General features: G+C 44.6%; 1 pseudogene; it reads right to left on the reverse strand.

Annotated features, from left to right (window-relative positions):
- Window positions 1-8417: 8417 nt before the first annotated feature.
- On the reverse strand, window positions 8418-84483 carry LOC147688922 (6-phosphogluconolactonase pseudogene; annotated as a pseudogene).
- Between the last annotated feature and the right edge of the window lie 59696 nt (window positions 84484-144179).

Consider the following 144179-nt stretch of genomic DNA (forward strand, 5'->3'; position numbering starts at 1 on the left):
ATTGCTGTCTGCCTGACACGGCTCAGTGGCGGAAGGATAACTCATTGCAATTCAATGCCGGTAAGACGGAGGTACTCTTTTGCTCTGTGGACAGGATCCCCTCAGTGCTGCCTAGTAACTTCTGGCCTAGTGATATGTCAACTGCAGTGAGACCAGTGGAGAAGGTTCGTAACTTGGGCATTATGTTTAATAACAAGTTGACCATGGAGGCACAGTCACCACAACAGTGGGAAGCTGCCTTGTGATTATTAGGTCACTACGTAAAATTCTTCCTTTACTACCTCCTCAAGCACAGGCACTGGTTGTACAGAGTACAGTTTTGAGCAGACTGGATTATTGTAATGCCCTTCTGCTTGAATCTCCCAAGTCTCTTCTGGACAGACTTCTTAGAATTCAGTCTACCGCAGCTAAACTTGCTCTGGGCTGGCTTAGGCGGTCTTCGTCCTCCAGGGTCCTTGCAGAATTACATTGGCTCCCGGTGGGACAGAGAATTCAGTTCAAGTCCCTCTGCTTAGTGTTTAAAGCCCTGCACGGGATGGGCCCGGTTGTGTTGCAGAGGAAATTTGAGTGGTATATGCCAGCTAGAAACCTTTGCTCCGCCTCAGCCAGAATAGTTAAGGTTGCAAGGTTTAGGAAAGTCAGAACTGGGGGCAGAAACTTTACGGTTGCTGCGACCAGGCTTTGGAACGGACTTCCTTTGGAACTGAGACAGACCAGTGATCTCCTTCCTTTTAGAAGAAGGCTAAAAATGCTGCTGTTTCCGAAAGTTTAGATGCTATACTGTCCTGTATTAGTTTACCCTTGCCGCTCTGCAGTTCGCATCCTGCCTTGTACTTCGAGTTTCTCAGTGCCAGGATGCCGTCAGGTGATAGAGCGCTTTATAAATGAACTAAATAAATAAATAAATAAATACAGAGACAATGACAATCCTTCCTAGAAGTCCAAAAGGCGCTTTGAGAGTGGAGCATAAAATACGCAATGCTCTTTCCGGCAAAACTAAGAGTTGAGAACGGTGGGAAAAGCTGGTTCTTTGCAGACCCGGGCAAGTTCTGTGACTGGCTGGATGGATGGCGACAAGTTGGAGACAAGGGACATTCAGACCGGCAAGACAGACGACCAGGGACAATGCAGAAAGGGCACGACCCCACACATGGAGACACTGTTCAGCAGGCCAAGGGTGGCTCATGACTTGGCTCTACTAAACTCAATTCTGCAACGGGGGGTAGTAGACGTACCCTGAGAGAAAAGAGAAACTGGGACTCCCACAGGTAGCATTTGGCGTACTGCTCCAGGCATGTTCTATTCAGCACACACCCTCCAATTAATCTCGGACAGAGTGCGGTCCATGCAATGATGAACCGAATTTTGGCGAAGGACAAGAGGAGCTGATGAGTACAGACTTACTTTATGCATTGCCTCCTGCGACATACAATATGACTTCCTATGGCAGGGGGCATAAGAAGGGTTGCTACCACAACATCTCCACTATAGGGCGGGGAGGGTGACGGCCAATCTGCACTGTTGGGGAGGCGGGCCATGGGAAACCGTCATAGAAGGAGGCATGACGGGGGGGCGTTCAGGGGGGAGGGCATTGTTCAAATTGTTTATATTTTAATTTTTGGTTCCTAGTAGTGTTGTACAGCAATGCTATATTTCTACAACGTCACAAGTTACAATCCACGCTCATACTGGGGTGTTAGATGATCGGATAGGGGTGCCTCCATACACTATCAATGGGTTGTCTACAAATTATGTAACGAAGCAGACCTGTCCACAGACCTGTAGCATGAACATGCGCATACTAAACCAACAAGGTGAGCCCAGCTGTACAGAGTCCCATCATCTTTCACCCTCCACAATATAGGGCCACATGTAGAACTTAAGTTCATGACATGGAACGTCAATGGCCTGGGGGACAAATTCAAATGGGGTATAGTCCTACAATACCTGAAGAGACAGGCGGCGGATGTTGTCCTTCTCCAGGAAAAGCACATTGTTGGCAATTCCTGTAAGGCCCTGAACAGGTGGGGGTATCAGTTGATCGTATATGCGGGGTTCACATCGGGCTCAAGGGCGACTGGGGTGCTTATACGGAAGGGCTGTACCTACATGGTTCACACTTCCTGGGCTGATGGGCAAGGTAGATTTGCTACTGTGTCCTGTACCTGGGAAGGGAAGGCACTAAATATAATTTCAAAATATGTCCCCCCCGGGCTGCAGCGCTCCACTCTGCAAAACATTGGGAAGTTTCTCCTCGATCTCCCACTCTGCACATTGGCACTGGGGGGTGATCGCCTGCCCCCGCTTTGAGACCCTACAGTGGGATCCCACCTTGCTGCATTCCTTTCCACCATGGGCCTGGTCGACATATAGCGATGACTTAACCCCACGAGTACACAATTTACCTTTCATTTTGGGGCTCATAGTAGCCAGGCAAATATTGACTACATGTTCAAGACATCTAGGAATTCTCTGAATCCCACTGCCTTGAAAGGGGAATCTCAGGCGACTCTCCCATTATTACCAAGAGGGCACTTGGCTCCCAACCCCGTTGCACTACCCTGACCATAAACCCTTGGGGGCTCAAGATACCACACATTAAAGTGGTGTTAATCAAAGATATCAAGCTATACTTTCACGAAAACGTTGGCTCGGTCACCTCAGCCCAAATCCTGTGGGGCCTGTTTGGAGCAGTGGTAAAGGGGAGAGCCCTCACTCTGATGGTGGGCCTCAAGAGGGAACTAACAAAATGTAAACACAACTAGAGGCAGATATCATACAGAGGGAAATGACACTGGCACAAACACCGACCATGATGCGCAACAGTCATTGGCAGTCATGATACAAGACTACAAAGAAGAACTCCTTACGGAGGCGGCCAAGGCGAACCACAAATCAACCTGTATTAAAATATACAAACATGACGAGAGAACAGGAAACCTTCTTGCCTGGGTGGAAAAAAAGAGCAGTTATTAAGATGAGTGCACGACTGCTTGGACTGAACCATGAGGAAATAACTGATCCCCAGCGGATATCGGACACATTAGCAACCTATTTCCAATCCGTATATTCTCAACCAAGACAATTACACCATTGGCGGCTTCGTACCTACTTTCGACTATCAAATTCCCCTGTTTGTCTCTTGAAGATAGAGACTCCCTCGAGGGAGAACCTACGGAGGAGGAAATCCAGCTGGCGATTCGTGATATCCGATCAGGCAAGGCAATGGGACCTTATGGGCTCCAGATAGAATTCTTCAAACCAATGGCATCCAAATTGTCCCCCAATATGCGCCAAATGTACCTCAAACGTTTTGCAGGAGGGATGCTGCCAAAAGATATTAGACTGTCCTCAAACGAGGTTAGCTACAAACGGGGTAAGCCACCTGATGACTGCACGGCATACAGACCTATTTCCCTTCTTACAGTAACAGCTAAAATACAAGTAAAACTATTGGCCAACAGGCTCATGCCCCATATCACTGGACTGATACACCCAGACCAGTCAGCCTTCTTGCCTGGACATAACACTGCCCTGAATTTACGACAACTAAATGGGGTTCTGAGCAGACAACATACGATCAGGGAGGACACAGCCCTACTGTCCCTGGATGCCAAGATGGCATTTGATTCCATTGAATGGCATTTCCTGTTCACAGTCCTGGAGAGGAAGGGATTAGGGTCCAAAACTGTAAAGTGGGTTCAACTACTATATGCATGCCCGATCGCCCGGGTCGTTGTGAACAGACATACTTCTAGACAGTTCCAACTGGAAAGGGGAACCCAACAAGGTTGTCCCCTATCGCCCCTAATATTTGCCTTGGTGCTGGAGCAAGCATATATACTTTCAAGCATCTCAACTAGTCGTGATTAACCGATGGGCACACAGGAGTGGGGAGGATCTGAACCTCCGCATGGACTGGTGGCTCATGGGGCAGGGTAGGTATAAGTAGGCACTATACACCCCCCTCCCCGGATAATAAACCTCACCGGACCATCTGCGCGCACATTCAAAACTTGGCATAGGGTCAATAAACGAATGGGCTGCCACAATAGAATCACACGCACTACTCCAATCTGGGAGCCCAAACTTCTGGGTCGCCTGAGTGTCTGCCCCGGATTTGATAAGTGGGACTTTATCGGCATCTCAAAGGTTGGGGACATATGGAACTCAGGGAAGATAGCCACTTTCACAGATCTCCAGAAGAAGTATGAGCTTGCACAGACCGAAACATTTAGATATTACAGATCAGCCATACACTCAATGTAGTTCTGCCAAGAGGTTACCCACTTCCCGAGACCTCCCCATTAGAGAACAGGTTACTATTGGATCCCATGAATAAAAAGGCCATATCCCTCACGTACAAAAAATTAATCAACAACCACCCGGACCCTTTGGCCCGTCTGCGGAAACAGTGGGAGTCGGACCTGTGTGTACTCGAGGAGGATGTCTTGTGCGATGCCTTGGCCTCAGGAGGCCATCCCCATGAGACTACGTCTGGTCCAACTTAAGATCCTACATTGAGCTTATCTAGATGCTTGTGTTTTAGTCAAAATGTGCAGATGGGCAGATAGCTCTTGTCTTAGACGATGTCGGCAGGAGGGGTCCTTTTTTCACATTATCTGGGACAGCCCAATGGCCCAATCATACTGGGACGCTATCACTAAACAAATGGTGAGGGTGGGGATAAGACATTGAAGGCCTCCCCAAAACTTTGCCTATTGAATGTGTGGGATGCCACTGACCTTACACAGACTGAGAAAGCATTCGCCTTGTTGGGATGGGCCATCGCAAAATGCAACATCGCATAGAAATGGGGCGTGGGAGCGATGCCAAGCATTAGAGATTGGGCAGTGGACATAGATCAATAAATGATAGCCATGATAGCCAAAAAAAATTGTCTTGAAGCACAGGGGATGCCACAACAAATGGGACCGTAAGTGGAGTATGTTGAATATATATAGGGGGATATATGTGTGTCTCCAACAGTCGAACTGCGGCGTGATAGATTGGGACTTGATAATGTACTTGTTACTTATGGGTCACTCCAGAATGGAGGATTGTGACGTTATTAATGTAATGTTGAACAGTTCATAATGTCTGTATACCCAATGCATACAATGACCTTAATGCATTGCTGTACTGTTGGTTCCATTTCTACCAATAAACAGGTTTTTTTTTCAAACGGAGGGTAACATTGTTTCATGTGCCACAGGCCTTATTTGTGGCGCATAGGAATCTACAGTTCATCCTGTGAGCCTCATACTTTTCCACCCAATGTATTTCAGGCTCTATAGCCCTTCATCAGGGTAACTGAAATGTTAAAAGGAAACATCAATATTCTGCTTGATTTCAGTAAAACTGAATTTTTACATTATTAACTCATACTACAACTCGCTGTTTAACAAGTAATTACCACTATATCACACCATCACTAATTCCAACCTAAATATAATGGACAGTGCATCCCACTCATTCCTGTGAAAAATCGTCCAGCAACAATAAATCAACCACATCCTACTAATGGTAACACTTATTGTGCTTAAAGTGTTTTCTGAAAATGCCAGAAACACCACTCAGTACTAGATAATACCTGCCAAATCCTCAGATCGTAAACGGGCAACATAACCGTCTCCTGCGCACTCCCTTAGACCACCATCATATTGCCCTCCTTAACAGGGGCGGCTAGTGGCTGCAAAAAAGTGGGGAGGCGGAAGCCCACAGACAGGATTGCACTACGCAATTTAGCATAGTGAGCAACCTGATCCCTGATTTTCTCAGGGAAAGTGCATGGAAACTGCTGGAAATACATATTGATTTGACCCAGTAGCGTATTTGCTGTATCTTACTACCCTGATCAGCAGTCAAAAATGCCATTTTCATTTCTCGCACCAGGGCTCGCCTCACGTGCCATCTACCATCCAAACTACGCTACTGGGTCAAATCAATATGTATTCCAGCAGTTTCCATGCACTTCAGCCGCAAGGGACCACTCGCGAACCCAAGGCCTTAGTGGTCATATATTTTAACACTTGAATGTGAGGTACAAGGAGAGGGGTGCTTTGACTGGTAGTGGGTAGAAGAAGAAAGTCTTTTTTACGTGCCTTCACTTGTTTTTCATATAAATCTGAATTCCGACCTTTGTGCACTCCAAACCCTCGCTCGCAGGTCACTTGAAAGCCCAAGATTTCCTTGCAAGTGGTGAATAGAAAGTGCAGTCTGTCCTTCAGGGCATGAATGCACGTGTTTTTCAGCTCCATCCACAAAAGCCTTCTCTGATTTGACCAAAGACTTTGAGGCTTTTCATATAAATAATATCATAAGGCATACGGTTGAATGGCAGGGAAACAACAGTGGAAAACGAGAGTTCAAAATGCGAACTCGAGCCCAGGCCACAAACATAGCAAAGTATTCCGGAGACACGCGATGCTGGCTTGCTTCATTTTAAGTCATTTAAAATCTCTGTTCGGCAGTCGGGTGGTGGGGGGTGTTGGAAATGGGGTCGCACTCGCGGGATGAGGGGGGAGGCGGGGGAGGTTTAGAAAGTGGAAACAAAACAAATATTATATATAAAATAAAATAAAATAAACTTACCGTCCATAGAGACTCCGTCCAGACTCCCGCGTCCTGGTTCAAGTCCTGCAGGCAGCACGTCATCAGGAAGGCGCGCGGCAGGCAGCCTCCCTCTCCACCGCCACGTTTTTGATTGGTGCGGCCGGCTGCCCCAGGCTACGTCATTTTCTTTCTGTATGCTGCTGCTGCAGCATACAGAGAACAGGGAGAGTGAGTGGGTGGTGTTACTCGAGGGCAGGGGGGAGTGGCTTGGGGGAGTGGCTTTCCCTCTGTTATTAATACTGTCTGTTTGGGCGGCCTCAGGCTGCCCAAACAGTCAGTATTAACAACAGTGGGCAAGACACTCCCCCAAGCCAGTCCCCCCTGCCCTCGAGTTAGTAACACCCCCACTCTAAACCAGCCCAGGCAGTTCTGCTTTCTCGCCATGCGAGAAGGCAGAAACAAATCACAAATGGTAGTTATATTACGGCAATAACTACCATTTGTTTCTGCCTTCTCGCACGGCGAGAAAGCAGGGGGGTGGCGCCCAAACGCCCCCATGGAGAAACTGCCACTGCTCCTTAATCTTAACCTTGACATTCCGATTGGAGACGCCACATGTGAAGAACACCTATTTAACTTGCAGCGAACATCTAGTCCAACCCCATTTTTGGGGGGGTAATATCTTTATTTGCATTTTGTCAAACATTCAGGTAACAAAAGGAAGAAGCAAAAATAAAGGAAAACCTATATGAGATAGGGAATAAGTAACCAGCACAAGTGCGATGAAGGTTGCAATACATACTGTTGGAAAACTCGTAAACTGTGACCAATATTAATTCTGTGCAACAGGTAAATAACGATAGAGTGTGATTATCTTGCATTAGATCCAATGTGTAGGATCGCACTTTCATTTCAATTCGGATTAAAGAAAAATGTTCGCCCTGTCTCAACTTGACGCCGTCACATTGTCCATACATCCAAATGACGTTTTACATGGATGTCTGTACCTAATTGTCCAATATGGAAAAGAAAGTTGAGGCAAAACTTGATGCAGTTTATAATCCAACAATCAAACGTCTAAATGAAAAAGTAAACCATTGTCAGATCATCACGCCCGGGTCAGAATATGTTTGGCAAATGTGCTACCATCTCATCTACGCTGTACTAAGCACACAGGGACAAGCAGCTGGGCCTCCCCTCCCTGGCTCACATGTGTCCTAGGATTGACCTCCTCACCTACGTCAGCACTCAGATCTAGTCCCACCCCATGACTGAGTGCCAATTCAAACCATGAACATAAAAGAAATAGGTGACCCACTACCCACTCCAACTGCATGACTGATTGCTGATTCAAACCATACACATATATCAATACTTAACCCTCCCCTCATAATAAATAATATACTGCCCACTTCTATTTGCAAATTCTCGATAGGCATGTCGGTTGCACATGAAAAAATGTGGAATAACGTCTGTGTAGTGCACTTTATTTTGCACTTTATTTTTGGCGTTCACTTTTCATCACGGTAAAAAGTTACACACAAAATGGCTGCAGACGTTCCCAGCAGCCACCCTCGTTTCTACTGAGCCGGAGAAGGACTATGCGCCTAATCACACAACCACCCCCTCCTTCCACCTGATCCTATGCATCACACACAGAATGCGACCCCACAAAGTGCTACCCTCTGATACGTTAAAAATGCACACATATCAACATCGAAATAACAAGTGCTAGGTTAGTGCTGCTCATGAGCCAGCTGCTTTGGTCCTCTAGATCCAATCCGTTCTGCAGCAAGTGGTGCGCCGGTTTGGAAGGAAGTGCTTCTGGTTTGCCCGTCCCCTGCTGGATGCAATCACTGATTCTACAGGACTGAGTGCTTCTCCACTGGCCCAGTCAGCTCCTTGGCAGCCGCATCGTCCAGGAACCAGAACAGCTTTCCATGCTCTGGCCGGACTTGTGCCGCTGGCAAAGGGTTCTCTTCCTCTGTCTCTAGGATTCGCTTGACAATGGAGGCTTTGCTCTCGCCGACTGCCACAAATACCACAGTATGTGCTGCATTGAGAACTGGTAAAGTCATTGTTATCCGCTCCAGCGGTGGCTTTGGTGAACACTGATAGCAGCAACTATTTTCTGTGCCTCCTGTAAAACCGGGAAAAAGGGAGGCAGTATGTCCATCTGGTCCAGTACCCAAAAGTAGGAGATCAAAGACAGGAATTTCTTGGCCAGTGAACTCCTCTTTTAGCTTCTTGCTGTAATCAGAGGCAGCCTCTTCTACTGGCAGCGAGGGGTTAATCATTAGCACCTGCTTTTCAGGGATGGAGATTTTGGGCAGGAGATGAGTCCGATACTGCCCGTGCATGCTCTGGGGGTACTCAAAGGGAACCCTGCGCTCATCGCAGTTATCCAGCAGCCAGTGGGAACAGGATTGGGGGGTCCGCGGTAGCTCGCGGCTCAGCATCTGCACCAGGCAGCCCCAGAGAGGCCGAGAGAGAAGCGCCCGCCTGGACCAGAACCCCAGTCCTGCCTCCTGCCACGCCAGCGCCGCTAGTGAGGCGCCCAGCTCAAGGCCCGATGGGTAGACTGCTCCATCAAACCATGAACATAAAAGGAATAGGTGACCCACCCCTTAATTAAATGGTGCACTACCCACTGCAACTGCATGACTGATTGCTGATTTAAACCATACACATACATTAATACTTGACCCTCCCCTCATAATAAATAATATACTGCCCACTTCTATTTGCAAATTCTGGATAGGCATGTCGGTTGCACATGAAAAAATGTGGAATAACATTGGCTGTGAAGTGAATGGAGAAAGTATTGAAAAAGTGTGGAATACAAATTTGGATTATGAAAATTCGATTATTGTGAATTAGACATTTTGTTCAGAAGGCTGAGCGACTGGTAGGTGGTGAATGAGGACGTGCCACACATTTAGTGAGTGGACAGATAAGACATGTGTCTTGCATGTAGTCAAAGGTTATGCCTATTATCATTTGACTGGTGATAGCAAAATGGACAACCACACCTGGTTAAATTACTTCCATTACACGGAGCATATGGCATGCAGTTATCATTTGAAGTTGTCATCAAGTATCGTCATAAGTAAATTAACATGGAATGTCATATGCTGTAGATGATGGAGCACAAACTATAGTTCAATAAAATATAACTGGCAAATTTCTTTGATTTCATTTTGTAATTATTCTTTTTCATCTCATTTCAACACCTAACTATAACATCACTTTAATCCTCATGTTTTTCAGTTCATTTCTGAGGTATTTTACACATACGCTCTGACCTAATTTCCATACATAACTACCATCACACTCACCTTTGTTTTTTAAATGAATTATACCATGTACATGTGGCAGTTGGCCACAGGGTAGCATCTAGCCTGGCTATGGGCTCCAGCAATCCATGGGCATCAAACATCCCTTGCCTTACTGATGGGTCACTCTGGACTTGTTTGCCTTTTTGAGAGACACTATATTTGCGGCTTGCAGAACTCTGTGCATTTTTCCCCTGCTAATCAGTGGTAAAGGGCCTGCGCTCTCTGTATCAGCATGATAAAACTGGCATACCCCTACTTGGCATATTTAATGCACCTACTAGTACCTAGTATATATGGTGCCTAGAGTGTACACAAGGACTGTAAGTTAAATGTTGCCAGTGGGCTGCTGCACACATTCTGCCACCCAATGCAGTGACAGTGCAAACTTGACAACAGGCTTGCCATGTGTAGCACAGTGAGGCAGGTTTAGACTTTTAATATGACCTTTCAAAACATTCCCTGTTGACTGGCCTAAACCGTCCTTTTAACTATTAATAGGTTACTCCTAAGTAGGCCAGACTGTCCTTAAATGTGCGGTGCATGGCATTTCACAGTAGGACATGTAAACATTCGATGTTAAAGATGCCCTTGCAGCGAAAAGTTCCAAAAGGCTATTTTCACTTTAGCAGGGTTAGTAGCACATTAAAACATTTTGAGATACAATGTTAAATTTAATATTTCTATCTCCAGTTAGGAAACAGTTTCAGAGTTCATTCTTAAACTTGTACAAATATTTATTGAAAACTCAATTCATTGAAAAAATTGAATTTGTAATAAATATTTAAGAACAAGCACACACACACACACGCACAAACTGCTAAAAATTGAGTTTCAAATTGGCAGAGTGTATGCCCTGTCCAAGCAGAAACCACAATCCTAGTTCATCTTAAGTCAGGTACAATGTAAAAAGTAATCTATTCTCGCTCTCTGATAGCTTGGCACAGAACAGGCTGGCTTAACTTAAGAGGCAATGTGTATAGTATTTGTGCAACACGTCAAACAGCAACACAGTGAAAACAACAAAAAGACTCCACACCAATTTAGACAAAAAGCTTATAATTGTATGAAGATAACAGGACCAAAATTACAAAAATCCAATATGCAGAAGTCAAGACATAAATTTTCAAAGATTAAATGTCAAGCGAACGCCTAGAAGCAAATAGCGCTCAAAGGGTAATATGGTCGTACTGGACCGAGACAGAATCAAGAGTTCAGGCCGGCCATGATGGAACATAGGCCAGATATAGGACCCATGCAGCCTGATGAGAAAAAGTACTTTAATCCTTGTTGCGTTACGAGATGTGGCGAGCACCCAAGCAATTCTTTGGTGATCCCCGAGCTGTGGGGCTGTTGTGCTGATTTTTCCATGCCACTGCCGCAAATCCTTTGAGTGAAGCACCAGTTCCTAGTGGGATGGTTCCGAATACAATGCCCTGGTCTGGTCTGCGCTGGAGGGGCGGTGCATCGATCTTCTCCACTCAGTGGAGGTGATACGTTTGTTCCGAAGCAGTGCATCTGGAGGTGAAGCAGTGGTTCAAGTGCATTGCACTGGTCTGGTCAATGTAGCAGCAGTGATGTCTTGATCCTGATCTCGCAGGAAAAGATGCAACAGTTCCCGTCAGCGCAGAGGCCTCTATGTGCAGGTTCTGGAAGATAGGGCGCTTTTACACTCACTTCCAAGGGCCACTGGACTGGATCTGCACCACTTAGTAGAGTAAAACTCACAGCAGCAGTCCAGGTGCTGGGTTGAAGAAAGCAAAGTGTTTAATATTCCTGAGACTTCAGAAACAAGAGGCAAACCAACAAGACCTTAGAGATTATATAGATTCTGGGGTGTGGAAATGCAGGTCCAGCCCTTCTCACCCACAGGCAAGAAACAACAGGCAGCAGGCCATCACAGCAAAGCAGTTCAGCAATGTGGCAGTCCCTCTTACAGCATAGTTGTCCATTTTCCTGACAGACTGTGCACAGTTCCAGAAGTGTTCTGCTTTGGTGGTGTTAGAGTTACAGTCCTTATACCCAGTCAGGCGTTTCAATTAGGGAGATCAAAGAAATGCATTTGAATTGCACCGGACCATGCTTTTCCTGCCCAGGCTCCAAACTCACTAGAGGAGGCTTTGCAGCCCTTTGTGTGGGAACAGGACACAGCACTTTCAGGTGCAGGTGTCTGCTCCTCCCTCCTATCATTCTCAGAATGACCCAGGAATGAATGAATGAATGGTTATTTATAATGCGCGGACTTAGCCCAAGGGCATCAAGGCGCAGACTAAAACATAAAATATGACTAGACAGTTACAGATACAGAAAAACAGACAGCAGCTAAGATTCAGTCATAGGCCTGGGAGAAGAGCCACGTCTTCAAGAGCTTCCGAAAAATGATCAGAGAAGGTTGGTTGGACAGCTCGGGGGGGGAGGTTATTCCATAATTTAGGAGCCAGAGTGGAAAAGGCTCTTCCTCCCCATTTTGCTTTTTTGAATCTGGGGACCGCCAGAAGATTTCTTGAAGATGATCAAAGGGTTCTTTTGGGGGAATAAGGGCTGACTAGAGCCTTTATGCCTTCGGAGCCAGAGCCGAACACAGCTCTGTGCTCCAGACATATAATTTTGAAGGAGGTCCTGTGATGAATGGGCAGCCAGTGCAGGTCCTTTCTGGCCTGGGTAGCAGACAATAGCTTTGGGAGGTTTAGGACCATCCTGGCAGCAGAATTTTGGATCATCTGACGCTGATGTAGGGCTTTCTTATTAATGCCCCCATACAATGCGTTGCAGTAATCGAGCCTGGAAGATACCAGGGCAATGGTTGCCTGCTTGAGCGCGTCAGGTGACAGATAAGGGACGATCTTTTTAAGTGTGCGGATGGTATTACAGCAGGTGGATACAGTTCTGTTTACCTGGAGTTCAAAGGAGAGGGCCGAGTCAAAGAGAACACTGAGGTTCCTGGCCGAGTTGGTGGGTTGAGGACAATCTCCTAGAGAGGGAGGCCACCATTCCTTGGACCAGATGTCAGGGTTCCCTCCAAAGACTAAGACCTCCGTTTTCTCACCGTTGAGCTTCAGGTAATCAGCACACGGATGGCCACTCAGTCACACATATCCTTCCTTTTTGTTTAGTTGTCTAGAGGGAATACAGGAAGTCATTTGTGACCCACTCCAGACGTGTGTTCCAGAGACAGCCATAAGGCATCAAATGGATACAGTAGGAAAATGCCAACTTTCTAAAAGTGAAAGAGAGAAAGGCTGGGTCCTGTCTCTGACCGGCTGGACCACTCTTTTATAACAAACACAAGAAAGTGCCGGACAGTCTGGATAGATGCAAACAAATGCGCGCCTAGTATAAGTAATTACTAGGTGGACAACCCGTTAGTGATTGATCACTTATATTTTATGGAAAAGTTTTTGAAACGTTTTTTGGCATCAAAGAGTGCACACCACATTCACAAAAAGTACACAAATGCATTGAAACCAAAATACAGTACATAACATTATAACAAACACATACAATGATTATGATTACAATAAACAACTGTGCTATGCCTCAAATTGTAGTGTTATACTGAGGCACCAATCCTGAATTATACATGAACAAGTGGACAGAGAAATGAAATACTAGCCTACTTGTATCCACCACCCTGGACACGTGTTAGTTTAGACATATGGTGCAAAAATAGGAACACACAAAAAACTAAGTAGACATGTTGGGGGTCGTTGTTTCTGTAAATTTAAAAAAATGGTATCAATGGAATGTTGACTACCACCTTGCTTAGACTACCACACTGTAAATACACGTAAGGGTACCTTAGACTTGCAATGTCAGGAAACTCTCTGTGGGTTTTCCTGTGGGTGAGATGATATAAACCCTAATTAATCACTCTGCCACATAAAATACAGAAACAACGACCCCCAATCCTTGTCCTGAGGAGAACCCTCTACTTATTCTATGGGTTCGAAACGCGTCGGCGTCCAGCTCCACCCAGACACTGCGAATATTAGGGCACAATAGGAACAGAATTCGCACAAATTCCACATGTCTACTTAGTTTTTTGTGTGTTCCTATTTTTGCACCATATGTCTAAACTAACACGTGTCCAGGGTGGTGGATACAAGTAGGCTAGTATTTCATTTCTCTGTCCACTTGTTCATGTATAATTCAGGATTGGTGCCTCAGTATAACACTACAATTTGAGGCATAGCACAGTTGTTTATTGTAATCATAATCATTGTATGTGTTTGTTATAATGTTATGTACTGTATTTTGGTTTCAATGCATTTGTGTACTTTTTGTGAATGTGGTGTGCACTCTTTGATGCCAAAAAACGTTTCAAAAACTTTTCCATAAAATATAAGTGATCAATCACTAACGGGTTGTCCACCTAGTAATTACTTATACTAGGCGCGCATTTGTTTGCATCTATCCAGACTGTCCGGAACTTTCTAAAAGTAGCATTTTCAGAATTGTAATTTAAAAAGCAGCTTCAACCATAAGTTGTGTTTATACATTTCGATGCCAGAGACACCAAATTTGGAAGTCCCATCTTTTCCCTATTGGAAATTACTCTTTTAAAATGTAATAAGGCAATCACAATGATATCCTATGAGAGGGATAGGCCTTGCAGTAGTGATAAAGAAATTTAAGAGTATTTCATTTCCAGGACATGTAAAGCTTAAAAGTAAATGTCCTACTTTTCAGCAAATAGAGTAGGTCAGAAGGCAGAAAGTCAGGGGAAACCACACCAAGAACATCAGGTCTAACAAACAAACACACATATATGTGTATATATATTCTAATATATAGCGTGGCCCTGTGCCTATGGCACTAAACTCCAGCTAAGATTCTGAAGCAATTCTGAAAATAGACATTTTACACTGATGCCCTGCATCAATGTATATGTGACATTATGGTATACTAGATGCAATTTGTGGATTTTATTTTTCACCACTTTTCTGGAAAAGGGATAATTGTGCAGCATGAAGTTGTTTGTTAAAACCATTCACTAAATTAAGAGCAACAGAAATACAGAATAATATAACAGCTTTCAGTTTTCCCGAAGGCTAACATAATGTGCCAGATTCATATGATTTTTATTTGTCCAGTAAAGTAGAAATGCGTCATCCCTATTTACACTGCCAATATGTATATTTTAATGTGATATCTCCTAATTTGTAAATAACGCACCACCAGTTATCTTTTCAACAATTCAATAACAATGATCGTGGTGTTGTAATCGTCTGTCAGTGCTAATTTTCTAGACAGCTGGGAGATTAGTGTGTAATGTATATGTAGATTAAGCAAAGCAGTTTGATGAAAATATCAAGAAAAACAATCTGTCCTGAGTTTAAAACCAAATACTACTGTCTTATATTTTTTTCACATTCCAATGGATTAAATTTTTAATTAAGCTTGTTTTTCTTTCTGGTGCATTTGAGCGGTTTTCTTATTACCTTGGTGTCCAATTATGCAGCAGTACACGTTTATCGAATTTTAGAGTGGTTTTACATGGTGCAGTCTTCCAGCAAGCATGGCTCTTCCGACATAAAAACTGCATGTTGTAAAGAGAAAATATAAAGCAGGATAAGAATGTGAGCCGAGTCTTTTATGAAAATGGCAGACATACCGTCGGTCAGGCACCTGGCTGTAAAGTTAGAACTTACAAGTAGTTTTGTATGCGAAACTTTAGCCTAGATTTGGTAGGCCTAACTTTACTTAGCGTTGCATGTATGTATTGTATGTATGTATATATAGGCATTTATATAGCGCACTACTTACCCGTAGGGTCCCAAGGCGCTTCGACCGCTGCGAAACCCATCCTGGCTTCCCTGAGAGATGGTCCCTTAATGGGTATCTCCAGGGTGAGACCAGGCATCCCCGGCGGTCTGGTGGGGCCGTTAGTGAAGATGAGGCAAGTTAATGCCCAGAGTTGCCGAGTGTGATCGCTGATCAGAGTGGGCACCGAGGCGAGAGAATTATCGAGTCCGCTGACCCTGGTCCAGAAACCTGCCGCGCCGGGAATCGAACCCTGGTCCCGGGCCGTCCTCTGCTCTCGGGTCTGCCGCCTCTAACCAGCTCTGTTTTGGACTGCACCAGCAGGCCTTTTAAAAGGTAAGTAAAACGATGCAATCTTTTTGGTCGCTTTGCACCAAGCGAGAGCTCGTTAAAACCTTAGAAAATAACCCCCTTATATTGCTACGCTGTTAACTCATTTTATTCTAGTCGTATTCCTATTTTATGTCCAAATCTTAAATATTTTTCTTGAACCCGTGTATAATTGTGCACTTGAGCATGCCGTTTCTATGATTAAAAATGTCTTTGAGTGCTGATTAAACTATGATTTCATGAACTTAATCCAGTACTTGATTTGATTTCTTGTTTTGTTTTTTCAACGCCTGCTGCAATGTACACCAAGGTAAAGAGTGTTCTAATGTATCGCGGGTGATTTCCGTCCATTTGATGGCACAGGTTTTAAAACAAGTTTCCTCTAATCATCTGCTCCAAAGATGGGGGACTTCACGCTTTCACGCAATGCATCTTGCTAATAAGGTACGGTAATAAGATCCCCGCTGAGAGTCATTGGAGAATCAAGTAAAATATCCCAATAAAAGACGCGAAAGCCGAGGATCTTGTGGCTAGACTGCTGAATGGCTCAATTTAACCCGGCCTTTTTCAACAAAATGAGTTAATGTTTCATTCATTAATGCCGCAGGTGACTCATTAGGTTTAATATATAGGAAATACTACAGGGCTCAGCATGACACTTTACTGCATAAAATGACAGTTTGTGTGTTTGGTTTCCCTTCAAAGCAATTCTTCATTTAGATTTGTGCCCATCCTCGCCATCAATACAAAACGTAGGCGCAACATGAACACATTGAGCATCAATATGTTCAGGCATTCAAATTTGAGATATTCAACGCACACTTTTGTACATTCGTGAAGTCATGTTTATAGCTAAATGAATACACAACCAAGACTGTCATGGATATCCTGGGGTTTGCCTACCAAATCAGAATATCCGTGGAATGGAGAGACAGGGGGTTTAAAAAGGGAGATGAGGGAAGGGGTGACTGTGTGACGGGCTCAGCTTGCTGCATTTGTTCATCGTGGTTTTTGCATTCACTGGCTTAGCCCTCTGGGTCAGTTAGTCATACTCATACCTGGAACAGGGAACATAAGGGGGCGGGGAGGCAGCTGAGGCAATTGACTTGCTCATGCATATGATAGTGGAAAGGATATAGGAATGATTCACTAATTGTTTTACAGGTCAAGGGCAGCTGGGCCAATATGTCTAGGTGTCCAGCGGGTGGATGTCACAGTACAGTTAGGGTCAGAAGCATGTGAGATGGCTCATTCCTTTTGTCAATTTGGCCATTAGGTTTGTAAATATATATATTTTTAAAGCTTACCACTCATCGCATTTTATGAATCATTCAGTGTATGCCAGGGTTTTTGGCCCACATACAGTGGCGAAATGGCCAAATATTGGCGATTGCCAATGATGTGAATGGTCACATTTCAGGCAGGTCCATGAAGTCATGCAACATTGCCATTTTGTCCAAAGGTATTCGTTTTCTATGGTGGTGAGAGGCTCCCATGCACAAAGTACTGCTCGCATGTGATTGGGATCTAGGTGTAATTTCAGGACCACCGTGATGCAGCAAGGGTCGGAAGTGAGAAGCAGGTTGGTCCAGTCAATGTGTTACCTTCTCTTTAAGTCACTGAAATGAATTCAGAATCCTCCAGCAGGACTTGGCAGCAGGCTGTATCCAGTGAAGTCACTTGAAGGCCATGTAGGCTATGAGTGAGATACCAATGAACCTGTTGGTTTCACTGGTAAAAGTCAGATTTTGTAACTAGTGAAGTCCTCTCATTGGTTGTATACTTTTGCCACCTCAATACAGCCAAACGTTCTACCTTCAAATGTTTTACTCTTTTTTAAAGCTCAGATTATTCCAGCAGGACAGCAGGCTGTATCTGCAAAGGGTGCACGGAAGTCAGATAAACTTGCAGTGATTGTCCAGTAAACTGGATTTTCAGGTGGCTCCAAGCATGACCAACTTCATTTTTCTGCCTAAGAAGGTCACACATTGGACACATTGATTCTGGTGGTTGGTCCTGGCGATTTCAGAATGAGTCTTTCTGAATACCACTAAGGCTCCCCAGACCTCAGTGACAGCATGTTGGGCTCAGGACTCACTCCAACATAACTATGTGCAGAGTCTAGTCCTCTACTAATTGCAACTGGTGTAGGAAACTAATCTATTGGTTCAAGGAAGTGAAACCCTACTCAATCAACAACTACAGCCCTTGTCAGGGTGAATCACAAATATGTCACAAAATTAGACTGTGCTGAACCCTCTGGTAGCTTGGCTTAACTTAGAGACAATGTGTAAAGTATTTATGCAGCATGCAAACAGTAACAAAGAGACAAAACACAGCACAAGAAAAATCCCACACCAGTTCAGAAACATAGAGCAACATAGAATACATTATTTAACACCAAAACAATAAAAGTCCAATCAGTACAACTGGAGATATGTAGCTTTTATTACGTAAAGTGCCTAGGAATAGCACTTCTGGTTGTGCAAGCCTGGGTGAAAGTCACAAATTCAGGCTGACTGCAAAGGAGTGTGTGCAGGATAGAGGGACCAAGTTAGTCCTGCTGAAAAAGTTGCCTTCTCAAAGTCTCTCATGAAGAGTTCAGCTTGCAATGGAGGAGGCTGAGAAGAGCAGAGAGAGTATCGCAGATGTTTGTTGATGTTGAGTGATGAGCAAGTAGAGCATCACGAAAAGTCACTGCTGTAGCGTAAAGATCCTGTTGGGCATTGATAGTAGAAATTAGTGGAACTTTGCATTGGCGGTCACCGTGGGCTGTCGATGCTGTCGCGCAAAGTGCAGATCTCGCAATACTGGTTGTTGCTGCAAGTTGCTGAAGAGCAAAGAATCAGGCTCACTGGAACTTTGCATTGGCGGTCCGCGTGGGTGGGTGATCTTGCTGTGAACAGGCCAGTTCATGGTCAGGAAGAGCCCAAACATTCACAATTTCTCCTTTTCTTTTCACATGAGGTGCTTAACTGAGTGCCAACCAAGGGTCCAGAGCCTGGGGCATCTCTTGGAGATCAGGAACTCACTCCAACAGGGCTCAGGCAGATCCAGATTCAGGTCCAGGCAGGGTCGGTTGCAGCGGGTCAGCTGGATAGCTGCAGGGAGGACTCTGAAGTTTGTCATGTACCTGTAAATCGAAGCAGGAGATCAGTCATCTAACCCTTGGAGTAACTTAAACCTGGGATTAATGGAGCAAGTCTAGTCTTCCTTCACAGCACGGCTTGCTTCCAGCAGGTCTAGTTGCAGGTCCTGGCAGGTCCAGTGCAGCAGGTCAGCTGGGCTATCCTGTAGAATTCACAGGTCTAGGAGTGTACTGAAGAGATGGTCTGAGGATACTATTTTCTTACCTGATGCCAGCATTGAGGTGGAAGGAACCTCCCACAGATGTGTTTGGAATTACCTTCCTCCCTGTTCTGATTCCAGTCTGTCTCCAGTCACTGTCGGCTAGTAGCATTTAATTTACAGGCCATGGGTACAGACCCTGGGTACATGTAGTAAACTAAATGTACCAATTGATTTTAGTTCAATTTTACCATGTTTTTGGAAGAGAGCATAAACATGTGGGGTGAAGGCAAATGTTTTTGAGGGGTGACCCTGCATAGATGACCTGGTCGTCTAAAAACTGGTTGCAGTCTATTATAAAAGGGTCTATTGCATATTTTCATGTACTTGTAGCCACACAATAAGTCAGCCAATGACCCTTAGAGTCCACTTCTTGGTCCTGGGTACATTTGAGAGTAGGTTCAGACATGCAGGCCTCCACACACGTCTCAAACTACAGGTACAGTCCTTTTTTCTGTTTCTCTTCATGTCAAGGGAGTGTCCTTCAGAGTTGTGGTTGAGGTTCAACTTTTTTAGAACATAATAGCCCGTTGTGAGGATTACTTGTGCGAATTCCATATCTAAGGAGGAAACGGTTTTGAACAGAAAGACTTCCCACTCGCTTTTGCCACAAATCCTATTTGTCTCACTGCAAACTATCCAACAGTGCCCCATTCTTGGTAAAATCCAACATGGCAGAACCTTTCTTCCCTTGAGGGAGCTTGTGGCACTCCTATGGCCATGTCTCTGATAATGAGCAGGCCACTCCCACTCAAGCACCACAAGCTTTACAATTAGGTTTGCTTCATGTCAAAAAGGGGTACTTTGGCAGGTTTGCCAGAAGGTTCATAATCAGCAGCCGTCAGGCTACATATAAAGGCCTGAAACCAAGTTTCTACTTACATGCCTAGCTGGTGGCACTGTGGGTGCTACAGTTTACAGGTGACATATAACTTGCCATTGTGTATTTCCATGTACTATTTACTATGGTCTTACTGGAACGTTAGATATGTAAGTTGCGGATTGGACAATTGTACCATATTTTAAGATTCAGGTATTTACACTATGAACAGTATAGCGGTGCCCCAATGTACAGAGTTAAAAAACAAGCATTACCAGTCAGCAGAAAAATGGAGGAGTTTTTTTAATACATTTATGAGTCCCAAATCTCCATAGTGACCAGCAGTTGTACTTACATTATGTACAAATAAATATGCTATGAGGCAGAGAATGAATATTAAAAAGGAATAGATGTACTGGTTCCTTGTTGTAACTATAACTGTATGTCAGCCAATTTGTAGATTGCAGGGGATTGGTGATCCGTGTATCTGATGTTTGTGTTTTTGTATCACATTTATTTTATTCCTGTCTTCTCAGTGAGTCAATGGGGAACGGTCTCACTCTGTAGATTAACCAAACCACGATCCACAGTGTTATTTGTAATAAATGATCCCCACAATTCCCATATGCATTCAGATGAAAATGTAAGTAATAAATGCAATTTGTAGTCCCTCTTAGCTTTTTTTTCAATATTTAGCTTTTTATCTCTCGAAAATATATACATCCCGAGAGCAGGTTTTATGATGCAACACGATTCACTGCAGACCATCTGTATGATAGCTGCCACAAAACTGTATCACTTGGCATAGACTCAGCATCTTTAGTAAGCAGCTAGCAGATGCATTCATCATATTCTGAAAAACACTGACTGCTGAATGCTCATCGACGTTACATTTTATCTATGTCAGGGATTACCTTGTTTTTGACTTCTTAAATTGCATTGGGTTGAGCAATGCACTGCACAGCACAGTATTCCCTCTAATATATATGTCCTTTTACATGTCCATTTTTTCACTATAGTTGCATAAATTAGCTCTAAATCTACTATTTATCACGTGCAATGTAGAGCGTCCACAAAATGACTAGTTGAATAAAGAATGCTCTGATAGGTTCGAGAAAGCGAAGGTGTTAAGAATGTTCTGCTTTTCATATTCGAAAGCTTATTTGAAGTTTTTTGCTTTGATGTGTGTGGTGCAAGACACATTTTAAGATTAATTTGTTGCAATGTCCTTCATGAGCGATTGTGAAAGCAATAGAGGCAGCAGAATTGGCTCATAGAAGAATAATTTTAGGGGTGCAGCAGCTGTGGAGCCTGGCTGCACTTTGAGGTGCTCTCACTCTGCCAGGGGATGCTGACTCATTTGATGAGATGGGAATGTAAAACAGGCGGTAAGATTTATGAGCCGAAGTGTGGGTGTAAAGGAGACATGCAATGTTATGCCATATGTGGTGTTTTATGCACAAGTTTGACTTTAATTTAGGTGGCGGCATTTTCCTTAGAAACAACAGTTGCAGCGGTCACTTCCTGAGAAATAATTGTGGCGCCCACTTGAGCTGTTTGCGCATATTTTTGCTTTATATCCGCATATTTGAGAGGAGTTCTGATGGAGTTCCTGCTTCATTTATGGCCCCTTCGGGGTTACTGGGTAAATATCTCCCTTTTTGCTGGCTATGGTAATATTTGAGTTCACAATACATATTTAATAGCTGGAACTTCCAACTGCAGTTAATCAAACTAAAGTGTATATTCTTGGGTACTCGTTTTATTTTCTGACATATTGTCCTGCTACAGTTTTGTAAATTTGTCTTTCGACAGGTGTACTAATTTCAAACAGAAGGCTAACAAAATACTTTTTGTTATCAGATGAAAATTCCTTAAGATGAGACAAATCATCCTACAAATATCAATACTAAAGGGATGCTCAGGCTACTAACATACGGGAAGAGGCTGGGTTTTTGGGGGACGGGTTGGAAGTTCTAATCAGGCCACAGCCACAGTACTAGTCCGGGTGAACCACATAAATCACTAAATTAACCTGTGCTTAATTTTCTGGTAGCTAGGCACAAAAGCAGGCAGGCATAACTTAAAGGCACTGTGTTATGTATTTATACAATACAAAATGTTTATTACAGCAAAAACACAACAGAAGAAAACTTTCGAATCAATTTTGATAAATAGATACATTTTAATAAATTAAATGATACCAAACAGCAAAAATCTAAACAGAAGATATGCAATTTCACAGTTTTAGGTAGATGTAGTGCCTAAATGCACAAAGCGCCACTCACTGTCAACTGGATGTGCTAGGTTCAGGCCTGCCACAAATAGAGAACGGGTCAGATGCAGAGACCAGGTTAATTCTGTTAAAAAAGTTACCTTCTCAAAGTCCGTCCCAAAAGAATTCCACTCCTTGTGAAGGAGGTCAGGAGGAGCAAGAAGAGGCTCACCGAAGGTTGTTGTTGCAGTGTGAATAGTTTTTCACACTTCGCGGATGGTTGCGGCAGTAGCACACAGATCCAGTTGGGTGTCACGAGGATTATTGCTGGAGCTTTGAGATGGAGGTCACCATAAACTGTGTTAACAACAAGGAGAGACAAAAGGGGCTTTGAAGGTCCATCATACGGGCCCTGATAATAGTAAAAAATAAAGGAGTATGCAGTTCCTAAAGAGGCTGAAAGTGACTGAGGGAATAAGTGCATATGACTGGCTACCAAGAAGGAGGATGGGAATTCCTCTTTTCGGATTTAGGGCCCTCACACACCCGGCCTGCTGGGTGTCATACTTCATCATTGGGCATGCTCCTCGTCAGGTCGGCGCTGCAATACCCAACGGGCATGCTCAGTGGGGGCTCTTTAGCAGATTTCTTTCATCCTTGCTGTATGGTGAGAGTGTGTATGGGGCCCTAACGCATAGAAGTGTAGTGTTATGTTTTCTAAAAAAGACCAAGTGAGTTAAAACAGGGAAGGGAGGATCAGCGCAACAACTGTAATAATCCTGTCTCCCACCCTGATTAAAAGGAGTGATGGTGACTGTCTGTAGTGATGTTATAGGCAGTTGCTCTAAGCTTTATGCTGTCAACCCGACGAAGAGAACGCCAAATGATGAGGAATGACACCCAGCCTCTTTAGGAAGTGCATACTCCTTTCTTTGTTACTACGGTCACCATAAGCTGTCATTGCTGTCTCTGGAAAGCAGATATATTATTGCGGGTCATTGCTGGCAATCGATGTAGCTTAAAGAGTCAGGTGTTTTGTATTCGCAGTCGAGGTGGGTGGCAGAGCTTCAGCTTGAATGAGTCTGTTAGGTCACAAACGGCTAACAGCTTCAGGATTTCTTTTTTTCCTGCAGAGGAGTGCACTCTAATGCCAGCCCAGGGTCCAGCCAGGACCACCTGGGCAGGCACCTCTTGGGGATCAGGGACTCACTCTAGCAGAGGCCTGCAGGAATAAGGCAGGTCGAGTTGCAGGTTGAGGTAGGTCCACTGCAGCAGGTCAGCTGGGCAGTTGAAGGGAGGTCTCTTGATTTTGTTGTATCCCTGTAGCTCAGAACAGGAGGTCAGTCAACTGACCCTTGGAGTCACTCAGGTAGCCTGGGATGAAAGGATCAGGTCCAGTCTTCTCAGAGATCGGGGCAGGCATCAAGCAGCAGGTCAGTCCTCTGGGGCAAGGCAGGCCTCCAGCAGTAGGGCCATTCTCTGGGGAACAAGGCATGCCTCAGACAACAGGGCAGTCCTCTGGGAGCAATGCAGTCCTTCTTCTTGTAATTTGCACAGGTCCAGGAGTGTACTGACAGTGCTCCCAACCTCCAAAATGTAATACCTAGTGCCAGCCACTGAAGTGGCCCACATCTGGTTCTTAAACACTTTCCCCTTCCCCTGTCAAGATTCCCAAAAGTCTGGGGTGACAAAAGACTAGGGTCCGGTACCTTTGTGTGTTGTTGGAGGTAGTCCTTTGAAATGTGAGTGGGGCAGGGGACAGCTTTGCCCCCAGCAATTTAGGCAGGATGGTCCTTCCTGCCAAAACCCAGTCCGCTTTTGGGTCACTGTCTGGGGAAGTACACAAAGGCCAACTGTCAAGCAATTCACAGAAAAGGGATCTGCCAGCTACACCTAGACATGTGACTCAAGGGACAGGCATCAGGTACCATATGTTCAGGACAAAAAAGGTAACTTTCTAAAAGTGTCATTTTCATTAGTGTGACTTAAAATCTAACGCTGCCATGTAAGATGATTTTACATTACAATCCATTTGAGTCCAAACTTGACATCCCTATTGTTTGCTAATCAAACCTTAGCACTTATTAAATGTAATAAGGTAACCTGATGCCATCCGATGGAGAGAGAGGCCTTTCAGCAGTGAAGTAGAGTTTTTTCAATACGAAGACATGTAAAACTTAAAAATCTGTTCTAATTTTTAAATACAAGACACCCTACCCTACAGGCTGCTTAGGACCTACTTTACCGGTGACTTATACATTTTAAAAAGGAAGTTTTAAACCTGGAAAAAGGTATTTTACTTACAATTTCAAAACTGCGCTACAGACTGCAAAGGCAGATCTGAGACATGTTTTAAAATGTACTTAAGTGTTTGGCACAATGAGTGCTGGAAGCCCACTGACAGCATTTAATTCACAGGTATTGGACCTAACATCCTTGGTGTTTGTTTCCCCTACTTTTTACTGACTTTGATTTTGCTGGCCTCAGGACTCCGCATACTTTACCACTGCAAGCTAGTGCTAAAGTGCTTGTACTCTCTCCCTAAAATGGTAACATTGGCTTACTCCCATAAACAGAGTTTACTTGATTATATCATAGTTTCCTTTCAGATATTTGGGGCCTGTGATGATTATACTGTGTGTGCTACTGCTATAAGTGATCACTGCCTAATAGGTACAACTATATAGCCTTTAGCGTCCTGCAATTAGTTCACAGGAATTCTTCTCTGGCCAGGATTTGCTTTAAGAAGTCTAATGATTGTACCTTTTGGACAGCCAAGAACATTGTGCCCATAAGCTTCAAAATCAAACATGTATGCGCCATTTTGAATGAGTGTTAAGGAGAGGACCTCATATAATTTATGAATCCCATATGGAGGGGTTTCATAAAATAGCCTCTTCGGATAAAGGTCCCCGTAGCTGCAAAAGTGAAATTCTAGGTTGAAGGCATTAAATCAGGAAATAAATCTACTGACAAGGAAATAACGTTGTTTTCCTTGACAATACAGCATGAAATCGATTGTCTTAAATGTGGAAGATGCAGATATAAAGCACAAGAGCATTTTGGGAATGGGATATTAAGTGGGATTCTTTGAGATTCTGGTGCTCGGTTGCCGTAAATTGTGATGCTTGGGTGACTGAGCATGCTATTCCCTTCCCCAACAATGTTTCGGTGAGATATATTTCTAAGCTGTATTCTAACAACACTGGGCAGTTGATCCAGTGGTGCTCGGTGTGGATTATGAAAATACTGCAGCGTATGATGCTCCCTCCGTAGCTGAGATTGTTGACTTTATGAAGAATTCTAGAACTTCTAAAGAAATGGGGTCTGATGAGTTTCCTATTGGGGTTATCAAAATGGAGACAGCAGATTGGGGCTCGTTTCTTTTCTATTGTGGTGCTCCTAGCAGAGTTTGCTCTCCCATTTACAACAATGGATGGAAGAAAATAACAATTCCCCAGGAATAAGCAGGCTTTAGAAGAAATCATTTAGATGTTGATAATATAGTGGTGCTCCATGTATTACTTGGGAAATATCCCCTTCTTCAGGTCATGCCCATGTATACAGCTTTCATTGATTTCGCCACATCCTTTGATAAAGTGGATCATCAAACGCTGTGTGAAAGGTTTTACATTTGGGTATCCTGCACCACCTTTTAAGGCTTACTATTAAACTCTACTCTTATACTTGGTGTTAAATTCTTTTGAGAGGGGCATAGGGTTTATCTCAAAAGGTTAAAACGCAAAATGGTTTAAAGCACGACTGCTTGTTGCCCCCCTTTTGTTTTCCCTCTTCTATATTTGATCTTCCCCGTATCCTAAGTCGGGCCAACGCGGATCCTCCGAGCATTGGAACAATGTCTATTAGTTCCTTGCTGTATTCTAACGATGTGGCTTTAATGGATTTAACCCCTACTGCCTTTCAACAGCGCCTTGCCTCCATGACAAAGTATATAGAAATCCACATTTTGAAAATAAACATCTCCAAAAGGACAATCGCTTTTTTTTGTAAGAAGGGCACAAAGAGGAGAGAGAATGGTCTTTAGGGAAAGATAAGCTAGAAAAAGTGGATTTTTTCCTTCATTTGGGCAAGATCATTTCTAGTAGGGTGCAGGGTGATGACAATATAAATCTTTGCTCAAGTACTGCCCTTTCCGAGGCATCTGCTCCCATAGATTCTATACATTGTGTGGGAGAGGCCATTCTGGCCATGTTCTTGCGATCTTCAGGGTTAAAATTCACCCCTCAATATGTTATGCACGTGAGGTGTTGTGAGGAGAATATGGGACTTTTTCAAGGGAATTGAAGGATATGTTTTCCATTGCATTTGTAACTTAAATTCACTTGCAGCACCCCATGCCTTTTGCTTGAAATTTAGTTTATGCTCTTGTTATCTCTGAGCTTTGGTGGTGGTTCTGAGGTGGGGGAAATCATTCTTAGGTAGAGAGGGGGAACCTAAATCAAATCAACCCTTCGTGCATATTTGAAGTTTGAAATTATTTATATTCTGTAAGAAAAGTCTGACTTCTTTAGGTCTTTTGAGGTAGCAAAGGAAACTTTTGGACTTGATCTGAATGTAGGCTCTTTTATGTCCAAGCCTCTGTTAAAGAGTTGCATAAAAAGAATTCTCTGCATAAAATACGTTTGGCTAGAGACACTGCTGTGTCAGTCTAACTTGTGAAAACTGGTGATCCAGGACAATACTCTTGGGAGCAAACTTCATCTTACTGAGGTTCTTTGGTTTCTGACTTCGTCCCGTATTCAGCCGCCATTTTGTGTCTCGTCGCCATTTTGTGTTGCCCTCACTCAGTCAGCACGGCGAAGGAAGTGTTTTTGCTTTTATCAGCTGCTACGTGTCTCTTCTGTTAAAGAGTAACCCCTGCCCTTGTTTACGAAACCGATGTCAGGATCTGGCCTAGTTCACTAATCCATGTCTGGGTTGATTGATCCCTGTCTCAATTGACTATTTGGCTTCTTCTATTCTTTCCTTACATTATCTTATCTGACTGGCCTTCACTATTCTCTCCTTGTATTCTCTTGTTACACAACTATCCTTTGAGGCATACAAATACGTCCTGCCACCTGCAAATAGGATTGTCGGTACTAGCACTGATGAATTTGTGGGGAGGGGTGACACACGGGGTCTGAAAGAGTGGCGTATTTGGGACACCTGATAGCTTGTTTTCCAACTTTTCCTATTGGCTAGCTTTGTATGTACTGGGAGTAAACGTTGTAAATATGTGTGCTATAAAAGATTGTGCACCACGGACTAAAGTGGCAGTCTCCTCAGAATATACGCTGTCCGTACTTCTGGGACAACTGTGCTTAGCTGCAGCCAATAAACCTGTTTTTCCACGCCCAACAGAGTGTCTCGTGTCTCTGTTCGACAAGGCAGGTGAACTCGGGGATTTAAGGCATGCCCTGCTCTGCCAGGCCCATAAGGCCGGTTCTCCAACTGTTGCCCAACGTGGGGCGGCTTCAGAGGTAGCGGTTCAGCCTGAGGGTCGTGAGAAGCCTGGCAACAAAATTCCGGAGGATTTGCGAACCACGCCAAGCGACCCCTGTATGTCGAAGTGTACCGAAGGTCTTTTTCAGCACGGCTACTCCTTTCTGACGCTGCTGGTCCCTTTGGTGATGACTTGTATCGCAAGACTTTAGACGGACGGACCTCGGTTGGCGTGAGAGACCACTTAGTTAAGTATTCGTGGGTAGCGCCCACTTCTTTGTTTTGTTTCTGGTTTTGTTATTTGACCATTGCAATAGCCGAAGCCAAGGGGTGAGTACGTTTGTGCTGTATTATTTGCTTTAACTCCTTGAAGTTGGTAAACGGACCAGTGAATTTAAGATGCCTGGTTTCAGCAAATTTAGGAAGTTTTGTTGTTTTGGTTGTAATAGGGATTCCCGGCTCCAGGACTCTTGTCCGATTCCTCCGGTTGGAACTCCCACTTATGAGCTCTATTCTAAACATGGTGTTGGCCCCATTGCCTTTAATGAGGCATGGATCCGATACACGAAGAAAGATGGTGTTTTGCACTGGGCACAAAATGGTAGGTTTGAGCCTGATATATTAGACAATTTAGAAGTGATTTTGTTAAAAAGAAAAGCCCTGCCGGCAATGTTTGACTCTTTCCGCCTTTGGCCTAAAGAAGCCAAACAGAGAGAAATTAAACAGGCAAAAAGAGATAGAAAAGTGAAGGATATGACGATCATTCAGGCTGCCCAACAGTTCAAAGACAACGAGACTGATTGGGCGATTGAAGTCTCGGACAGACAACATCGTATGGCAATAGAGAGATGCTACCCTGCGTTACCTACTTCTCAACAGAGTAAAGATCTTGATGAAGATCCCTTAATGTCCCATCTGTTGAGATTGCCTCCGCCTTATGTACCAGGAGCTAATGCACCCCTATTGTTGCCACCTGTCCAGCAACCTGTTGTTCAGCCAGTTGGTCCGGCTCTTCCACAATTGTCCCTTCCTGTATTGCCACCCCGCCTCCTTTGCCACCAACTTCTGTACCTCAGTCTCCTTCACTTTCAGTTCCTCTTGCGGCGACCAGTCCTTCTCCTCCTTTGCTTAATACCTTGTCTCCAGTTTTACTGTCAGAGTCTTCCCCAACTCACAACCGGTTGGTCGATACTGTTTCTGGTCTTTTCTCCCCCATCTTTGGGTCTTTTAATCGGACTCCTGCTTTTTCACGGAGACAATCTCGTAGTCAAATCCCAGATTCCAATGAACGAGTTGCGTTGGACTCTCTTGCTCACAAACGGATCATGAGTGGTCCACAGTATAGTGTACCCGATATTCTGAGTACCTTTCTCCAGTGGAATGCGCCAACGCAGAGATATGTTTTTAATGTCATGTGTGATACTCTTGTCAAAGGATGGGAGAATATGGAGTTGGATTTAGCTCCTCAGGGTCTATTGGACGTGCAGGATAAGTTTGATAAAGGACTTATTGTGGGTTCCGAAGTTGAGGACGCTGTAAGGACACTTGTCACTTTCAGGTCTTCATTTTCTTCTCAGACTACTCTTGAACCTGATCCTGCCGTTCGGCAGAAAATGGAACATTATCCTATGAAGGAAGCTCCTCCAATATGGAGAGAGGAGGTTCCACAGGCTGGTGCTGTTCCGCGTATCCCTGCTCATTTCCAGCGTATATGGGTACATGTCCCCTGGAAAAGATCCGAAGTTTTAGCGCTCAACAAAGTCTCTACCAGGCCCTCGTAAAAATCCTGCTGGATATTATAAAGAGCTGTCCCAGACTGTTGATGCGTGTATTATGAATTTGGCCGATATTGATATGCTGATGGGGAATGTAGTTCCACAAGCGTTGGTGGCTCGGATTTGTAGGGAAGACCAGGGCCAAGCTTTAAGTGGTAATTGGGCCGCTATAACTGCCAACTGCCTATAAAAACTATAGTATCGTGACCCTTCAATTGATTGGATGTTTAGAGCCGGTCAGTGGGATCCTAGCCACTCTCCTGACTCGCGCTGTGCTCCGCGTCCTGTGCGCACTATTTTAAACTTTTAAAACATTTGTTTATGCCTAACCTTGTTTTTGTTGTGCAGGTGTCACTCCTTGGGCAGTATTACTCGCAGCATCTGTCCGCTACCCTCTTGCCATTACTTGTCCTCACTGGAGATTAATTCCCGCCGGGACGCGCTGTTGGCCGCCATCTTGGGTGAGGAGGGTGAGTAGGTCAGCGGTGCAGCGCTCGGCCCCTCACGACCTCAGCCCTATAAAATGGCGCCCCGTTACAGGGAGCGCAGGGGACGGGTGCAGCGGGCACGCCGTCAGCGCGCCGAAGTCGCGCCTAAGTCCAGCCCGTCTGCGCCCGTCCGCGGCTGGACGGGCCCAGGGGCCAGGGATGCTGCTACTGCTGTATCTTACCCTCCGTCTGCTCTTATGAGTCTACAAGCCTCTGCGAGCCCCCTATCTCCCGATACCTGGACTCGGATCTCGTCACTTGGAATTGCAGGAAACTCCCCCCCCCCATCTGGGGCCGGCGTTACCTCTCATTGCACCTGCTCTTGCCGAGTCGCAGATCCGTGTATTATATCTAAACACTCGCTCTTTGGTCAGGCATCAAGCCGATATCCTCCATCTACTCATGACTGAGAGGCCAGACGTTCTCCTACTATCTGAGACCTGGCTTACCGACGATTCCCTACCCGATATCCTCGCAGCGCTACCCCCAGATTACTTTCTGTTGAACACCAACCGTCCGGGGGCCGCTCCGGGGGAGGGGTGGCAGCGGTAATACGTAAGAATCTAAAGATTATCGCCTCCGCTTCCATGACTCTCCCTGAAGTGGATAACCTGGTTCTCCGTCTTGGGACCGAGGTGGGTGCAGTTACCCTTATGGTACTATACCGTCCCCCTCACCCCATGCCTTCCTTCCCTTCATCTTTCATCGAACAGCTGACCAATCTTGCCACCTCCTCCCCCCGCACTGTCATTGTTGGTGACTTCAACTACTGGTTCCAGCACGAGGACGCTGGTCCCCATGCCTCCGAATTGTTCGAGGCCCTCTCGAGCCTGAACTTCACTCAATTAGTCAGGTCCGCCACCCACAGTGGCGGCCACATCCTTGACCACATTTGGGTCCACGGGGTCAAGTCCTCCTGTCCGCTCATAACACCTTGTGTGTGGTCCGATCACTTTTTGATTAACACCACAAACTCGGCTGTTGGCCAGATTAGGATCCCCTTGCGGGAGGGCGGCACCGCCCGTAAGTGGAGAGATAGCAATTTAGATTCCTCTAAATTGCTATCTCACCTCTCTCTAACCCGTCCCCTGCTTCCCAATGATATAAGTACCAACGAGCTTTATGGGCATATTTCTGACTGGCTCACGACACCCAGCGATATCTTTGCCCCCCTAACTAAGTTCCCCCGATCCCAACATAACAACTCCCACAAATGGTTCACCCCCCAACTCAAAACCCTACAATTGGAACTCCGCCGATTAGAGCGCAAATGGAGGAGAGACTATTGCTCGTCTAGCAGAGACGTATATGTGGCCGCTCGCAATAAGTATAAAACAGCCATCTCCGAAGCCAAAAAAGCTTACGCCTCTGAAAGAATCTTATCAGCCCCCTGCAAGTTCAAAGAGATTTTTAAAGTTCTCAACGAATTCACCTCCGATCCCAGGACGCTCCCGACTCAGGCCCCCACACAGGAATCCTGTAATGCGCTAAGTACTTTTTTCATTCAGAAAATTGCTTTAAGGACACCATCCCGGCCACCCCTCCTGGCGTTGGACCCGTCTCTCCCCCCACAATGCCCTTTCTTTCACTCAGCTCCCTCCTTTAGATCCCACATCCTTGGCTACATTGGCCACCCGTACTAAGTCTGGATCTCCAGACGACTGCTGTCCCCCTTCCATACTCCGGGACATCTGCCATTCTCTACCCGACTGCATCCTTCCCCTGCTGAACTCCTCTCTCTCTTCCGGTACGGTGCCCAGCTCCTTCAAGGAGGCCATCTTGGTGCCTCTACTGAAGAAGCCTGGAGCTGATCCCGCCATTCTGGCGAACTACCACCCTATCTCCCTCTTGCCCTTCTTCTCCAAAATCCTGGAAGCCCACGTCACCACCTGTCTCTCACAGTTCATCGAGAGCTCCAACTTTCTCGAGGCCAACCAGGCCGGCTTTAGACCCGGCCACTCTACGGAGACTGTGATCTTGGCCGTGCTGGATGCCTTGAGAGACGGCGCTGACAAGGGTACCCCCCAGGCCTTGGTATTATTAGATCTGTCAGCCGCTTTCGACACGGTGGACCACAACATCCTTCTCCACCGTGTCGAGCAGGCTGGCATCCAGGGCCTGGCGCTGGCATGGGTCAAATCCTTCCTGACTGGGAGGTCTCTGACCCTCAGCCTGGGCACTTTCAGAGCTCCTAGGGAGCACTCGCCCTGTGGGGTCCCCCAGGGCTCCTCCTTATCCCCTCTTCTCTTTAACCTCTATCTTCGACCCCTTCTTTTTTCTCTGAGGCAGTGGGACGTCACCGTTTTCAACTATGCGGACGACCTGCAACTCATCTTTACTCTCAACTCCCCTTCTGCTATTCCCAATTTCCAGGCAGCTATGTCCCACATCCTTCGGTGGATATGTCAAAACCAGCTTAAATTGAACCCCGGAAAGACGGAGCTCCTTCTTCCTGGCAGGAGCTCTACCCACTGGGGTCCGCACTTCTGGCCGGCAGAACTTGGCCCCCCTCCCACCCCCGTGGCCTCGGTGAAGAGTCTCGGGGTCACTATTGACTCCGGCCTATCTCTCGGGCCCCAGGTGGGGACGGTGGTCTCTTCCTGCATGTTCCAGCTTCGCAGGATCAGGAAGGTGGCTTATCTCCTTACTCCTGAAGCCCTTCTGCAAGTTATCATGGCCCTCGTCCTCTCCCGCTTGGATTTTTCGAACTCTATTTACCACGGTCTGCCTAAAACATCACTCTCCAGACTGCAATCTGTTCAAATCAAGCGGCGAGATTGGCCCTTGGGATTCCGAAATGGCAATCCGCCAAACCTCTCCTCTCTAAACTGCACTGGCTCCCTGTCATCTCGAGGGCAGCCTTTAAGATCGGCTGCCTTACCTTTAAATCTCTATCTGGCTCCTGTCCCGTCTTTCTGAAATCCCTCATCAGGCCCTACTGTCCATCACGTAACCTGAGATCTTCTCACCTTCACTTCTTGTCCATCCCCCCCATCAAACTCTGCAGATCTGGAGGCCGGAGATTTGCTTACCTGTCCCCTAAACTTTGGAACTCCTTTCCCCTCTCTCTCAAAACCTCTAATTCTCTTATTCTTTTCCGTAAATCCTTAAAAACATGGCTCTTCCCTCAATCCAGCTAAGTCCCTCTGTCCCCCTCTGCATCCAACCAGCGCCAGGAAACCCACGGTGTCAGTGCGCTTTACAAGCACCCCTTACAATACAATACAATACAGATGCAGCACAAGTGGGTGGTGCTAAGCCAGATGATTTGATTGCGCAAGTGCCTGGTAGAATCATCACTTTAATGAAAATGATGATGCCTTCTTTACGTGTTAACTGGGATAAGTTAGCTGCGTGTAAGCAGAAGAAAGATGAGAGTGTTTCCGATTTCTTTACTCGTTTCGAGGAGACGTTCATCGACCACAGTGGTCAATATATGAGTACTGAAGGTGGACAGCGATTATTTGTGGATACATTTGTATGCAATTTACTTCCAGAATTATCGCATAAGCTGAAAGACTCAGAAAGTTTGTGGGCTGTTTCTTCCTCTGCACAGATATTAGCTACTGCTCAATATTACAATATTAGGGATAAGGAAGAAAAAGATAAGATCGAGAAGAAGACTAAGGAATTAAAAACAAAGGTGCTTTTGCAACAGGTTTATCCCCCTCGTTCTGCCCAATGCCAGTTCCAACAGCCTCCCCAGTTTCAGAGGTTGTTACAAAAACCTGAACCTTTTGTTCCGCGACCTTTGCTAGGTCCTAATCAATGTGCCTATTGTAAAGAGAAAGGTCATTTTAAGAGTAGCTATCCGGTTTTATTGCAGCGTAATGGTGGATTCCCAGGGCCGCGAGGCCGCAGTGGTTTTCCATCAGCACCTAGAGGTAGAGGGCGAGGTTTAGCCCTCAGAATTCTTTGAATTTTTTTGATCAGCAGAAAACTCAGTCTGCGCAATATTACAATGACGATTATTGTGTTGAAGGTGAGGCTCGGGATTTTCACACTAGTTAGGACAGCCATGGACAAAGTAAGGGAGTCGTATTGGTTCCAGTGGAGCAGAATGGGCCTTATGTTGAAGTTGTTGCATTGGATGTTGCAGAGCCATTTCTTTTGGATACCGGTGCAGTGAGAAGTTCTATCATTCACTCCAAACTCCCTGGGGCACCTTTGTCTGGCTTAACTAATGTTTCTGTAGGATTTTCTGGCGCCCCAGTTAGTAACTCGGTTTCTTGTCCTTTGCCTCTTTCTATTGGTCCTTACGATTTGGAAGCTCCGCTTATTTTGACGACTGGTTGCGGCGAGAATTTGTTCGGTTTGGACTTGTTGAAACGTCTTCATGCAACATTGTATTGTTGCCCCTCTGGTGTGCATCTTACCTTAGGTGAGAAATTGGTTTCTCCCATGTATTTATCGAAAGACTAACTCCCACCTAAATTGCGTTCTCTCCCTGCTACACTTTGAGCTACGGGTCCTAATGATGTTGGTCTGCTCTAGATTCCACCTTACGTGGTTACTATTAAGCCTAATGTTAAACTACCATGCGTTCCGCAGTATAAGATTTCTAATGATGGTGAACAGGCTTTGTTGGCTATTATCTATGATCTGGTTCAGAAGGGTGTGGTCAAAGAGAAAAGAGGCAATGTTTTACTTGTCCTTAAACGCACTGATTCTTCTCAGCCTCCTGTATATCGCTTTGTGATAGATCTTCAGGAGGTCAACACAATTGTTGTCCCCCAGTTTCCTGTTGTCCCAGATATCACTGCCTTGCTTACTATGATACCCGCTTCAGCGGCATGGTTCTCGGTTATTGATCTCAAAAATGCTTTCTGTAGCATTCCTATTGCTGAGGAAGTAGGGATATTTTTGGCTTCTCTCTCGGAAGCCGAAGTTTCCGATTAAAACGTGCACATCAAGGTTATTGTGAGAGTCCCTCTATTTATAGTCAGGCTTTGAAATCTCAGCTTGATGCTTTCGCTTTGTCACCTGGTGCCATTCTCATTCAGTATGTGGACGATTTGTTAGTTGCTGCTGATTCAGAGGATGTTTGTAAGGATGTGACTGTTTCACTGTTGCGACATTTGTCTGACCTGCATCACAAGGTGTCGCCCTGTAAGTTGCAATATTACTGCCAAGAGGCTTCCTATTTAGGTCATCTCTTGTCGAAGGAGGGAAGACAATTGACCCCAGAAAGAATTCAAGCAATTGCGCAAATGTTTGTGCCATCCACACAAAGGGAGGTGCGTGCCTTTCGGGGCATTACCTCTTATTGTAGACAGAGGATTCCAAAATTTTCTTTGTTGGCTAAACCTCTGTTGGCACTTACGCTGAAAGATACACCACAACCTCTTCCTTGGACTGACGAATGTCAGAAGAGTTTTTCGGACTTACGTACTGCCTTGTGTTCTGCCTCTGTGTTAGGTACTCCAGATTACAGTAAGCCTTTCACACTCTATGTTCACGAAAGAGAAGGTTGCACGTTGTCAGTTTTAACAAAACAATTTGGAGACAAACAACGCCCATGTGCCTATTTTTCGGCTACATTGAATCCAGTAGCCAAGGCATTGCCTAGTTGTCTCAGAGCTACAGCAGCAGCAGCGATTTCCATTCGTCAATCTGCTGGATTGGTACTAGATAACACTCTTGTTCTTATGGTACCACATACAGTGGATACTCTTTTGAACAGAACGAAAACACAACACCTCACGAGTGCTCGCTTGTCTGGATATGAGCTGACACTCTTGGCTAGCCATATACACATCAAGCTGTGTAATACTTTGAATCCATCAACATTGTTACTCATTCTGGAAGAGAAAGACACTCAAGAACAGAATGATTGTTTTCTCTGAACAGAGGAGGAAACAAAGGGCCGAATAGACTTAAAAGACACACCACTTGTGGACCCGGATGGGATCCTATGGGTGGATGGGTCTTGTTTCAAACTTCAAAACGGCGAGACGACTGCGGCTTATGCTGTTACCACCTTGTGTACAGTAGTGGAGAAAGCACGCATTTCACAGAATTCAGCCCAAGCAGCTGAACTAATTGCCCTGACGAGAGCTTGTGTGTTGGCTAAGGGAAAGAGAGGGAATGTTTAGACTGATAGCCAATACGCCTTTGGCGAGGCTCATAGCTTTGGTCGTTTGTGGAAGGAAAGAGGATTCTTTACTTCCCATGGGACTAAGATACAGCGTGGTCAGTTGGTGACTGACCTTCTCGAATCACTTGCTTTACCTACCTAAACAGCGATAGTAAAGTGTACTGCTCATAAGAAGATCATTGATGTGGGTCGTGGGAATGCTTTTGCAGATGAGGTAGCAAAAGAAACAGCGAGAGATGCTACAAGTCGGATGTGTGTTGCAGGCCCTGCAAGATGGGTCAGAGAGGGAGGAATGTGTGAGGACACAATAGAAAGTGTGAGAACGATTCAAGAAGAAGCTACTGAGAAGGAATTGAGTAAGTGGAATGGACGGGAATGTTGGAGGCGACAGGGTGTTGGACGGAATTGTCAGAACAACCGCGTTGGCTGTTACCAGACGCCTATGTACTGCCTGTAGTTACTATGGCGCATGGTCCAGCCCATATCAGTGTAAAAGGCATATGCAAACTTCTGGCTCCAGTATGGCAGAATGAAGGAATTCCTAAATGTGCAGAGAATGTGGTGAAGCATTGTATCGTTTGTCTAATGCATAATCCAGGAAAGGAAACCCCAACTCCGGCAGGTCATTTTGCTCCCCCTACGTACCCTTTAGAGGTATTATAAATTGATTACATTCACATGGAACGTTGTAATAATTACAAGTATGTTCTGGTGGTGGTGTGTGCCTTTTCCAGATGGATAGAGGCCTACCCCCTAAAGGACAATACTGCTTTGTCTACTGCCAAAGTCCTTTTGAAGGAATTTTTCACGAGGTTTGGTTTGCCGCGAATTGTCTGGAGTGACAATGGAAGTGAATTTGTAGGCCAAATTATGCAGAAAGTGTGTGCGGGTCTTGGTATTAGCCAGAAATTCCATGCGGCAAACCACCCTCAGTCAGCAGGTTTGGTAGAGTGCTATAATGGCACTCTCAAGCTTAAATTGGCGAAGATTCAGGCCAGCACGAGTCTTGCTTGGCCTGACGCGTTACCTTTGGCGCTTTTATCCACGAGAACTACTGTTTACTGTTTAGGACTCAGCCGATATGAGGTCGTTTTTGGGCGCCCAGCTAACGTCTGGGGAGTCCCTCGACCTAAAAAGTATTCTGACATCCCGTACCCAATGTTGATTGACTACTTGCATGACCTCACCACTAAATTGCGTGTTCTTCACCAACAGGTTCAAAACGCTTTGCCGGAGGCCTCTGCCGATCCAGGTCACTCCATCCAACCCGGTGACTGGGTTTGTCTGAAGAATTTCCAGCGTAAAAAGAATCTGGAACCTCTTTGGGGTCCGCCTCGGCAAGTTTTGTTAGCAACACGTACAGCAGTAAAGGTCATCGGGAAGAAGAACTGGGTCTATGGCGTGCACTGTAAGAGGGTACCTTTGCCTTTACCTTTTGATCAGTGGGTCCGCAAGGGTATAAGTGACAGTGAAGGCGAGAGGGTCCCTCGATTTGTACCTTTCAGTAGTGCACACCTGGATCGAACGAACTCTGAGAAAGAAGACGACAACGTGTTGCAAGAAGGCTGAAAAATCAGATACCGCCGGGATCTCCTTGCCACCGGTCCGCACCTCTGAGGTTAAAATACGGAATTAAAAGACGCCGGGTACCATTTGCCGCCGGTCTGCTGTGTGCAACACTGAACCAGATTTAAAGACGCCGGGAATCATGTGGGAGGCGGCACATAGATACTTAATAATATCAGAATATAAGACGCTACTATCTGCGACGCGACTGCCTATCTATTGAAATACGATCATTAATCTACTGGCTTTTAAAAAAATTATGGAACTATAATTCGCTGTCTCCAATCATCAATATATGACGTTAGCTGTTATTTCTAGACCATCTAGAAATAAGATGGTACAGTCCTGAGGAAGACACACCTGTGTCGAAACGCGTAGACAGGAAACCATCTTTTAACTCTATTGTTATATGATAAACGTCTGAACTTATGCATATGCTATAATGCTGAAATATTTTATCATACATGTATATGAATGTACCAGATATTTTTATAATTGAAAACATTTTTTATATTGATTAATTAAAATGTATCAGATGTGCAAAAACTTGTTTTGATCACTTCTTATTGTTTCGTTTGGCAAATGCCATTATTCATGTGCTAGTGTTTATTTGGGGATTTGCCTGAGTATTATATTCACACAAATATGTTTTGCCCTGACTCAGGAAATTGATCCATATCAGGGGGTCCTTGTTTGCTTCACAAAAAAAAAAAAGCAAGAAGCTGTACCATCACATCTACGACTGAACACAGTAAATCCAGAGACTTTGTTTCAAGAACAAACGATACCTAATAAGACTCGGTACAATTTAAGGTCCAGATCAATGAAAGACAATTGAACTTCTTTTTCCTTTTTCTGATTACACTTTTTGAGAGACATTTCTTTTTCCACTATCCATCAAGTTGCAGGGTCATGGGAGGAGTCTTAGGCTGTGACCTGAGTAGTGAGAGTTGGTCTGCAGGACTTGCAGTGTCATAGGACGGCTAATAATCACAGCTAAGTGATCTAGGAAGATTGTTGTGAGCAACGCTTTAGAGAATGGATATTAAAGTGGAAAAGAGTGATAAGAATAGGGAAATGAAAAGTAAATATAAAGAATTGTTGGTTAGTCCATATGGCGTAACCTTATGTATTTTAATATGTTCATGTATTTTATTGGCTTATGTGAGTTGGGTTGTTCATACTATGCAGCAAGCACCCGTTCCAACTTCTGTTTCTTTGTCTTTTCCTACCACTGCCTCCCCACATAAGTTTCATACACTCCCAGAACATAAGCAATATAGAAGAACAGAATACTTCAACAATTCATTTATTCAGTTATTACATCAGCATCAATTGGTAGTCAATACTACTGACTGTTGAGTCTGTGGGCTCATGCCCCATAAAACAGAGAGAGGGATGCCATATTTAGTCCTTCCATTTTCCTACGAAGGCTCCGCTTGGGTTTATTTGGCCATGTTTTCTAATGTATATCTGAATCAACTTCGATATCCTCCTGGTAGTCCATATGGTGGTGGAGCTGATTTTAGTCACAGTTCTTTGATAAAGGGAATAGTGGCCTAGTCTAGATATGCTGAAATTAGTGAGATTCCCGTTGATGAAAAACGAGCATATGATGGCTGGAACGTGACTCGTTATGTTACTAGCCTTACAGATAAGGCTAGACGAAGGAGATCCCCACCAATTTGGACTGTACCTCATCGAGGTAATTTCTGTCTACAGATGAATGGCCAAAATGTTAAAAATCAACAGGAGAAGAGTGTCTGTTCCCATACGTACATCTATTCCTCAGATTTCTTCACCGTTAGTGCCATCACAAGGCACATATTTTGCCTGTCATGATAGAGCCTATACGTGGCTTCCTACCTACTTTTCGGGAACTTGTTATGTGGCTTTCCTTCTTCCTCCAACATATACAGGCCAACATAGAAAAAGACATGGCAGAGGGGTTATTGATTCTAAGGACACGGTAGAAAAAGAAGGAGGTGACTTTATTAAAGGGTTGCTTCCTTTCTGGGGCCCAATGGTCAACAGTAGAGACATCAGACAGCTAGTGTTGTTGAGGCTACCATAAATGTAACTTCTGGAGCCTTGAGTAATCTGACAGCCGAACTTCAGGCGGATCGCCTTATGACTTTGCAGAACCGGATGGTTTTAGAAATTGTCCTTGCAGATCGTGGAGGAGTCTGTAAATTGATCGGGTCTAGTTGCTGCATTTATATTCCTGATAATGCCCCTACAGTATACCAAGCCATCTCTAAGTTACATATAATTTCCGAGTCTATACATTGAAGAACCAGGTTTTAGAACCCAGCGGCGCCGGGGGCACGCCCAAAGTCTTCAAGTTCACCTGTCTTAGAATACAGAGACACGGTATACTTCTCGGTGACATCAAAGATCAAATTTATTGGCTGCAACCAGGAACAGAAGTCTACGAAGTATGACACAAGTAGGTACGCTAGAGACTGCTAAATTTTCGTATTGCGAGACATCGTCTTTTATGCTAAAAATCACATTCCTGGCAGACACCCATTATTTATGAATTGTCCAATCACAACTAACATTGCAAAAGGTATCGCATAACGACAAACCCACTCTTCAGTTGTCCAGCCTACCATCAATTACACGGGAAAGCCCAACATTCTTGCTCGGACAGGCCGGACAAACCCATAATGAAAGACCACAACCCGAACCATAAACAGACCATAAAAGAAGGAACAAAAACAGATGAGATGCAAGATAAAGGGGTGTGTGCGTGTGTAATAAACTCAAAAATGTCCTGCTCTTTGATCTCTATCTCGATCAACTACCGGACAAGAAACTGGCTTAGCAATGTTAGCTTCAGGCAAAGAGGTCAGTTTGCGCAGGTCACCTAGGAGTCAGCTAACTTGTACGTGTACCAAAGACTCGTTCGGCCGTAGTCATCGGCCTATGTGAGGGCCTATGTGAGGGCAACCACAAAATGGCTGCCGTACACAAAATGGAACCCAAGGGTTCAGAACAGAATCCATGAATACATAGGAAATCCATCGGTCTAAAATGACGAAATCACTTGTACTTGCCGCACTCACTAGTTATGGTTCACTACTATCAAATTTGTAACGAAACCATGACCTTTATGAAACGGGTTCAGAATTCACGGAACCTCAGACCCTCCTTTTGCCCTTACATAGGCAATAACCTAAACTCACGTCAATCTGAATCCAGGTCTATACTCATCGGATCATCTAGCTGTTACTGGAGCATCATCCTATTACTTAGTAACTCTCTCTGGACAGGTCTCCTTGCACACGAAGTAGCACAAAGGCCACATATAGCAGGCGCACACTGTACACAAAGACAGAACAGGAAAAGAATAGCTAAAGCCATCCCAATGATCATCAGAATCTTCTCTCCCCAAGTGGATAGCAAATCCCAAAACCATCCCATCAACGACCAATCTGCTTTGTCCACATGTACAGACTCGGCGATCTTATGTAGCTTGGAAATGGCCTGTTACACTGTCCGAGCATTGTCTGGAATGAAAATGCAGCAGCTTGATTGAATCAATTTACATACCCCTCCTCTATCTGCAAGTATGGCATCTAACGCAACTCGATTCTGCAACGTCATAAGATGATCCGATTGGAGCTCAGCAGTCAAGTTACTAAGGGCACCGGCAGTCTCAACTACGGTGGACTCAACCACTCTCGTCAATTGCCGTATGTTCCTACTGTTTACCATAGGTCCCTAAAACGACAGGAAACCCTTAAGAAAATCTCCCAATTCTTGTCCTGCAGTATCTTCCTTACTGAAGACACCTCTAGCAATTATCGTTTTATGGTAATCTGCGGTTGCTGTATACCTAGGGGGCAACAGAAATGAAACATAACATGTTCCTGAAAAATCAGGGGGCAACCTTGTATTTGCTCTATCATAGCAGACAAAATACGTACCCTTAGCTGCTAAAAACGATGGGAAAGTCTGGGACGCAAAAACATACGTCTCAGTACAAACACTCAGGCCCGGACTGGTCGTTGATTGCACCGGGCAATCCCCCGGTGGGCTGCACGGGTGGGGGCCGGTTTGGGGCCCCTGGGGGCCGATTTTGTTACAGGGCCGTTTTTGCAGCATAGCTGCAAAAACGGCCCTGTAACAAAATTGGCCAAAACCCGGCCCAGGCAAAGAGCGCGGTCCCCGCCCCCTTCACCCAGGGGGAGTGGAGGGGGGCCGGCCGAGCACTTTGCCAGGGCCGGTTTTGGTTCCCAGTCCGGCCCTGCAAACACTCTTGCCTAACTGAGCTCTCTGATTCTTGCCATTCCCTTGCAGACAAAAATGACCACGATGGGGTATGATCCAAATCGGGGATGACCTATTCCCTCGCTGCTTTTCACTCAGACTAACACCATATCCAGTCACGTTCCATCCGATATATGCTTGTGTCTCATCTCCAGAAATAATCTCATAAGAATCAATTCCTCTAATCATATCTACTATTCCCTTCACTAGAGCACTATTACTCAGACTATCTTTCATGGAACGCAGGGGGTAAACTTCATGGGCATAGATGAACATCGTTCTATATGGCCACACAGATCCATTATAGCTAAATGGCAGGACCAAATAAGGGATACCTTTATCCGTAGTATGAGGCATAAGCCCACACACCCAGTATTCACTACTAACTGATGCTGATGCAGAAGTTGAACAAAGGAATTATTAACAAATTCTGATCTTCTAATAGATTCATGTTCAGGGAAAAGGATGAAAGGAATGCGAAGAAATAGTAGTAGGAAAAGACATAGGTTGTGTAGTGGGAGCAAACGTCACTTTAAAAGAGAAAATTACATTTCCCACCAAAAACATCGTCATGCTAAGTAGCATTAAAAGACACGTTATCAAAAAACATTTCTACTCATTACTTTACACAGTTTTCTCTTAAAGTTCATTTCTTCAACAACTCTCTCGATCTCAAAAAACTCCATCCTCTAACCGTGCTGTTCGCGGCAGTTGGATCTCTTCGGCTTAGATGTACGTCTGAATGTCCATGGGAACGCCCTAGAACAAACCAGAACCGCCAACCTTGTGTCTACCGGCTGTACCCTCTTAAGTCTTTATACCGCGACCCTACAGCTGAACCCGGATGGCGGTTCGAAAAAGAAAAATAGATCAAAACAGCTTTTCGGATGAGAGAGCGTAGTTTCAAAAGCAAAAAGGAATTATTTTATTAGTCCATCGACTCTTGGTCATAAATTATAGCGGCCTTTACCAGGCAATGTCTGATCACAAAACAACAACTCAGGCTCAGTAGTGTCTAGTCTCAAAGAAGGGGACACAGCTTCTTGCAAAATATTGTCGTCTTCACGCACAGAGCTTGTCCCAACCAAACGCGCATCACTGAAAAGAATAAATTGTGGCACAGTCTCAGTCTCTGAATCACCAACACCTTCCTGGACCCACTGGTCATACGGCAGAGGCAAAGAAACCCTCTTACAAGTACGCCATGGATCCAGCTCTTCTTGCCGTGAACTCTCACTGCGGTACGCGTTGATAACAAGACCTGAAAGGGTCCGGTCCAGCGGGGCTGATCGTTCTTTGTCCGCTGAAAATTCTGCACCAAAATCCACGATCCAGGATCAATGGCGTGTCCTGGATCTTCAGATGCTTGTGGCAATGTATCGTAAACCTGTTGGTGTAAGACACGCAATTTAGCCATCAAATCACACAAAAAGTCAATCAGCACAGGATGTTCAATCTCGCTAAACTTTGTCGGCCTCGGCACTCCCCATATTTTTGCCGGGTGACCAAATACGATCTCGTAGGGGCTAAGGCCCACTCGAGAATGCAATGTAGTTCTAGTTGACAAAAGTGCCAATGGCAAAGCATCAGGCCATTGCAGACCAAAGCTCGCCTGAATCTTGGCTAACTTCAGCTTTAACGTGCCATTGTAGCATTCAACTAAACCAGCTGATTGGGGGTGATTTGCAGCATGACATTTCTGCCTGGTGCCTAAACCTTCACACACTCTCTTCCTGACTTGACCCACAAATTCACTCCTGTTATCACTCCACACCATCCTTGGCAAACCAAATCTAGGGAAGAATTCCTTGAGTAGGGCTTTAGCAGTGGACAAGGCAGCATTATCTTTCAGGGGGTATGCTTCTACCCATCTCGAAAAGGCACAAACAACTACAAGGACGTATTTCAAGTTGTTACATCTTTCCATGTGGATAAAATCCAATTGCAGCACCTCGAACGGATACGTCTGAGGCGCAAAATGACCAGCTGGAGTTGGAGTTATACATCAGACAAACCATACAATTCTTAACCAGATTCTCCGCACACTTAGGAATTCCAGCATTCTGCCATACTGGAGCCAACAACTTACAAATCCCTTTCGCGCTAATGTGAGCCATTCCATGTGCCATCGTAACCACTGCAAACACATACGCATCAGGTAACAACCATCTCTGATGTTCTGACAACTCAATCCAACAACCAGTCGAATCCAATTTTCCCGTACTCTCTCTCCATACACTCAATTCTTTCTCCGTAGCTTCAGCCTGAATTGACTTCACACTCTCTATCGTATCTTCACACATTCCTCTATCCGGGACCCATCTTGCTGGACCCGCAACATACATTCGACTCATCACATCTTTCGCCGTCTCTTTCGCAACTTCATCCGCAAACGCATTACCACGACCAACGTCATTGGTAACCTTCTTATGTGCACTGCATTTCACGATCGCAACTTGCGTCGGCAACGTAAGTGACTCAAGAAGTTCATTCACCAACTGACCATGCTGAATTTTCGTACCATGTGACGTTAAGAACCCACGTTCTTTCCACAAGCGACCAAAACTATGAGCAACACCAAATGCATACTGGCTATGGGTATACACAGTCACTCTCTTTCCTTTCGACAATACTTACGCTCTCGTCAGCGCAATCAACTCTACCAGATTTCAACAGCATGTCTGTGCAGGAAGCACACATTGAGGAGGGTGCATTTCAGGGCATCGTCGATGTTTGTGGCATGGGTGGTGGTAAAGGTCTGGCGGCAGTAGCGGCAGGAGAACTGGCCATGGGTTGTGTTCGGCATAACCTGCTGGCAAGTGTTGATTCTTCCGGGGTTGTTAGCGAGGAGGGCAGCTAAATTGTATCACTAGATGGTAGGGGATCCAGGGGTCTGGCACTAGTCACGGGTGGGTCACAGACAGGTGCAGACGGGCTTGTCAGCCGCACAGCCACGCAGCGTCCGTTGTTATAGAGTGAAGGGGGAGAAATGCTCAGCTGGGAGCAGGGGCGGCAAAGAGGAAGGGCTGCGGGCGATAAGCAACGGGAAAGGGAGGCAGGAGAGCAGCAAGGGCACAGTAAAAACAGTGAACCAGGGCACAGTAAAAGGACAAGAGACAATGAACAAGGACACAGTAAACAGGCAAAGAAACAAATGAACAAGGGCACAGAGGCACAGAGCTACAAAATACAGAACAGACAAGCGGGCACAACGATGGCCCTGAGGCAGAGACAACCAGGAACAGCAGAGGCAAGACTGGAAACCCCCCGGCCACTTCTCAGTGGCAGTGGAACAAAGGTGGAGCTGTTGGGGGAGAAAGCTTTCCCTGACCAGAGGTCAAAGGTCGTGCTTGCCATTATATAGTGAAGGAGGAAGGGAAGCTCAGCTGGGAGGCGGGAGTGGGGATGGCAAGTGGAGGGGCTGCGGGGGAGAAGCAGCAGGAAAGCTAGACGGGAGAACGGCAAGGGCAAAGTACAACAGTTAACCAGGGCACAGTAAAAGGACAAGAGACAATGAACATGGGCACAGTAAATAGGCAAAGAAACAAATGAACAAGGGCACAGGGGCACAGAGCTACAAAATACATGGCTACTCACGGGGACAGACAAGCAGGCACAACAATCACCCGAGGCAGTGGCAATCAGGAACAGCAGAGGCAAGGCTCAAACCTCCCACTGGCCACCTCTCAGCAGCAGTGGAACAACGGAGGAGCTGCTGGGGGGGAGAGCAGCCCCTGGCATATGTCAGAGGTCATGCTATCACTCAAGAAGGTGTCATTGAGAGATTAGACAGTTTCTATGTGCCCTGGGGTGTTCCTGCAATATTGAAATCAACAGTCGAGAATTAATAGGAAGCATCAAAAGAACACCCCTCTTTGGCCAAGGCCAATGGCCTTGTCAAACGTTTCATGAGTACTCTAAAGAAAGCTGTCTAGCGTGCTGTCATACCAAAGCTTGACCATTAATCTTTCTTAAATTCCAGTCTGTGAGCTTACCACTTGACCTCTAATTCAACCACAGGTGAAAGCCCTGCAACCTTGATTGTCAGGAGAGCCATGAAATCCAAGTTACCTCAATTGACCAACAGAGGAGCAAAATCCGAAGAAAAAAATTGCAAGAAATACTTGGATTGTAAGAGGAAAATGAAAGCCTATGTAGATGAATATTGACATACAAAAGATGTTACGTTTACTAGATGAGATCTAGTGCTTGTTCGTCAGCATAGAAAACAAAAGTCTGATGCTCCTTTTGATAATGAACCATTTCAAAGTGTAACCAGAAAAGGACACAAGGTGACTCTGCAACGTCCTGGGAAGTCCATTATGCAAGACTCCTTGCATTTCTGGCATCTGGCTCTTTGCTAGTCAGGCACTGATGTCATTACCTGACTGATGCTATTTCACCATGGACAATACCGGTCCTAAAAATGGTGCTGCCTGTCCCCAGCTTCTGAAGGTGTCAAGCACCATGAAGACTCATTTTTTTGTGTTTATTATGTATATTGGTATTTTCTGATTTTATCATAACTGACATCATATTTGTTACACAGCTTTTTCGATTATCTGTCAAGAAGTTACAGAGCCCAAATTACGTACAATAATACAGTTGACAGCAACATCAGGCTAATGTCAACATAAAGTTCCAGCTTATAGACACATGTGTTATTTTGGGGTACACTTGAAAAAGTCTCAGTGTGCTGTTGTTTGCATATATTGTCACATCATGGTTATTATATTTGATGCAGGGTCATACTTAGCATGATCAGGTCATTTCTTGTTTAAGTTATTACCGTAATGTCTGTTATGCACGCTCTATCATCACATCACAACTATTTATCAGTCGACCTTGAACAACATTATAAATACACTGCCATCTAAACTATGTGAGTTGAGTCGCTGTTACCTGTCTTGGCATAACATTGTATTGTCTACGCCCCAATATGTTATGACTCATCTAGTCCGGGGCCTAGTAAAGTTTTGTGACTTTGTTTAGCTATAATACAAAAATTAAGCACCCCGCCCCTCCCAGCATCCTGTGGGTTTTCAGTGAGTATAGTAGGTTTTTGGATATTACCTGGGTAGGTAACTGTTTGTGCAGCCGGGCACAGCAGAGTCCAGCGATCAAGACACTGAGCGCTACCATGCTTACTGCACATCAGCGGGTTGCATCTCCTTTTCTCTCATGTGGCCTCATCTCGAAGAGCCACTAGCATAGTATCCCAGCCCTGCGCTGTAGGATATTTGTGGAGCCCTGCCGTCTCCTCCCTGTGGAGCGCCGTGCTCTCCGCCTGCGCCCATATTACAAATGATCGCCTCCAATCACAACCTCTGGTGGATCGGCACCTTTCCATCTTTTCATTATTAACCTTTTCGCCATTATTAAACCTAGATCTCGGAATCTTGAGGCGATCTTGTTATTTTGGGATCTGGTATAAAGTCCCAGCAAGCAGATTTCCGATGACAACGACAGAGTCGACTCGTGTCTGTACATCAAGCTAGTGTTGTGACTACCTCCTGCCAGTAGTGCTGCGGGGATGCGCACGACCAGAGCATGTGCAGCAAGTCTGCAACCCAGCATCCTCAGCCAGTGTTGCAAATGCAAATAACGTACCATCACTCTAAAGATCCTGTAGTGTGGCTACTCCTGCGGTACGCCAAATCGTCAGAGCTGCTTCTGATGTATCTAACTTGCCCCATGGTGTACCGAGTAGCAGCAGAACTGGGGCATATGGGAGGGTCGCGCGAGTAAGATATAAGCTCCTCTAATAGCAACGCAGAGCCAAACCCAAATGTAATTGTTCTGACCTTGGAGGTTTCGCAACAGAATGGTACAGATGGCAGATCTGAGAGTGGGTCTAGGGCTGCGCCGTGGCCGCCCTGTCTTCCAGACCCCGGCCATCGAGCCATTTCGTCACCCATTGGAGTAGAGCAGCCAAGCAGTACAGCTCCATGTTAGGGACAGCCAACCCACCCTGATCAGTGGGGGCGTATAGGGGCAGATTTATGATAACTGGCACATCCCCAGGGATGCACCAGTTATTTTGCGCCGCTGCCCCGCCACCCATGGTGTGCCGCATTTACAATGCGGCGCACCATGGGTCAAAAACGGCACAGATGCGTGACGCATCTGTGCCGTAAAGGTGGCGCATTGCTGGAGTTGCGTCGCAAGCGCGACGCAGCTCCAGCAAGGCTCGGGGGTGCCCCATCTTTACAATGCTGCGTCAAGACCTACGCCTGCTTCAAGCAGGCGCAGGGTTTTGCCGCAGCATTGGCCTGAAAGTGACTGAGTGAAATCTTATAGATTTCACTCAGCCACTTTTGCGAGGCGCACCTGCCCCGGAACGCCCACCCTGCGCCGGAACGCCCACAAGTGGCGCAGGGCTTTACAACGTGACGCATCTACCTAGATGCGCCACGTTGTAAATGGGTCGTAGGGATGCGCCACGTTTATGCCGCAGTTGCGTGACGCAAACGTTGCGCATTCCCAACATAAATCTGCCCCATAGTTTCCCCAGAACCATTCGCGGTCTCCCGTTAGACCATATGAAATCCCGGAGCAGCCGTTCTAATTCTCCAAAAAACTTGGTGAGTGAGAGATTTGAAAAATAGTACAGCAGCTTGGGTAACATAATCATCTTCACCAGAGTAATACAGCTCAGGACATTTAGAGGAAGTGTCTTCCAGAATCTCATTTGAGCCGGGTGGGCCGAGACTGTTCAGGTCAAGTTACCCTCAAACAAATTATCTGGCATCCGGTATATAAATATCCCGAGGTATCTGAATGTGGTGGGGTACTATGTGATCAGTGAGTCATTGAGGACCACAGCTTCTTCTACAACGCAAGCACCATGAAGACTCACTGAAGAGCTTTAGGTGTATACATTTGTATAAAATGTGTAATTTGTTTATTTAATTTAACCAAACTCTCTGTGCAGTGTTTATTAGTGCCATGGTTGTACACAGCTGTGGTGTACAATTAAGCAGAAGTAAAACCATTTTCACTTGCCAGGTATCCTTTTGTAGTTAGCAGACAAGAGGAAATTGAGACAGCTTTGGCCATAAGCATAGATCTATTATTGCCATAGAAGTATTGTTTAGCCCATTCATTTTTCTTTTTGCTGAAACACACCTAATACATAAACATGTGGTGCAACAGAAGTTGTAGAGCTTGGGGCAACTTGCAGATGGACTCGTTCACTATTTTTCTATTTATGTTCTTGCATATTTGTACACTGGAGAGAGGATGTGGTGTTCTGACCAGAGCTGCCGACTTCAGAAATGGGAAATCAGTTTTGAGTCACAACCTTGGCTCTAAATCTTGTGATTCTTGGCAAATTATTTATGGCTCAATGCAGAGTGCGGCGATGGGGTTTTACTCAACCTGCCACATTTTTAGATGTCCGCCGGCCCGGCACATGTCTGTAGCATTGGCAGGAGCTGCCACCACAGTGTCTCTGTCAATGCATTCAGGGGCGGCTCTAGGGTCATGGTGGCCCTGGGCAGGGAGCGTAGGTAGGGGGCCCCGGAGGAGGGGGTCCGGGTGGGGCAGAGCACGGAGGCCAGTAAAGAGGGGGGGGGGTCAGGGTGTTTAGAAGTGGAACTGAGCCGCCAAATCCCTGCCAGGGGCCGCCACATAAATATGTATCCATCCTCAGAGGATAAATATATTAAGGATATATATTGGTGTGGTGGCCCCTGGGGTTTGGTGGCCCTGTGCAGGTGCACAGCTTGCACATGCCTAAGGCCGGCCCTGATGCATTGCACATTTTACAGACAACTCCGTCAACATGATATAGCCACATTGCAAACTTGAAAAAAAATGCAAGTAAAAAATGATTTTTTTAAACCTGGCTTTGCGTGGCCTCATAAATATGATTTGGTGGTTTGTGCCACCATTGCTTCACAAAATGTGACGCTACGGAGGCACAAGGAGCTCATAAAATGCCCAGAGTGTGTGACACTGAACGAACTGAAAAGAAATAATCATTGAAATGAATCATTGAGCTCACTAATAGTCATTCGCAGCTCTTCGCGATACACGAAAAGCTGCCCTATTGGCAATGTTTTTGCTTTTGAAACAGAATAATGGCTTCCCTTGAAATAGAAAATAATATACACTTTACTATACGTTTCCCAAATCATTTCTAAAACAGAAATACCATTTAATCACAAGGGTTCATCATCTGGTCTGCAACAAACATCAGCTGTATTTCAGATTGCAGGCACTTCAAGGCTTGAGTGCACAGGGAATGGACCCAAGCGCTTCTTTTGCTGGCAATATTCTTGAATAGTTATTTGATACATGAAAAATTATATCTAAGGCACAGATGTGTTGGACTCATCCTGCTTTCTTGCAAAAATGTCTTTGTATTTTTGTTTCACAAGTTTTCAGATTTTCTTTGTTTATGTTATAAACTGTAGTATCGCTACTAATTGTAGTTTGGGTGGATCACTACAAAGTCAATCTTATTCTTCTCAAAATAAATACCAATGGTCACTCATTTCTGGAATTTCACATTAAGGATCCTTCAGAATATATGAATGCTACGACTGCAATTTGCAAATGTTTATTGGATTTGTGTCTCAGGTTTAAAACTGTTAAGCCCCCTAAAATTGCGAGCAGCACAATACAATATCCTCAATATAACACAAGTAAACATTCCCTGACGAAAAATCGCTGCCGAGCAATAAATGATTAATATAAAACACCAGAGCTGCAATGATTGCTGTGCTGTGCGGCCTAATATGTACATAATGGAAATTTGCACGTGTGGATTCATTTTGCAGTCCCATTTGCCTGTTTGAAGGCTTATATCAAAGAATGCCCTCCCTCGCCTTTTCTGCTACTTGGAAATAGGTTAAATAGGAACACACTGAAAATAAATGCAGTTCTCTCTGGAAATGTCACTTTCATTAGTGCTCAAAACCAAGGCAACGATACTGTGTTATGATTTACAAAGTGACAGTGATACGCTTCGTGTCCTTTACTGTCAGCTTCACTCAGTAATGAGTCACAAGAAAGATGAAACAGCTTTATGGTCGCCATTATAGCTTGACAACGCAGCCAGTGCGTTGCTGTTCTCTTTAAAAGCTCTCTTTATACCCAAGAACAAGGCATTGGTGTTGAACAGTATCGTTTGAAACACACATGGTTGGATGCCTTGCACCCCACACTGTGCTAGACCGAACCCTAAAAAAAATGTTTTTTCAGGATCACATTAAACCATAACCTTTGTTTCGATTGCCCCAGGCGCATCTGTTTCATGACAATTGTATTTCTTTAAATCAAGCAACCCTCCCTCTCCCCCCAGGCGTGCTAGTGTTCCTTCTAAAGAGCTAATGGGTCGATTTACCAACGCCCAGCCCCTTGAGGGTATGTGCGGTGTAACACCATCTGAGCTGTGTTGCACAGTCTGACATGCAGACAATTAAGCGTTTCACACATTTCTCTGGAGCAAATCAGTACAGCACAGATATAGCGGAGAATCACTCAGTGCAGTGCATTGCAAGATGCCGGTTAATAACATTGTTAATGTTAATGTTAATGTAATGCAGCGCTCACAGCCAGTAAAGCTCCTCCTGCTGCCATACCCGCCAACACGATCAATTGCATCCTTCTCAACGTGCGATCCCTTCACCTGCACGCCATAGAGATATGGGACTTACTCGACACTCTTGTCTCTGACGTCGCCTTCTTCTCTGAGACCTGGACTAACGCAAGCTCCGGACCAGACATCGCCACGGCTATACCAGACGGCTACAAGCTCAAGAGGATAGATCGCCCAAACCGCCCAGGGGGTGGCCTCGCCATCGCACACAAAACATCCCTCCAACTCTCCATGTCCAGCCCAAACATCACTCTTCCCAACTTAGAACACCTCCACTTCCCGATCCACACCGACCCCAGGTCAATGCTACAAGGCACACTCATCTACAGACCACCAGGACCTCGCGCCCAACCCACTACCACCATCACAGAACTCACCGCTTCCCACGCCATCATCTCCACGGACTACATTCTGCTCAGAGATCTAAACTCCGACCTCGAGAACCGCCAGAACCCTGACTCCAACACGCTACTTGAGAATCTCTCCAGCCTGGGACTCAATCAACTGGTAAACACACCCACCCACATTGCAGGACACACTCTAGACCCCATCTTTGCTGAAGGGTCGAACATCCGGTTCACCCACACCACCCTGCACTCCTGGAAAGACCACCACTGCATCCATTTCACTTTCACATCCAGCACCACTCCCAAACAAACCCAGCGCCCACCTCGACGAAACTGGGGTAAGATCACTGAGAGCCTTCTTAACGCCACACTCCTTCATGACACCCCTCAGCCACCGCCGACACCGATGCCGCTTCAAAGGAACTACACCCGTTGATCACCAGCTGCCCGACAAACTAGCCCCTCTCCAGCACACCACCACTAAACGTCCTCCAAAAGCGGCCTGGTTCACCACCGAAGTCCAAGATGCCAGACACGCCTGCAGGCGCCTCAAGAAAACGTGGAGGAACCAGAGGACCACGGAAGCCCACACCGACCACAAGATCACCAAGAAGAATTACCAGCAGCTGATACAAGACACCAAAATAACCTTCATCAGGGAATAAATCAACACCAACGCAGCCAACAGTAGCGAACTCTTCAATGTCATGAAGCATTTCATCAAACCCTCTTACGAAACCTCTGACATCACACCCTCTCTGCGACCAGCTCAGCACCTTCTTCCACCAGAACATCATGACACTTTACGACAACTTCAATGAACCAACGAATGCTATCACCCCTACGGCCACTACCTCCGCCAAGCCGACCATCACTACCTGGTCCCCTGCGTCCATTGAACTTATTGCCACCACCGTGAAGAAAACTCACTCAGGAGCCCCCACGGACCCCTGCCCCCTCACATCTTCCACACAGCCTCCAAAGCCATCGCCCCAGAGCTAGCCCGCACTGTCAACTCCTCCCTGGCCTCGGGCACCTGCCCCATGGACTGGAAACATGCAGAAGTGAAGCCCCTCCTCAAAAAACCATCGGCCAACCCAACTGACCTCAAGAACTACCGGCCCATCTCCCTCCTCCATTTCGCTGCCAAAGTCACAGAAAGACTCGTGAACACTCAGCGGACAACTTTCATTGAAGACAACAGCATCCTGGACCCATCCCAATCTGGCTTCTGCAGCAACCACAGCATCGAGACAGCCCTGATCGCTGCTACCGACGACATCCGTATGCTGCTCGACCAGGGCCATACCGCAGCCCTCATCCTTCTGGACCTCTCCGCAGCTTTCGACACCGTCTCACACCGCACACTAACCACCAGGCACCATAACGCAGGAATTCATGGAAACGCCCTCAACTGGATCTGCTCCTTCCTCTCCAACCGAACACAGAGAGTCAGGCTCCCTCCTTTCTCTCCGAACCCGCCGACATCATCTGCGGAGTTCCCCAAGGATCCTTTCTGAGCCCTACTCTATTCAACATCCACATGGCCCGATCGCCACCATTGTCAGACAGCACGGACTCAGCATTGTGTCCTACGCTGACGACACCCAGCTCATCCTCACCCTCACCACCAACCCAGAAGACACCAGACTCAGTTTCCAGGAAGGAATGAGGAACGTGGCCACGTGGATGAAGGACAGCTGCCTCAAAATCAACTAAGAAAAGACTGAGGTTCTCATCTTTGGGCCCCGTCCCTTGGCCTGGAGCGACTCATGGTGGCCTCCCGCCCTCGGACCCCCACCCACCCCTGCGGACCATGCTCGGAATCTCAGCATAATCCTGGACTCCTCCCTTTCCATGAACCGCCAAATCAACACTATCGCCTCCACCTGTTTCAACTGCCTCCGGATCCTATGTAAGATTTTCAAGTGCATCCCCCCCGGGCTGCAGAAAGATTGTCACCCACACGCTCATCACCAGCAGGCTCGTCTACAGCAACACCCTCTACGCAAGAATCAACAAATCCATACTACGCAAACTCCAAACCATCCAGAACCCGGCTGTCAGGCTCATCTTAGGGATACCACACCACAAACACATGACCCCACACCTGTGAGAACTCCACTGGCTCCACGTCGAGAAGAGGGTCACCTACAAACTACTCAAACATGCCTACAAATCTCTCAACAACATCGGACCCAAATACCTCAACAACAGAATGAGCTTCCACGGACCCAAAAGGAACCTCCAATCAGCCGACCTCGCCCTGGGAGAGGTCCCCCGCTTCCGCCAAAGCAGATCTGGAGGGAGAGCCTTTTCCTACACCGCGGCCACAGCATGGAACACTCTCCCAGTAGAAATTAGACGCTCACCAACCCTGCACACCTTCAGACGGGATCTCAAGACCTGGCTTTTCGACTGACCGGAGCTGCCCTACCTCCCCGTCCCAGCAGCTTGAGACCCTCACAGGTGAGTAGCGCACTTCACCAACCCCTGATTGATTGATTGATTGATTGAATGCTATTTGTAAAGCGTGCTGTTACCCTTGGATGCCCTAGTGCTAAAATCATTTTCATACAGAGGCCTAAGCAAGGGTGAAGCTGTTTAACTGGACTAGAAAAGCCACATCTTCAGGGCCTTATTGAAATTAAAGTGATACCTCTCAGCTGAAATGGTAAGTCATTCCATGCCTTAGTGGCTGCGACCACAAAACGTCTACCTCCCCAGTTGGCTTTCCTTACCAAGGGCACTGATACCTGTTTGGCTTCTGACGAGTGCAGTGTTCTCGTAGGAACATACCATTGGAAGTTCAGTCTAAGGTGCAGAGGTCCATATCCATGAAGGGATTTATGGACCACACACAGGGCCTTGAAGCAAACATGTCACTTTACAGGCAGCCAGTGAAGCTTTTTTATCACTGCTGATATTGAAGCATGTTTGGGTGTTTTAGTGATCTTTCTGGCTGTCGCATTCTGCAGTAGCTGAAGTCTTTTCATGAGCCCTTCCCGGATGTTTAAGTATAAGCTGATACAGTAGTCCAATTTGGACATGACTAAGGCCTTGATGACAGTTTTTTGGCAATCTGTGGGAAGGAGAGGCATGATTTTTTTACAGGATCTTAAAGTGAAGGATGTTGTTGAGACCACTGCGTTCATCTGGTCCTTCAGACTGAGTTTATTGTCAATCTAAACTCCCAAGTTCTTTACTTTCCTAATAGGTTTAGGAAGGGAGCCCATTTTTTTCCGGCCACCAATCCAGTGACCAAACATTTGGAGTTTTGGGTCATCCAGCCTCCTCTAGCTGTTAGGCAGTCTTGAAAGCGAGTAGCCGTATCTTGTACCATGGCAGGTAGCAGTGACACTACAATTTGGGTGTCGTCTGCGTAAGAGGTGAACTCGAAACCGAACGATTGGATCAGGGGTGAAAGTTGAGAGAAATATACATTAAATGGAGTTGGACTTATGGAGGATCCCTGTGGGACTTCACAATGTAGCGTGAAGGGTTTAGCTGTGAACTCCCCAAAGAATTTGGTTATTGTGTCACACAGTTCTTGGCTAGCATCAGTAGGGGGGGAACTGGATGAGATAGAGTGGTAACAGTCCTAAACAGTTCCTTAGTCGAATTTCTTGCTTGGTTGAATTTATTTACGAAGAAGTCTTGCTTAGCTTTCGCTAACAGCTGTTTGTATTGTGCCAGAATCTGTTTGCATTCTTTTTTAGCTATCTCATTATATTCCCTCCTCCATGCTCTTTCGGACCTCTTACAGGCAAGTTTTTTGTCTCTGAGCTCCTGGGGGTAAAAGGGGGAGGACAGACGAGTCCTGTTGAGGTGGCTAAGGTTTATTGGGGCTGGTTTGATGTAAGCAAGCCTCAGCAAGGCCTACTAGTGCAAGGGGTTTGCCCTTCTCTGCACAAAGTCCTTAGACCATAGGAAGAAGTTAGCACAGAAACTGGAAAATACAAAAGCATAGTTTATTAAACCTTTAAAGGTGGTACTACAGTGCACACAACACCCTTCAGTATTGTATAGAGTAGCCCACCAGACAAAGAAAGCATGGTCCTTTTATACCCACGCAGGGGCTCAAAAGAAGGCGGTACAAAATACAAGAGCAAGTTTTATGTACATATAAGGGCATATTTAAAGGCACAATCGATGAGTGGGCAGAGTTAACAGTTTTCAGAAACTAGTAAACACATTCCTATCTGGAACTAATTAGTAACAGAAGTAGACCCTACTGGGCAAGCCTGGGCATGCTGAAAGTGGGGAATGCTAAATATAGCATGTTGCTGGGCAGATTTCAGGCGCAGTTAACAAGGAGGTAGGACAAAGCACATGATGAGCACATGGCAACATGTGGCAGACAAAATGGGTGCCACAAATACAAAATGGAGTCTGCACGATGTTACAATAGTTGCTGAATACAGCATGTCTTCTGCTAATGCTTAATCTAGCCGCTGCCAAATTACAACAAGTTTATTACCAGCTGATTCCAGTCAGTTGTTATATAAGGAAGTAGGCATATCAAGATTCGTGGGCACTGGAGGCAAAGAAGAAGTCAAAAGATCTTGGAGTTCATTATTCTATATCTTATTCCAGGCTCTGCCATACATGGGATTCATTGTTGATTTCTTCAAGTCCCTGTAGGGTAGGGTCAATCAAAATTAACCCTGGGCGTAGCACTTCGCTACGCCCACGGAGTGGGCGTAGTGTTGCCTACTTCACCATTTGCGAAGTAGGCGTAGCATGCAACACTACACCCACCCCGCGGGCATAGCGAAGTTACCCGCCAGTTGCCCGCCACCCGCCTCCCTCCCGCCCTCCCTAAATACTTATATTACATTTTAGAAATGATTAAAAACCACTTACCTTGTCCGCCGCATCCCCGGGGCTCCCTCTCGTCATTGCGCGATTCGCGCTGCTGTCTTGGATAGTAATGGGCATGCGCGGGCGGCCGCGCATGCGCATTACTATCCAAGACGGCGGCGCGAATCGCGCGATGACAAGAGGAAGCCCCAGGGACGTGGCGGACAAGGTAAGTGGTTTTTAATCATTTCTAAAATTTTATTTAAGTATTTAGGGAGGGCGGGAGGGAGGGAGGCGGGTGGCGTGTAGTGGGGCTACTCGAAGTGCGTAGGTGAACGTAGTGTCTCGCCCACTTCGCCTAGCCCCACTACGCCCACTATGCCCACCGTTAATCAAAATAACACAGCCTTGTGGTCTGACTAGACCACTGGGATCAGATCTATATACTCCAGCTGTGTGTTATTGGTGAAAATCCCGTCTAATGTGTGCCCAGCCTTATGTGTAGTCCCCTTGACTCGTTGCTTCAGGTCTACACTGTTCATAAGGTCCGACAGGCTGGCTGTGTTGGAGTTGGCATCATTTCCCAAGTGGAAATTAACCAAAAAAGTGTTTGGGAAGCATACTCTGCCCAGCATGGCCTTGTCAGGGTCGCCTTTGTTATACATGGGCTATTTGCCTTCTCTGTATCATATATCAAGCTGTGCAATTCTAGGCTAATACAGCTATTGAGTGTGTTTGTTAGGTGCAAGCTGAATCCATTGTCTCCCATGCTTGCCTCTATTTCCAGATCTCCATATATCCTCAGTTGTGCCCCCACAGTCCTAGGGTGTGATGAACTATGAGGGTCTTGGTCTTGGTTCCCTCACAAGCACATTGACTTCTTTAAGATGCACAAAATAATTGATTGCTTCGTATATGTTGTTTGCATTCATGGACATCCTTTAGCAATTGCAAATGATGGTGTTGCCCAGAGTATGCTACTTTAACTCATGCGCATACGGAGGTGCTACACCAAGCTAGAGCTTTCGGCAAGATAAACAAGGAGTTTCTTTTTTGACAGAATTTTATGTAGAGCGGCTAGACCCGAAGGTATCAGAGCACTTTAAATGAGCACTAGTTACCTTACAGACGGACACATTCATTTGTGTTCGGCACAGGGAGATTAAGGGCCAGATGTATCAAGATTACTTTTTGCGAGTCTATAATAGCGAATTTTAGCAATTTCCTATTATAGACTCTCAAAATGCAATGTATGTAGGTTTCACAAATAAAATTGCGATGGCTATGCATTCCTTATTTGCTATTTGCAAATTGCAAATCGCAAATAAGGAATGGCTTCCCATTCATTTCTAGGGGCCTATGTGGGAATGAATGGTAATTGTATGAGCAATTTGCAAATACCCCATAGGTACTCGGAAATTGTGCATGCAATTTCAAGGGTGCCAAATGGACACCCTGTTGCACCCCTGGAATATGCATGTGTGCACATGTGGCACACATACATGCCCTAAGGGCACCTGGAAAAATGCAAAAAAGTGAATTTTTTGGGGAATTCACGAATTACCACCAACTTGAAGTTGGTGGTAATTTGCGATTCCTTAAAGCCAGGTCACATTTTTTTTGCCTCCTGCATTGCATTTAAGGAATCGCAAATTGCGATTCCTTAAATGTATTTGCAAAATAGGCCATCGCAAAAATTGTGATTCCCTACTTTGCGAATGCCTTTTGAGATGATACATCCCAAAAGGCTTTTTCCCAAATTGGCTTGTTTGCAAATGGGAAAATGCTTGATACATCTGGCCCTAAGTGATTTTCCCAGAATCACAGAATATTGAGTGTCCCTTTCGAGACTCAAACCCGGTTCCCCAGCTCCGAGATCGACTGCCCTAGCTGTTAGGCCACATTCAATATAGCGGTGGTTGGTTCTGCATTACTATTGATGATGGAGTTCAGAAGGCAGCTATGTGTATGATTTCCTTCAGTGTCTATTAGTCATACTGGAATAGAATAAGAGGTTCATAATTAAAGAGAAAGTATGTTACACCGCTCTTTCATAACAAGAAGTCCTAGGAAGCAATAGTTAAGCAGGCACACAAATTGAAAGGAGCCTGATATGAGCTTCTCAGCATTCTCAGATAAGCAATTGAGGACCTAAGACCATGATTGTCTAAAGCTTTCTTCTGGTCAGGATTAAAGTCGGCACAAAAAGTCCTGTCATATATCTGGATGTAATTAGCCCTGTTCAATGAGTTGTCCATCATTTAGCCCTATATTTGGAGGTAGTATCCCTTTCCTAGGCACCATTTGCGCCAGAAAGGATTTTTTAGGTGTAACCCAGCACCTTCCATCTTTATACAGTCTCACATCCCACATGCCATAACTTATCTCAATGGACATTGATAGAGCAAGGTTGCAGTGCATGTGACTGGCAATATACCTAAATGACAAGAAAGGAAAACCACATTCTACTCTATGGAACAAGAGCCGAAACTATGCAACATAAGAGGTTAGCAAAGGGAATTAATTAAACTATGTTTGTGATTATGGACAGACCTTCACCTGCACCATGAAAAATTACTTTCCTTCTAAATGTGAATTAACTCCCTCTTAGGTTGGCTAGTGCGAATGTTCTGAAAGAAAGATTTACTTGTCATATACTGTAATTAATTTAAGTTATCTTTCTTAGACAAGAAAATGAATTGCAAATAAATTTAACTATGAAGCAATTGCAAAGTCAATGGGTGTGGTCAAGATGAGAGGGTGTGATGCTTTGATTTTTATATATATTCTTTACTGCAAGCAACTCCACATAAATAAAAAAAGGAAACATGCTGCTGCCAAAATGTGATAAGCATAGTTTTGCAATAAAAATGTTAAATTTAAAAACGCAAACATTCCATATACTTTTAATAGTACATTAAGAGTGTTTCTTAGCAGTCAAATAGTTATAGTTAGAGAAGGTATGGAAGGGGTTGTGGATCGACAAAATGTCTGCATAGGCGTGCTTTGAGAAGGCTCCAAAGGCACCAAACCTTTATCTAAAGAAGTCTTGGACACTACAGCCTATCCTCACAGCTCCTAATCAAGATGAAACACACTTATGTGTAAGATACTTTTTGCTGGCCACGGGGGAAGTGAAAGTGGTGTACACTTGCAGCGGCCTCCGAGGCGACTGTGGGAGAAGTGAAACCCTGGCACTGGATAAGCCCCAGAAAGCAAGTAGTGGAAATGCTGCCTACATTAATTGTGAAGCACGGTGTAGAAAGAGTAAGGCAATACTTTAGTAGGGGATGGAAATAGATCACAACATAATCTGAAAGCTGTGGCTCACATAGATTCTCCAGTGGGAAGAGGTCACTTAAGAAATGCCACTGGCCCCATTAAATGTGATCTCCCACTTGCAGGCCCAACCTATCCATGAGCGACTGCCACCATATATCACAGAACTGACAACAGCTGATGAGCAGGCCCCAGAGGGGATAGTTTGGAGTGCAAGACACTGTGGGTTCTTAGCAGCTGTTTATAAACTCCTGGAAACCTCAAAGTGTGATCATTGTATTAGCCAACAATCCATCAACCTCTTCAAAAGGGCCAAACATTCTACTGCCACTCACCACGGCCAACAAAGAAGCACATGCAGCAAACTGTCACCAACATCTTCAGCGCACAAGAGGCAAATAAGATCATTTATAACCAGACGGACCCTAAAAACATGGGCATCCGCAGAACATTTTCCAGGGGGGCTAACCTGGCAAATGAAGGGACGTGGCTAATGTTAATCAATAGGGGCGGGGCTGAAATGGCAGACAATCAGGATTGGGTCATGCTCAGGCCAAGCTGAGAAAATAAAGTGGGGAATTCTGCATTTGAAACTGGACATCAATTAGAGCATACATAAACCCTAAAATTACCCCCCTGGCCCCTTAAAACTCATACATTCCCTAATCCCTAAAATTAGCCCCCTGGCTCCCCAAAACCCATAACCCATACCCACTTTAAACCCCTAAAATTGTCCCCCTGGCACCCCAAAACCCATACCCACCCTGATCCCTAAAATTAGCCCCCTGGCTCCCCAAAACCCATAACCCATACCCACTTTAAACCCCTAAAATTGTCCCTTGGCACCCCAAAACCCATACCCACCCTGAACCCTAAAATTATCCCCCGGCACCCAAAACCCATACCCACCCTGAACCCTAAAATTACCCCTGCCCCCCCCCCCCAAAACCATACACTCCCTGAACCCTAAAATTATCCCCCTGGCACCTAAAAACCCATACCTGCCCTGAACCCTAAACCTACCCCCCTGGTACCCCAAAACCCATACCCTCCCTGAACCCAAAAGTAAGTAAATAGACAACCACTTAAGTACAAGTCAAGATAAGGTTGAGACAATCATGCACTTCATGTTTTTTTGGTATGCGCACCGCTTTGAGCAACTGTAGAGTTCTTTTTGAGGTATTTCATAAGATAATATTCTGATGAAAAAAGCACAGGTGCACCATAAAATTTATGGTGCACCTGTGCTTTTTTTCATTATATGTTCATAAGTTCTGGCTAGAACTGTCATTGTGATGGCGGGTGTTCAATCGGTGTGCACATAATCCCCAGTTTCTTAATAAGGGGTAAATTATAGTAATGGCAATTTATGTATCAGGTGCATTTCTATGAAGGTTCCGCCATCTGCTATGTACTAGTATAAGATAATAATCTATTTATATGGTTACTGCACTGGGTTAGCCAGTCTGAAATTTTTTTTACAGCTCATGGTCTTGAGCAGACATGTATGGTGAGAGAAGGGCTCAGGAAGGTCTGCTCGGATAGACTTTGTTACTAGCATCTCATATCTGAGTGCCATTGTGAGATGTAATGCGGCAAGCATAGGTGAACTAAAAGGAGGATTGCTGTGATGAACCCACTACAGGGAACGCATTATGGGTGTTTCAGCAAGTGGAATTTAAAATATGGAATCTGACTTTGCTTATGGGAGCTTCGCAGAGAGTTGCACTAGTTGACGGAAATCACAAAGGTGCTTTTCCTTGCAGCTTTCTTAAAGAAGGCACTGTCAATAAACTATTACATAGTTTATTTCTGACACCTTGCCTATTGTTACAAACACAATATACATCTCAAGCACAGCTTATGGCACTCTGTGGCTCTCCCTAAAACCTTACACCTAAAACAAAGCATGCAAAGATTTACAATTACTAGTGTAACATTCAAGTAGCAGTTGGGTGTCACTCAAAATCTCCTATGAATGATGTATGGATCCCACACATAAGCACACATGAAATACAGAATAGTAATACATCGGCAAGGGAGTAGCCAGAAAATTGAAATACCTCCCACTTTGAACTAAAGCTCTTATGGCACCAAGATAGCAAGGTAGGTCATCACAACCCTCCCCAGGAGAGCTCTCTTGTACTTTATGTTATCTATACATTTATTCATCCACCATTCATTCTGTCCTTCCATCTGTGTTCCCATTCATATCCAAACCTTTTGAACAATTTGCAAACCTATCCAACGTCTATTCTTCCATCCATCATTTCACTCATCCATCCCTCCATCCACCCTTTCACCCAATCCATCCATCATCCATCCACCCTTTCGCCCAATCCATCCTTTCACTCATCCACCCACTCTTACACCAATACATCCATTGATTCATCCATCCAACCATTTACCGTTTCATCCAAACCATCCTTTCACTCATCCATCCACTTTTCCACCCATGCATCCACTCCTTCATCCAACCACTTACCCTTTCACCCGTCCAGCCACCCTTTCACTTATCCATCCATCAACCATCCACCACTTCACCCAATCCATCCTTTCACTCATCCATCATCCGTCAATACTTTCACCCAACCCATCCTCTCACTCATCCACCCACTCTTCCACTCATGAATTCCATTCACTCATCCATCCAACCATTTACCTTTTCACCCCAGCCACCCTTTCACTCATCCATCCACTCTTCCACCCATCCATCCATTCAGTCATCCATCCATCCATCCATCCATCCAACCTTTCACTTTTTAATTCATCAATCCATCCATCCATCATTCCCTCATGCATTCACCCATTCACTCGCCCATCCTCCACCCTTTCACTCATCAATCCATCCTTTTACTGATCTATATTTCATAATTGGTGGTGTGAAGGGTGGGAACGCCCAGGACAACCCACACATGTGCACACTACTGTTCTTTCACATCCCCTACTGCTCACCTTTCCAATCCCAATCCAGGTGAACAGAGCACAGAACATGAGGCGCTGCACAATACAATGAAGACAGCTTGTGTTGCATCTCATAAAATCAAGGGCTTCAGCTGTAATGAACTTACCACAATCACCCTCTGGGCCCATACCACTCCAGGTACCTTGTAGATGAGATTGGCAGTGTTTCTAAGGGACTCTGGGGCTCGACTGCATTATTGAAATGCAGCCTTACGACTGGTTGCAGGACAGCAGTGGAGATTGCCCTGCTCCTCCTTTACAGTGCCTTGAAAGTGAACCTAGTTGATCTCCTTCATGCCCCGAGTTTCAGCGCGCACACACCAGTATTGTGCATGCCTGCAGGAGTGCGAGCTCCTCAAGCACTCGTCGCGATCGGCTGGATTGGCCCACACACTTAGACATAGAGCAGGTTGTTAGCAAGGTGCTTTCGCAGCTCAAACTGGCCATTGTCATTCTGAATGTGATAATCAGCCACAGACAGAATGACAACGGGCGGGAGGGGCTGCGAGGAGGAGTGCGAGGCGCCCATCAGGGAGTTGAGGCCTTTGGTAGAGAGCCCTGCTCCCCGAAGGGCCCAGAATTATAGACAAACACATCCGTAAAAGCATGGGTGCCTGCGGGGGGGGCAAGGAGGGGTGCTCCAGGGGGGGGGGGGGCAAGCGCCCCGCCTTGCCTCCCCTGCGGACGCCCATGCCTAAAAAGAGAGCATGGTACAACAGAGCTAATTGTAAGTCTCACATTTTTAAAGAACTAACAGTGAGAATAACTGCTAAAAGCTTGGGAAGACTAAAGGCCAATCTATATATATATATATTTTTTACATAGCGCAAAATTGACCCAAAGGTATCGGGCATCAGAGTGCTTTTTATAATACCTGTTGCGTTACATGAGGACACTTTCATTTTTTTTGTTTTGCAACAGAGAGGTTAAGTGATTTGCCCAGAATCACAGGATGTTCAGAGTCATTGCAGAGACTCGAACCCAGTTCCCCAGATTGAAGGTCAACCGCCCTAGCCGTTAGGCCAACTCGTCTCCCCTATTACCCGAGGTCGATCTGCTATGAGCAGACCTGGCCCTTCTGGGCATACAGCTAGTGGAAACCCATAATCTTAAGTAAACAAATTAAAGGTGAAGGGTGCAGACCTGGAAAGGAACTGCTGTGTATGAGGATGCAAATAAAAGCAAAAGTTCGAAAATTTGCTTCATGAGCTCATTTGAATTTAGAGGATTTTCTATTGGGTCTCTTTGCTCATATCCTTAAAGGTCCTCAATCCGATCATAGCACTGAGAGTGTTGTATGATGGAACCCTATATGGATTTATCCCACATGCCCTTACAATGCAGTTACTATCCCAACTGTGACATCACCTTGCGTTACTTTACCATGCAAGTCGTTACAATGACTTCCTTTATGGGGCCGCTGTTAAGGCTGCTGAGTAAAGGATGTTTTCCCTTTGAAAGGGCCAACATGGCAAGCTTTGGCAACCAAAAGTCATGAACAGTCTTAGAGGCATCCTGGTTGTATTTCAAGACTTCAAGTCAAAGAAATGTATACTACAAGCAGCCAGGAAAATGTAACACATTTTGGATGATTGTACATGAGAAATGTACCACAACATAGCTCCAGTAACTTTATTCGGATTATAGCCGTTCAACCCAATAACTAATAGATTTAGGAAGGCCAACATAAGATAAAGGTGGACATTTCTGGTTGATATTGACTTCCAGATCTAAATACACCAGCTCAAAGGTGGACATCAAGCGCCCACTTGATGGATAGCCCTCAGCCCTGTCTCTGATGATGTGAAAGACTGATACCAGCCAAGCCCAAAAGGAGAGGAGCTGATCTCAGCTAATGTTTGTCATTCTTACAAGTGAGAACTCTCTTGGCTACCGGTAAAAACCATTCTTGCTGTAAACAGGTATGCAGCATGCTGAATCCCAAGAAACTCAAGATGCAAGTTAAGCTGCTTCATGCTCCCATAATAGAGCATACTTATGCGTCAGTGCTGTTTTAATTATATTCTGTGTAGTTATTTTACAAGTGCTAAGAAACAGGATAAGACAGGTGAAATAATTCACTTTTACACATAAACTGTGTCATCTCTTAGTGCTTATCTACTGTATGATATTCTGTAGAATACAATTGGGTTTGAATCACCACTGACCCCAGACTCCTTTTTAAGGGATTGCTAGTAGCCCAGAAAGCAAGGACATCACATCAACTATGTATTGAGTGGGGTTTTATGGGACTACAACAACCTGCAATTTCACACTCAGCACTGGTGCATAGAAATAGGCTCAGGCACGCCTGGGTGGAAAAATCAAACCTTGTAGAACTAAACTAAAACCTTAGTTTATGCAACATGATGCCCAATACCAGCATTCAGATTTCATGGACCCTCTAAGTGGTCTACATATATGCAAACATGAAAATCATCATTACAGCTACATGGTGTCACAACTTAGAATGCACTTACCAGTTCTGGCGGGTTGGTGAGTTTCTCGAGTTCGGTTCTTGAGGATTCTAGCCTGTAGAAGGTAAGGGCGACCCTTCCTGGTAGCCATGGTGCTGCCAACAATGAAAAGCCAGAGCAGACTGTGCCTTCCAAAAGGAGTCACAAGATGAAAGAAACCTGTATGGAAAAACCTCTTTTGAAGGCGGAGACTCCAGGCATGGAAAGGAAGGAAGAACCCACACATAAGAGTAAACACCAGCAAGGACTTGAGAATAGAAGGCAAGAATTCCAAATAGGAGTGGAAGGTTTAGAGGAATTGAAACTTGAACAGAAAGCGCGAACCGGAAACAAAAGTGTGCTTACAGGAAGTGAAAATACACCAAGCAGGAGCAAAGGTCACCAACAGGAGCGAGGACTCACCAGCAGGAGCAAGGAGTGTTGCAACACAAGGCAATGAAGTGTTTAGCCACTTAAATACCCATAGGCAGGAAGTGATGTAACAGGAAATAAGCAGTTGCCATCTTGGATAGATCTGTTAGAGTTAAACACCTATTTATAATTTTAAAGCCTTTACAGGCTTATTGAAGGTTACAGGTTTTTACTTTCTTTGGATTTAATGGGCCTTTGCTGTGCAGTTTTAAATTTTACAAAAATATCAATTGTAATTTGAAAGAAATATGGTTAAGGGGTGGGAGTGCACCATGTATTGTTTGACCTCAAATGAAAGTGGGTGTTGTCAATCAAAAATGTGTTTTAAATGTTTATTATGATGATATTTTGTATTGTGAGCATTTATAATTTATCTAAATTGAATGAATCTTAGTAAACTGACTGACTTACTGAGTGTTTTTTCTCCCATTCATTCTATCAATCAGGGAATTGTGAAGTGCGCTACTCACCGGTAGGGGTCTCAAGTCGCTGGGGGGGCTGCAGCTCAGGTCAGTTGAAGAGCTAGGTCTTAAGGGTCTTACTGAAGATGTGAAGAGTCAGAACTTGTTCCCGGTCTTTGCCACGATATAGGAAAAGGCTCTTCCACCCATTCTGGCTCTGCAGATGCGCAGGGTTTCAGTGAGGATGAGGTCGGCAGATCGTATGTTTCTCATAGGTCGGTGGAAGATTATTCTTTCATTGAGATATTCGGGTCTGCTGTTGTGGAGCCATTTGTATGCATGGGTGAGTATCTTGAAGGTAACTCTCTTTTCGATGGGAAGCCAGTGGAGGTCTTGAAGGTGTTGGGTGATGTGTTTGTGTCGAGAGATGCAGAGGACAAGTCTGGCTGCGGTGTTCTGTATAGTCTGGAGCTTGCATCGCAGAGATTTGTGATCCTGGCATAGTGGGTCTTTCCATAGTCCAGTCTGCTAGTTATGATTGCGTGGGTGACAGTCTTTTTTGATTTGGGGGGATGCTTTTGAAGGTCTTGCGGAGGATGCGAAGGGTGTTAAAGCAGGTGGAGGCGACGGCATTAATCTGTTGGGTCATGGTGAGGGAAGAGTTGAGAATGATGCTGAGGTTCTGGGCATGGTCTGTGGAGGTGGGAGGGCTGCAGAGGGTGGTGAGCCACCAGGAGTTGTCCCATGAAAAGGGGGAGGGTCAGAGGATAAGGACTTCTAACTCCTCAGAGTTAAGCTTTAGACAGCTGCTGCTCATCTAGGATGCAACATCCTTTATTCCTTCCTGGAAGCTGAGTCTGGTGGTGAGGGGGTCCTTAGTGAGGGATAGAATGAGCTGGGTGTTGTCGGCATAGGATACTATACTAAGTCCATGCTATCTGATGATGGCGGTGAGGGGGGCCATGCAGATGCTGAAGAGCCTGGGGCTGAGTGATGGTCCTTGAAGTTCTCTGCAGTTGATCTCTGCGGGTTTGGAGAAGAAGGGCAGAAGTCTGACTCTTTGGGTTCTGCCCGTGAGGAAGGAGCGGAGCCAGTCGAGGGTGGTTCCCTGTATGTCTGTGTCATGGATTCTGGCAATGAGATTGTTGAGGGAGATGGTATTGAAGACTGCAGAGAATTCAAGTAGGATAAGGGCTGAGATGTGGCCTACGTCGAGGAGGGTGCGGTGTTGTCTTTGACGGTGAGGTAGGACAATCTTGGTGCTGTGGTTGTGCGGAATTGGGATTGGGAGGGGTCGATGATGGAGTTCTCTTCGATGAATTTTGTTAGTCAGCCATTGATGATCTTCTCAGCGACTTTGGCTGTGAAAGGGAGTAGAGAGATGCGCTGGTAGTTCTTGAGGTCTGTTGAATCTGCTGAGGGCTTCTTGTGGAGGGGCTTGACTTCTGCGCATTTCCAGTCATCGGGGAATGTTCCGGCTTCGAAGGTGGTATTGATGGTGCATCGTAGCTCAGGAGCAATAGTGGTGGCGGCTCTGTGAAAGTTGTGTGGAGGGCAGAGTTCATGAGGGCTCCTGGGTGAATGCCTTTCATGGTAGATGTGGTGTCTTCGGTGGTGGCAGGGGTCCAGGAGGAGATGATGGGCTGGTTGTCATTGCTGGGGAAGAAGTGGAGTGGGTGTCCAGAGTCTGTTCATTGAAGTTATCATAGAGGGATCTGATTTTCAGGTGGAAGTAGGAGCCAAATTTGTTGCAGAAGTCATGGGAGGGTGTGACGTCCGTGGCTTCGCTGGGGGGCTTGGTGAATTCCTGATTTATGTTAAAGAGTTCCTTGGCGTTGCTGGCATTGTAGTGGATTTTGTTTTGGATGGAGGTCCTTTTGGTGGATCTGGTGAGTTGGTGGTATTCTGTCACAGTGTCCCATTACACCTGAGGATTTCAGTTATATAGATATTAAATGAGTAGGATAAAAACTCTCTTCCAATTGTAATTCCCTTATGAAGTGAGCCCCAATCACAAGTTCAATACCCCATGAAGCAAGAACCAAAGCTCAATATAAAAGCAATATTTAAAAAATAGCAATATGAAGGCATTCGTGCCTTGTCTTTACCCAATGAAGAGTCCACTTTTTGCTGTCTCAAAACTTCCAGCTCAGATTTAATGAGAAAACTAGTACAGATTAAGTACAGATCAACCTGGATATCTCAATTGTTTTTTTCAGTCAGAATATAGTGCCTTAAAGCAAATAATAAATACCTTTAGTTTCAATTGAGTAAAGTTGGCATTCAAACGATTGATTAAGGTGTATAAGAACAGCCCTTGCCTAGTCTCAACACATATAATGGTGTTCTTACAACCAGATCCCAAGGTGCTTTGGATCTGTGCTTGCCAATTACTTTTCATCTGCTTCTATTGGTTGTAGCACAGCATTTACTGTTGTTTCTCTGTGTTCCTCATATCAGTCTCCCATAGCCCTAGTACTGTTTTCATCTGCTTGTTGAAAAACAAGTTTGCTTTTTTAAAAGTTTTTGCCTTCTAAACTTTACCGACTTTATACATTTTATTTCGCAGTTCAGTGAATTGCATAAACGTATACATGTAAAAATGGTCATTTTAAAAAGTAGATTCGAACACGCTAGCAATCAAATAAATACATTAAAATGTAGACTGTGCGAAATGCTCATTGATGTTCGTTACACAGAGGGTTTAGACTAATATACAAACACTAGCATTTTTAAAACAGACAAACTGTAATGACAGCAGCAAAAGGTTTTAAGTGCGTTATATAAAGTGCGAATGCCCTTACTGGTTCTCAAAGCAGCCAATAAAAAAGAAGCTAATACACAACAGACCAACGGAGTATCTAAAGAGTAAAATAACACAAGGGCTTCTGCAACTGTCCGTATGGAAATTTTCCTTAAAAGAGTAATTAGAAAAGACTTCCTCTCGTTTTGATAATAAGTGCAAAAAAAGGAGGATGTGTGACGTCAATTGGACTGACCTTTTGTCACAGGGACAAAGGGATAGGTTCCTAAGCACAAATTGATTATGTGGGTGACCAAGCATAAGAGGGATTTGGTTCAACCTGAACTTTGCCAGGATAATCGGTGCTGGTTATTTGTCACTATTTGTAAATAGGAGAGAGAGTGATTTGGAATCTGTGGTAAGGATTCATAAAACTTGACGGATTAGTTCCCTTTATGAATGTTCCATCTATCCTGAGTAACTTTGTTTAAGAAGATCCCTTGTAGTGTGGTTCTAGGAAAATGTTTACAAAGAGATGGTGTATCAAACAAAAAGCCAAGACACAACAAGTTAACATTTTCACTAAAGGAGGTTATCCATGGGATTCTGTAGGCAAAATTCAGAGTTAAGATATCTTCAATGATTTTTTGATTCAAGCCCACAGTTTCTTTTTTCCAGTTGGATAACCAAAGGGTGGGTGGAGCTAATTTAATCACATCTGTAATGTAAGGAGTGGCAGTCTCTTTGTGTGCTATAAAGTTACTGGTTGAATGAGGGATGAGACCCATGAGACCCATGAGAAAGGCCATCTATTAGACCCGATCCTAACCAACATAGCAACAATGACCACTGACCCACCGGTGACCTTACCATGGACGGACCACTTTCTGGTACCCTTTTTTTGGGAAATCCCCACCCTCACTTATTCAATTCCTAAAACCCAAGTCACCGACCGACAATGGCGCAAACTATCACCGGAGATCTGGGCTGCCTCTCTTGCAGAGTCCACCCCTGCGCTCTCATCTGATCCCTATATTGCTGATAAACAATTCAGCGACTGGATTACTTCCTCACTGGATACGTTGCTCCCGATAACTACCACCCGTAAACAACCTAAAAGAATACCACCTGCTTTATGGTACACTCCTGAGCTTAAAGCTCTGCGGCAAGAGTGTAAAAAAACCGAACGCTCATGGAGGCGCGATAAAACAGCAATTAACAAAAACCTCTACTCTATCTCTCTCCTGACTTATAAAACTGCTATTCATAAAACCAAAAGCATGTTTTTTCAGGAGAGAATAGAGAACGCAGGTTGCTCAAGTAAGGAAGCATACGCCGTCCTTAAAGAGCTGTCTAAACCCCAAGGACAAGGAACAACACCCATTGCCGATCCTGAAGCCGATCTGGAGAAATGCCAGAAACTGGCCAATTTCTTCCACGATAAAATCAGACTTATTCTGGAATCTATTCCCCCCTCCAGTCCTGAGGAAAATATCGCTTGCCCACACACCGCCACCTGCCTGTCCACGTGGGGCCAGGTCACGGTGGATGAGGTGACAAATGTGCTCAACTCTATGAAGAGCGGCTCCCCCAGTGACCCTGCTCCTCTCCGTATCCTTAAAGAGGTAGCCCCTACTATCATCCCTTCCCTTACCCACTTGATTAACACCTCCCTCCAACAAGGAGCTGTACCCCCAAGTTGGAAGAAGGCGGTGGTAAAAGCCCTGCTGAAAAAACCTACGCTGGACCCTGATAATCTGGCTAACTACCGACCCATCTCCCTACTGCCTGGAGTAAGTAAGGTCGCAGAAAAATTGGTCAATAGGAGACTTTCCCAGTTCCTAGAGGCCAATAATAAACTAAAAAGCTCCCAGACAGGTTTTCGACCTGGACAGGGCACGGATATCGCCCTTCTGGCTGCTGTAGAGGAGGCAAGAGCACTATTGGATGGGGGAGGATCAGTGGCAGTGATCCTCCTCGACCTTAGTGCAGCGTTCGATACAGTGGACCACCAACTACTTATCGAAAGACTGACTAAGGTGGGAGTGAAAGGAACAGCCTTATCCTGGCTCTCATCTTTCCTGGCCCAACGCTCCTACCAGATCTGGGAAAAGAACGCCCGCTCCTCCGAAATGCCCCTCCAATGTGGGGTTCCTCAGGGCTCCTCCCTGAGCCCCACTTTATTCAATATCTATATGGCCACATTGGAGGAGGTTATCATCCCCTTCGGAGTGAGCGTCGTCAGCTACGCCGACGACACTCAACTAGTGGTGTCTCTGTCCCACCCCAAGCAACATAAAGCCGATCTGTTCAACTGCCTCACGCAGGTCCACCACTGGATGAACAGATCAGCCCTAAAACTCAATGGGACAAAAACCGAGGTCCTTATACTGGGCCCGAACGGAGCCTCACTTCCCCTGGACAGCTGGCCAGCCTGTCTGGGTCCGCCCCCCGACCCTAAGAAAGAGGTGAAAAGCCTGGGGGTGTGGATTGATTCCGATCTCTCCTTCACCTCACAAGCCAAGAAGGTGGCAGGGACCTGCTTCGGCCTCTTAAAATCTCTGAGGAAAGTCCTGCCCCTTCTCCCCCCTAAATCCCAAAAACTTTTAGTCCAGGGTCTCATAATATCGAGACTGGACTATAGCAATATGATTTATCTTGGTGCCCCCGAAGCGACCCTTACTAAACTACAGACTATTCAGAACGCGGCCGCCCGGATCATCACTAACACCCCGGCCAGATCGTCTGCCAAGCCCGCTCTTAAACTCCTCCACTGGCTCCCCATAAGGGAGAGAGTCAAATTTAAAGCCCTATGTCTCGTTCACAAAACGCTGCAGAACCAAGGCCCCCCTGTTCTTAGTAAATTGGTCACTCCCTACAGGAACTCCAGGTCCCTCCGCTCCAATGCAGAAAACCTTACCAACATCCCTAGATTTAGAAAAACTCGAACAGGAGGAAGACGTTTCTCGGTTCAAGCCTCCCGCCTCTGGAACGCACTCCCCCGTAACCTTCGTCTTGAACCCCAATACCTGCGCTTCAGGAAACTGTTAAAAACTCACCTCTTTCCCTAATTCCAGTACACCCCCTTCCCTCCTTTCTGGTTCAGTTTCCCCCTTCTCTTCCCTTGTCCTTCTCAGTCTCCTGCTCCGTTGACCTGGTGATTTCAGGGTTCTTCAGCGCTGGGATACCTCCGGGTGACTATCGCGCTTTATAAGAATAAATAATAATAATAATAATAATAAGGGATTGACAGTAATCTTTTAATACATTTGTCTTCCTGTTTTTGCAGAATTGTTACGTCAGCAATGCCCCATATTGCTGCCCCATAGAAGACCATTGAGAACGTTTTGGCCTTGTAAATTGTGAACATTTCTGATATTGGCTATTGGCCCAATTTTTTTGTGAACCTGAATAATGCTGCGATGATTTCAGTCATTGTATTTGCTCTGTTTTGTAGCATCTCCTTCCATGGAAGTTTATTGTCAATTGTGACCCCTAAATAATTAAAAGGAGGTACCTGTTCAATTTTTTCCCCACCTAAGATAAACTCATTTTCCTATTTTTATCCAGACCTATTGACATTACGTAGGATTTGGTTTTATTGACTTGCAGGTCCAGCTTGTGCACAAAATCAATATACTGGAAAATAAGATTTTGCAGTGCCATTTGCGTCCTCGCAAATAAAATGGCATCATCTGCATAGAGTGGGTGTTCTTTGCTTTCATATATTTGCCAATGTTTAGAGTCAGATTTAAACACAGGTCCAACGTACCCCTACCATGTCTGAACCCATACTGAACTTCCAACAGGATAGCCCTGTCCACTGCCCATAATTCTAGTTTGTTAAGTAATGCGTCGCCTATTAACTTAGCTGTACTATCAAGCAAAGAAATTGGCCGATAGTTGGCAGGTGCAAAAGTATTCCCTTTTTATATATCAGAATTATTATAGATTGTTTCCAAGAGGGAGTAGGACCATTCACAGCTATGACATTAAAAGTTAAATTTAGGAGCGGAGCCCAGAATGGGATGTTAGCAAAGGAAATATCCATAGGGACTCCATCAGGCCCTTGTGCTTTACCCCAAGGGGATTAGTTTGGGGCTAATTGGATTTCTTCCAAGTTGCATGACAAATATATTGGAGGCTCTGAATTAGGGGGGTCACATGTACCTACACAGGGCTCCTCCCTCTGGAAGATATCCTGAAAGTGTTTTACCCTCGAAGCTTCATGGATGTGAGTATCTAATGCAGGGATGGTATTATCACTCAGGAAGGTCATATTTACAGTTTTCCAGACGGCTATGTTATCATGAAGGAGGGATGCTTTTCTAAGGTTCTCCCATGGCTCTGTTATCATCTGTTTTAGCCTGTTTGTCCGGGCTAACTTATAATTAGTCCTAAGAGTCCTGATTGCTGTATATTTCTTGGGGTAATTTTAAGTGCCTTACGCAGGTTTTGCGAGGCAGCTCTACAGCTCTAGTCAAACAACTGGTTGAGTGTGGGATCTCATGGTGGGTGAACGTATCAGCTTTGATCTTAGGAACTTTAGTAGCGTCGTAAACACCTCAACTACACAACAGTGATCTAATGAGGGATCAAAACAAATATGTACACTCTCTGGGTTAGCCTGGACAAAGCTAGTAAAAAGAGCAGCCACATCAACCTTCTCCCATTTCAAAGTTACGCCGTTTGATCTCCTTAATATTAGTTTAGGGAAATGAATGCCATTTGGAGGCTTATTCACCGTCCACAACAAGGTACTGGACACGATTGAGTGATCACTAAATTCAGTAAAGGAGATAATGGGTGAGAGAGGCCTTGAGCTTAAGGACTCAGATGAGATAATTTACTCTAGTGTAGAGCAGTAATCGCCTCTATAAGGTTGTGGAGAAAAACCCAATGTGTGCGTCTTTAGCAGTATGGACTACATGTTGCCATTTCATTAATATAGTATTGAGCGCATTTTCGTGGGTATTATGATGAAAGTGATCAATGCACTAATTTTTATAGTCCAAAATTCTGCATAACTCTTCAGAGTTTTTGGAGTAGGGTTTCAGATTAAAATCACCCAATCATATTGTGTGAAGTGTTTTATGGTGAGACATCACCAGTTCTCCTAACGCGTTATCTTGAGACTGGGGAACCCCACTGGATCTAAAAAATGATTAATATAATAGTTTATCAATATGCCTGCTAAACAAAGAAGCTACTCTGACCCCGATAATCTGCTACTCCAGTTTTATGGAACCTTTTTTTATGCAGCCAACACTCGCACTAGCTGTCTTAAGTGCCTCAACCATGGTTTCAAACAGCGCTTGGGCTGTGCTTGTTAAACAAAGACATTACTTGTAGCGTTGTAGAATTAAGGTGACTCTGAGCCGAGTGTCGGCCCTTCCAGTACGAGTGACTTTCACACAGTTCCACGTGCCAAAAGCCGATGCTCACACTAGCTACCTTGAATGCCTCAACCACGATTTCAGACAGCAGTTGTTTCCTGAGTGCCACTGGACAACGGAGAGGAGTGAGTTGAGAATCGTTCTACAAGCATAACGGTGCACTGGAGTGATAAACCAGAGATGTTTGTTAAAGGCGCTACTTACCCTCTTGGTGTCTGCATATGTTGGGATATCTGACATGTAAATGTGACTCCTCACATCTTTGTTTGTCTGATGACATGATTCAGGCTCTACTTCCATTTGATCATAGATTTTCTTTTTAAGTTCAAAAATAATTTTATTGAAACAAGGGCAGGGTGTCTATACAAAGTAAAAACAGTAAGCAATTAAGTAAAACAATATGTTAAGAACAGTAAGAGACATCTAAGACTAAAAGCGGGCTTTAAAGCAAAACATAGGAAGAATAATAATTATGAATACAAAAACAATGCAATACTGGGAAAGTACAATAAGATAATGGAGATATAGGGAATGTCTGGGGTATTTAAGGAGGCTTGGAAACTTCTTGTTGAGCAGGTTGTAAATGAAACGAAGGTTTAGCACATACATCAAGGTACAATGTGACTGGAAGCCATAAATGCATACGTTTCGTTGCCATATGAATAGGGAAGACAAAAGCAGTATCCAGTCTATGATTGTGACATACATTATACCACCATGCTTTAAAGGAAATATTTGAAAAGTTTTCCCAATTGGCTGTAATCTGCTGAAACACAACAGCCAGCAACAGATCAATGATTGAGGTATTAAGAGAGATGTCATCCCAGCAGGGGGAGAGACTGCCCAGGAAAACGTGAGTGAAGGAGAAAGGAATGTGGGTGTGGAAATATTTCGTTGATATCAGACCAGACTTGTATCCAAAAATTATGGACAGCCTTACACGAGAATATCATATGAAATAGAGTATCATGTGGAGAGGAGCAAGACCAACAGAGGTCAGGGGTTGTGGAAAACCTCTTGCTGAGATCTGTCGGTGTGAGGAGAAGCCTATTGTAAATGAAGAGCAAGGATTGGGTCAAGGTCGCTGCTCTGGATGATTTACGAATCTTAGTCCAAATCTTAGTCCATAAGGACGTTGGCCAGGATGTGTCAAAGTCACATTCCCATTGTGCTTCTACTTTGGATTTAGACCTAGTGGATTCTGTGACATAAAGGTATTTTTAAATGACAGCTGCCTTAGGTAAAGTTTGAAGAAAAGAGTGAAGGTGTGAGGTGGAGTTAGAAGATGTGGAAGAAGCAACAGACTGTAGAAGTCAAGTATATGCCGACATGACTGCTTCCTTAAGAATAAGATATTTGCGGGCAAAGGAGATAGGTAGATCAAAAGAGTAGTGGAGTGTTGAGAAAGGTACAAAAATAGAATTAGAGAACAGTTGAGATACCCAATGTAACCCTTTTTGCCTCCAGGACCTCCAGTAAAAGGGCTTATTGTTGACTAATAAGTGTGAGTTATGCCAAATAGTGGAACTCAGGAGATCAACAATAGTAGAAAGGGAGGGAGGTGTAGAGGAAAGGAATAATTTGGTAGTGAATGTATGCAGAGGAGTGTGTAATGAAGAGGGTTTGCGAAAAAAAGACCAATATTCGGCAAAAGAGAAAGGGGAACGTGAGAGACGTTCAACCGTGACCCATAAAGGGCAAGGATCAATAGGATCTCATAACCAAAAAGAGGCCTGTGGCAAGAGAAAAGCTTTCTGGTAAGCTGGGAAATCCGGGAAATTGACTCCACCCTCCAATTTCGGCTGTATTAGCCTTCTTAGGGACATCCGGGGTTTTTTACCATTCCAAAGAAAGGAGGATAAAATGGAGTTTTGAAGGGATGGGCACTGGAATATTGGAGATTGTGTAGAGCATTATAGGGGATAACATCATCTTAATGGTGTCAAGGCGACCCCACCGTGACAAGTAAAGAGGATGCCACCTGGACGTTAGATCTGATATTTTCTGAATACACTTGTTCAGACAAAAGGAGAATGTGTCCGAGATTGAGGGAGTAACATGTAGTCCTAAATATTTAATGTGGGAGGAACTCCAAGTGAAATTAGAGTCACTGAAATCAGTTTTGAAGGTGAACTTTGTTAGAGGCAAAATCTCACATTTGTCATTGTTAAGTTTGTAGCCAGAAATTAGAGAGTATTCCTGTACTACATCAAGAAAGGCAGGTATTGATTCAGTGGAATTGGACATAAAAAGCAAAATGTCATCAGCATATGCAGCCAATTTGATATGAGAGTGTGGGGTTTGGAAACCATGAATGAGAGGATGTTGGCAAAGTTTGGAAAGAAAAGGTTCTGAAGCTAAGTTAAAAAGAAACGGGGATAAGGGGCAGCCTTGATGGACACCTCTTCCTAGATTAAAAAAGGAAGAAACTAGACCATTAGCACAAACAGCTGCACATGGGTTGGAATAGAGAAGGGATACCAAAGAGATAAATCAGGGGCCAAAGTCAAACCATTCGAGGGTAGAAAAGAGATAGGTCCATTCAACCCTATTGAACGCCTTCTCAGCATCTAAGGCAATCGCAGTAAGGGAGTGTTGTAGGCAGGAGGATTTTGACAGGACATTAAACAGAAGTCTAGTGTTGTCAGTGATGAAGCGTCCTTTGACAAAACCAGATTGTTCCGGGCCTAACAGGTCAGGTAACAGGAGATCTAATCTTGCTGTGAGTGATTTAGCAAAGATTTTATAGTCAATGTTGACTAAATAAATGGGTCTATAGTTTTTACAATATTTGGCGTCCTTTCCCTCCTTGGGAATGAGGCAAATGTGAGCGTCGGAAAAGGAACCTGAGGAGTGACCCAGGTAAAGAAAAGCATCTAATAGGGAATGCAACTTTGGTATAAGGAGTTTTGAGAAATGGAGGTAAAATTCAACTGTGAAACCATCTGGTCCAGAAGCTTTATCTTTCTTGAGATGTTGAAGTGCAGTGAGTAATTCTTGCTGGGAAACATCTGATTCTAAAGAGGTAAGATTGTGGAGAAGTGTGGCTCAGGGGTTAGAGGCGGCAGACCCGGAAGCTGAGATCGGCCCTAGACCAGGGTTCAATTCCCTGCCTCGGCGGGTCTTGGGCTAAAAAATTCCATGGACTCGATAATTCTCGCTCCGGTGCCTTCTCGACTCATGGGTTCACACTCTGCGACTCTGGGCAATAGCTTGCTTAATCTCCACAATGGCCCCTCGTGGCGGGATGCCTGGCTTTCACCTTGCGAATACCCTGCCGGGGTTATTTCACAGGGGAATACAGGACGGGTTCCCTAAGCAAGCGCCGGGAAACCCACCGAGGGTAGCTGTGCGCTATATAAGCTGAAATACATTTACATTTACATAAGATCAAGGGGGAGATATTGAGGTTTGTGTTTTGTAAAGAAGAAGTTTGACAGGAGTTGAGGGGAAGGCTGAGTTTCAGAAGAGGACAAGGTATTATAAAAGAAAGAGAACTCAGATATAATATCAGCATCTTTGTGTATAAAATTAGCATTATTATCATACATTGATTCAATCTTCAGCTTATTGTGTTTAACCTTCAAATAATTTGCCAAAATCTTCCCCGCTTTGTTTCTGCCTCCATAGAATTTTGCACTTGACTTCAGTAAGTCAAGGGAGGCATCTTCAGTAGATTTTTTGTTAAATTGCATCTTAGCATCAACAAGAGCAATCAGACTATCTTGGGAATGTGAAGTGTAATAGACGTGTTCCCATCTCTTAATTTCCTGTAGGAGATCACCAGTGAGTTTGCGGGCGAATTTCCGCTTCTTGGCAACATAACCAATCACGAAGTCTCTTGCCGAGGCTTTAAAAGCATCCCAGATGGTTTGCTGGGGTATGGAGTGCATGTCATTGATCTTAAAAAACTCATCAAAAAATTCAGTGAAAGAAGCCGTGAGTTTAGGATCCAAGAGAAGAGCGTTATTGAAGCCCCATCATCTAGGCCCAGTAATTTTAGGAAGAATGTCAACATTGATTAAGACAGAGGCATGGTCCAACAATAAGATGGGACCAATTTCAGCGTTGGTAAGAGTTTGGGCAATATTGTGGGAGACGAAAATGTAATCAATCCTTGACTGAGAATGGTGGGTAGGCGAGTAAAAGGTGAACTCTTTTGTCGCCGGGTTACAAAGGTGCCAAGCATCGATGAGCTTGTGTTGCGAGATTACCTGAGCGAAAAGCTTGTGGGATTTGTTTGGAATAAAGGAAGCCTTGGAATTCCTATTGAGAAAAGGGTCAAGAGGTTGATTACAGTCTCCCGCCAATATGAAATTGTAGTCTACAAATTTGGTGATGTGCGTGGACATCGTATGCCAAAAAGTAGGGTCATCACCAGTTGGGGCGTAAAAGTTGAGGAGAGAAATTGGAATACCTCTTAGAGAAAGTTTAACATAAACCCATCTACCTTCTGTGCCAGATGCTTGGGTTACTTAGGAGTGAGAAAGGGATTTGCGACATAGAATTACAACCCCGTTGCGTTTGGCATCCCCAGGAGAATAATATACATCACCTACCCAGGCCCTTTTGAGTTTGGCAGATTCCACATCTGAAAGATGAGTTTCTTGTAAAAATGCAAAATCAACATTCAACTGGGCCGGATGTGACAGGATTCTTTGTCTTTTGATAGGAGAATTAATACCCTTAGCATTCCATGTAACAGCTTTTAACGACATACAATATAATATTGATTATGATAAACAAATCGAACAGATTGAAAAAGAAAGCCCAGCATGAGAGAACAAAAACCTAATAAAAGATTGTGTGAAAGAAATAAGAAGAAAGAAAAAAGGAGTGCAATAAGACAAAGATGGAGAGAGCAAGAAAGTGTAAAAAAGAAGAGAAAGGGAAGGCAAGAAGAAATGAATCAATAATAGGATATGAAAATTGAGGTAATAAGAAGTTAGCGGGATTACATAAGAGAAAAGAAGATAAAGATCATGACAGTAATGAGAAGAATGTAATACAGAGCCGTGAAGCTGGTGAATAGGTAGTAAGATGAGAAAGGAAAAGTAATGTAGGAAAAAGAGTTAATGAAGAAGAGGTGACAACCGGTAGTGAACAGGGGCAGCTGGTGACATTTGAAAGTGGGGGGGCGTAGGAGCTGTTAAATTTTGCATCCTGTGGGAAGCGCTCAAGCATGAGTGTCATAAGGACGGCTCGGGGTAGGGGGTTCTCTGCTTTCCACTCAGATCTAGGCACCTGAAATAATCCATTCATGGTTTAACATAGAACATGCACGCACTATATTTATTTATTTATTGAGTTTTATACAGTGCTAGCCAGACCCCGAGGTATCGGAGCGCTTCACATGAGGAAGACAGATTGTTTCAGAATGGTAACAAAATCTACATGGCATGTGATGTGCATTGAAAGCTAGTATATCAGCCCTATGTCTTATTTATCCAATTTTCTGTCAAACCGGACTAGACCAAACATCTTTCCAGGAAGTGAATTAACCCCCAGTTATCTTACTGTAATTATTATACCCAAAAACTGCAGGCACACAAAGATATCTGCAGTCAGTGTCTTAACTCTGCAATATATTTTTAATACAAACCTCTTTGTGAACAATTAAGCCAGAACAGATTTACTATCACATTTTTTTCATTTTTGTCAATCTAGTTGCAGTGGTTTAAAAAAAAAACTAGAAGTTGACTGTCAGACTCCTCCCCTTGTTAGTCCATCCCCTTTCGCCTGCCACACTTTGACCACCAAATGTATGGGTTCCCGGGGAACATGTTTTCTAATAACAGCACTTAGTTACAGATGTACCTACCACCAGATCAGAACAGATTAACACAGATAATAGCTGCCAAGTTTCTAAATTCTGTGCGTGGAGTGCTGTGCCAGCCCAGGCATTTCTTTTGAAAATTCTATGGTGATGGTCTCCGCTGGATCACTCCACGCAGAGCGCCTATTTCTAGGCATTGGCAGTGCCTGATGTTTCTCAGTCAGGGCTTTATTAGATGGCCCAGCCCGGAAACATAAAGAGGCGAACATTGCTCACGGTTTCCGAGATGTACTGCAGGGACATCTTAAGGATTTTGGGGGTCTGAGGCTAAAAGTATTTTAGGGGCCCCTGTTCGTAGCACCTTTGAATTTCTGATATAATTTCAGCTTTCTTTGGCCTTGTGTGTTTCCAGTATTGTAATACAGCAGCAGCACACTAATATGAACATCAACTTTCAGACCTCCTAACATTTGTCATGTGTGACGTCCTGTTACGATTCAAAATAGTTTTTCATGGATATTGCATCTGGGACTTGTAGTCTTGTTTTACAATGCAATTAATTACCAAGACCAAAAGATTTCAAAGAAATCTCGACTGCATCGACTGGAGCAGCAGATCATTAATCCGACAGAGCCCTGCTCCTTAACCGGTACAAAAGGGGGTGGTAATGGACGGAGCATCTGAACCAATCAAACACTCGCACCCAGTCAAAAGATCTGGGTTTAATCCATCACTGTTCTTTAGCCCACTCTGCCACCCCAGTTCAGACATGGCTATATGCAAATCAGTCTGACCCTGTGCCTCATGGGAAATCTCGACTGCATCAACTGGAGCAGCACATCATGCATTAACCAGACAGAGCCCTGCTCCTTAACCAGCAAACAACGGTTGAAAAACAAGGGTCAAAAAGCCTAATCTATTATTCAGCACTTACGTTGTTCTGTCCCGACTACCACTAGGACCAGTCGTCTGCTCGTAATGTCCCACACATACCCGATCCTTCCGCTATTACTGCACTGCAGTACTTTGGGCGCCAGTGCTTGCCTCTCCCACATACACCTGCTGCATGCTCAGTCTCACGGAAATGAAATCAGAGCTGCCGCCGGCGCTGTGGACACAAATCTTCCACACCTCACTTCCCAAGCTTCCATTACCCAATCAGGAGGCTTAAACAGAAACAGTGACGCAACATGAAGGGAGTGCCTCGGTTGTTGTTGCCACCCCCTTCACATTGTCGATGTAGGGCAGCCCTGCCCCTTTGCATGTAGTTCAATGGCGCTGTGCTGAAAACCCCCTGGGCTACAGCATAAGCGCCCAATTTAAAAGGTATTCATTACTGCCTCCTCCGGCCACTCCCATCATGGTAACATCACTCTCCTCCTTGTGTGTGCATCGAGGGCGAGCAATAGCCTTTTGTCCCCTGCAAACACATGTGCAGGAGGACTCGTCTCACTCTGACCTCATCCTCAACCCCTCCTTTAAAAAAAATAACCTTGAAATTGAACAAAGCAGTGAGCGCTGAGTGGAGCGCTTTAAAGCTGCTGCTCCACATGGTGTTCATTTCTCTCTTTCTTCTTCCGGCCACTGGTAGGGCAACGCCCTTTTCGCCCATTAAGACCAGCCACCACTGGTAGTGAAAGAAGATAAAGAGAGAAGAGGAAGAGAAAAAGAAAGCATGATGAAACAAAAATGAAAAACAATGAAGGGAAAACATACCTACAAAAAAGGGCAGGGCGAGGGTGAGCAACCAGGATCGAAAACAGGAACAAGAAAAGGGAGGGAGGGTGGACCCACATGGAGCAGGAGGGACCTGCAGGGTCAGCAAGGTGAACGGCCTAAGGAGATCCTCGGAGCGCCATTCAGAATCCACAAAAACAAGAGAGCGGACATGAAAAAGTAGACCAAGAAAGGAAACAAAACATGGAAGCCATCAGTTTATAAATATGAAAAACACATGAGTAAACATGAGAGTAACCAACACGGTTATAAAAAAAAACATGAAAATTCATCTACAAACCAACAGGAGAAGCAACTGGGAGGGTAAAGAACAAACGAAAGTGGAGGAAGGAGCAATGTTGAGAGGAGTCATGTGGAAAAGCATAACAATCATGGGGGGAAGGAAGAAGAAGAAGGACCAGATAAGTCCATGTCAGCCGTCTTGCAAGAATTCAAGATGCTTTGGAGGCGTACAGGATCTTCATAGGTCGTTGTCTTGTAATTGTAAGTGACCTTGAAAAGGCATGGGTGTAAAAGACCATAGCGAGCACCCAAAGCACGCAGGTCAGCTATCATATCCAGGAAAGCTTTACGTCGGCTTGCTGTGGCTTTGGCGTAATCCTGCGCGAAGAACAGAGGTGATCCGGACCATGTAAGTCGAGGGGAAGCTTTAGCTGCTGACAGGACTTTTAAAAGATCTGTGTACTCCAAAAAGTACATGATAACTCCTCTCAGTCGTGATGAAGTAAGTAAGTAATCTTTATTTGGCATAGTTACTTAAAACCATTGCAATATAAAAATGGATTAAGAACAGAAAAATAAAACTGCAGTTTTAAAAGAATCAGAAATTAAAATGTTCACATTTCCTTATGTCAGATGTGCTTATATTTGGACTTCATATTTGTAAGGTATTGCTCAATGTCCTCATGAGCTCATGAAGTCGGTAAAACAGTCAGCAGAGTGATGTCACATCAGTTGAACTGGGACAGTTGTGGGTTAGGTTTTTTGGCATCTTCTTTTCAACTGCCTTCAGAAATTTTACAAAGCTGCAATTCAGGCCAGGGTCATTAGGATGAAAACAGGCAAGGACCGCCGTCCTTCTTGTACGGATCCCTTGCCGATTAAAGTGGTGTTTTAGCCAGCGTTTCTGTTCGTCCCGTAGTTTTTCACAAGAGCATATCAAGTGCAGCATGTCCTCTTGTGCCAAACCGCATAGCCGACAAAGGGGGTCAGCTTTGATTTTGAGCCAGCGTGGGAGATTTTGAGTACAAGGTAGCAGGCCCTACCTGTGCATTAGAAAACACATTTTGACACTTTTGGAGTATCCCTCGGCCAGGTAGCGCTGTTGTGCTTTAGTTGTGTACGAGTTCAAGGTCAGCCAGCCATGTGTTCTTTTCGAGAGGGCTTCCTTGTCTTGCAACCATGATTGTAATTTGATAGATTTTTTAACCAATTTTTTGAAATTTGTGTGATTTGTGGGAATGTTCCAGAGCTGTTCTAGACCTGTATTCGCCAGGCTGCCCGTGAGGTACTTAGCTGCTGCTGAGGAAGGATGCTGTTCTAACTCCTTCCACATGGGTTCATTCAGAGTTCCTTGTTTTGATTTCCTCACTTTATCCCAGGCTATCATATAGGCTCCCTGCCTTGCCAGGAGCTGTTGATCAATGCCGAATTCAAGCCTGATTTGAGCGGGTGAGGTTTGCTTGGGTAGACTGAAAATTATTCTGTATGCAGCTGTTATAGTATTGTCGAGGGTCTTAGCATCCCTTCCTCTGAGTGCCTCACTCCCGTAGGTAATTGTTGGGAGAAGTTTAGCGCGAATTACTTGCGTCAAGGGTAGGAGAGAGGGGCCGGAAAGTTTGTGATTTAGCGACTTCAGCGAGATCGCTAGCGAAAGACCTCTCCCTCGTATGCTTGTTCTCTGGACCGAGAACTGCCCACCGTTGACGATCTTCACTACTAGGTATTTGTATATTGGGGTGTCTTCAATTCTTGTCGTATTCCAATGCCATGATGTTGGTTTCCTTATTTTCTTGCTAATGGTCATTGTTTGGGTTTTCCCCAGATTTTTTGTAAGATCGTTCTTACTTGAATACCTTTGTGTTGCATCCAAAAGATGTTGAAGTCCTACCTTAGTATGGCTTATTAAGACGATGTCATCTGCGTATAGTAGACAAGGTAGCTGGAGCCCTCCTATTTTAGGGGCGTGGGAGTTACAACCGTTTAGTATTGGGACAAGGTCACCTAGGAACAGGTTGAAAAGCGTGGGGGCTAGGACGCAGCCTTGCTTTAGGCCCTTATTGGTCTGTATGGGCCTTGACAAGGCGGATCCGTCCCCTATTTTTATCTGTACCCTGGTCTCTGTGTGCAGGTTGATGAGCAGGTCCAACAGGGGTCTCGAGATCCCCCAGTCTTTCAATTTAGACCACAAAAGCTTCCGATTTATGTTATCAAAGGCGGCCTTGTAGTCGATGAAGCAGAAATGGATGGGCATTTTGTTAGATTCTGCTTTATCTATGAGCATGCCCATGCTCAAGATGTTCGTCATCGTGCCTACTGACTTAGCGAAGCCTGTCTGGTTAGCTGGAATTAAGGATCTCTCTGTAGCCCAGGCTGTCAGCTCTTCGAGTAGGGTACCTGCAAAGTATTTTGCCTCGTTATCAATTAAAGCCACCAGTCGATAGTTATGTGGGGAAGCCTTATCTCCTTCCTTACAGATTGGGGAGATGATAGAGCCCCTCCAGGACCTTGGTATGATGTTGAGTTGTCGTATTTCCAAAAAGAGGGGTTCCAGGGCTGCTGCCCAGCCTGGCACATCTTATTTGTAGAGAATAGGAGGTATACCATTTGGCCAAGGCGCTCCCTCCTTTCTTCCTTTTTTGATTTGGCGCTGGATGGTGCTTTGTAAGTTCGGCAAATACTCAATATCATTTGGAGTATAGCATTCTATGGGCCTTGTATCGTTAATTCTTGTATGATTTTTATAAATGGCAGGCTCGTAGTGCTGGTTATTTCCTTCAGCCTGACTAAAATGGGTGCCGAGAAAGCTTGCCCAGATGTCCTCTGGGATGTTTGATGAAACCCTGTGGTGTGCAGGTCTTATGAATTCATTTATTGATTTTCAGAACCTTGCTCCATCGTTCCGTTTGATATCGGAGTGAAGTCTCGCCCATAAATTGTCCTCAGCTGATTTGTTTGCATCCCATTTTAGTTTTTTTAGTGTTGATTTTAGTTTTCGTAGATGGTCTTGCTCTACGGTGTCCATGGGTTTCCATTGGAGTTCTCTCATTGTACAGTAGATTGAAGTCTTTGTGTCTTTAATTTTCCCTATGTCTTCTCGAGAGAATTTGCAGAAACTTACATCCCCCAATTGTGACTGAGGCTTGGGTCTTGTAGCATACATAGACATAGTACTTGTAAAATGTTCCCATTTCGTAATTTCACTATGCCCGGAGCGGCTCTCGAAGTGCTGTTTTGCCCTTTCCACTAGCGTTCCATCTGTTGCTGATGAATATTTGATTTTTTTAAAGTTGATGGTTCGGGTTAACTCTTTTGGCACTTTTGATCGCTCAAAGTTCGGCTTTATGATCTTGATGATAATTTCTTGGGGGCAGTGATCGCTATCCCCACTGCAGCCGATCCGGTATGATTTTAAGGACTGGAAAAAGGGTAATGATATAAAAGTATAGTCTAGAATGCTGCTTGTTTTTGTTGTGTGAAAGGTTGCTGCTGGAGGATTATCTCCAGAGGTCCTACCGTTGAGGGCCCTGATGTTAAAGTATTCCAGATCTTCTAGTGTCCTGTTACCTAGTTTTTTTTTTTTTTTATATCTGTGAGGTTGCTTGTGTTGGGATGTCCCAAATTGCATTTTGGATTAGTTGTACGTCTTCCTGCGTCGCGCCCATGAGGTTAAGGTTGAAGTCCCCAGTAAGAACAACATTTTGTGGGTCTTTCCCTTATATGTGTCTCCATAAAGCTACAGAGGTCTTTAGCTGCTTTCCCTTTCCTTCTTGGGTTAATGTAGGCATTTATTAGAAGGAAGTCTGTTTCAGTAATGCCTTGTTTGAGTTGTGGCAAGCGAATATTTACAGCCAGAGCGGCTGTAGAGGATGGCCCGTCTTCTTTTGCCGTCAGTACACTTGTAACCAGTATGTAGGTTACTAGGCTGCCTTTGGAATGCCCATATTTTGCCGTCCTACTTGCAGCTGAGTAAAAACGTAAGTAACCATGGAGGTTGGGGGGGTCTGCTAGCCATGTCTCTTGGAGTGCCACTATATCGAATTTTCTGATATAATTCATGAAATCTGAGTCAGTTATTTTGGAAGCCAGGCCATTGATGTTTCATGAGCATATTTTTAGTGAGTCGTATACGTCTTCCTTTGGCTTGTGGCCGATTTGTCATGTGTTATTGTTTAGTGTTCTAGCAATCCATCCTGAGTCAAACATTCCAGGTATTTGTGTGTGTTCATCTGCAGTAACTCCAGCGCTATTAATGTGTTGATCAATTTTGTTGCTCCCTGGTCCTACCGCTCCTCTGAGGACCGAGTTTTTTTGAGTTTTCATGATAGCTGGAGCTGCTGTTTTTTCCACCGGGACAAGAATGTCAGGGTACCTTGGTTTGACATAAGGTTTTATTGTGATCCCCCAGCTTTTAAAGATGTCAGCTTCGGCAATTAATTTTTGTGAAATTGCCAGGGTTCTCCAAGTTGCTTTTGTTTTCTCTTTGCCTGTATCCTCATCGGCTACAGTCGTGATGAAGTGGAAACTGCAGAAGAAAGTCGCCCAAGCCTGTGAGAGCGCTGGATATTAAGCACAGTGTCATCTGGCAGATGCAAGAGTTTAGGAAGAAAAGACTTGAAGAAAGCAATTGGATCGTTCCCCTCACATCCTTCCACCAGGCGGTAGATATGCAAATTATTGCGTCTGTTGTGGTTTTAAAGCTCCTTCACTTGCCGCTGAAGCGAAGAAACCTGCAAATTGAGGTAGGAAACCTTGGTTGTGGTTTCTTGAAAAGAGGTGACGCTCCGTTCCAGAAGTAACTCTGACATCCATCTGCCTCCAGCTGTCCATCAAAACCTGCAGTTTGGTGTTTGTTTCCTCCATGAAGGAACGGAGAGCTCTAATTTCCTCCAAAATAAGTTCCTTGGAGATTGTCGACACTGATTTAGGCGGTGAGGGAAGGTCTTTCTTCAGCCATTTGGAGGTGGCATTGCCTGAAGCTGGTAGCGTCGATTCCATTGCAGGTTGCAAGTCTTGAGAAGATGACAAAGTTGAAGATTCAAGTTCAGCAAGAGCAGAAAATAGCTTGGAGTTTTTGATATAATTGTTTTTCAAATTATGAGGGGCAATGTGACCTCTATTGCTACCCATAGGAAACAAAGTGATGGAGAAAATGTCTGAGTTCAGGTAAAAGCTGAAATGCTGTCCAAGAACACCAACAGCAAGAAATGTAAGAGAAGATTGCAATATAGAGGAAGCAGGCAGGCAGAACATTGGCGGCAGAACAATGAGGAAAGCTGTGAGGCTGGTACACTGGAGAGTTAAATAGTAGCCAGTGAAAAAATTTCAGGCATCAGGCACAAAGCGCTCAGTATAGAGAAAGCAAAAGGAGCTTCATCCTATATTCAGCTGCAGTATGAAGGAATAGCACTCTGTGAGAAGAAGGTAGAGCTGGGCGAAGGCACAACATGGCTGCTTCATGGGGAGAAGAAGAACTGCATCATTTGAAGGACAGACAGGAGCAGCAGAGGGAGAAATTCCAAATATGGGAAGAAAATGTGTCAAAAGTAGAAAAAAAAACCTCTGAAATCAGCATGGCAGTGGAACAGCCAAATCTGGAAGAGAGATATGGGTACGAAACTGCATCGCACAGGTCGCGCAATAAAAAGAAACAAAATGGCGGCCGCCTCCGGCAATCTCCTATGACAGACTTACTTGGCCGAGAAAAGTGTCAAAGCAGCCACCATAAGTGCTGAAATGAACATCAGCGCGTGCCCGTCAACTTCCGACATCCGGGATAGTCACTGGAAAGGTCGGTTGAAGTTGCAGACCGAGGGTCCCAGATACCGCCGCCGGAGCGCTCACCCAGGCACGTCCATGCTCCGTCGGCGCCAAGCCACGCCCCCCCGATCATAGATTTTCTCACCATCTAGTTCACTTAGCTTAAGATGCAGGTGACACTAGCCCTTTAGTTGGCTGCACATGTTTTGATATTATACACATGTGAATGCAGATCTTCATCAATTTTGTTTACCTAAGCGTAAGATGCAGGTGCTACTTATATGCATTTACAGCTTTCTTACCAGTTAGTGTTTTTAAGTTTACGATGGGGGTGCCTCTTGCCCTTTAGTTCGGCAATACACTGGATACGTGACTATAGCACTCTTATTTGCTCAATTTCATGATCCTTCCATATATTTTGTTTGTTTATTTTACAATGCAGGTGCAGTGGGTGCTACATGCCCTTTAGTTGGTTGCACATGTTTACATATTGGATATGAGCAAATACTGCTTATCAGTGCTTAGCTTTTACAATTTTGTTAGCGCTCCGTATGCTCTGTTTATTTTCACAAGGCTGGCCCTGCGGGTGCTTTTGAGCTGGCCCGCATGTATTTTTGTACTCGATGCACACGGTTTCTTAGAATAGAGATTTTGTTCATTAAGGATTTCTATAGAGCCACTATTGCTTTTTTTAATTAGTATATTTGAAATGCAGCCCTTGCATTATATATATATTCTCTGTGTATAGAAAGTGACTACACCATTATATGCCATATGACAAGACTATTACCAGGACCTTACAATATCATAATTGAGATACATTTCTAGTCTGATTTCTTTTGTAAAGAGATCAACCTGTGATAGAATGTTATATTGATCTATTGGCAATGGAGTAGCCCGCAATCTTTTCTAAGGTCAAGTACCTGACCTCCCCGCTGCTGTTCCTCATAGCACACAGGCACCACCACAGTCTTGAGCTCACCTCAAACTGCTATTTGGTCCCAGGTCTACCCTGTAATTGTTGTCTGCAATTTCCCACATTTATAAGTTTTGTTTTTTCTGTTTTACCAATATATTTCGTTTCCAGGTCATCTCAACCTGCTATTTGGTCCCAGATCTGCCCTGTAATAGTTGTCTGCAATTTCCCACATTTGTACGTTTTGTTAGTTCTGTTTTACCAATATATTTCATTCCCAGGTCTCCCCTATAATTGTTGTCCGCCATTTCTGTGCCCTCAATTGGAATCAGTATTTCCACTATTTAAGTATTGTCTGCCCAGCACTTGCGCTGTGCTTGTGAAATCGTTTGTATTTAATGAAATCTTAAAAGGGTCTTACATTACGCACTTTCTCACCTTGTCCTAGCTTTAGAGCACACATTCTTGTTTCAACATCTCCTGTTGTATACGTATTGTGTGAGCTCTATGTTCTCTTTTATTTGTTTAGGTTTTGCTTGCTCAGCGCTTATGCTGTTTGGTATGTCCTCTGCCCCTCTTCTAATCTCCCTGTGGCTGCACACATTTCAAGGATGCTTGTCAGATGCATGTTTTTCTTTTCTTTGTCTTCCACTCTTTCACCTAATCTTCTCGTTTTAAAGTACCACCAGTCAATGCACAATAAATAATGCCTTTCTCAATAAACTAGTCAACACTTTTATGGAGCTTCAGTAACTTATATTACTCCACTGCTCACCAAGCTATAACTTACACCCCAAAAATAATCTTATTATTAATCACAGAAGCAAAACCTATTGTATTTACTAATGCTGTTGCTTCTTTGTGCTTGGTGGTATTTTCCACTATAAAGTTTACTATCTCAGATTTCTACTTATTTGATTTTTTGTTGTTTTGGTCCTGTTTTATTTATTAAGGTAAGCTGTATTTTTCTAACTTGTCATGGAATTCTTTTTGTGTTGTGTTTTCACTGATTTACTGTTTGATGTGTTGCACACATACATTAAACGTTGTCTCTAAAGTTAAGCCTTACTGCTCTGTGCCAAGCTACCACAGGGTGAGTACAAGTTAATATAGAGTTTGCCTGCCTTTTACCCTGACTAGGATTGTATTTGCTGCTTGTCTAGGGATGATAGTCCAGTCAACCATTAACCCAATTTCTAACACAATTGGCATTATAGAACACAATGAGGTCCGCTCTGCAGGACTGGTTGGAATCAAAAACGGTTGATCTTCACCAAAGGAGTGCACAAAGCGAAGGGAAATAACTGGCACCCTAGTATGGTACCAGTCCTTACCCCACGGGCAGCACCCCCCATGTACAGAAACCTTTTCCCAGTGACTGGTGTGTTCCCTCTCTCCCCTGGGGGAAGACAAGCCAAAAAATGCCTGCTCTCTTCCCTGGGATTGTGGAAATAAAGAAGTAATGTCCCCTTCAGTAAGCGACCTTTGCCCAAGGTGCCACTCCACACAAAATACATGTGGGCATAAATTGCCTGAGTGGGTTGCTATCTCCTGGGGGCAGATCGGCCTAAACAACAACCTAAAAAAAATGGCTAATCTGCCTGAGGTGGGAAGACACAAAATATAATTGCCCATGGTGCAGATACCCAGAACTATAATATAATGAGGACATTCCTGGTTTCTAGTGGGTTTCCTCCACCCCAAGGGAGGAGATCTGCCTAAAAACAGCTATTATGCACCCAAGGTGGCAGAGACAAAAAAATATTTCCCCCTGGAGGGAAGGACTCCTGCCCAAGGGACTGCTCCACGTCCTGGAGAGCAGAACAATCACAAAACATGGCAAATGTAAAGTGAATGGGCAGAAACAAAAAAAAGCGACCCTTGACCAAGGGGTCACTTCTCCCTAAAATAAATCCCTGTTGGCCTAGTACGTGCATTACTGCTGCTCATTCTGTTTCTCACCCATGATACTGCATCAGGAATGCACTCAGGAGAGACACCAGGGGAAAGGAAAAACTATTTCCTTTCCCCCAGTGTCTCTCCTGCTGGTGAGATGACTTACGTACAACACCCTCTTCACCCGATGCGCTGGAAGTAAATGGGTTCCAGCACATCCCCAGCAATTTTTGATGACATTAGCATGCCATGCTTTTGTTGACATCATCATCGCACTGGGAGGAGTATTGGGGTGGCAGTGAAAGCACAACCACTGTTGCCCCCATAGGGGGCATGTGTCAGGGGGATCCTGCAGGTGAAGCACAAGTGATTCCCTTTGGGTGGGCGTTAGGATGCGCTGAACAAATCTTCAGCACCCAACTGCTGGTGCTATGAATGGATCCAGCACAACCTTAGCACCCAAGGGGTTAAAATATAGATGCACATTATCTGAATAATTTATAAACTTGTTTACAACCACATTGAGGGGTTCTCCCTGTATTTTACATGTGTCTGCGCGCTCTGAACGTGTGCCTGTTTTTTTGATACTCGGATTTTAAAAACTGTATTCTTTTAATCCAGCCCGCATACCTGCACTTTAAAATTACTCGAATCTTTGACTCTTTTGCACACTTCACTATTGCTGCTGCTCTCGTGGTGAGGCTCCTGCTTGTCCTGTGGTGACGCCGAGAGACACCATTTTGGGGTAGTTGGCGTTCCAGCTCCCGGGCTCATTTAAATGCGCACCGAAGACGCACCAAAGACAAGCCCGTCTGCGCCCGTCAGCGTCCCAGAAGCAGCCAGCGCCAGTTATGCTGCCCCAAAGTCCCCAGGTAATGACCCATGGATACGCTATTGTGGAGCTTCTCTTAGAGCACTGGATCGCTTGGCTTGTTGCCACTCCCAGATTTGGGATGTGGCGATGTTCCCTTTTGCCCCCTGTTCAAAATGCAGCTTTTATATGAAGGGCGAACCTGCCTCTCCAGCTACCGAGGGCTGCCCTTCGGCTCAGAGGGCTAAGGATGTTCACATTAGGGCTGCAATGATCAATGCCCGTTCTCTTAGGAAACATCACGTTGATGTCCATGATCTTTTGGAGGATAACTGCCTAGATATGTTGTTTCTCACAGAGACATGGCTTGATGCTTCTTCCGACCCTATTGTTTCCTTTGCCATTCCATCAGGCTATAAGATTCTTGGAGCCGACCGCCAGGGGGGCAGAGGTGGCGGCGTGGCCGTGGCTTTTAAAGACATTTGGGAACTTCGTCTAGGGGATTCCTCTGCTTGGGCTAACTGTGAGGTGCTTGATTTTAGTGTGCGCTTTTCAGCACACTTCACTCTGGGGGCCTCTTTGATCTGAAGGCCTCCTGGCCCCGTGGGCCCTTTTCTTTTGAGCTGTGGGGATGCTATCGCCTCTAGGGCGATTAGGTTCTCGCATTATTTGATCTTGGGGGACCTTAATATTAACTTGGATTGTACTGACACTAGGGAAGCGGCTGACCTGCTGGATATTTTCCATCTGGCTCAACTTGTCCAGCACGTCCGCATTCCTACTCATCAGGCGGACCATCTTTTAGATCCAATCTGCTCTAATTTCCCCCTTTGCATAGGAGATCCCTGCCCTGTGCCCTGGTCCGACCATTTCGTAACCCATTTTTCCTGGGTGCTGTCTAGTGTAGTTCCACGGGTCCAATCCTACCAGAAACCTGCTCTTGGTAGGATAGACCCTTTGGAATTTAAACTGGCTCTGGACCATTCCAGACCTGTTTGCCTGGAGGATTGGAGGAGTGTCTGACTGGGTTCACCACTTGGGTTGCCAAGGCGGCGGCTTCTGCAGCCTCTCCTCTGCTTTTTAGACCTGCCAGAGATTCCCCGTCCAAACCCTGGTTTAATGCGACTCTCAAAGGTGCCAAGCATGAATGCAAAGTTTTGGAGCATGCCTGGCACCAGAGCGGATACCACCCTATACCTAAGAGGAAATTGAGAGCCACTCAAAAAATCTACTATGAGGCTATCACCGTTGCCAAAGGGCAATTCTTTGCTGCCCGAATTGATTCAGTTAGGAATAATGCCAAAGAAAATGTATCTATAGTGCAGAATTTTACGTCACCCCGGGCCCAGGCGAGTGTTATTCCTTCTTCCCTCGCCTGGTGTGATACACTTTCCCGCTGCTTTAGCGAGAAAATTCAGGCCATCCAGGCTTCCTTCTCCTCGGGCAATGGCTGTTGCATGGGACCTTTGGCTGTTCAATCGGCCGCCCCTGCCCGCTCTCTTTCAGCTTTTAGAGCAGTTGTTCCCCTGGAATCTCTTAAAATCCTCAGAGGGCTTAAGTTTGGCTCTCCTTCCGACTCTTGCCCGCTAGGCTCTTGGCAGCAGTGGCAGAGAGTGTTAATACTGAGGTGAACTGTATTGTCAACTTGTCCCTTCAGACCGCAGCGGTCCCTCAGAGGTGGAAGCAGGCGAAGATACTGCCTCTTCTTAAGAAAGCCTCTCTGGATCCCCTTACTCCAGGGAACTATCGTCCCATCTCCCTTCTCCCGGCTATTGACAAGGTCTGTGAGAAGGTTGTTAACAATCAACTCACAGAGTTTGTCGAGACCGAGGGACTTTTGCACCCAGCACGATTGGGGTTTCGTGCCTCTCACAGCACCAAGACTGTTTTAGTGGAGGTGTTGGAGGCCATTCGGGAGTGTCTGGACGCGTTCGGATTGGCAGCGTTAATCTTGCTTGACCTCTCGGCCGTGTTCGACATGGTCCCTCATGCCCTCCTTCTGGCCCGACTGGCTGAGATTGGAGTATCGGGAGCGGTTTGGGGTTGGCTTAGGTCCTTTCTGGAAGAGTGGGTTGAGCAGATTTGGTTTCCCCCTTCCTCCTCTTCCCCCCAGTTTGTCACCACTGGAATCCCTCAGGGCTCTTCCCTCAGCCTGCTCCTTTTTAACATTTATGTTACACCTCTTCTTTACCTGGCAGTGGAGCTTGGGGCTAAGGTGATGGCCTATGCTTATGATACGAGGCTGCTGTTTACCTGGTATAAGACTTCTAGTTCCGCTTCAGCAGCTCAACAGTGCCTAGTCTCCATCTTTAAATGGCCGGCCGACGCACCGCTGAAATGCAATGAACAAAAATCTGAGATCTTACTGTTTGGCAGGTTTCCCGCTGATTTTCACAAGCATCTGTGTCCCCCTGACTCCCTGCTCCCCCTTGTGTCGGGACAGCCTGCAAAAAACCTGGGAGTATGGTTTGACGAGAGTCTCTCCTTTTCTGCCCATATTACGAAACTGGCAGGCTGCTGCTTTGGCCTCATTAAGACTCTGCGGTCCTTTTTCCCACTTCTCCCTCAAGCGGCTAGAGAAACTGTTACCTGTACTCTGATTCTTTCCCGTCTGGACTACGCCAATGCTCTCTTTGCTTGGTCCCCTGGACATCTGCTTAAAAAACTTCAGGTAGTCCAGAACACGGCCGCTAGACTGCTATTGGGCATCTCAGCAAGGAATAGCGTGACCTCTCAATTACGCTCTCTTCACTGGCTTTCTGTTGCCGATAGGGTCAGGTTTAAATCTCTAGTTTTGGCCCACCGTGCCCTCCATGGCCTTGGTCCTCTCTATCTTCAGAAGCGGTTTTCCTTCTATTCCCCGGCTCGTGCTCTTCGATCGGCGACTCAATGTTTAGCCCGGGTGCCCCACTTTAGGCTTCAGAGGATGGGTGGCAGTTCCCTCGCGGTGAAGGCCAGCGCAGCCTGGAATGCCCTCCCCCTCTCCCTGCGGTCTATTCAGAACCCTGTCATATTCAAAAAGAAATTCAAGACTCACTTCTTTGTCTGGTAATCTCCTCTTGTACCATTCAGGCATCACGCCGGGACACTCATGAGTATCCATGCGCGCTACAAGTGGATATAACATAACATAACAACATAACATTACATCCCCAAAAAGATTTGTGTTTAGGAGATGGAGAAATACTAATCCTTGCCCCTTGGAGAAGTTTGAGAATAGGAGGATGCTCTCTTACTAGTTTTCCTCAAATGTGATTAAGATGTGAAGAGATTGCTGACCTGTGAGTATTCACTGTTCAATAGTACTTGCCTGAATCTGCCAAATGCCCCCCAAAAATTGCTATGGTTACTACAACTGGTGAAAAGGGATCTGAATATAATCCCGGACAGCAGTGAGACCAAGCATTCCAGACTGACTTGTGTACCCAGGAGGTTCCTGAAGCCCAGGCTTTTGAGTGCCAGAAAGTAGTTACAGTTAGGACCTATTTACCATGGGAAAATCATTTTTTGATTTGCCAATATCTTTGGCTCCGGTTGACGAATGTTCACCAAATTTAAAAAAAACAATGGCCTGCTCTGGTCAGCTCCTGTCTTGAAAGTTTTGGGGTGATTTGTTAAGCGGGGCCCAAGCCAAAAGGGGGGTTCCGAAATGCGTTTTGCCAATTTCATTTCTATAGTAATTTTGAAACATGTTACAGCACGAACTGCTGAACGGAATTGTACCAAATTTGGTAAAAGGTAGCCCTTGGTTCAGAAAGAGACCTTTTAGTTGCTGAGAAATTCAAGAAATAAAAATATCGATATCTGAGCACTGAGGAGGATTGGCTGCCAAAACTCCAAACCAGGAAGTGTTGGCAGCCATCGTTTGACTCGGTAACCGATTCACATGAAAAAGGGTGAAAAAAAGATGAAAAACAAGAAAAGGGGGCAAAAAAAAAAGAGGCAAGTACAGGTTTCAGGGATGTTATAGTTAGTTGGACATTTCACTCGTACAAAACCAGGGACATTCGGCCGTTAGTGTTAGTTAAGCTAACTGTAACTTGTGCCCCCGCAATGCCCTGCTGATGATGTCACATATTACATCATTCATGACATGGTCAGTGACATCACTGATAACATCACTGATGACATCTCAAATGACATCACTGATGATACCATCCAGGGACTGTGTGTTTCTGTAAAGTTTAAATATGGTATATATATATTCTGGGTAACAGAACCTGGTGAGAGCCAGACAAGTCACCCCATCATGGATTCCCCTGGGTGTCTAGCTTTAAAAAATGTATAGGTTTGCTAGGTTTCCCTAAGGGTCAGTTTTCATTGTGAAAATGTGGTGTGTCCACTTTGCGATTTGGGCTATTTCTTGTTGCAGGCACTAGGCCTACTCACACAAGTGAGGTGCCATTTTTCTCAGAAGACTTTTTGGAATGCGGGGTGGGTGGAACTTTGTGGGTCCACGCAGATTCCAGAACTTTCCACCACAGAAATTTGAGGGAAATTATTTTGTTTGAGAAAGTTTGATGTTTGCAAGGGATTCTGGGCAACAGAATCTAGTTATAGCCAGACAAGTCACCCGATCCTGGATTCCACTGGGTGTCTAGTTTTCAAAAATGTATAGGTTAGCTATGTTTCCCTGGGGGCCGGCAGAGCAAGGGTCAGTTTTCACTGTGAAAATGTGGTGTGTCCATGTTGCATTTTGGACCATTTTCTGTCATGGGCACTAGGCTTACCCACACAAGTGAGGTACCATGCTTCTCAGAAGACTTTGGGGAATGTGGGGTGGGTTGTGGATCCACGCAGATTCCAGAACTTTCCACCACAGAAAGATGAAGAAAATATGTTTTTTTGACAAAGTTTGATGTTTGCATAGGATTCTGGGTAACAGAACCTGGTGACAGGCAGACAAGTCAAACCCATCCTGTATTCCCCTGGGTGTCTTATTTTAAAAAATGTGTAAGCTTGCTAGGTTTCCCTAGGTTCTGGCAGAGCAAGGATTCAAAACATGCAGCTAGGCACTTATCAAATAAAGGGTCAATTTTCACTGTGAAAATGTGGTGTGTGTCCACGTTGCATTTAGGGCTGTTTCATGTTACAGTCACTAGGCCTACTCACACGAGTTAGGTACCATTTTTCTCGGAAGACTTTTGGGAATCCAGGGTGAGTGGAATTTTGTGGATCCTGGCAGATTCAAGAACTTTCCACCACATAAATGTAAGGAAATTATGTTTTTTTGACAAAGTTTGAGTTGTGCAAGGGATTTTGGGTAACAGAACCTGGTGACAGGCAGACAAGTCAATCCCATTATGTATTCCCCTGGGTGTCTAGTTTAAAAAAATGTATAGGATTGCTAGGTTTCCCTAGGTGCCAGCAGAGCTAGCGTTCAAAATCTACAGCTAGGCACTTTGCAACAAAAGGGTCAGTTTTCACTGTGAAAATGTAGTGTGTCCACGTTGCGTTTTGGGCCGTTTCCTCTCGTGGGCACTAGGCCTACCCACACAAGTGAGGTACCATGTTTATTGGAAGACTTTGTGGAATGTGGCGTGTGGGAAATATTGTGTAGCTATGCAGATTCCAGAACTTTCCATAACAAAAATGTGAGGAAAATGTTTTTTGTGTTTACAATGTTTGAGATTTAAAAGGGATTCTGAGTAACTGAACCTGGTGACAGACAGACAAGTCACCCCATCCTTGATTCCATTGTGTTTCCAGTTAAAAAAAATGTATAGGTTTGCTAGGTTTCCCTAGGTGCCCGCAGAGCTAGGGTTCAAAATCTACTGGTAAGCACTTTGCAAAAAAGGGTCCGTTTTCACTGTGAAAATGTGGTGTGTCCATGTTGTGTTCTGAGCCGTGTCCTGTCGTGGGCACTAGGCCTACCCACACCAAGTGAGGAATTATTTTTATCAGGAGACCTAGGGTAACACAGAATTGTAGAGTAACTGTTCTCACCTATTGACTTTTGATGCATTTGTGCTTCCAAATGAAAGACAATGTGTATAAAAGAAGTCACTTTGAAAAATGTCCTGTAATTCTCATGCTGGTATGGGTACTCACAATTTTGGATATGTGCAAATAGCTAATGTTTCTAAACTCTATATCGCGTTCCAATTTCAGAAATACATAGGTGTCTTTCATCCTGATTTTTCACTGTATATATTTTCCCAAATTAATTGCTATATACCCGGTTCATAATAAAAAACCATTGCAAGACGCTGCTCAGTTATTGGCTCTAAATTTGTCGGATTCTTGGTGAACCTACAAGTCCTATATATCCCCACAACCAGGAATGTCCAGCTGATGGAGGTGTATATTGCTTTTAAACATCTGTCATAATAGAAGAAGGTACAGGTGTAAATGTTGGAACAAATGGCAGTTTTTTTCAACTACTTTGCAATGTTTCCTATATTCAACTGTTAGTTTCTATAAAGAAACCTTGAAGGATCTACACAAACGACCCATTACCGGAATCAGAGTTTTGTCTATTGTTCTAAAATGTATAGGTTTCCAGAATCCACTATTCCTTTTATATCCATTTCTACCATTAACTGGAAGAATGTTGTTGATTCTCCGCCAAGGATTGAAGTGGCAGTCTCCTCAGAACCCACCTTGTGTGTAACTTCTGGGATAACTGTGCTAGGCTGCAGCTAATAAACCTGGTTTCCACGCTCAAAAGAGTGTCTCGTGTCTCTGTTCGACAAGGCAGGTGAACCCGGGGATTTAAGGCGTGCCATGCCCCACCAGGCACATAAGGCCCGGTTCTCCACTGCCTACACCAAGATAATGAGGTTTATAGAAAAATCCACATGGGACCACTGACATCAGTGACACTCTTGGAGAGGAAGTTGCTCTAATAAAGTACCATCAAATCTTGAGCCATCAAAGTTAACTACTACGCAGTCACCCAGGATTGTTTTGTGTGACGGCCCTACCCAATCAACCCACCTTGCCATCAGAATATGATTTATTTGAAAGGGATCATAGCCTCCAGATTTTGATAACAAGTGGGCGGCTTTTATGATCAACTGGACTGTATTATCAATCTGAGGTAGTTTCAGACCGGAGACGGTTACCAAAATCAAGACATAAAGGGATTTGTATGGAAGGAGTTTAAGGACTTGAGCGTTTATGCAAGAATTGCCCTTACACATCTCCGTCTCTTCTGTACCCAACCTTAGTGCTGAATCCCCCACTTCTGAATCCCCCACCGCCCCCACTGCTCTGTATCCAGATAGCATCAGTGGAGAATGGGTGGGAAATAAGGGATCATGTGAACGGTTGGCTGGTACATAAATTGATTATGTCAGAATTGACTTGCCCCCTCTCCAGACCTTACATCAGAGCCTGGGGAGCTATAGTTTGGGTGGGCGCAGTGCTGTGTTCTAGACTGCCCATATGACGGAGGGCAGTAAGGGGGTCGAAGGTCCTCAAGGGTAGAGTGAGTTTTGGATTGGGATAATAAATGGGACACACTTTCCTCTATTCCATTCAAGCAATCATATACTGGCTGTAAGTGTAGTTTAATCAAGCATTCTATCCTAGAACAAAGCTCGTCTATTTTAGAGGGAGTTAATGATGAGATAGCATTGGACTCATTTGGTTTGGACCCCTTAGAGTCAAATGTCAGTTTCCTATGCTGGGTCCCACCCCTTTTCTTTTTCACTGGAGGTTCTATAGTAGGTGTGTTCCATGCGTGTGATGCCCCACCTCGCCCATTATTAGAGAAGGTTCATATGGTTGTGGGACTGCTCCTTCAATTGGCTCTTGGGGATATTGGAACCAGACACATTTCCCCTTCTCTCCTCCAAGATATCTTTCAGTGAGTGGAATCTCCTTGAGGAGGACACTTACTGCATGGACCAGAAAGGAGGCAATTGTTATGTCCACATCACCCCCTATTACACCAGGTGCAGTTTTCCTTTTGCTGATAGCTCCAAAGTGAAGATGTCACAAGTCAAGCTGGACAGACAATGAGCTACAGGCTACAGAGCAAGCATGGACCATGAAAACAAATGCCCAAGGGGGGTCTGGCCTGGCCTAATCCAGTCACTAACAGGCACAGGACCGCCCTTGGCCCAGGCTTTGCTTGGACACAGCCCACACGCATACCACACTGTGGGTGTGCTGAGCTCCTTTTAGCATGATTGATGGGAGGAGGCCACACCCCCTAAACAAAGGTTTAGCATCTGAGCCTCCTGACACTGTTGCAGTTGGGGGAATGAGCCCCCTTCGATCCTTTGGGGTTAGGCAGGTGATGTGTTCATGAAATAGCCAGGAAGTCCTGTGCTGTGGCAGTGCTGAGCACCATTTAGGACGATGGATGGGAGGATGCCTTGCCCCTTCAGTCAAGTGTTAGCACCTGGGCCTCCTGGTGCTGGTACAGTTGGGGGAATGAGTCCCCTTTGGTCATTGGGATTCAAGCAGGTGATGTACCTCTGAAATAGCCAAGAAGAAGTCTGTCAATATTGGCTTAGGGACAAATCAACCAATCAATCAAGAGTATTTGTAAAGCGTGCTACTCACCTGCTAGGGTCTCAAGGCTCTGGGGGCGGGGGGGGGGGCTGCTACTGCTCGAAAAGCCAGGTCTTGAGTTGCTTCCTGAAGGAGAGATGGTCCTGGGTGAATCGTAGGAGGGTGGGGAGGGTGTTCCAGGTCCTGGCCACCAGGTAGGTGAAGGATCTTCCTCTGGTGGTGGTTCTGCGGACTCGTGGGATGGTGGCGAGGGCGAGGCTGGCGGAGCTGGTGGGTTGGCGTGTAGAACGTGAGGCGGTTGTTGAGGTATTTGAGGCCCAAGTCGTGGAGAGCCTTGTGTGCTTGGGTGAGGAGTCTGAACGTGATCCTTTTGCTGACGGGGAGCCAGTGCAGGTCCCTCAGGTGGGCGGGGATGTGGCTGTGTCGGGGGATGTCCAAGACGAGTCATGCTGGGGCATTCTGGATGCGTTGGAGTCTGTAGTTTGGCGGATGTCCCAGCGTGGAGGGCGTTCCCGTAGTCCAGATGGCTGGTGACGAGGACCTGGGTGACTGTTTTCCTGGTTCCGGTGGGGATCCAGCGGAAGCATGCGGAGTGTGTTGAAGCAGGAGGAGGTAACAGCGTTAACTTGCTTGGTCATCGTGAGGGAGGAGTCAAGGATGAAGCCCAGGTTGCGTGCGTGGTCCTTGGGCTTGGGTGGAGGGCCCAGAGTAGGGGGCCACCAGGAGTCGTCCCAGGCGGAGATGGATGGGCTGGGGATGAGGACTTCCGTCTTGTCTGAGTTCAGTGTCAGGCAGCTGAGCTTCATCCAGTCTGCGATGTCTTTCATTCCGTCCTGGAAGCTGGCTCTGGTGGAGGTGGGGTCGTTGGTGAGGGAGAGGATCAGTTGGGTATCGTTGTCATAGGAGATGATGTTGAGGTTGTGCTTGCGTGCGATAGCTGCGAGGGGGCTCATGTAGATGTTGAAGAGGGTGGGGCTGAGCGAGGAGCCTTGAGGTACGCCGCAGATGATCTTGGTGGCTTCTGCGAGGAAGGGCAGGAGACGGACTCTTTGGGTTCTGTCGGAGAGGAAGGAGGTGATCTATTCCAGGGACTTACCTTGGATCCCACCGTGGCGGAGGCGGGTTGTCAGGGTTCGGTGGCAGACCGTGTCGAATGCAGCCGAAAGGTCGAGCAGGATGAGGGCAGCGGTTTCTCCGTTGTCAAGCAGGGTCCGGATGTCGTCGGTGGCCGCGATGAGGGCGGTCTCGGTGCTGTGGTTTGTTCGGAATCCGGACTGCGATGGGTCGAGGGAGCCGTTCGTCTCCAGGAAGGCTGTCAGTTGTTTGTTGACGGTTCTCTCAATGACTTTTGCAGGGAAGGGGAGGAGCGAGATGGGGCGGAAGTTCTTGAGGTCTAAGGGGTCTGCGGTGGGTTTCTTCAGGAGAGCGCTGATCTCTGCGTGCTTCCAGCTCTCCAGGAAGGTGGCGGATATGAAGGAGTTGTTGATGATGTCCCGAAGTTTGGGTGCGATGATGGAGTCGGCTTTGTTGAAGATGTGGTGTGGGCAGGGATCGGCTGGGGAGACCGAGTGGATGGTGTTCATCGTGTGGGTGGTATCTTCTGTACTGACCTGAGTCCAGGCGCACATGGTGGTGGTGGGGGGTGTAGGTTTGGTGGTGGGGTACGTGTTCTGAGCACTGAAGCTGTCGTGTATGTCGACGATCTTACGTTGAAAAAAGGTGGCCAGAGAGTTGCAGAGGTCTTGAGAAGGCGTGATGGCGTTGCTGGCATTGGGGTTGGAGAGCTCTTTCACGACGTTGAAGAGTTCCTTGCTGTTATGAGTGTTGTTGTCCAGTCATTCTCTGAAGGATGAACTTTTGGTGGTGCGGATCAGCTGGTGGTGTTTGCGGGTGGCGTTCTTGAGGGCTGTCATGTTATCCATTGACTGGTTGTGGCGCCAGGCTTTCTCGAGGTCACGGCAGGATTTCTTGGAGTCTTTGAGATCGTTGGTGAACCACACGGCTTTCTTGCTGTTGAGGTTGCTGGGAGGCTTTTTCAGTGGAGCAAGGGTGTCGGCGCAGTCGGTGATCCACTGTGTGAGGGTGCGAGCTCCTTCGTTGAGGTCCGTGGTGTTGGTGGGAGGGTTTAGGTGCAAGGAGGTGGTGAGTTGGTTGGTAGTGATCTTGCTCCAGCATCTTTGGGGGGTTTGTTGAGGGCGGTGGTGCGTCATTATTTTCCTGAAGTTGAAGTGTACGCAGCTGTGGTCGGTCCAGTGGAGCTCGGTGTTGTGGCTGAAGGAGATGTGGTTGCTGGAGGAGAAGACAGGGTCAAGCGTGCGGCCGGCGTAATGGGTGGGGGTGTTGACCAGTTGCTTGAATCCGAGGTTGGCGAAGTTGTCTAGCAGGGCGGTGGTGTTGTTGTCCTGGTCGTTCTCCAGGTGGAAATTGAGGTCTCCTAGGACAAAGAAAACAACAATGACTTTGTGGAGAATAGGAATAACTCACAGAACCACCATCCCCTCTTTGTCCAATACAAGCAACTCCTGATCTCCCAGATCCCACTCTTGTTTCCTAATATCAAAGTACACCCTGTTTCACCCCCAGGGGCTTAGCATACTATCTGTGTCATGCCCAGAGGTCTAAGCAAATATCACCTCTCACTTATTTCAGATACCAACAGTGTTTAAGAGACTGGCAGTACTGTGAAAGAAAACCCTTTTAAACTATAAAGTTTTATTGAGGTGTCAGACCAATATCACACCCAGGGGACAAGCATGCCATCTGTGTCATGCCCAGTGGTCCAAGTGGAAACCAATATTGACCCTTCCTAGCATGCTGACTATAAAAAAAATGGCCTCCATGGGAATGACTCCGAGTCCACCTGTGATTACTCAGTTCGGGCACATAAACTAGGTAACATGCCAGATTTCTGTCAGTTGCAGGGCACTCAGGTTACATTTGTGCACTTCTGCCTAGTTTGCGATAAGCCAAATGTTGGGGCCGAGGGATCAGATATGGTCTCTTAGTCCCTTTTGTTCAACTGTAGTTAGGTTCAGGGCATGAATATCTCCTGGCTGGCTTCCTAAAATGCTGTTTAAATATGAATTTCCCTTGAAAAATCAAAAGATAAGAGGCATCTGGCAAAACAGGAACAGTTTGTTTTATGAAATACTTTGGCTGGGAGCACAGTTACAGAAGCAGGTCAGAGGACTGTCTCAAAGTACTATCAATCTGGGCAAGTTTATATACAGTTTTAAGGTGCCATAAAAATACTTCCAGGGATCCTGTTTGATAAAGGAATGTTCGTCTTGCAGTGGAGTTGTAAAAACAGCCCCTGATAACAAATGGAGTGGGCCTCAAACATGCGTAGGTAACATTTAGACCAGTGGGTAATGTGTCCAGATGTCTGGAATGAGGGGCATATGATCACTGCATGTACTGCGTGTGCTGTGTCCTGATTGGATGTGTGTTCCTAGCTTCATGTGGCATCTGACTTTATGGTATTTTGGGAATGCGTGCACCCCTTTGGCCAATTACCCTCGACCATTGTGGTGATGCTGTGCTTATCTGCGAGGTGGTCCTGAGTTTCCTACTTGCACGTTTATCTGATGGCTACATACCATCCCTCCTGCCATACCCTGTCTAAGGTGTCACAACTCAGCCACAAACTGTCAGAAGCTTATATCACAAAGGCAATGAATCAGACATGCTCTCCCAGGCTGCCTGCCACAACGTCTGCAGTTGCAATCAGCTAATCTGAAAAGTAACCACAATGGAATTATGAGGAAGAGAAACATCTCAATTAATTTTCAGAAACAGCCACATCACCACTGAGTAAAATAGTTGAGCTCACCCTCTAAAAAAACAAGATGTAGGTCAAAGTCAACAATATTAACTCATCTGCGTGTGCTCCGCTGCACCAGCCACATCAATGCTAGCAAATATGGATGTCTGGCAGACACTACAGTGGTTATCTCTCGAACTATCTCAAAAACGAAACCATTCCTTGACGTCTGTTATATTGGAAGTTCTACTGTTTTTTATACATCTGAGGTTCCTTACCATTCTCTTTGTGAGCATATACAAATTCAAAGTTATCACCAGGATGTCCTACAATGAAGGCAAGGCATCCAGTTATTAATATATAAATTCATCTTTAAAGACATTATAATAAAGTATCTGTGAAAACAGAAGAGAAAAATTGCCCTGTGCTCTCTCTTTGATTGTATTCAGACCAAAACAATGACAGAATTATTTATCAGAATTAAATGAGATGTATGGATCGATAAGTTCTATGGAACTTTGGGTTATTATATAGATTAGGAATGATAGAGCGCCATGTTATTTTGAAAATTGTAGGTGTGCGCTATTACCACCCATAGCCAGCAACCACATATTTAGAGGACTGTATTAACGTGTTATTCTTAGAAATGTAGAACTAATCAAGTGTATTGCAAAGTGTAGAAGAGTGCTCATATCATTTGAAGAACTAATGTAGTGCTTTAACCGAGAATATGCCTTAAGTAAAGCAGAAACGATTGCCTGGTGTTTAAAATGTCGCATTAGAATTGAACGTGCCATATTAACACCTTGCCTGCGGCGGCGATTCTCTTCCGGTGCTGGACATTCCATTCGCGGGTGTGGTCATGACTGAACCATTCCGTCATCCGCACAGCTCAACCGTGAGGCATGACGGAATGGTTCCGTCACAAGCATCGAAAGGGTTAAAGTTGCACGGGTAGGGTGCTATGGAAGAGAGAAAGTGATGTTCTAACATGAGAAGGAATAATGTTTAGAAATGTAGTGAAATAATACTCTTAGAACAGTTTAAATGTAATGCTTATGTTGTAGTTTTAGAAAGGCATTTAAAAAGTGCAAAGGCCTGAGACATGAAAATGCCAGTAGAGGCCTAACTATTTTCTTAGCTTAGCTAACATGAAATTTGAAATGTGAAATGGTATCCTTGGGAAAATGCTCCTGTTCGCAGTTGTATTTCGAAATGTAACTTAGAGTGTGTAAGATTGTTTCTCATGCATTTCTTTTGCAGCTGCAAGGCCACGTAGCTTGTTAGGTAGAAAAATCCTTTGTTTTGGGAGTTAGGTTGGTAGGAATGAGTACAAAGGGAGTCTACTGGATTGTAAAACTGCAAAATTTGACAGAGAAGGTGCATGTGACCCAAGGACACAGCAACAGTTTTTGGACATGGATGGAGTCTTGGTGGAAAACTCCAGAAGCAGATACCTGCCCAGAGGGGGTGTGACTAAGGCGTGTCTACTGGTTTGGGATTTTGTACTAGGGAAAGTCCCCCGAGGGAGGAGAGTCAGTCTAAGACAGTCCAGCTGTGGTTAGAATAGGGGTTTTAGTGGGAACTAGGCAGGAGAAAGGAAGGAGCATCTTAGAATGAGCTCGGTAGCTTTGGCTACTTACCTGGAAAAAGTGAATGTGCTTCTTAGGGAGCCTTCACAGCTGACACCTTTTTCTCTTGCCTGGTAGGTATCTTATGTAGGGATGTCACCTTAGAGTTAGTGTAGGGGCAGACTAATTTTTTCTTTCCCTTTGGAGCAGATGCAGTCAAGACTTCAAGTGGGAACAATTATTGTTTGCCTAATGCTTCTTGAACTAACTCTACATTTCATTTTGAGTCGGCTGAGACTCCTGCTTAGGATTATGTTTGTATTAGTGCCTGTTTATTTCTTGAACCTCTTTTCTGAGGTGCTTGTATGTTCAGGTATTTTTGGCTTTGTAATAAATCGTGAAACTTTAAATCGTAGTCTGTGGTCCTTTAGATTAGAATGTATTTGTTCTTTGGAAAATTGTCTTAAGTATGCAATAGAGAACTTTCCTTTACACTTCCTAACAGACAAAAAGGTTTCAGTGTGCCAGGGATTCCAAGGATTGCTAAGTTAAAAATCTGTACAAGAATCCCAGCGTCATCAGGAATATAAGTCACTTCAATTCGGGCAGTGTAAACCTTTCACAGACAAGAGGACAGGCACATCTATCCATGGAAGGCATTAGATGCAGCATGCAGAGGTCCTGTGGACCATTCTCTTTTCCCTTCAAGGCCTCCCACATTGATTACCTTAGGCGAAGTTAAATTACAAGAACAGCTGCCCCTTTACAAACCAGTTACTGCCCTTCCATGGAGTCTGTAACATATCAAGTCTTTACAACTAAAATGTAGGGAATAAACTATTGATAAAGCCCTTTTAACTCACAAGAAGGAGTGGGCACTATCTGTATCACCCCTTCTATTTTCAAAAGCAAAGGATTCAGTTTTGTACACTGGGCCCTTTCTGATGTCCTTAAAATTCATATCAATACAGATTTTATGATGAAATTAAACAAAAATTGTCAACACTGAAATAAAGTAGTGGGGTCTTATCTGTATCATTGAATTATTTCAGAAACGATTGGATTTACAGTAGTTCCATTAGAATGGTTTCAAGTTTGGTACATACATAGTAATTTTGTTTAGATGAATATCTTACTGTCCTTTAATACTTTATCACAGTCATGTTCCAGCACAATCACAAAGGAGAATCAGCAGAAGGTATTTGTCTCAGGCCCCTCTGCTTAATGTTTTTATATATCAGAAAAGCGGGTGTAAACTGCTTTTGTGATTCTTGTTATTATTCAGGTGTTATAAGTTTAAATTGTGTGTCGCCATATGACCAGAGAATAGCCCATATATCGCATTTGTGACGAGCCCCAAAATGTTTCTGACAAGACTGTCTTTCTATGCAATTTTTGGAGTGTACTGCTGCACAAACAGAATTTTATAAAGGCATTACAGGCGAGGAATACGGTGAAGATGTGTCACAGCTCCCCACAATGCAAAGGGTCGTACTTAGTTGAGATACTTGATGTCTGTAAGGAGTGAGTACACAGTAAGGGTTGGTTGTTCCTCACATTGTTCTTGGTATTATGGCTGAATTTTTATATTGTTAAATATCTATGGTCACTTTTATACTTATTATGCCTTTTGGGAAACATTATAATTTACTTTTTAGAGCTTAAATCTAAATGTAATCATGATTTTTATGCTGCGAATGTTTGATTAATTAATACATTTTCTTCACATGATGTCAAATTATAAATGTGATTATCTTCATTTAAAATCCATGTCACTTTAATAAAATGAGGCAAATAAAAAATGTAAGTTTGTTTTTGCAATTATTCCATGTGATTAATTAATTTCACATTGAGTATTTATACATATAAAATGTATCATGAATTAATTGAAGCATTAAGGATTAATTTGTTACACCGGTCAAAGTTTTCTGCACAATGCTTTATATTATTTGTATCCAATTTAGGTAAATTGCCTATTTCCTGATACAGACAGTTTATCTGAAAGTTAAGTAATTAAAAAACTAGTTTTGTAATTATAAAAGAACTGCTCTAAAAGCATGCTGCTTTTTAATCATACATCTCAATCCCCTTACCCACCCCCACCCTCCTCCAGTTATGGTAAAGGCAGACTGTCCATTCAATACATTTGGCAAGATTCGTTGAATCTACATGAAACTTTCCAAAAAAAAGAATTTCCACATAGAGTTCTCATGTTTTTGTGCAAATCTAACAAGTGAGCGCTTAGAAATAGGAGGGAGATGTTTAAAATTACTTTATACGTTTCATAGGATTCTTTGCTGCTTGATCCAGAAAAACAGCTGAGCAAGGATTACACCAGCGTTGGCATATATACAGATCTTTACTCAAGGATGAGCCGTTGCTTATTTTGGTGTAAGTCTGTTGAGCAACGCAAACAAGTAAATGCACTTGTTTGACTAAAGGTCTTTTTAGATTCTGAGTCAGAAACATATCAGTAATGATTTCACGTTTGAAGTTATCTGTAATGTTCTGTGCGATGTCATATGTAGAGCAATATGGTGGCACAAGTTATGGTTCTAGCAATGATGTCAACAGTGATGTAATAAGTGATATATTCAGTATTCTCACTTGATATGTCATCGGTTATGTCATATGTAATGTCATTCACAATGCCAGGAGGTTTTGCGAGTTATGGTTGGCATTCTGAATCATAAGTGGTGAATTTCAATGCTTATTTTTGTATGAGCCAGAAAAAACTCTTGTTTACTGTTTTTTTTTCTGTGAATATCAGTGTTATTTTTTTAAGTATTTCTTTTTTTTCACAGAGTTTTATATAGAGTAAACTTTGCCCGAATCAGGTATCAGAGCGCTTTACATAGCACCGGTTGCGTTACATTAGGACACACTCATTTTTTATTTATTTTTTATTTTATTTTTTTTAGGCACGGGGAGATAAAGTAATTTGCCTAGAAATCACAGAATGTTCAGCATCGTTGCCGAGACTGAAACCCAGTTCCTCAGATTCGATGACAACTGCCTTAGCCGTTAGGCCAACTCCTCTGTTTATCCTGTGTTATGAATGTAACATATGTACTTGTACAACATACTTTGCACATACTTTCACATATGTTTTCAGGATTAATTCACCTTTCTTCATTTGGTAAATATCTTTAATAACTACATCTGTTACTAGGATTAATATTGAACAATTTTGTGAATATTTCATTTTTGACAAATTTTCAGCTCTTTCATTTTTTTACATGAATCTGTGCAATGTAAATGGGCAAACATAGAATTATCTTTGATGAGAAATCATTTTTAAGAGTCTCAGACACAACATATGCGACAACTTGCAAGTATAGTTTTCATATTTAGTCCAAAGGCAAATGGTTGAGTATAGTGGTTGCATCATTTATTGAACATTTTTCTTTAAAGGAAGTAAAGAAACCATCCAGGCACTTAAGACTAACACACACTTTAGCCTGTTTTTACATTTGATTACTAATTTATTAACCTATGAACAGTTTATGCATACAATCTATTACCTACAAATTGTTCATGGCCATATTCATATTATAAGGGCTCATTTGATGTCGGTGGGATGGGCATCAATGGTACATCTGACGTCTGAAGCAGCGGACAGATCGCCCCATCACAATGTGGTCGGTCTACCCCATGTGTGAGGCACCGACCACTCCGACTCCGTTGGCCTTGTGGTCAAAATGTAATCCCTACAATGAGGGCAGTGCCTGCTCAGGCACCGCTGTAGGGATTACAAGGGCCCTTTCTGACTGAGTTGCTGTAGGAAACGGACTTTAGGCCCCCCTAGTAAGGCCCCCATTCCTCAGCAGCCTCTGTTATGAGTCCTGGGGCACCACAGATGCCCTCACAAACACCCATGCCCCACAGGGTGCAGAGATGTTTAAAAACATGCCTTTTGGAATTAGGACATGTGTTGCTGCCCTTTTCTGAGCTACAGCATAAGCCTCAATGCCAAAAGCATGTTACTGACCACCTCAATGGCGGTTGGATCCTAATTAGGTGGTCAGGACTGTCGACCACCTGTCGGACAGGCCCTTTACTGCAACAATGCCGGTCAGATGCTCATCTGACCGGCATTGGAGAATAATATACTAATCCAGGCCCACTATGGGTCCCAGCAAGGAAGGGGTACTGTGGACCATTGAAAAATACGCTAGAATGAAGGGAGGAAAAATCTACATGGCTTTCATGGACTTGTCTGCTGCGTTCGACTGTGTTGTCCATGAAATGCTATGAAAGATACTGGAGGAGACAGGCGCTGATCATGCCATAATAAATTTCATTAGACAGATGTGTACAAATGCAACGGCAATGGTCCGATACACCAAAAATGGTGACTGTACATGGCCTTTTCGAGTTGCTAGAGGAGTAAGGCAAGGCTGTGTGCTCACCCCTTTCCTCTTTTCCATTTACACAAATGGTGTCGAAAAAGCACTTATTAAGGCTTCTCTTGATGTCCCTATATTTGGTTCCCAAGCCTTTCCCATCTTGGCATATGCCGATGACGAGGTATTGAAAGCCAGGACAGGGCGCGGCCTCCAAAGCCTGATAAATACGTATATATCATTTATGGACTCCCTGGTTTAAGAGTCAACCACACAAAGTCCTTTGCCATTATAGCCGGGGACAGGAAAAGCGATAAAACACCCTACTTACATGTAGATGGAGAGAAAATCGAGGTGGTTGACACTTTTTCCTATTTGGGGGTCCTTTTTGATAAAGACTCATCCTGGCTAAACCTGGTGGAAGGTAGGAAGTGGGGAATGGAGAGAAGACTCTCAGCATTAAAAACCCTCGCACTGAAAATGGGTGGAAGACCACTGATATCCTCAAAAAACATCAAGCCAAGGTCAAGGCGGCGGAAACCTATGGGGCGGGAGTTTGGGGCCGTGTAACATCAAATATCCTCCACATTTCCTAAAATAACTATTTCAAGTCTCTGGTAGGCCTTCCCTCCTCTACTTCAAACTATACCTTGCATCAGGAACTGGGCCTCCCATATATCCAAGATACAATCCAATTGGCCTCAATCCTTTTGGGGCACTCAATTTGGCGCAGGGAAACAGTGCCACTCACACAACTTATATTAAGGGAGTGTTTAAGTATGAAAAAAACTGAAATTTGCTGTGGCTCGGCTATGTGGTATCAGTCTTGAAGGAGCTCGGCCTCCATGGTCTATTCAAGGAACCCTTAACGTGCAGAAGAGTTTCAATGAAAAAGATTTCCCGTATTTTTATTGCACTGGCGGACTATAAGAGGAAGGAGCAATACAAAGAAAAAGCTGCAGTCTTCACCTACCACCTGAACCCGTCACTGTCAGAGAGAGGGTTTTAATATTTATCAGATGTCACCATTCCTCAGCACAGATTCATACTGCTGAGGTTCCGTATGACTGCGATTCCTTTAATGTAAGGATACCCGGAGAAAAAGTATAACCATGCGGAGCTCAGCTTATGTCTATGTGACTCCCTCTCAAGACAAACTGAACTGCATTTGGTTTTATTTTGTAGGCTATATAAGAAAGAGAGGGATCACCTTCTTAAGCCCCTTTTAAAGCAGAAGAACTTCAGGCAGTGTTGAGTTGCATTTTTCTGTTTAAAATCATTACCCAACTTTTTAACATGTTTTTCACTAGCCTCTTTTCTTTGGGCCTGTATGAGAAAAAGGAAGAGGGAGACGGCTTGAATCTAAGGGCCAGGGAAATGTTATCCACTACTGCATCTGAGAGAGTGACTCAGATAAGGTTGATGTTAAACGGGAACCTAAATTATATTAACATCTTTTAATCTTTATTTTATTTTTTATTCTTATACAAGGGACATGAAGTATTTTATTGAAATGAAATTGTTACTTTGTATTTATTCTGTACTTTTATGATCTTTTTTAAACTGATTGAATAAAGAAATGAATGAATGAATGAAGGACTGGCATTGTAATTAGGGCTATATTCTTTTGAGGACATATTTTCAAATATTTTAATTTTTAACAATTCTTATATTAATTCTCTTTGAAAATAAATTAAGTGAGTTTTAATTTTTACTACCTTTCCTACACAGCCATATAGCAGCAACACCTCCTTGATTTTTTTGCTCTGACGTATTTCAAAAATATTACTGCAATGAAAATCTAACAATTACTTTCTAGTAACAGTATCATGCATTCTCCAATTTTCTTGAACTGAATTGAAATTGCATTTATATAGCTCTCAGTACAACTGTTGAGGCATTGAAGTACTTTACAGTGATATAAATGGTACCCAGGAATCCAAAATGAATGGTCAGTCCATTGGATGTTGTTTTTAATCTTGTATGCTAAAGAAAACCATTCCATCAATTTACTCTAGTTTCTCTGTGGTACATTAGGAGCTTTGGTGTGATTATTAGAGGGGGAATGTGAGAATCAAATGCTTGCTGATATTAATAGATATTGTTCTGATTTAAAAAACAAAATCTTAAGACAGACAGGCGTGAGAATTAGTGTTGTTTTTATACCGTAAAGTAATGCAGAAAATAGAAGTAAAGTAGAGGTGCATTCAAAATAAATAAGCAGAAGAAAAAGTTAAATCTCAATTCAAGGTAACTTTTTCATGTAGGATTTTAAGGAATATATCAGGTGAACATACAGAAATAAAGTAAAAACACAACAAAAGAATAATCGCAAACCAAATTAGAAACATAGTTTACATTTTAAGATATAAAATTAGACCAAAACAAGTTACATCCAATCAGTTGAAACAGAGTTTTTAGTGACATATATCACCTAAACAATCAAAGCACAAACCACTGGTATTTGCTATCATGAGATTAGTGCCAAGTATTAAGGTCGACCACAATAGAGTGTGGTCAGACACTAGAGGTATATTACGCCCTGTCTCGCCTTACCATCACACATAGAAGAAATCCTAGAAAAGGTTCTCTTGTGAGGTGTCTGAACAGGGCAAGGTAGCATGCAGTAGCCAAGAGGAGGGCGCCAACAACAGGAAGCCGCTGGACAAAGTTTCAGTGAAGACGTTGATGATGGTGTAAAAAGCTCCAGGAGGGGGCAGCTGAACTGTTGTATTCTAGTAGGAGGAGGCCATACTAGCACCACACCAAGTGTGCAGGACCCAGGAGGCATCACCTTGGGGGTTAGAAAACATTCCAGGAATGACCAGCAGCAGAGTTCAAGGCCTTGGGAGCTTTTTATGTCCCTGTAGGTCACAAAGGTTCAAGGAGTATGTCCAGCCCTCCATCTTCAGACAGTAGGGAAGTAAGGCAAATAGGCATGGGAGAATGTGCAGATATGCCACCTAAGGCTAGAGTCCATGCCCTAGCTCATGAGAAACATGGCAACGTTCTGCAGTGTGCAGCACACTAATACTCCCAGTTGTTTGCCAGCTCTGAAGAAATCCCCTGACAAGCATGCAGGCTTGTTGAGCATATTAGTGGCTGCACAGGTTTATCTAGCACCGGGAATTCCTTTTATTCAAACCACGACAAAAGCAGCAAGGAGACAGTGAGGAGACAAACAGAGACATGATCAGCTGAATTTGTACAGAGCTTGCACGTCTGCCTTGGTAAACAGTGTTTGCCTCCTGGGGAGCTGGGAGTCGAGAATGGAGTATTCCGGATAAGGCGAGGGGATACTTTATCTCGATCTGTATTTTAATCAAGGGTCTCCTGATTAGTGGTTTATTTTCCCTCCTTAGAGCAGGACACTTCAATGGCCTTTCAATGTTTAAATATGTTTAAACATAAATCCAGTTCTAATTTGATTAGCTATTTGAGGAAAAGTTCAGACTGCTTCACAAAGGAAAACTCTAAAGGGCTACTAATCAAAAGAAACACTCTCCACACTTTAATTAAGGGTAAAATATAACCCACAACCTCAGAGATGAGATGAGAAAGTGGCTCTGAAGTCGAAGAATTGCCAAACAAGACAATCACACTTACAAAATGCTTGTGTTTGCTCCAGTATTGAAACCCTTCAGCCCACCAGGAATATAATGTCAGCAGTCATCAAGGATAATGGTGGAAGGGGGCTTCTACTGAGTAGCAAAATGCTGGCAATTAATTCTCTGTTCAGGCAAGATACTGAGAACATTGGTAGGACAATCCTAAAAAGCTGATTTTCAGGGTTCAATATTAATACCTGGTGTCAGGTTTTGTCTGTGGGAGGACACCGATTCCTACTCCCACATCTGATCCTAGAAAGTTCTTCCCTCCCTCTGTCAATGCTCTAAACTGTCTGGGGTGACAAAAGGCTAGTGTCAGATGTCTTTTACTGTGCTGAGGCAAGCCCTTTGAGATCGAATTGAGGGAAGGTGCAGCTCCTGACAAGGTGGCCCATTCTCCCCACCCCAAGCACCCTTTGTGCCACTCTCTGGTAAGAATATACAAACCCCTAAAGCACAGATATTTACAGTCATGTGACCCAGGATACTGGCAAAAAGCACAAATGGTTGGGACAAGAAAAGCAACTTTTTAAAAGGGGCATTTCCTGAATTGTGACTTATAATCTGACTTTACCATTAACTATGCTTTAAAATTACAATTCATTTGAGACTAAACTGCATATTGCTATCAGCTCCAAATCCAGAGCTAACACGTATTAAATATAAACATGTAAGCTAGTGTTAGCCAATGGGTGAGATTGGCCTTATCACAGTGAAAAATGACTACATGTTTTTTTTACTTCCAGGACATGTATAACTTATATACACATGTTCTACTTTTCAAATGCCATGCACCAGGTCCTCTGAGCTGTTAGGGCCCACTTTACGGGTGACCTATAATTATTAAAAAGGAAGGTTTAGGCCTGACAACATGTTTAATTTGTCAGGTCAAATTGGTGGGTGGCACAATGAGTGATGCAGGCCCACAAGTAGCATTTAATTTACAGTCCCTGGGTACATGTGGTACCACACACTAGGGAATTATGAGTAAAGTAAATGTGCCAATCACCTGTGGGTCGAATGTACCATGGTTTAGAAAGAGAGCACTAGCATGTTAGCTCTGTTTAGCAGTAATAAAGTGCAAATAATCCTAAAGCCAACAAAAAAATTCCACACAGCAGGAATTAGGTGAGGGCAAAAAACTTTGAGGGAGTACTAGGCCTAGGATGTAATGTCTAAAGCTTACACTATTCTAACACCATCCCTGTTTTAACTTTGTAGAGAATGTATTATAGGTAGTCAGGATTTTGCTAGTCATACTACAATCCCACATCCATTAATGAAAATTTTAACTTTTTTTGGTGGGGGGATTCAGAAATGCTCTTCTAAATCCACCCAAATATGCATTGGCTGAAGTGTTAATTATGGGGAATACATATTATAGAGGATGGGCATGCGCTCCTTTAGATGCCGTGAGGCAAAGGCCTGGAAGATCTGAACCTCGCAAAAGTACCTTTTGCAAAAACCTAAAGACATGGCTGTTTCCATCGTCATATTGGTATCATGATCTGCAAGTGCTACTATTATATGCCTCTGGATACCTTCCAATAGCTTTTACTACCTCACTGAGAGTCTGTTCCAGGTAAAGGGCACACTGTAGGTGTAACCAGGTGCTTGACAAATGGATAAAGAAATAAATAATTAGTAACTCCAAGCCCACAACCCATTTACAAAATTCAAATGTACTGTTCTGCAACCTAACAACCAGTGGGGAAAGTGCTTAATTTTGGGGAGTACATGTTTACTATTTCAACTCCAAACACATGCACAATGGTTTGCATTTACTATTCTAACTTAACCCTCATACCCATTAGGAAGAGTGTTTAACTTTAGGGGATTTAAATTAAGAGTTTTAGCTCTAATCCAATGCTATTGGGGAAAGTGTTTAATTTTGGGGAGTACATATTTGTTATTCCCATTGCAACCCAACACACATTGAGTAACTTATTTAATTTCTACAAATTTAGCTGTGCAAGTCTAACTCCAACCCTACACCATTTGTGGAAAGGGTTTAAATTATCTGGCTTAATATTTTCATTGTTAAGAATATATAATAATAATAGAAATATTGTTATTTTTTTAATATGAAATTTCCATATATAACTAGTTTGAATTTTAAATTGTACGTAATTTTTCCCTTTTCTATTTAAAAGAGCAAGCAATAATAATTTTTGTTTCTAACACAATAACTTTTCCTTGTAATGTAGTATTTATATTTAGTGTATTCAGAAAGAATGAGAACTAACCCCTGAAAAGCCAGGTTTTCCAAGCTTTATGCCAATGCAGCAACGAAGAGGTGCTTATTCCACTAGTTAACTGCCATTCCCCCAAAGGGGTACCACTTGACGCTTGGGATAATGACTAGAAAGGTCACCTTAGAATGAAGAGTGTGCATTGGAGCATAAGTATCACCTTTTTTTCCTCAAACAATGAGGACCAGTGTGGTGTTTAGCTTTTAAGGTATGGCAAAGGGACTGGAAAAAAGATTTTCTCCACCGGAAGCCAGCAGAAGCAGAGGAGAAATGAGGGAGAGTGAGAGTCGAATTGCATTTTGAACCCTTTGTAACTTCTCCATTAGAATGACAACCAGGCCCAAAAAGAGAGAGGTACAATAGTATATATATGGTATATATGTTAAACAATAAATTGAATACATTAAAATTGGATTAATTAACTATTTTAAAATGTATACTTTTATTTAAAAATAAATTCCCAAACTCTCCCCTCAATCTGCAAAACTCATTGACTTTCATCATTAAGCAGAAAAGTAATTATTTGATATTAAAAAATTATGTTAGGTAAAACATCATTTACAGAACAAAGATTATTAAATCATTAAATAAAACAATCCACCCTCTTCTCCAATGAACAAATAAACTTTTTTAACCTTATTTTAAATTAAGTAGTTTGTTTTTTAATTAATTCTGAACATTTATTGATAAACAAATATTGAAAAATAACCTATACATGAACATATGTTTTTCACACTTCCCAACCTCTACTCTTACAAAACCAACTTCTGACAAAAAATAAAATACTCATATTTAACCAATACTGCAGTAAAATATGTTCATTAAAATCATTTATTTCATCCATAAAATATTTAAAAACTTCAATAAAAACTTTAAACAGTTTAATACAGTAAAAAAATCTAAAAGATTTTAAAAAAACACACATAATTCAATTCTTTATGTATATATCTAAAAATAGCCGTTCAACATTCGACCATTTCAAGAAAAGTACAACAAAAATGTAGCATTATGAACAAATATATTAAAGTATATCATATTATAAACTTCTACATATTTTAAAAAGTAGTAAAAAATGATATTCTTACAGGCAATAGTATGCCAGACGTTGTTTTGGATGCCATGAAATGATATGAAAGCCCGACGATATTCTTGAGTCAATGTGAAGGAAAACACAAATTTGTCATCAGAATAGAAGACATTCTAGGCCAGATGTATGACCATAACAATTTGTGAATTGCAAATTGAGCTTGATTGCTAGTTGCAAAATGCTGTGTACAACAGTGCCTGAGACACTGTTTGTGATTCCCAATGGGCTTGCAAATTGCATGCCTCATCAATATTCATGAGGCACTCGCAATTTGCGACCCAATTGGGAATAGCTGGCCCTCCCAGTGATGGTGGCCTGCTGTGCACAGCAGACCTCCATGTCTGGGACTGCTTTTAAATAAAGCTGTATTTTTATGCAGCCCATTTTCCTTTTTTTTTTAAATGAAACATTTTCTTTTAATTTTTCAAGACAGGTAGGGGTCCCTGGGACCGCTGCCTGCCACTAAAAAATATTTTTCCCTGCATTTACAAAGGTCAAGGGTCTCCTGGGGAACCCTTACCATTCGCGAATGCATTACCACCCTTTTGTAGAGGGTAGTAAATTGTGAGTGTTTTGCAAAACATTCATACATGGGGTAGAGATTCGCTATTAGGAAGGGACGCCCTTGAAACACCCCTTCCTAATAGTGAGTTGCAATTCCTATTCAGCGAGTCTCAAAAAAATTGCAACTCGCTAAATAGGAATTATACATGGTTCCATTCATATTTACATGCGCAAACGGTCGCTAACCAGCTTGCGCATGCAATTTAGGGTCGTACATCTTTCCCAGTATTACAAAAAAAGAAAGGTTTTTTTATATATATTTTTATTGAAAGAAGAAAAACAAGAGGAAATATTACACATATGAGCCTTGTTATCAAACCCAGACAATCAAACTCAACTCTGGCCACTCCGATTTTTCGTGCGAGCTCTCTTCGCTCGAACCGCCATCTCGACAGGAGAATCCAAACGTTCAAAAAAGTCAAAGTCAGTACGGTGCAATCGAATCCAAAGTATTAGTACTCAAAGTCCACAAGTCAAACGGAGATACCTGTCCACCAACAGTAAATCACGAGAATGTAGTTGAACCAACTGGGAGAAAAAGAATGATAAATCAATCCGATAGTCACAGAGGAAATTACCCTGGAGTATAAAATCGGCTATGTCCATCTTTGGCGGTATCGGCATTGAGTATGAGGAATTTTTGATAGTTCCAGGCTCGCTAGCTGTTGTTCGGGAGCCAACAGAAAACACCAGATCTAGTTTCCGCTCGGAGCCCTCTGTCTCAGGCATGCCCTACTTCGTGGGCAACACAATGTGTTTCAAGTCTATCGAAGGGTCGTAGTCCGGACCCAGACGCATATTTTCAGCTGTTACGACCATTTTGTGGATGATGGCGGTGACCTGCGAGTGAAGCACCCCAATGGCGGCCATTACGGTCTGCAACGACGGCGTACATTCCACCCGCTCCATATCCTCTCGCAAACGACAGATCAGATCTACTCCGGGATAACAGGCACAAGCGGGGCCGATGTTAACGGTGGACACCCGTCCTTCTCGTTGTCTAAACACCGTCGTCTCCAGCGAGGATCCAGGCCCGTCGACCCCGGGGGGTCAGCAGGGTCTTCGGGAAACGGACCCCCGTCCACAGCAACCGGTGCATCTTACCGCCGTATCCTTGGAATCAACCTTGCCACCATACCACCATCCAAACCGGTCAGGATATTCTCCACTTCAGGAGACCGGACGCCGCCAAAGTCCCACGGCCGATGTTGTTCAACTCCAACCCGGATGGGTTAGAAATCGAGGCTCCAGCTTTCACGCCGGGTTAGGCTGAAAATGAAAACACGGCGTAGCTTCATCATTCGTGAAGATGGAAATCTCGGGATTACACCTTTAAGCTCAGCAACACTTCAGCCACATGGGAGTCTGGTGCGAATTCAGGATTAATATCAGGATTTATGAGCTACTGGCGGAGGTCGGCGAAGCCGGGAGCTTACGCGGCCATCTTGGTTGCTAGCGTACTCCTCCTCCCACCCAAAAAATGACGGTTTAAACAAGTAAATTATTTTTAGGCTCATACTATGCAGCTAAAATATAGGGGCCCATTAGGATGTCGGGCGGATCGCCACCGCCATGCAGGCGGTGGCGATCCGCCTGACATCATTGCCTGCCCGTCACCCATTTCCCCCGCCGTATTACTATGGCGGGGGCAACCACAGCGGACGGAAACACCGTCCACCGCTTTTCCACCCCGGTCGCCTTGCGGCTGGGTTGGAAAAGGGTTTATATGGTGGCGGTGTCTTTCAGACACCACCAGCTTATTAGGATGGGCTGTTGCAGATGCCTTTCCGTGGCTGCAATGCCACCACAGAAAGGCAGGTGGGAATCGCTTGTGGGGGCCCGTTGCAGGCCCCCAAGTACTCTGGGGGGTGAACATGGGGGGTACCTGTGGAATGTATGCAAAAAATTCCTAGGTAGTCTCAATAGTAGACAACAAATTATGTGGACCCAGTGGTAATAGGAAAAGGCAAACAATTCAAGAATGATCAAACAGTTTTTAATTAAAAATAAACATGTTTTTAAAATACTTGATAAAAATCATATAAAGAACAAGGACATTGAATTTACATGACAGTACAGTAAAATTATATGCAATTAATACATACACTGACACAATATACAATCTTTATACATAAAAAGGACACCATCTAAAAATCAGTGGTGCCTACAAACAGGGTGAAGAAACAGTACTCGACGCGCGTTTTGGCGAAAACGCCTTCTTCAGGAGCCACAAGATTAAGATCTGTTAAAGTAGGTGCGCAATTTTCTTGATTGAAGTGGTACAAAATAAAAATATAATTGTCACGGATTCCTTAGTTGTGATCTGATAGAGACCTTTTGTAATGTCTCATGGGATGTAATTCTTGATGTTGATACCGTGTAATCCACTTTGAAGCGGCAAGATATGGTGCAGTACAGAAACTGAGGTCAATCAACGTAGTCAGAGTGTGTCGGAGATGAGATGATAAAAACAGAGGTGTTTCTGTAATTAGCAGGATAGTGGCTGATTAAGATGGCACGCAAAGTACAGGATACGGCGTGCGCCGATGCTGGGATATGGCTTGCCGTCGATAAAAAGTAAAGTAAACCTATGGTACCCAACAGCAGTTCCATGCTGTGCATGGTAGTGCACAGCCTGCCTTCCTGCCATTGTGGGGGTGATGCTGAGTGCACCGCCCTCCACAATTGTTGGAATGCTGGATGCGCCCACCACTGTGGTGGGCGCATCCTAATGCTGGCCACAGGACCCCCGCCCTTATAGCGGGCGGTCCAGATCACCGGTAGGATGACGGGCAGACAAAGTCCGCCTGTCATCTAATGTCCCCCATAGTTTGCATTAACCTATGAAGAGTGAGCGGAAGGGCTGTTCAAAGGTGTTAATTGCAGACGAAATATAATAGTAAAGGAAATCAAATTGCATACAATAGTTACATATGAAAGAATGAAAGAACAATAATTTCTTTTAATGTTTTTATTTGCTTGTTCCTTTCTTTCCCCTTATTTTTATTATATTTACTTCTTAGGTGTTTGCTTCTTTACAACAAGGGTTTTGCCACTTAACTCGCCTGCTTGTGGCTTTTCCAGGCCTTTAGTGGGTGTAAAGCTGCTTTATTTGATGGTCTTAAATTAGTCAACGTAGAATATTTTTCTCAGAATGTAGGTAAGTCATCTGTTTATTTATTTGTTCTTACTGCATTCAGGAACTATTGTTGTGTCCGGCCTTTACCCTCGTGAGGCAATTGTGTAATAGATAGCTCAATCAGATTCTAGTTGATGACCTTTTAACTGCATGCATGTCCCCACAGCAAGTAATAATAATAATAATAATAATACTGATGATTATAAAGCGCGAACAGCTACCTCTGGAGAGGTGTCCCGGCGCTAGCGAAACCTACAGCAAGGAGCGAACCGTCGGGAGGAAGAGAGGATTATTGCATAAAAAGCCAGGTTTTTAGGAGCTTCCTAAAACTGGCTTCTGTCGTGGCGGATTGGATGGCAGGGGGCAGGGTATTCCACAGTTTCGCCGTGCCGGCTGAGAAGGACCTGCCTCCAAGTCTAGCTTTCCTCACACACGGTACAGTTAGGTTGAGCAGGGAGTTGGAGCGCAGCTCTCGTTTTTGGAGGTAGCGGGGGAGTCGGAGTTTTAGATAGTTGGGACACTTGCCTTTTAGCGCTCTGAAGGCAAGGGTAAGCACCTTAAACTTAATTCTGCTAGCAACTGGCAGCCAATGCAGCTCGTGCAGATGCGGAGAGATGTGCTGCCTGAAAGGGACACGTTTTATCAATCTTGCAGCCGCATTCTGCATGATCTGTAAGCGTTTTACTGCATATTTGGGCAAACCAAGATAGAGGCCGTTAGAATAGTCAAGTCGAGATGTGATTGTTGCGTGAACAACCATTTTCCGACATTCGACAGGTAGCAGAGGCAAAAATTTCCGCAAATTTCTGAGTTTGTGCAAGCAGCCAGCGGTGAGCTGTTGAATATGCGGCAAAAAAGACAGGTTCTCATCCCATCTTACTCCCAGATTATTAGCATGGGTTCCAGGAGAAGGGGCAGGGCCCATTTCCGTTGGCCACCACAGGTCCGGAGGGGGATGTTTGAGATTTCCGAAGAATAGCACCTCCGTTTTGCTCGCATTCATTTTGAGCTTATTAGTGTTCATCCATATGGCCACGTCTCGAAGACAACCCCTGATTTTACTGAAGGCTGCCTCAGACGTGTCTGTATATGGGAAGACTAGCTGGGTGTCGTCCGCATAAGATATTGCCTTGACCCCCCAATTGGCAATCAAGGTAAAAAGCGGGGCCAAATAGACATTGAACAACAGAGGGCTAAGTGCCGACCCCTGAGGAACACCACACCAGAGGTTTTTAGGTCCAGAGGAGAAGGGACCCAGGGCCACTTTCTGGGAGCGATTGGTGAGGTAGGATAGTAGCCAATTAAGTGCTTTGTCTCCAAGCCCAATGTCCTTGAGCCGAGTCAGCAGTCTGCTATGATCTACAGTATCAAAAGCAGCGTAAAGATCCAGGAGCACCAGCATAGCTGATGTCCCTGAATCTAAGGACCACCTGATTGACTCGGCAACCTCAATAAGGGCCGTCTCGGTGCTGAAGCCGGCCCTAAAGCCAGACTGAGTTTCGTGTAGGGCACCGCTTTCTTCAACAAAATTGTTTAACTGCCGTTGGATCATTTTTTCAATCATTTTGCCGGGGGCTGCAAGGAGCGAGATGGGTCGGAGATTGCTCAGATCATCCGGTGCTCCTTGGGGTTTTTTTTTCAGCGGTAGAAGAGTGGCCTGTTTCCAACAGTCTGGAAACGTGCCAGTTGCGATGGACGTGTTCCAAATGTGTAAGAGGGGAACTGCGATTGCGTATTTACTTACGTACTTACTATCTATCAATAGTAGTATTTTATCACAATTTATAATCTCCCCTTTCATTTTATTTAATTAAAATATTTTTTATTTCAAATAACCTTTGCCCAGGTGCATACATTTAGGTAAGGTTACAGTGATGTTCCATTCCCTATAAATCTGTCTGGTGTTGGGTCAGAAGTTGACTGGAGCGAAGTGTAGTATGAGAGCAAAACAAAGATAGGCAATATCTGTGTTTTTATTTTTGTTTTTGTATTGGAAAAAAAGGAATGTGCGTGGAAGCCCCATGTATCTGTTCCTAATTCGCAGCTGTCGCTCTTTGTCTAGAACCCCAGACCTTTAGACCTAAATGCAGCAAACAACAATAGGCTTATCTTCTTTTTGTCTTTTAAAATCCATTCTGCCATATGTTGCATGGCAGCATGTTAATTGCCAATTGGCTCATGAGTCTTATCTCTAAATCAGGAAATAGGGTTCAATATTTAAATATTTACATGTACTCATTTTGACATCGCCCCCTACAGATCAGGATTTTATCCCCAGATTCATCACGTGATGAAAGATTATTTGATTGAAGGTTAATTGGCCTTTTCTAGCTGTGGCTCAAATTATAAATCTGTTAAATGTAAAACAAAAAGAGTGGAAGGTAAAAATCCCACACTATGTCATCTTACAATACCTAGTTGTTGTCGCTCATCTCATCATATTATGGATTTTATTATGTACTTTCATCCAGATCCCAAGCACACAGGTATGTTCTGGGTACAACACTTCAAGCTTGAGACACTCTGGATGATTTTCCAATGTACTTGTAAAGCACTGTGCAGCTACTAGGCGTTAAATTCATGCTATATCATTGGCGACTCCTCCACAATGGCAGAGGAGCGTCGCCCCACTGGCTCAGAGCCAGCAGCTGGAATTTCTTTTATAATATTTTACTATTGTTTTATTTTTCAGCTGCTGGTTCTTAGCCAGTGTGTCCAAGGAGGGGTGGAGCCGGGCCATGGGAGGGGGGAGGAGGAGTCAAAGATGTTCACTTTGAAGTGTGCATGTCAGGTAGGCCGACTGCCTCATGCCTGCCAAACAGACATGCACATTTAGGTTTCTCCAAGCCAGCTGCATTCTACTGTCGGACTGGAGAAACCGCTGCCTGAGCGAGCATTATCCCAGCCCGCTCAGTCCAATACCCACGCTGCTCTGATGCTTGTGAGCACTGCTGAGATTGAATGGGGAGTTGCTTCAGTTGCGGCATTTCTTAAAAGTATTTATTACTTACGTAAGACAATGATCATATGAATTGTGTCATTTTTTATCTTCCGGTATATTGTGTATATTGTTTTTAAAACTTATCAACGATGATGATGTAACATATTTCATGTGATTTGATGTACTTTTATGGTTATTTGAAATACAACCGAATAAAGTTTTTGAAATTGAAATTGAAATTGAATGGGGAGTCAGTGATGCTTTTTCAGGGACTGCTCTGCTGGGATCAGGAACAGAGGAACGTGAGGCAGCCTGCAGCACCAGGTAAGTCTTATTTAAAAAAATATATTTTTAACCCTAGCGCGTGCTTTTAACCCCATGCTGCACACTCCTCCCCGCCCCCTCCAACTGACTCACCACTCCTTGTCTTTGATGGCTTCCACTGTGCTATACGAAACCCATATAGAAACATACTTAAGGGATCAGACTAACTTAGAATTTCTGCAATGCAGTGCAGCAAGACAAGCTTATGTGCAGTGTTGCGTAAACAAGAGAGAGCTGAAAAGCGCCATATCTACTAAGATGTGGCACTCTTAATTTTAATGCAAAATCAGCAGTTGATGGACAGAATGCAGAACAATGTCATACATTCACACCAGTACAGAGATCTGTGCCTAAATCCATTGTTTTTTTGCACTCCATACCACCCCAGTTCAGACATGGTCATATGCAAATCAGCTTGACCCTGTGCCTCATGAGAACAGTCCAGCCTGAACTGCCAAGCCATGTCTTTCCTGGACTGGAATCAAGCATCCTAGGACCGGTTTCTGGCTATCAGCCGTCTTCAGCCAGGATAGCTGATGTGAGTCCCATGCTCTCCACACCACTGGAGTCAAGCTATCCAGTGTCATGCACGCTCCCTCTTTGTCTCGGAAGTGTCCTGGAGTCACGATGCTATGCACCCTGCCTCCCCCTATCACCCTCCGGGGGTCAGGAAGAAGCACTAACACTCAAAAGGTAACCAGGGGGAAAAGAGGAGAACAAAACAAGGGTAGGAAGGGGAAGAACAATAGCATTCCACAATCTTCTTCCACACAGAGGATGTTCTATCTTCTGTAAATTGCTCTGTAGTAAAATACAATAACAATGAATGAAAACAATCCCCTCCCTTAATGTTCCCAATGTAAGAATTGTAATGTGATGTACCTGTACCTTCTAGAAAGTGGAGGGAGATGATAAAGAAATAATGCAGAAAAATCTGGGACTCCAATATCAGCCTTGATATGGTCTATCCAATGCAACATTAATCTAAATACAAGGGAACACTATAAGTAAAGCGCAAATAACACCTTAACTAAGGTATCTCTTCTGTCTGTGAAACTCACCTCTAATACAGCCTCATAACACCGTAAAAATATACCTTCGAAGCTCACAAAGAACGGTAGGGCAATATAAGAATCAACACCACTCAGAACTAAGTGGCTAGAAACGTGGTGTGCACACCTGGCAAGCTGTAATCCAAATAGCTTGCAAAACCACAATAATACCAAAGCGGTATAAAGAATATAGAACGAAACTAGAAATAGAATAATCTCCAAGAAGCAAGCCCCTTCTTAGGACCTACGATACAACGAACAGGCTCAAAACATGGAAACACACAAGCTCCTTCCTCTACGAACCGCTAGCTCCTCAGACGCCTTCATCGTGACCCGGAACGAGATAGGTAACAGCTGGCTAAACGCGAAGCATTTCCTGAGTGTTTGGGGTAGGTTTAAGTCTTGAAACACATTTCGTCTGCGCATGTGCGGAAACTGCGCATACTCCAAGGCCCCTGTGTATACTTTTGCCAACCATTGCCAACCACGTCTTTCTTAGCAGTTGGCCGATACAAATGTTAATATAGATCAGATCCTAAAATAGGCTTTAGCGTGTGTTACGTTCTCCCGTTTACACGACAGGCATGACAGAACACCACTCCCACAATGCCCCCTACTGGTTTGGGCTTGTGGGGGAATCGCCTGTGAAAAGCTCGCAATAAACGAGGTGCATGTACTTGGCTGGCAGGTTCCCAAGATCTTTCCTCATCCCATAACCCTTCCAGTGTATGAGATACTGGAGGCGATGACGAACTCTTCTAGAGTCAATAACAGCTCCCACCTCGTATTCATCACTAGCATCTACCATAGTAGGAAGTGGGTTTGTCGGTAGGCGGGTATCTGGCACTACAGGTTTTAACAAGAAAATGTGAAAGACAGGGTGTATCTTCATTGATGGTGGTAGTTTCAACTTCATGGCTACAGGATTGATGATTTGGACAATGGGAAAAGGACCAATGTACTAGGCTTAAACTTACAGGCTCCCTTTAAGGCTAGATGTTTGGTGGAAAGCCAGACTTTGTCGTCCTTTTGATAAGCGAGTCCTGTATGTCTATGTGTGTCTGCTGCCTTCTTGTAATCGGATTTGGCCTTATTGAGGTTGTCATGGATGGTGGAATGCACTGTTTGAAGGTGTGTGACTAAATCCTGTACAGCTGGAATGGCACAAGGCCTCAAAGGAGAAAAGGGTAGGACTTTAGGATGGAAACCGTATGAAGCATAAAAAGGGGTGAATAGAGTCGAAAAATTATGACTATTGTTGTATGACATTTCTGCCAGCCATATCAGCTCATCCCACTTTTTTCTGTTCTTGCAGTAGTTGACAACGCAAAAACTGCTCAAGGCTTTGGTTCACCCGCTCTGTTTGTCCGTCCGTCTGGGGGTGATGACTAGAGGAGAGGCGGACTTCAATCTTCAGAGACTTACATAACTGTTTCCAAAAGTTGGCTATGAATTGAGAGCCTCTATCCGTGACCAGGATAGAGGGAAGACCATGAAGTCTGACTATGTTTTGTAGAAAGACACCTGCTAGAACAGAAGATGTAGGTAAACCTTTTAAGGGGATGAAATGAGCCGATTTGGTGAACATGTCCACTACGACTAAAAGAGTGTTATTCCCCCTGGGTGTACGTGGTAGCTCTACGATAAAGTCCATTGATACAGACTGCCAGGGAGCCAAAGGCGTGGGAAGGGGAAGTAACAAGCCCACTAATCCTTCGTGTGATGCATTCCCGTGAGCACATACGTGACAAGTTCGAACATACTGTTGTACATCTTTAGCTATATGAGGCCACCAACAGTATCTTTTTCCAAACTCTAATGTTATCTTATATCCTGGATGGCCTGCGATACCATGGGAATGGCACCACTCCATCACCTGATTTTGAAGGAGTATCGTGGGGATAAACAATCCTCCCTGCACATAATGAAGGTCTGACCTGACCTGAGACTGCTGTTGGTGTAACACCGCTTGAGAAGCAGGTTCTTGTTGGGCATTCTTCACTTGTAGGATAAAGTCCTCTTCAGTAGTAAGTACTCCAATTATTCTTTGAGGAGCAATGATACAAGGTTGCTTATCATCACTTGGGAATGGCTCAAACCCCAGACGAGATAAAGCATCTGCTTTACCGTTTTGTCTGCCAGCCCTGAAATGTATACTAAAATCATACTCATTGAAGAACTGTGCCCATCTCAGTTGTCGCATGGACAAAGCTCTAGCAGACTTTAGATACTGTAGATTGCGATGGTCTGTCAATACAGTAACCGTGTGATTTGTGCCCAATAGATACTGTCTCCATTCCTCCAACACTTTCTTGATAGCTAGGAGCTCCCTCTCCCCTACGGCATAGTTCACCTCAGCTGGAGTCAACTTGTGTGAATAGTAGGCCACTGGATGAAGTTCTCCAGTGTTAGCATCCGCTTGAGAAAGGATACCCCCTACAGCTACTTGCGAGGCGTCCACCTCCACCACATATGGACAAGACGGATCAGGGTGTTTCAGAATGGGGGTCCTTGTGAACGCCTCGTTCAAAATGTTAAATACCCTGTCAGCTTCCTCTGACCAATGAAAAGGGACCCCTTTTCGCAACAAGCGAGTGATAGGAGCTACAAGATCTGAGAACTGGTGTGTAAAGCGCCTATAGAAATTCGAGAAGCCAATGAATTGTTGGATTTCCTTTACATTCTTGGGAGGGGGCCACTCTAAAACAGCGCTGACTTTTTGTGGATCCATGCTCAGACCTTGAGCTGATACAATAAACCCCAAAAAAGCGACCTGGTGGCGATGGAAGAAGCCTTTATCTAGTTTACAAAAGAGGTAATTGCTTTGCAACTGATGTAAGACAGCTTTTACATGACCTATATGTTCATCAAGGGTTTTGGAATAGATTAGTAAGTCATCAATGATTGCGATAACACGTGTGTCAAGATACTCCTTCAGCACTTCATTGATGAAATATTGGAACGCTGAAGGAGCATTACAAAGCCCGAAGGGCATTAACAAGTATTCATACAGACTGAACTTGGTGCAGAACGCCGTCTTCCGCTCATCTCCGTCTTTAACACGGACGAGGTGGTAGGCCCCACGTAGATCTAATTTAGTGAACCATTTCTCATCCTTTATTTGATCGAGTAGAGAGGAGATGAGTGGCAAGGGATACTTGTTTTTAATAGTAATTGGCGTTTAATGATCTATAATCAATGCAGCAGCGTAAACCTCCCTCCCTTTTAGGGATAAAAAATAATGCTGACGAGGCTGGAGATCTAGAGGGTCTGATGTAACTAAGATCTAACATGGTATCAAGGTATTCCCTTAAGTACAGATTTTCTTTGTCCGTAAGTGAGTACACCCTACTAGTTGGTATACGAGCGCCTGGCTGCAAATCAATATGGCAGTCGTATACCCTATGGGGGGTAGGCTGGTTGCTTGTTCTTTATCAAAAACTGCCTTGTATTCCTGATACACAGGGGGTAAGACGTTGTCAGGCTGTTCTACCGAATATGGTTCTTCGGGGGTAACTGAGACCAATGAAATTGTTTTTTGTATGGGCATTGCAATACTCTGGGCTGAGGAATCAGAAAGGTCAGTACTGCTGGTGCATGTGTGTTGTTTACCCTCTTCTCCAAAGGTGATTCTAGTGTTTTGCCAATCTATTTGGGGATTATGGAGACGCAACCAAGGAAGTCCCAATACCACTGAAAATTGAGGTGATTTGATTAAATCAGAAGCGAGAGTCTCCCAGTGTGTGGTTTCTATGTACATGTCCAAAAAGATACTAGAATGCGTGATAGCCCCAGATTTCAAGGGACTCCCATCTATGGTATACACTTCCTCTGTGGTTCCTTTTTGCACCTTAGGGATATCATGGGTAACTGCCCATTGATAGTCCATAAAGTTGCCCGAAGCTCCTGAATCAATCAAGATAGGTTGTGTAATGGATTTAGAAAGCCATGACAATTTGGAAGTAATAAAGAAGTGTCCTTCATGTGTCATTAATGATGAGACCATGTGAACCAAAGTACCCGGCGGTACGGTCTCTGTTACCTTCGGGTCTGTTAGTTTTTCGATTTGCTGAACTGTTTGGGTTTTATTGGGCATTCCCCCAGGAAATGTCCCGCCTTGCTACAATAGAGGCACAACCTATTCTCCCTACGTCTTTGTTTCTCAGCCTCACTCAAAGGCCCTTTGATACTGCCTATTTGCATATGTTCTGGATCCTCGGGTTTTGCTTCAGTCTCCACTTTCCTTTCTCTAGTGTTAAATCTAGGGTACTCATAACGTACCATGTCTCTACGTCTTTCTCCTAGCCTATGATCTAGTTTCACCACCAGGTCTATTAATTCGGGACATGTAGCAGGAGGATCCACTACGTGATCTAACGCATCCTTAAGGTCATCTCGTAGGCCTTTATAAAAAAGGGCACTGCGTTTATCAGCGGGCCAGTCAGCCTCTACAACTAATCTGTTAAATGTGGAAATATAGGTGATAAGATCTTTCAAACCCTGTTTCAAATTTAACAACTCTGTATCCGCTGCGTGAGTAAATGAATGTTTATCAAACATCTTACGCAATTCTCTACGAAAGGCGTCCTAATCAAATAATAAGGGATCGTCTTTGTCTATTAAGGGAATTGTCCAGTTCGCTGCTGAACCTAAATATGATAGAACAAAGGCCACCTTAGCCTGATCGTTTGGAAACCAGGGGGGCTTGCACAGGAAATGCAGCTGACACTGTGTCAAAAATGCTGCACATTTCGAAGGATCTCCATAAAATCTCTCAGGGGGCGCCAGAGGAATAGTGTGAGGTGTAACTACTTGAACTACAGGGTTTTGATTGCTGGTACCTGCTCCCTCTCCTCTATGTACGCTCAATGCCTCTAGTCTGTCTGCAATGGATTGGGTTTCTCACTGGAGATTCCCCACCATATTTGCTACATCCTGTAACATGAGATCCATGACACGTGGAAGACAATTCGATGGAGGCTTCGTGTTCTGTCATGCACGCTCCCTCTTTGTCTCGGAAGTGTCCTGGAGTCACGATGCTATGCACCCTGCCTCCCCCTATCACCCTCCGGGGGTCAGGAAGAAGCACTAACACCCAAAAGGTAACCAGGGGGAAAACAGGGGAACAAAACAAGGGTAGGAAGGGGAAGAACAATAGCACTCCACAATCTTCTTCCACTCAGAGGATGTTCTATCTTCTGTAAATGGCTCTGTAGTAAAATACAATAACAATGAATGAAAACAATCCCCTCCCTTAATGTTCCCAATGTAAGGATTGTAATGTGATGTACATGTACCTTCTAGAAAGTGGAGGGAGAAGATAAAGAAATAAAGCAGAAAAATCTGGGACTCCAATATCAGCCTTGATATGGTCTATCCAATAGAACCTAAATCTAAATACAAGGGAACACTATAAGTAAAGCGCAAATAACACCTTAACTAAGGTATCTCTTCTGTCTGTGAAACTCACCACGTATACTGCCTCATAACACCGTAAAAATATACCTTCGAAGCTCACAAAGAACGGTAGGGCAATATAAGAATCAACACCACTCAGAACTAAGTGTCTAGAAACGTGGTGTGCCCACCTGGCAAGCTGTAATCCAAATAGCTTGCAAAACCGCAATAATACCAAAGCGGTATAAACAATATAGAACAAAACTAGAAATAGAACAATCTCCAAGAAGCAAGCCGCTTCTTAGAACTTACGATACAACCAACAGGCTCAAAAAGCGGGAAGACACGAGCTCCTTCCTCTACGAACCGCTAGCCCCTCGTACGCCTTCACCGTGACCCGGAACGAGATAGGTAACAGCTGACTAAACGCGAAGCATTTCCTGAGTGTTTGGGGCGGGTTTAAGTCTTGAAACACATTTCGTCTGAGCATGCGCGGAAACTGCGCATGTTCCAAGGCCCCTGTGTATACTTTTGCCAACCATTGCCAACCACGTCTTTCTTAGCAGTTGGCCGATACAAATGTTAATATAGATCAGAGTCTAAAATAGGCTTTATCGTGTGTTACGTTCTCCCGTTTACACGACAGGCATGACATCCTGGCTGAAGATGGCTGATAGCCAGAAACCGGTCCTAGGATGCTTGATTCCGGTCCAGGAAAGACATGGCTTGGCAGTTCGGGCTGGACTGTTCCAATGAGACAAGGGGTCAAGGCTGATTTTCACATGGCCATGTCTGCACTGGGGTGGTGTAGAGTGCAAAAAACGATGGATTTAGGCCCAGATCTCTGTACTGGGGTGAATGCATGACATTGTTCTGCATTCTGTCCATGAACTGTTATTTTTGCATTTGTCACGCCGAGTGGGATGGGTATGCTCAGACTAGAGTCCCATGTTCTCCACACCACTGGAGTCAAGCTATCCTGGCTGAATACGGCTGATAGCCAGAAACTGGTCCTAGGATGCTTGATTCCGGTCCAGGAAATACATGGCTTGGCAGTTCGCGCTGGACTGTTACCAAGAGGCACAGGGTCAAGGCTGTTTTGCATATGGCCATGTCTGCACTGGGGTGGTGTGGAGTGCAAAAAAACGATGGATTTAGGTCCAGATCTCTGTACTGGGGATGAATGTATGACATTGTTCTGCATTCTGTTCATCAAATGTTATTTTTGCATTTGTCACCCCGAGTGGGATGGCTATGCTCAGACGTGAGTCCCATGCTCTCCACACCACTGGAGTCAAAGTATCCTGGCTGAAGATGGCTGATAGCCAGAAACCGGTCCTATGATGCTTGATTCCGGTCCAGGAAAGACAAGGTTTGGCAGTTCGGGCTGGACTGTTCCCATGAGGCATAGGGTCAAGGCTGATTTGCATATGGCCATGTCTGCACTGGGGTGGTGTGGAGTGCAAAAAAAGATGGATTTAGGCTCAGATCTCTGTACTGGAGTGAATGTATGACATTGTTCTGCATTCTGTCCATCACTGTTATTTTTGCATGTGTCCCCCCGAGTGGGATGGGTATGCTCAGACGTGAGTCCCATGCTCTCCACACCACTGGAGTCAAGCTATCCTGGCTGAAGACGGCTGATAGCCAGAAACCGGTCCTAGGATGCTTGATTCCGGTCCAGGAAAGACATGGCTTGGCAGTTCGGGCTGGGCTGTTCCCATGAGGCACAGGGTCAAGGCTGATTTGCATATGGCCATGTCTGCATTGGGGTGGTGTGGAGTGCAAAAAAACGATGGATTTAGGCCCAGATCTCTGTACTGGAGTGAATGTATGACTTTGTTCTGCATTCTGTCCATCAACGGTTATTTTTGCATTTCTCACCCCGAGTGGGATGGGTATGCTCAGACGTGAGTCCCATGCTCTCCACACCACTGGAGTCAAGCTATCCTGGCTGAAGATGGCTGATAGCCAGAAAGCGGTATTAGAATGCTTGATTCCGGTCCAGGAAGACATGGCTTGGCAGTTCGGGCTGGACTGTTCCCATGAGGCACAGGGTCAAGGCTAATTTGCATATGGCCATGTCTGCACTGGGGTGGTGTGGAGTGCAAAAAAAGATGGATTTAGGCCCAGATCTCTGTACTGGAGTGAATGTATGACATTGTTCTGCATTCTGTCCATCAACTGTTATTTTTGCATTTGTCACTTCGAGTGGGATGGCTATGCTCAGACGTGAGTCCCATGCTCTCCACACCACTGGAGTCAAACTATCCTGGCTGAAGACTGCTGATAGCCAGAAACCGGTCCTAGGATGCTTGATTCCGGTCCAGGAAAGACATGGCTTGGCAGTTCGGGCTGGACTGTTCCCATGAGACACAGGGTCACGGCTGATTTGTATATGGCCATGTCTGCACTGGGGTGGTGTGGAGTGCAAAAAAAGATGGATTTAGGCCCAGATCTCTGTACTGGAGTGAATGTATGACATTGTTCTGCATTCTGTCCATCAACTGTTATTTTTGCATTTGTAACCCAAGTGGGATGGGTATGCTCAGACGTGAGTCCCATGCTCTCCACACCACTGGAGTCTAGCTATCCTGGCTGAAGACGGCTGATAGCCAGAAACCAGTCCTAGGATGCTTGATTCCGGTCCAGGAAAGACATGGCTTGGCAGTTCAGGCTGGGCAGTTCCCATGAGACACAGGGTCAAGGCCGATTTGCATATGGCCTTGTCTGCACTGGGGTGGTGTGGGGTGCAAAAAAACGATGGATTTAGGCCCAGATCTCTGTACTGGAGTGAATGTATGACATTGTTCTGCATTCTGTCCATCAAATGTTATTTTTGCATTTGTCACCCTGAGTGGGATGGGTATGCTCAGACGTGAGTCCCATGCTCTCCACACCACTGGAGTCAAGCTATCCTGGCTGAAGACGGCTGATAGCCAGAAACCGGTCTTAGGATGCTTGATTCCGGTCCAGGAAGATATGGCTTGGCAGTTCTGGCTGGTCTGTTCCCATGAGGCACTGGGTCAAGGCTGATTTTCATATGGCCATGTCTGCATTGGGGTGGTGTGGAGTGCAAATAAACGATGGATTTAGGCCCATATCTCTGTACTGGGGTGAATGTATGACATTGTTCTGCATTCTGTCCATCAACTGTTATTTTTGCACTCTTAATTTTAATCCCTGCTCTGACGCACTTGAGGCTTCCTAGAGCCAACACTAGTACCCTTGCATCGTGGTGAAAGGCCTGTTTTATGAGAAGTGTGTTTTTGTGCAGGAAAGGATAACTTCCTGCACAAAAACAATCCTTAGAGTCATATTCCTCTTTCTATGTGTGCTGCAAAAATGCAGCATACATTAAAAGAATAACGAACTAGGAAAAATAAAGATATTTATCACCTTATGCCTCACTTGGGAAGGTGTAGTATTTTGACACACTACCAGGTTTAGTAGCTTTAGTGACTCTGGGAATGTGCCATATTTCATGGTTGGATGCAAGGAAACACACATGCCCCACCTAGAGAACGCCTTCCCAGTAATAGGTAACGCAAGGCAGCGCTATGCAATGCCAAGCAAAGTAATACCCTGCTGCTGAAGACACTGAAGCTCTAGCCCTATATTACAGGGCCTAGAACTGTATGTTGGTGCGTATCCAGTTTTCTTTACATGTACTCAACTCACAGATCCCTCAGTGACCACAGTGCTTGGTAGATTCGAAGGGTGTCCAGTACCTAATCGACTTTCCAAAATATTATCCATCCCCCCGCTGGCGCACCAATAACTTCCCCAACCCTAAAATCTATTCTCTTGAAAATCTTCACAAGTTGCCCCCTACTCAACACATCATCTTTTTTGAGTTGATCACAACTAGGTGTTTGTTGAGAAATTATACAGAGGTCCCAACCCTGCCAACTAATCTCAGCGACTAAAATACACTCCAGCATATGCATATGTGAAAAGTACAAAGCACTGCTCAATAGCAGTGGATAATGCTCAGTAGCAATGATGCAGATCAAGTAAACATTCAAATACCCTTATACTATAAAAAGACATTCTTATATTTTCTGTGGAGCATGTGCAAAATCGTTTTTGAAATAGTTTTGAATATTAGTTGACTAAACGAACTTGCTTGCGTATTGCACATTAAATTCGTTTGTCTGGCAAGAAGTTTGTGGAAACAACCTTGTTCTATGAATTGAATTTTGCAAAAAAAATGATTTGCTTTAGAGAGCGCCCAAACACATTCATGCACTTTTCAACTACTTGCAAAATTGTTTTACAGTCAACACTTAAAATATAATATGAACAATTCGTTAGTTCATAAAAACTTAAAAGAATACCATGCATGCACCTAACAAGATCATTATCACGTTCTATTCTTAATTTGCATATACAGAACTGTTATTAATTTATTAGCACATTTTTTTCGTACTTTACTCATGTATCTTTTTAGAAAGTTGTTTCAAGGCCTGCAGCTGTATCTGACATAAGTGATAATGAGTGTTATCTCAGGGACCTGCTTTTCAAACTCAAGTTTCATTGAATATTTTAAAATGTCACTAATGAAGTTAAACCCTTATGTGACACAGATGAACTCATACCTCAGAATGAAGAAAATATTTTGAAATACTCTTTGTTGATCACAGTATAGTGGAAGAAAAAATCAACTGCATTAGATTTAAAGATGAGTTTCACATTAAGGTATACATACATCTCTGGCTGCTGGAATGCAAGAATTAGAGAGTTCTGCCATATAGGTATATGAGATGTACAATTTGCAGAAGATTCAAATTTCCATTAGCACGCATGTATGTTTGCATATTTTACACTGAAAGCTCGGGTTCGAATACTGCCATCTAGTGTAATCAAGAGCTCCGTTAATGCATGTGTATATTTAAAATGTATTCTCACAAAAATAAATAAAAGACTGAAAAAATACACAAAAATAAATGATGCTCATATTGTAATCATGTTCCAGAGAAACAAAATCAACCCCTGACCAAGTCCAGTATTCCTCCTTTGTCGTGTATATCTGAAGTTGAAGAAATGAATAAAATGGTGGTATATGCCAATCAATCAATCAATCAATCAATCAATCAATCACTGTGCATTTCTAAAGAGCAACAGCTACCTCCGTGGAGGTATCACGGCGCCAACGTAGGTTGGTGATTTTGACAGGAAATTGAATTTGTTTGGGAAACGTTGTGAAGCAATGTACTACTAACTGAGCCAGTGATACTGATCATTTTACGTGGCTGTTGGTGTCAATAGACAAATTCTCTGTAACTCTTTAAAAAAATATACAATCAGATACTCTGTCTCGTTTTACAAGTGACTGTTCATGTTCCACAATAGTGTTGCTTGTCTTCTAAATATTCCCATCTCACTTTCCCACATTTTCATCACACTCCTTCCTCTTTTCCCTATCCGTCATCCTTTCTCTCAGTCCTATTATATGCTCTCTTCTTTTCCCATTTCTTGCCTCATCTCAATTCTCATTTTCAGCACTGGCTCTTCACCCTTAACTTCTGGCCTTCTCCTCCAATTCATAGGGAGTGTTTCTCCACTTAATTGTATACTTCTTCGATTCAGTTTTGGCCTTTGCCTTTCTCTCTTCTCTCTCTCTCTCTCTCTCTGTCTCTTGTAATCCCTCACCTTTCCCATTCCCCCATGTTCTCCTTATTACTTTTGTCCATGTATTCCTTTTTTGTCATCCCTCCTCCTCTTTCCTATCATCCTTTAAAAACGAAATCGTTATTTATTGTTTTAGCAAGATTCAAAGAGAAGAAGGTAGTGAGGTTCCGTGACAATTGTAAGTGGTGTTTTCGACTCACACGAATATGGTCGAGTCTAGTATCTATGAACCGCAAATGACGAGTTTAGCAAGTGTGCGCAGTTTCGCTGTGCTAACTTAAACCGTTCGTTTGTTATGTGGGTTTGTCATCTGTACCCACGGGTTCCATCTTAGATACGGCATCCATTTTGTCTCTTGCCCTCAAGTAGCCAGCGAACGGACGCTGTCCGCTTCGCGACCCTGGGACTCCCAAGATATTTGCGGAAGACACATGTTCTTTGAAAGTGTCTTTATGACGAGGGGGATGCTACTGTAAGGCAGATGGCGCCGCTCGAGGCTCATCTTGCCGCACGGGCTTATTGTCTCAGCCGTGCATCTCATTAGGCACGTCCCTTTGATGCCTGTATCTCGTGCTTCTCGACACTCCCCTTTTACACCCTTTCCGATCTCCCCACTGTCCCCGTCTTCCTCTGCACCTGTCTTCGTTCCTGTTTCAATCTACTTTACTGCTGATTGGAATTTGCTAATGGTGGGAAGATGGGTTTTTACAGTTGGGAACCGCCAAATGTTTCCGCACTTATGTTCCGGATCTTGTGTGTTTCAAAGTGATCTAAGCGACCCCTTTGAGAGCGACTTGTGGGAACCAGGTTGTAAACTATTGTGTATCATGTTATCCTATGGATAGAAACTGTATAAAAGGAGCGATCCACAAATACAATTTGAAGCAGTCTCCCCGAACTACACTCGATGTACTTCTTGTGACTTCTGTGTTCCCTGCAGTAAATAAACCTTGACTCTTTGACGCCGAAGGAAGTGTCCCGTGTCTCTGTGATTTGTACGCCGGAGCAGGTTACCCACGAAGGTTTCAGGTGTTGTGCCCTGGCACCGCTGGGTCCAAAGAACCCAGTCCTTCAGTTGGCGCCCAACGTGGGGCTGCATCAGTGGTACCGGTCCAAGCCTGACGATCGTGAGGAACTTCGTGTGAAATCTCCGAGGGAAGGTGCACCCCGCTTCATCGATCCTGTTGTCGAAATAAGTGGCCCGAAGACTTTTCCCGCGAAGATTCCCGCCTCCTAACGGCTGCGACGGACTGCTACCCTGACTGTAGACCTGTTTTGGCGCCTGGCGTAGACCTTGGTATAGCGAGACGATTGACGGGCCTTCCTGAGGACGCCATTGATCTTTGAGTTAAGTATTTGTGGGTCGCTCCCAGAGTTCTTTGTTGTAAACACTTTAGCGAGTGTTTTTGTTGTAGACACTTTAGCGGGTGTCTTTGTTGTACACGCTGTGTGAGTGTTTTTGTCGGTGACACTTTGCTAGCGTACTTTGTTGTTGTTGTATTTGTTTGACGACTGCAGCCGCCAAAGACCGAGGGTTTGTTCTTGCTGGGACTTGGTAAATCCCGTAACCCTTGAAGTTTGTGAAACTCGGCTAGTGTGCAAGATGCCTGGTCGCAGTACTTTGTTCAGTTGCTTTAGACCTTGTGGTGCGGATTCCCTGCTGGAGGACTCGTGTCCGATACCTCCGGTTGGAACTCCTACTTATGACTTATATAGCAAACATGGGCTAGGCCCGATTGCTTTTAACGATTATTGGATCAAATATACAAAGAAAGACGGCGATCTTCGTTGGCCACCTCACGGTAGCTTCGAAGCGTCGATCTTAGATAATTTGGAAATAAAGTTGTTCGAACGTAAATCTAGGCCGGCCATGTTTGATGCCTTTCGGTTCTGGCGCAAAGAAGCCCGACAGAAAGAGATCAGACAAAATAAACGTAGTCAGCGAGATAATGTTGCTACTATTGTAAAGAAAGCTGAGCAGTTTCAGCGTGATAAGGAGGATAAGGATAAGGAAGTGTTTGAGAGATTACAGCGTATGTCCATAGACAAATGCTATCCTGTTTTGTCTACGGAGTCGGATAAGAAGGAAGAGGCAGTTGAGGATTCTTTAATGTCCTATCTTATGAAGTCGCCACCTCCGTACGTACAGGGTACCGCAGTTCCTGTGGTCCCTGCCGTACCTGCTCTCCCACTTGTTATTCCTCCGCCTATTCCTCAACCTGCACCCGCTCTTCCGACTGTTCCTGCTCCTGTGCCTGTGTCTATTCCTACTGCTCCTCCGCTTCCACATACTCCTGTTCCCGCTACTGCTCACGCTACTGCTCCTGTGTTGTTAACCCCTGTTGCTGCTAACGTCTCTACTCCTTCTCTTGTTAGTCCTGTGTCTTACTCTTCTCCCTCTACTCGTAATCGTGATTCTCCCCTTGCGACAAACTTCTTTCAGTCGCTCGGACCTGTTTTTGGGTCTGCTGGTTCTGATGGTCCACAGAGACGTAGCCAGCTTCCTGGTAATAGAGAACGTGTTGCGCTATACAATATGGCGATGGGTTGGATGATAAACCCTGTTAGAAACCCACCTCGTGTTGTCCTCGAAACGTTTGATCAATTCAACATACCTACTCAGAGATATGTGTTTGATGAAATGTGCAAGTTCTTACATGATCAGATAGCGGCTGTTGCGCCTGACGAGGTGCTGACCGCCCTGTCTAATCTTCGGCTTCAGTTCGCAACTGGACTGATAGTCGATACTAATGTCCGACGTGCTATTGAACGGTTGCTATCTCTTCGTCCTGCTCCTATTCCTCATGCATTGTTCGTTGAGGACATTGAACAACGAGATGGGTCTGGCCAATATCCTATGCGAGAAGTTCCGCCAGTTTGGGTACCCGCTGATAATACTAATGCTAATGCTCCAATACCAGCACATTTCCAGAGAGTGTGGATACACCTCCCTTGGAAACGATCGGAAGTGCTTCAGGTGAAACAAACTTTGCCTGATCCTCGCAAAAATCCTGCGGGGTATTACAAAGAATTATCGCAGCTCGTAGACGCTACGATAATGAATCTGGCCGATATCGACATGTTGTTTGGCAATGTCGTACCGCAACCGGTATGGGCCAAGATTCGTCACCAAGATCACGCGAATGAATTAGGTGGTGATTGGGCTGCCATTACAGCGGCAGACGCTGGACAAGTGGCTGCTACTAAACCCGATCAGTTGATTGAACTTCTTCCCCAGCGAATCATTACGTTAATGAAAACGCTTATGCCAGCTATGAGGGTAAATTGGGACAAGTTGTCAGCCTGTAAGCAGAAGAAAGATGAGAGTGTTTCAGACTTCTTTACGAGGTTCGAGGAAACATTCGTCGATCATAGTGGGCAGGATATGGGTACTGAGGGTGGACAGAGGCTGTTTGTGGATAAATTTGTATCGAACTTATTGCCCGACTTGTGCAATAAATTGAAGAATTCAGAAAGTGCGTGGGCCGTTTCTACCTCAGCTCAGATATTGGCTACGGCACAATATTACGAAAATAGAGAAAAAGAGGAAAATGACCGTGCCGATAAAAAGACGAAAGAGCTGAAAACTAAAGTGTTGTTACAACAAGCATATCCGCCGCGTTCTAATCAGAATGCGCCTCAGCAGACTAGATCGCAGTCGCAATCAAATCGATCGCAGTCGCGTAATGATTCATCTTTTCAGAGATCTTCGTTGGGGTACAACCAATGTGCTTATTGTAGACAGGAGGGACACATTAAATTCAATTGTCCTGCTTTAAATGACCGTAGTGGTGGTAATTCGTCTAGAGGAGGTCGTGGTGGTGCACAGAACGCATCACGTGGTAGAGGTCGTGGTGCTCAGAACGACCGTTCTGATAACTCGTCAAATTCTAATAATTGTTTCGACCAACGTGGATCATCGCAAGGACGATCTGCGCAGTACAATGTAGACGATTATTACGTCGATCAGGGAACTGACGATAGTAATTACTAGGACAGCCAAAGACAAGGAGAGGGAGTGGTATCAGTTCCGGTTGATCAGAGAGGGCCTTACGTCGCAGTTGCTACATCGGGCGTCGTTGAGCCTTTTCTGTTGGACACTGGTGCAGCGAAAAGTTCTATCATGCATTCGAAACTCCCTGGCGCACCTTTGTCTGGCTTAACAAATGTATCTGTTGGATTCTCTGGCGCCCCCGTTAGCAATCCAGTTTCGCGCCCTTTGCCCCTTAAAATTGGGCCTCGTGAGCTCGAAGCTCCGTTGATTTTAACCACTGGTTGTGGTGAAAATCTTTTGGGTCTGGATTTGCTTAAACGCTTGTATGCGACTTTGTATTGTTCTCCTGCGGGTGTAAAGCTTACGTTCGGAGAGAAAGTAGTCTCTCCCATGTACTTGTCCCTCGATAAGCTTCCACCGGAATTGAATTCTCTTCCTGCATCTTTGTGGGCGACGGGTCCAAACGACGTGGGCCTACTTGATATCTCCCCTTATGTTGTTCAGTTGAAGTCCAATGTACGATTGCCACGTATTCCCCAATACCGTATCTCCCTTGATGGTGAAAGAGCTTTGTTAGCGATCATCTATGATTTGATCGAGAAAGATGTCATTGAAGAAACTCGGGGAAACGTGTGCAATAGTCCTGTACTCCCCATTCTTAAACGTACTGATCCTACCAAACCGCCTGTTTATCGTTTTGTTATTGATTTACGGGAGGTGAATAAAATTGTGGTTCCTCAATTCCCTGTTGTGCCTGACATTACGGCGCTACTGACTCTGATTCCAGCTACGGCTTCATGGTTTTCGGTGATTGATTTGAAAAATGCGTTTTTCAGCATCCCGATTGCCGAAGAGAGCAGGGACCTTTTCGGTTTCTCTCTTGGTGGACGTAGCTTCCGGTTCAAACGCGCTCCTCAGGGCTACTGTGAAAGTCCATCGATTTACAGTCAAGCTTTGAAGGGTCAACTAGATGCGTTTAGGTTGCCGGTTGGTGCGGCTTTAATCCAATACGTCGACGACTTATTGGTGGCTGCTGATACTCAGGACATTTGCAAAATTGCTACAGTGTCGTTGCTGCAACATCTCTGTGAGTTAAATCACAAGGTGTCACCTTCTAAACTCCAATATTGTTGTCAAGAAGTAACCTATCTAGGTCACTTATTGTCAAAGGAGGGAAGGAGATTGACCCCAGAGAGAATTGCAGCGATTGCGCGCATGGCTGTGCCACAAACCCAAAGAGATGTGCGTGCCTTTCTAGGTATCACATCGTACTGCAGGCAGTGGATTCCTAATTTTTCATTGCTAGCGAAACCATTGGTGGCTCTTACGTGCAAGGATGTTTCGACTCCTTTACCATGGACGGAAGAATGTCAGAAAAGTTTTTCTGAATTACGTGATTCATTGTGTTCGGCCCCTGTGTTAGGTACCCCTGATTACAGTAAACCGTTCACGTTATATGTTCACGAGAGGGAAGGTTGTGCGTTGAGTGTCTTAACGCAACCTTTTGGTGGTAAGCAACGTCCATGTGCATATTTTTCCTCGACCTTAGACCCAGTAGCTAGAGCATTGCCGAGTTGTTTGAGAGCAACTGCGGCAGCTGCGGTCTCCATCCGACAATCATCAGGATTGGTCATGGATAATATGCTTACGGTGATGGTTCCGCATGCAGTCGATACTCTTTTGAACCGTACGAAAACTCAGCACTTGACGAGTGCGAGGTTATCTGGGTACGAATTGACGCTCTTGGCAAGCCACATTCAGATAAAACGTTGTAATGTCCTAAATCCGGCAACTTTGTTACCAATTAGTGCAGAGTCAGATGCAGTAACAGAACATGACTGTTACTTGCGTACAGAGGAGGAAACAAAAGGTCGTGTGGACCTTAAAAACACCCCATTGGAAGACCCGGATGGCACCCTGTATGTGGATGGGTCATGTTTTAAATTGCCGAATGGTGATGTGACTACTGCTTATGCTGTGGTGACATTGAATACTGTTGTTGAGACTGCGAGATTGAATCAGAATTCTGCCCAAGCTGCAGAGCTGATCGCTCTTACTAGAGCATGTGTATTAGCAAAAGGTAAACGTGTGAATGTGTACACCGATAGTCAGTATGCTTTCGGTGTAGCGCATAGTTTCGGACGATTGTGGCGAGAACGTGGTTTCTTGACGTCACATGGCACGAAAATACAGCATGGCCAGCTTGTGAACGATCTTTTGGATGCATTGACTTTGCCTGCTCAAGTTGCAATTGTTAAATGTAGTGCGCATCGTAAGGTGACGGATGATGTTGGTCGTGGTAATGCGTTTGCAGATGAGATTGCTAAGGAGACTGCCCGGAACCTTAGCACTCGAATGTATGTGACGAATTCGGTTAGGTGGCCTACAGAATCAAGTATGTGTGAGAATACTATAGAGAGTGTGAAAGCAATTCAGAATGAGGCCACCGACACTGAAAAGATGAAGTGGAAAGAAAGTACGGGAAGGTTGGATGTGAATGGTTGCTGGATTGATTTGTCAGATCAGAAAAGATGGATGTTGCCTGATGCGTATGTACTGGCCGTTGTGCAAATGGCACATGGGTTAGCACATATTAGCGCGAAAGGTATTTGCAAGTTGTTGGCTGATGTGTGGAAGAATGATGGAATTACTAAGTGTGCTGAACGTTTGGTGAAGAATTGTATGGTGTGTATAATGTACAATCCTGGCAAAGGAACCCCAACTCCCCCTGGCAGTTTTGCTCCTCCTTCGTATCCCTTTGAGGTGATCCAATTGGACTTCATCCATATGGAGCGATGCAATAACCTGAAATACGTTTTGGTTGTGGTTTGCGCATTCTCCCGATGGATCGAGGCCTATCCCCTCAAAGATAATACTGCTTTGTCTACTGCGAAAATCCTACTGAAGGAATACTTTCCTCGGTATGGAATGCCTAGAGTCGTGTGGTCAGATAACGGAAGTGAGTTTGTTGGAAGTGTGATGAAGAGTGTGTGTAAGGGCCTTGGAATTAGTCAGAAATTCCATAGCGCCAATCATCCCCAGTCAGCTGGATTGGTTGAAGGGTACAATGGCACCCTTAAACTAAAATTAGCGAAGATCCAGGCTACGACTGGACTTTCGTGGCCTGACGCTTTGCCTCTAGCATTACTGTCAACTAGGGCGACTGTACACTCCCGAATAGGGCTTAGTCCCTATGAAATAGTGTTCGGCCGTCCTGCGAATGTGTGGGGGGTTCCTAGGCCAGGTATATTCGTTGATCTTGAGTACCCGATGTTGATTGACTACTTACATGACTTGACTGCTAAACTGAGGTTAATTCATCAACAGGTTTACGACGCCTTGCCGACGCAGACGGAGGGTCCAGGCCACCAGCTCCAGCCTGGTGATTGGGTTGTCACCCGAAATTTTTCGCGCAAGAAGAATCTGGACCCCCGCTTTGTTGGACCTCACCAGGTGCTTTTGGCCACGAGGACTGCCGTTCGTCTTGAGGGACGGAAGAACTGGGTACATGCTACCCATTGTAAGCGAGTCCCTATTCCTTTGCCGGCAGACCCGTGGGTGAGGAAAGGCATTGCGTCAACAGAAGCAGCGACATTGCCGGCGTTTGTACCTTTCAGTGACGCACAACTTGTTGGTGAACACTCAGTGCAGCAGAAAGCCATTGTTGGAACATTGTCAGCAAAAGACTCAAGACCAAATCAGCAAACTGATCAGCAGGACGCTGTCTCTTCGACAGATCCTTTGTTTGACGAGCAGACACGTCCTGGGAAACATCGATATTCTTTGCGTTCTCATACTAAGGACAAATAAAAATTTTTTCCTTGCTTTGCTGAAATTGATAACTGCAATATCTTCGTTTCCCCTGATCAACTGTGAACAATTCGTATCACTGAAAATTGTTTTTTACATATATCAAGATTTTTTCTTGTATCTTTTTCCTTCCACAGCTGAATTATTTGTGCTAAATAAAATACATATTGTGTATTGAGGGCCGTAGGGCCGCGCGCGTACTTCCTTCTGGACAGTAGGTCTTGACGCTAGGTTAAAGGCCGTCGGTTCCTAGGAACTCCTGGGAATTGACTGTTGCTGCACAGAACGAAGTGCGTCAAGAAACGTTGCGGACGGTCATAGGGAAATGGCATTTTCAAAGCTGAACGATTTGGAAGGAACGCAGGCGTATAGAGTCAAACTGCAGAAACTTAGTCGTACTAAATGTTTTGTATTCCAATTGTTTGTACTGTTTTTAACTGCATCTGCATTTTTGGCGGGTGGGGTGTATTACACTATGTCTTACTTCTTACTTCCTACCCCTACTCCTACTCCTTACCCTAACATTACTTCTACTGCTTCTCCTCATTCCTTTCATATGTTACCAGAACACGAACAGGCTAGACGTGTAGAATTCCGCAACAATTCCTTTATCCAGCTCCTCCATCAGCATCAGTTAGTGGTTAACACTACTAATTGTTGGGTGTGTGGGTTG

The sequence above is a fragment of the Lissotriton vulgaris genome, chromosome 10 (assembly GCF_964263255.1).
Source record: "Lissotriton vulgaris chromosome 10, aLisVul1.2, whole genome shotgun sequence".
Taxonomy (NCBI): Eukaryota; Metazoa; Chordata; class Amphibia; order Caudata; family Salamandridae; genus Lissotriton; species Lissotriton vulgaris.